Below are 121,896 nucleotides of genomic sequence, written 5' to 3' on the forward strand. Positions count from 1 at the left end.
CAGATGAGCCCGCGCTCAAGCTGGTGACCTCAGGATCTTGAACCTGGGTCTTCCGTATCCCAGTCTGATGCTCTATCCACTGCGCCACTGCCTGGTCAGGCTCTTATTCATTTTTATATAAACTTTTGAATTATTGTATGAAATTTAAAAGAACCATTGATGTGTCTTGAAGAATGACATTTAATTTAATAATTTAACAGAAAAAAACTAATGTTTTTATAATGTCAAGCCTGCTTGTACAAGAACATCTAGGCTTTTTCATCAAGATCATTTTGGTATCGAGCAATAGAGATTTTTTTTTTTAGCAAGAGAGAGAAAGAGGGACAAACAGACAGGAAGGAAGAGAGATGAGAAGCATCAACTCATTGTTGCAGCACCTTAGTTGTTCATTGATTGCTTTCTCATATGTGCCTTGACCAAGGGGCTCCAGCCAGTGACTACTTGATCAAACCAGTGACCTTGGGTTTCAAGCTAAGGACCATTGACCTCATGCCAGTGACTATGGAATCATGTCTATGATCCCACACTCAAGCTGGTGACTTTGGGCTTTCAAACCTGGGACCTCAGCATCCCAGGCTCTATCCACTGTGTCACTGCCTGGTCAGGCTCCAGCAATAGAGATTTAAAGTGGGTTTTTAAAAAATATCTTGTAGAATCTGGTTTAAGCAGAGCTCACCAGCTTGGATCCAAGGTCGCTGGCTCGAGCAAGGGGTTACTCGGTCTGCTGTAGCCCCACAGTCAAGGCACATATGAAAAAGCAATCAATGAACTAAGGTGTTGCAACGAAAAACTAATGATTGATGCTTCTCCTCTCTCTCCATTCCTGTCTGTCTGTCCCCGTCTATCCCTCTCTCTGACTCACTCTCTGTCTCTGTAAATGAAAAAATAAAATAAATATCTTGTAGATGTTTTCTATATATTTTAGATATATATAATGTATTTTTTAATGTGTGATTTCTTCTCACCTGACCAGGCTGTAACACAGTGGATAGTGTCAAACTAGGATGCAGGGGACCCAGGTTTGAAACCTTAAGGTTACCAGATTGAGCGTGGGCTCCCCAGCTTGCCCGTGGGAGCATAGACATGACACCAAGGTCACTGGCTTGAGCCCAAGGTTGCTGGCTTGAGCAAGGGGTCACTTGCTGTGCTATAGCCCCTCAGTTAAGGCACATATGAGAAATCAATCAATGAACAACTAAGGAACCGCAACAAAGAATTAATGTTTCTCATCTCTCTTCTTCCTTTCTGTCTGTTCTAATCTGTCCCTCTCTCTGTCTCTCTTGCTAAAAATAAGTAAATAATAAATAAATAAAAGATTTCTTCTGTTCTCTTTCAAAATGTGAGTCTGTTCTTTTCTTTAAAAAAAAAAAAAGACTTTATTCATTTTAGAGAGGGGGGTAGAGAGAGAGAGAGAGAGAGAGAGAAGAGGGGAAGAGCAGACAGCATCAACCCCCATATGTGCCTTGACCAGGCAAACCCAGGGTTTCAAACCGGCGACCTCAGTATTTCGGGTCCATGCTTTATCCACTGTGCCACCACAGGTCAAGTGGGTCTGTTTTTTTTATCATATTCTCTTAACTGATTGTTACTTGTAAATATAAATATAATTGAGTTGGATGTATTAATATTTTGCTCTATTAATTTGCTTAATTATCTTACTCTTTCTAATAGTTTTTTCAGGTGATTCTCTTGCGTTTTTCAGTTATTTAACACTATCCTTGCAACTAGATATACCTTCTCTTTTTTCAATTCTTTAAATAAACTTTACATTTTATAAGTTTTGAATTTACAGAAATTTGTGAAGTACAGCGAGTTTCCATATACTCCACATCCAATTTCCCCTGTTGTTAACATCTTACATTAGTATGGAGCATTTGTTATATACTTAATTAACCAATTTTTTCCCTTCTTTATTGAATTCATTGAGGTGACACTGGTTAACAAAATTATAAAGGACTCAGGTGCACAATTCCACAATACATCATCTGTGTACTGTATTGTGTGCTTAATAAACCAATATTAATACCTTGTTATTAACCAATGTCCATAATTTATTCAGATTGCCTTAGCCTTTTTTCTTTTTTTTACAGGGACAGAGAGAGAGTCAGAGAGAGGGATAGAGAGGGGCAGACAGACAGGAACGGAGAGAGATGAGAAGCATCAATCATTAGTTTTTCACTGCGACACCTTAGTTGTTCATTGATTGCTTTCTCATATGTGCCTTAACTGTGGGGCTACAGCAGACCAAGTAACCCCTTGCTCAAGCCAGCGACCTTGGGTTCAAGCTGGTGGGCTTTTTGCTCAAACCAGATGAGCCTGCGCTCAAGCTGGTGACCTCGGGGTCTCGAACCTGGGTCCTCCGCATCCCAGTCTGACGCTCTATCCACTGCGCCAATACCTGGTCAGGCTTGATTGCCTTAGTCTTTAGCTAATCTCCTTTTTCTCTTCCAGAACTAATTACATTTAGTTGTTTTATCTCCATAGATTGTGACAATTTCTCAGACTTTTTTTTTCCATTGACTTATAGAGAGAGAGAGAGAGAGAGAAAAGCATCAACCTGTTGTTACACTTAGTTGTTACACTTAGTGCATTCATTAGTTGTTTCTCATATGTGCGCTAACTGGGATCGAACGTACAATCCTCCCTTGGCACTCTGGGAGGACACTCTATCCACTGAACCACCCAGCCAAGGGTCAGACTTTCCTTGTTTTTGAAGATAGTCACAGTTTTGAGGCATGCTGGTCAGGAATTTTGTAAAACGCCCCTCTATCTGAATTTTTTTTTTTTTTTTTACCTCTGATTCAATTCTCTTTAACAGCGTGGGGCTGGTACACGCAGTGTGTTGTTATGTGGAAGTGAGGAGAACACACGTTCTCGTCTTCTTTCGTTTTCATGCTGGAATGCCTCCGCCGTGCCCCATTGAACATTCAGGCCAGGTTTAGATGTATTTGATCACGATAATGAAATATTTTATCCTTATACTTCTATACTATCCCTGACCTGGTTATAGTCAAGAGTATTGTTCTTAGTGTCTACCTCTGAATTATTAAACATGCTTATGTTTGGGGAGGGAGGTTCCTGTCATTTTCCAAGCTAGCTCTTCTCACAGCTCAGAGGCTCTCTTCCTTCCTGCTGCCACAGAGACAGACCCGCCTCCCGCAGATTTGAAATTCGGCAAATGTGCCCCCTCTGCTCTTCCGAACTAAGGTGGCAGGAACCAGGAGGGCTCCTGACCCAGGTCCCCGTTCCTCTGAGCTCCCGCACCTCGTGGTGCCCCCTCTTCAGGAAGTGCATCTTTGTAGTGTTTTCTGAGGTCTCTCACGGCTGCACCCTCTCCCCACACCCTTCTCATCACCTTTTCCACAGCTTTTTTTTGCCTGACATCGGCTGCTTTTAGTAGACCTTACAAGTCTATTGGCGACTGAAAAGTAAATCACTCTCCAGGTTCGATCAGGAATGGAATCGGTAGGTTTTCTAAGTCGGTGCCTTTGCTGTTTATCCCCCCATAGCCCAGAGGAGGCACAGACGCAGGCTCCTGCAGCCACATTCATACCCAAAGTTTTAATGAAGTCATTTTTGACCCAAAGACTACCCACTAATTTCTCGAACTAGTGGGCAACTCGATCAATCTTTGAACTCTGTCACGTAAAGTTTTATTAGAAACATAATGGGGATTTTGGAGAGAGGACCGGTGAACTTTGCGTGGTGAAATAGAAACTTGAATTGTCAGTGTAGAGTACTAGATTAAGAGATAAGGATATTCACTCAGTAAAAAAAAAAAAATAATTGAAGAGCTGCATTATGTTAGTCATTTGCCAGGCAGTTCAGTGGTGGTTATGGTTAGTAGAGTTAGTCTAATTCGTGATTAGAATATTGTTTCCCCTGGATTTCATTTTCTTGGGGGTAATAAAATGGAATTCATTTGTTTTAAGAAGAGGCTGAAATGAGTTTCAATGTATGAAAACACTTAGCGCCTGACCAGGCGGTGGCGCAGTGGATAGAGCGTCAGACTGGGATGCGGAGGACCCAGGTTCAAGACCCTGAGGTCACCAGCTTGAGCGTGGGCTCATCTGGTTTGAGCAAGGCTCACCAGCTTGGACCCAAGGTCACTGGCTGTGGTTACTCGGTCTGCTGAAGGCCTGTGGTCAAGGCACATGTGAGAGGGCAATCAATGAACAACTAGTCGCAATGCACAACGAAAAACTAATGATTGATGCTTCTCATCTCTCTGTTCCCGTTTGTCCCTATCTCTCCTTCTCTCTGACTCTCTCTGTCTCTGTAAAAAAAAATAAATAAATAAAATAAAAATAAAAATAAAAAACATTTAGCGAATTTCTGATTTCCTGAAAGGGAAATTTGGAGCCATTGTAAACATTTAAGGAGTATAAGACTGTGACCACAGAGATGGCTGGAGCTGTGGCTGGTTCATTTAAGCTGAGGAAGTCACTGACTGATTAAAGATATAAAATGTCAGGTGACTGGGCCTCAGCCGAAGGTAGACATGACAAGAGCCCAGCGGTGCAGGGAAGACTTGCCTCCTGGCTTGAGGCAGGGAGAGCCTGGGAGCAGAGGTTAGGCTGCGTAACAGACGCGTGGGAACCAAGAGTCACGTTGGGGTTGACGGACATCCCTGATGCAGAGGGTAGGCCCTGTCACTTTCCCCACGCTTGAGGTCAATGTCCATTTGTATTAGGTGCCCACCTGTCCCCTATGTGACCCAAAAGTCCCATTTTAGATTGGGGTTCCTGGAAACAGGCACCTGCTAGGACATTAGCATCCTGGAGCTTTGACAGGGAGTCCTCTTGGGAACAGCACCTGTTTGGCAGGAGGGAAGCCGGGCTAGACAGTAGGCCAAGTTGAACTGCACAGAGCTCTGGGGTTGAAATGGTTCTTCAGAGTTGTCTTAAATTAAGGCAAGAAGGTAAGTAGGTAAGTGTTTCCTTTTCGGTCACTGTCAAGTCACTGGCTGTGAGCTCCACCCTGGGAAGGACAGTCCTGAAAGGAGATTTGTGGGAAGCTGTGGTCTGCCCATGCTCCTGGCTGCTGTAGAACGGGTGCCTCCATCCTGAACAGGGGGTGCGTGCACAGCACAGCTCAGCAGCCACTTCTCAAGCCTAATATGGGGCGGCAGCTGACTCAGGAGCTCAGAACTGCAGGCTCTTAGGTCTGTAAGTGTTCTGTGGTCTCTCTCATCTTTCCCTACGTTGTACCTCTGCCCCACCCCTCACATATTCAACTACAAAATCTACTCACCACCCCCTGAACACACAGCGTGCTCTTACTACCATCCTGCCTTTGCGTATGCTAGTTCTTTCTCCTTTTTTAAAGATTTTTTTATTCACTGATTTTCAGAGAGAGAGGAAAGAGAGAGACAGACTGACAGAAACAATGATCTGTCCCTGTGTGTGCCCTGATTGGGGATCAAACCTGCAATCCCTGCACATGAGGACAACACTCCAACCAACTGAGCTACTCAGCCAGGGCCATATGCTATTTTATCTGTCTAGAATGTTCTTCCCTCCTTCCATTTATCAAAATCAAGCCCCTTTACCAAAACCAGACAAAGACACTACAAAGAAAATTATAGGCCAATATCCCTGATGAACACAAATGCTAAAATCCTCAACACACTATTAGCAAATCAGATCCAACAGCACATTAAAAAAGTCATACATCATGATCAAGTGGGATTTATTCTGGGAATTCAAGGTTGTTACAACATCTGCAAATCAATAAATGTGACACACCACAAGAAATGAAAAAAAAAATCACAATTTCACATCAACAGGTGCAAAAAAGCATTTGATAAAATCCAGCATCTATTTATATTTATGTGAAAAATTCTCAGCAAAGTGGGAATAGAGGGTGAACATACCTCAATGTAATAAAGGCCTATATATGCCTGACCAAGTGGTGGTGCAGTGGATAGAGCATCAATCTGGGATGCTGAGGACCCAGGTTCAAAACCCCCAGGTCACTGGCTTGAGCTCAGGGTCACCAGCTTGAGCATGAGCTCATAAACATGACCCTATGGTCGCTGGCTCAAGCCCAAGGTGGCTGGCTTGAGCAAGGGGTCATTCATTGGCTTGACTAGAGCCCTTCACCCCCGGTTAAGGCACATATGAGAAAGCAATCAGTGAACAACTAAGGTGCTGCAACAACAAGTTGATGCTTCTCATCTCTCTCCCTTCCTATTTGTCTGTCAGTGTCTCTCTCACTAAAAGAAAAGGGGGGGGGGGATTAAATCCAAAATTTATAAAGAATTTATAAAACTCAACACAAAAAATACAAGCAATCTAATTTAAAAATGGGTAAAGGACCTGAATAGACATTTCTTCAAAGAGGACACACAGATGGCCAATAGACATATGAAAAGATGCTCAATGTCACTAATCATCAGAGAAATGCAAATTAAAATCACAATAAGATATCACTTCACACCTGTCAGAATGGCGCTCATCAATAAATAAATCAACAACAAGTGTTGTCGAGGATGTGGAGAAAAGGGAACCCCCATGCACTGTTTGGTGGGAATGCAGACTGGTGCAGCCATTGTGGAAAGCAGTTACATCAAAAAATTAAAAATGGGCCTGACCAGGCAGTGGTGCAGTAGATAGAGCGTCGGACTGGGATGCGGAAGACCCAGGTTCGAGACCCCGAGGTCGCCAGCTTGAGCGAGGGGTTACTCGGTCTGCTGAAGGCCCGCGGTCAAGGCACATATGAGAAAGCAATCAATGAACAACTAAGGTGTTGCAACGTGCAATGAAAAACTAATGATTGATGCTTCTCATCTCTCTCCGTTCCTGTCTATCTGTCCCTGTCTATCCCTCTCTCTGACTCACTCTCTGTCTCTGTAAAAAAAAAAAATTAAAAAAAAAAAATATATATGTTACAGAATTGAGCACTGAAAACCTGTATAATTTTCTTAATCAGTGTCATCCCAATATATTCATTTTTTTTCAATCAAGCTCCTTCAACAAGGCCTACTTCAAAAGCTAATTGTATTATAAAAAGTTGAAACTGAATCAATTTCTTCTTCCTGTGGGATCTCAAAGTACGTTGTTCCTAATTCTCTTATCATATCTGCCCTGCTTGTCTTATAGTTGATCTCGTGCTTGATTCTTTGTCAGACTATCAGTTCAATGAGCGCAGAACTTACTCCTTTATCCTGTTCTTTCTCCATAGCTTAGCATTCCGCTTGGCACAAAACTAATAGAAAATAATTGCATCAAACGTTCCAAATTGCTATGAGAGTTGCTTAGGAAAAGCCTCTATAGGTCTGAGGTCCCTTTGGCATCACCCTGTATTACTACTTCTTCTGGGAAACAGATCACTTACTTATTCAATATCATTTGAGTGCTTACTGTGAGACAAATACTGCTAGGGCTACTTCCTGTTATTCTTATTGTTGTTACTGGTGAATTAAGGTAAAATTCTCATAACATAAAACTAATCACTTAAAACTGGACAATTTAGCCGTGGCCAGATAGCTCAGTTGGTTAGCATTGTCCTGATATGCAAAGGTTGCCGGTTCAATCCCCAGTTGGGACACATACAGGAACAGATCAGTGTGTCTCTCTCCCTTTCTCTCTCTCTGAAATCAATCAATAAATAGATGTTTTCAGTGTACAATTCAGGGGCATTTAGCACATTCACATTGCCGTGCCCCCATCACCACTGTTTCAAAACATTTACACCGCCCCCAAAGCAAACCTGTTTCTATTGTTCTTAAACAAGTCATACCCAGCCTTCCAGAAGCTAGGTATGCTGCAACAAGAGAGGAATGGGTCTAAAGCCTAAACAATTCGTAGTTGAACCCACCTTTGTGTAGAAGTCCTGCTGGCTTGCTTTTCTGTTTCTGAATAGGAAGGAACTTTCTTTTCACTGTTTCGAGAGGTCGTGTTTGGGTGTCAGCACAGGTTCTACAGTCCCACAGTCCCGCCCCGAGAAGGTGCCCCCCAGCTTTGGAACAAACGAAGCCCTGGCTGACTTGAGGTGATGGATGCCCCCATCCCAGGCAGAGGGTTGGCAGCTGTGCGGTCTGCACCTCACCCTTGCTTAGCCTTGTATGTGACAGAGAACGAAGGGACAGTAACACCCCTTCGGCCCGTCTTTGTTTTTTAGTGTCCTGAAATTCCTGTCTCACTGAGACCAAATGAATAACATCAGCGGCTCTACCAGGAAAAGGGGAGGCAGCCACCGGCAGGGCTAATCCCAAACCACCTTCAGCTGACAGCTAGGCGCACAGGGCCTTTGCATCAGCCATCTGACTTCTTCCTTTCAACCATTCCGAAATAGAGTCTGCTCTATGGCTCGGAGGAAACTTGAGGCTAAGAGAGAAAAGTACCGTGCTCAGGCTCGCGAGGGAATGGCAAAGCTGGGATTCCGGCAGACCCCAGCCTACCACGGAGAGGGTTCCTAAGGAAAGCCTGCCTGGGAGCCTGGCTCACCCCTCACTTCTTATTCCCTCTGGTCCTCAAGGGCACTGGAACAAGGGAGCAACTCCATCTGCCCCCGCCCCCAGGAGATCTCAGCAGTGAGCCCTCTGAGCCTCCCTATCTCTCTGAGCCTCCCTATCTCAGCAGTGAGCCCTCTGAGCCTCCCTATCTCAGCAGTGAGCCCTCTGAGCCTCCCTATCTCAGCAGTGAGCCCTCTGAGCCTCCCTATCTCAGCAGTGAGCCCTCTGAGCCTCCCTATCTCAGCAGTGAGCCCTCTGTGCCTCCCTATCTCAGCAGTGAGCCCTCTGAGCTTCCCTATCTCAGCAGTGAGCCCTCTGAGCCTCCCTATCTCAGCAGTGAGCCCTCTGAGCCTCCCTATCTCAGCAGTGAGCCCTCTGAGCCTCCCTATCTCAGCAGTGAGCCCTCTGAGCCTCCCTATCTCAGCAGTGAGCCCTCTGAGCCTCCCTATCTCAGCAGTGAGCCCTCTGAGCCTCCCTATCTCAGCAGTGAGCCCTCTGAGCCTCCCTATCTCAGCAGTGAGCCCTCTGAGCCTCCCTATCTTAGCAGTGAACCCTCTTGAGCACGTCCCCATCACCTTCAGCGTGTAGCTGAGGTAGGGAAAATGAGGCCATGGGAACCTCACGACAGCCTAGATTCTCATGCATATCAGATCAAACACAAACACAGTCAGGAAAAAAAAAAAGGCTCTGTGGATCTATAGATACATTTATTTTATTTTATTTTTCTATTAAAGCAGCATCAATGTACCCTTTTCAAATCACTTTTCTGAAAGTAGAGTTTTCCAGAATGAATTCTTGCTAAACATACAGCGTGCACTGATGTATAAACTTACAGAAGCAGTTTGACCTGGGTAAACCCAGTTCATGGTTTGCAAGCTAGGTTTTTGTTTCTGGAGGGGTTCTAAGAACAACTATATTACAAGTCTGCCCAGATTTTGCTCTCAAGTCTCTGCCTAATTGTGATTAGTTAAGGCTGTAAGAGCAGAAATTCCTCTTCATGATATAAAGTGATTCATTACATGATTCGATTGACAAGAAATGACTGAATTTCTGAGTCACGCACGAGTTAAAAGCCAGGGCCAATGTTTTGAAAGAGAGGATGACACTTTTTACAATTTCATAATTTTTGACAGTTAAGTCTTGTCAACAATAGTTTTTCATTGATTACTCTCGTCTCCCTTGATGGGAGGCACTTCCAGAGGGCAAAAGAAGCATTGCCATGTTTTAGTAGTCCTTGTTATTTTTAGTTTTGAAGGCACTGTTTGTAAACAGGTAAAAAAAAAACCCTCAAATAAATGTATCTGGGACGACGTATTATTTTTAAAATTTGAATTGTCATCAGTTACAATAGAAATAAAACACTTGAATTTCATGTTTGCAATTCAGACCATGCTCAATGCCTTTGTACCCTTACACTTTGAGCCATTATGAAAAGTTGGCTTCCAAAAACAATCCTTTACAATCCAAGAATCGAGATCTAAGGTCATTACTCCACTCTCCGTTTCTTGCATACACCTGGCTTCAAGGACTATACCTAGCTTCAAATAGAGTCTGAGAAAAAAAAACACGGGGGCAGCACGTCCAAGTTTTCCACCTTGTTCCGCAACAGCGAGAAATGAATTAAAGAGCTCGTTTTTCACAGCCAGAAGCAGCGGTTGACGCCACCAGTCAATTCTCTTCAGGTCCCTCAGGAGCGCTTCAGAAGGCTCGGGTTAGAAGGGAATGGTCTTCCCCTTCCAGGATTATTTCTAAGCTCTTTGAAACCCCGCTCAGAATTCTCCTCGGGCTTACTGACTGCGCAGGCTGGTCTGGTGCGAGTGGACTCACGCCTGCGTTGACCTTGTTCGCGGCGAGAGGAAAGCGGACAGCAGGGTGAGACGCCCGCTCTCTGCGCTGGCTCTTCCTCCTGACACCTGCTCAGGGAACTCTTCCGATACGACCATTTTAAGCAAGCTCTTAATTTGGAGAGCTTTATTGACTCTGAGTTTTTTTGTGTTTTTTTTTTTGCCTTTCCACTTCTCTTAAAGGGCGTCGTGGAGGTCGTGGTCCACCGTGGACTGCGTGTAAGAGGAGCTGGGGGTGTGGTGAGCGCTGGAGCAAGGGGTGTCAGCGGAGTACATCTGGAAGAGCCGGCAGGATTGGCAGAGCACAAAAACGCCCCGGCAGCTCTTGAAGAGCTGGACGATGTACTTGCGAAATTTCTGCCCCAGGAAGAAGTAGATGACAGGATTCAGGCAGCAGTGAACGAAAGCCAGAGTCTCTGTGGCCTGCATGGCATGGTCCAGGTATCTCTCGAAGGTGCAATGCTGGAGCACCTCGAGCTGCACCAGGGTCTCCAGAAAGAGCACCACGTTGTAGGGAGTCCAGAACCCCAGGAAGAGCACCACCACGGCGAAGATCATCCTCACCGCCTTGTTCCTCTTCTCGTTTTTACAGTGCTGCAAGGTCCTGATGATCATGGAGTAGCAAAACAGCATGATCCCTAAGGGGATCACCAACCCTAAAATGTTGATCTCCAGGGAGGTCAGAACCTTCCACTGGGTGGCGTTGAACGAGTACTTGGCTTTGCAGTAAGTGTGGTTGTTCTCTGTGTAACAGGTGCTGAATATAAGGCCCGGAAGAGAGACAAATACAGCCACTGACCACGTGGCCACGCTGGTGATGATCCCGTAAGTCACCGTCCTGGCTCTCAAGGAGAACACCGCGTGCACAATGGCCAGGTATCTATCTATGCTCATCAGTGTGATAAAAAATATGCCGCTGTAGAAGCCCACCAGGTACACCCAGGAAATAATCTTGCAGAGACTGAGTCCAAAAACCCACTGGTCTGCCGCATAGTAGCCCCAGAAAGGGAGGGAGAAGACGAAGAGCAGGTCCGAGATGGCCAGGTTGAGCAGGTACACGTCAGTCATGGACCGGAGCCGCTTGTACTTGAACAAGACCACGACCACCATGGAGTTCCCCAGCAGACCGAACAGAAAGACCAAGGAGTAGATGGGGGGCAGGAAGAGCTGCCCAAACGCTTTGATGCCTTCTTTGGTGCAAGGCTCAGGAAAATCATAGTTGTAGTAACTGTTGTAGTTTTCTCCCACGGTGGTGTCTGCTATATCCGTGGTGTTCATTTTCAAACGGACAGGCACCTCAAGGCAGGTCTGAGGCCAACTGGGAGAAGCTGAGGAGAGGAGCAAACAAGATTTCTGTGAGAACAATAACCAAGTCACCACAGTGCTGAATGCAGGAGCACGGCTGCCTAATAATCCTGTACCCGGGTGGTTTCACACCCTTTCCAACCTTCCCGACTTGAAGGCCTCGGTTCCGCACGGGACTGCGCGGACAGATGAAAGAATCCTGCCCTCTGGCGTAAGACAGATTCCAAATTCCAGCTGCGTCCCTGTCCCTGCCCCTTTGCTGGGAGCTTCAGTTCTCTCCTGTGTAAAGTGGGAGCGTGAAACCTCCTTTCCAAGGAGCTATTTTTCATGGAGGTATTTCTGAAAGAAAGTCTGGGGTACCTGCAATCACTTGCTAGAAGGACAAGGACAGCTGATATCCCCAACAGCACGGCCCCGAGGGCCTTCCCAACATAGAAACAGGAAAAAAAAGAAGATTTAAAAATCTGCCCATGTTGCCTGACCTGCGGTGGCGCAGTGGATAAAGCGTTGACCTGGAATGCTGAGGTTGCTGGTTCAAAACCCTGCACTTGCCTGGTCAAGGCACATACGGGAGTTGATGCTTCCTGCTCCTCCCCCCCTTTCTCTCTCTCTTTCTCTCTAAAAATGAATAAATAAATAAAAAATCTAAAAAAAAAATCTGCCCATGTTTACTCCTTTAGATTATAACTCCAAAAGTTCAATAATTGCTTAGGTAATCATTAAGCTAAAAGGAAACCACGTGGGTCACTGGCCTTTATTACAAAAAAAAAGATCTAATTCCTTCTGCATGCTTTGTGCTTTATAGATTTCAAAGCAGGTTCACTGGTGTTGTCCACTTAACCCCACTTCCATGCTCCTGTCCCCAGCACCCCACCAGTCCAACAAAACTCTGGGACGCTAAGCCGAGCAAGCATCCTGAGCCATGGTGTAGATCAGGGGTCCCCAAACTTTTTACACAGGGAGCCAGTTCACTGTCCCTCAGACCAATGGAGGGCCGGACTATAAAAAAAAACTGAACAAATCCCTATGCACACTGCACATATCTTATTTTAAAGTAAAAAAACAAAATGGGAACAAATACAATATTTAAAATAAAGAACAAGTAAAGTTAAATCAACAAACTGACCAGTATTTCAATGGGAACTATGCTCCTCTCACTGACCACCAATGAAAGAAGTGCCCCTTCCGGAAGTGTGGCGGGCTGGATAAATGGCCTCAGGGGGCTGCATGCAGCCCGCGGGGCCGTAGTTTGGGGACCCCTGGTGTAGATAATGCCTGAAAGATTCAGAGAGGTTAAGTGACTTCTGAAGCCCACACAGCCACGTGCAGGACTGGCTCTTCAGGCTCCGAGTCCCAGTGATATGCTGGTAAAGCAGGTCTGGGTGAGGGGAGGCTCAGATTGATGGTTTTTGCTGATTTCCATGGTGCAAAATACTCCCACCATGGCAAAGGGCAAGTTACCAACTGCCTCACAAAATTCCTGAATGTTTAACAAATCAGCTCTTGAGAGTTGGTTACAAGTGGACCACTGCCAACGTTCACGTTTAGAGCATCACCTCAGGTGGGACAGGCCTGGGTGGCTTGGCCTCTGTCCCGGGCCAGCTCGGCTCTAATGCAGCAAATCTCTTCCCAAGGAAGGTGACAGTACTTAGCTGGGCTAACAGAGGGAACTTTTTGGTCTTATCAGCGAAACCATAAATGAAAGTCAATCCAGTGCACCAAATCCCATCAGAGCAAGAACTTGGTATGACAGATCTAGAAAAGGGATTCCAGAGCCAGAGCTGCAATCTCTACCTCCCCAGCTACCCTCATTTCCTATCTAGGGTGGCAGGGACAGAGGTTAAAATCTTAAAGTTACACACATGTGAACATGTGAATCAGCAATTCAGGGACGCGGGCTTCCCGACTCAAGGCCAATTCCTCTTGCTTCCTTCTCTTGTGTTTCAATTACAGTTTACATTCAATATTATTCTGTATTCGTTTTAGATGTGCAGCGTAGTGATTAGACAACCAAGTACTTTATAGAGTGCCCTCCCCCGTTATATTTCCAGGACTCACCTGACCCCATACACAGGCGCTGCAATATTACTGACCACATTCCTCCTGCTTCCTTCTTAACAGCACCCCGAGGTTTCTTAGCAAAACCCCTTTGACATCGGTCGGTAATCCACAGCCGCGCCGTACCTCCCACCCACACCACCGCACACCCCAACACCTAAACTCTGCTTCTCAAGGGAGACTTTGGTTTACTCCTGCAAACGGATGCTGAAGATCAGAGGCTCAAAAAATAAAAAAAAAAAGTGTTAAATGAATAGTAATTCTATTTAAATGAAGAATAATTCTGGTCTTTCTCTGCACCACTTTACCAGTAAAAATGAAAGAAATCCCAGAGGCCAATGAGTTAGGAAGTGATCAGGAGAACAAACAAAAGTCAGCTCAGCCACTAAATGTTTGGAAGTATTCTGTCGTCCTTATTGGTGTGGTCTTTTGTGACTGGGGAGTCTTAGTAAAAGCAAGAAGTGGCAAAGCTGATATGTTTCCTGAAAACTGTCTGTGTATCCTGAGCACGTGGACTTAGGCTGGCCACATGGATGCATCAGTGAGTGCCCATCAGAGGACGGCTCGGAGGATGGGGGTCCCGGTAGATCGCGTGTGACCTTCAAGACAAACGCTAAATGTGAGCACTAGCCTGACCAAGATGCTCTAGTGATGGGACGGAGTGAGCGGCTGGTCAGCTTTCAGTGTTTCCAGAGGTCCTCACACCTGTGTAGAAATCAGCCCGCAGCCCGAAGCCCTGGCATGGCCCCATCCGTCCCCACTTACCTGGTATTTCTGAAAGTGGCTCTGAGGAAGGTCCGTGAGGCAGTAGCAGACTTGCTCGAGAAGCCGCGCTAAGAAAGGTGCCTTTGAAGGAGTGTCTTCCTGTGAGCACCAACTCTGTTTCTTACTCATCTATGCTGAGTACAAGTGGGTTTTTTTTTTTAAAGATTGTATTTACTGATTTTGAAGAGAGAGAGAGAGAGAAAGGCTAGAAGGGGGAGGAGCGGGAAGCATCAACTCATAGCTGCTTCTCGTATGTGTCCTGACCGGGCAGCCCAGGGTTTCAAATGACGACCTCAGTGTTCCAGGTCGATGTTCTCCATCCACTGCACCACCCTAGGGCAGACCCAAGTGGGTTTTTTGATAGAAACAGAAAATGACTCTTAATGACTCTTAGTAACTCTTAGTCACTCATTCCCCAAAACTGAAAGCTTACTCTGCTAGATAAAGGAGAAAAATGAAGTAAATTTTTTAAAAGAGAAACTTGTAAAAAATAATTTCTTTGCTGCATTTCTTTCTTTTGTGTGTGTGTGTGTGTGTGTGTGTGTGTGTGTGTGTTGCAGAGACAGAGAGAGACGGAGAGAGGGACAGACAGGGACAGACATGGAAGGAAGGAAAGAGATGAGAAGCATCAATTCTTTGTTGTGGCACCTTAGTAGTTGTTCATTCATTGCTTTCTCATATGTGCCTTGACCAGGGGGCTACAACAGAGTGAGTAACCCCTTGCTCAAGCCAGTGACCTTGGGCTCAAGCTGGTGACCTTGGGCTTCAAGCCACTGACCCTTGGGCTCAAACCAGAGACCATGGGGTCATGTCTATGATCCCACGTTCAAGCCAGCAACCTTGTGCTCGTGGCTGGTGAGCCCACAATCAAGCTGGATGCGTCCACGTCCAAGCTGGCGACCTTGGGGTTTCAAACCTGGGTCCTCTGCATCCCAGTCCGATGCTCTATCCACTGCACCACCGCCTGGTCAGGCACTGCGTTTCTAATTTAAGAACTTTCCTCTTGGCTGGCAATCTGCAGTAGAAATAATCTTTATATTCTGTATCAGGGGCTGTTTGTTATTTCCTAGTCATGGATGTGTTGTGGCAAGCAATCAAGGTATGTGATGTTCTCTAAACAAATGAGATCTGGGGCAGTCAGAGGGAGAGGTCAGACATACTTAAGAAAAAGGATGGTCAAGTAGAGAAAAGAAAAATGTATCTGGAAACATTTTTGTTTGGGGTGGGGGTGGAGGTTTGCTATTGGCTTCTAATGGAAAGAAGCCAGGAATGCTGTCAACATCCTAGAGTGCAGAGGAGAGCACCCCACAATGAAGAGTTATCCACCCCCAAATGTCAGTAGTGCTGAGACTGATAGACCCTGAACTAGACCAATGTTTCCCTTAGTGTGAACTATGGAGCCAGATTCATAGATATCCTAAAAATATATATATAGGTATCTGTGGTCAAATAAGTTTGGCCAATGCTGGGCTTGGGTTCAGGTTAAACACAGTTCCTCACTGCCATGCTTATTGGTGGCTTGCCAATGCGAATGTCATTATGAACTATGGAAGGCAGGCATAGAACGAAAATGTCCCAAATGTATGTGACACTACACAGAGTAATTTATAAAATAAACATTTTTGAGAGATTTTATTTATTGACATTAGAGAGAAGAGGGGGGAAGAGCAGGAAGCATCAACTCGTAGTCATTGCTTCTCATACTTTGACCTGGCGAGCCCGGGGTTTCGAATAGGCTACCTCAGCATTCCAGGCTGATGCTTTATCTGCTATGTCACTGCAGATCAAGCAAAATAAACATTTTTTTAAAATGTGGAGCCTGAGGAAGGTTCTACCACAGAATTATAGATTTTGAGGGACAAGCTAGACAGTTGAGGGGTATAGTGCGAAAAGTTTGAAAGCATATACACTGGCAAAGCCCTGGCCACGCCCACCTGAGCACATTGCCTAAGTCTCCATGGGCCCCGCCCAGAGTGGGGGGTGCAGTAGGGGGGAGGAGTGTTAAGGCTTTAGAACATGTGATACCCAGACGTCCAAATCACCATAAGTGATCATTGGTCAGTGTGGGTCCTGAGATGATCCCTTAAAAGCCAGTTAGTGGCCTGACCAGGCGGTGGTGCAGTGGATAGAGCGTCGGACTGGGATGTGGAGGACCCAGGTTGGAGACTCTGAGGTTGCCAGCTTGAGCATGGGCTCATCTGGTTTGAGTAAAGCTCACCAGCTTGAGCCCAAGGTCGCTGGCTTCAGCAAGGGGTCAGTAGGTCTGTTGTAGCCCCCCCCTGCCCCCCCCCCCATCAGGGCACATATGAGAAAGCAATCACTGAACAACTAAGGAGCCACAACGAAAAATTGATGTTTCTAGTCTCTCTCCCTTCCTGTCTGTCTTTCCCTATCTCTCCCTCTCTCTGACTCTCTCTGTCTCTGTCACCACACACACACACACACACACAAAGCCAGTTAGTGCTCCCATGACTGGATCTTGCCATGTGATGGCATCACGGTTCACAGGTGAGAGAAAACATGAGTTCCATTGTCTGTGTTGGTTGAGAACCACTTGCTTTGAGGTCTGCTTCATCTGGGTTTAGATCTCAGTACCAGTACTTTCTAGCTACATGAACCTCAATTTTCTCACCCGTAAAAGGGTGATAATGCATGGGGATTGTGGAAAGATTACTGAGCAATGTAAAGCACTTATCATAGTGCCTGGAGTTTTTTGGGTTTTTTTTTTTTTATCTTATTTGATTTTTAAAGAGAGGAAAGGAGAGAGAGAAACAGACAGGTGGAAGCAGCTCTCTTCCTATACGAGCCTTGACCAAGGGTCGAACCTGTAACCTTCGTGCATTGGGACGACGCTCTAACCCACTGAGCTATTTAGCCAGGGCTAACTTCTTCTCTTGAAATAGCCGAGCCTGACATGTTGCCCTGAGCCATAACTAGGAATCCAGGAAATATTTGGACTTAGACTCAGTGGGTCACATTCAATTTCTGAGTCAGTGTTCAGGTTAAAAGCAGGTTTCAGGTTTCCAAGTTTCAGAGGTAAGTATTCAGGTTTGCAAAGTAATAACGTTCCTGTCCTGGAGAAACACTAAATAGGTGATCCCTCCAGTAAGGGTTTTAAAACTAAACAAGAGGCCTGACCTGTGGTGGCGCAGTGGATAAAGCGTCGACCTGGAAATGCTGAGGTCGCCGGTTCGAAACCCTGGGCTTGCCTGGTCAAGGCACATATGGGAGTTGATGCTTCCAGCTTCTCCCCCATGTCTCTCTCTGTCTCTCTCTCTCTCCTTCTCTCCTCTCTAAAATGAATAAATAAATAAATAAATAAAGAAGTAACTGAAATCCCAGAAACTTGTCATTTAAAAATAAATAAATAAATAAAATAAAATAAATAAAAAATAAAAAAATAAAAACAATGGCCCTGGCCGGTTGGCTCAGCAGTAGAGCGTCGGACTGGCGTGCGGACCCGGGTTCAATTCCCGGCCAGGGCACATAGGAGAAGCACCCATTTGCTTCTCCACCCCCCCCTCCTTCCTCTCTGTCTCTCTTCCCCTCCTGCAGCCAAGGCTCCATTGGAGCAAAGATGGCCCGGGCGCTGGGGATGGCTCCTTGGCCTCTGCCCCCCAGGTGCTAGAGTGGCTCTGGTAGAGGCAGAGCGTGCCAGGTGGATCCTGGTCGGGCGTGCCAGGTGGATCCTGGTCGGGCGTGCCAGGTGGATCCTGGTCGGGCGCATGCGGGAGTCTGTCTGACTGTCTCTCCCCGTTTCCAGCTTCAGAAAAATACAAAAAAAAAAACACAAAAACTAAACAATACCCCTGCCCTGACCCCCAAAAAGGATCAGACTTGCAGCAATGCCTATTTCATCGAAGGAGAAATAAGAAAACACCGCCAGAGAGAGAGAGTCAGAACTAACACCTACACTCCTGACATTTTCATGGACACCATCTCCCACTAGGCTGAGTTTCTGAAATCTAACTAAACAGGAGCAGGCCAAATAAAATATCCCAGGGACACCCTCCCCCAAACCTAAGTGGTACTCAGCAGAGCACAAGGCATTCCGGAAAGAAAACAGTGATACGAGACTAGAGCGCCCCCTGGTGTTACCAAACCTTATTTCAACACCAAAGACGTTGAAGTCCATTCCCCAGACCACACCTGACCAAACCAATTCTCAAGGACCAGTATACCTGACATTGGAAGCCATAAACTCCCAAGGACTACAGGAGGATCTGAGACTCAGCTCTATAGCAGTGGTGGTAGAGCATCAAAGATGTGGTGTCAAATCTGTCACAGACAGCTTAAAATGAGAGACGGCTGCCAGGCAGGGGCACACAGGAGGGACAGGGTAGGACTGGGTTACAGCAAGCTGGCACTGAAGGGGACAGCTTATGTATGGTAAGCAGGGTGGGGTTAGTTAGTTTTCATGAGTGCTGTTTGTTGATTGGCTAATTTGAATAATGCTGAGGGGCTGGTGCATAGCGGCCTAGAAAAGGAGAAGCTATTATGAGAAGTCGTTGTGGTGTCAACCTGGCTACTCAGAAAGAGGAACTGACCAGTCTCTAGCCAGGGCTTCAAAACTGAGAAGACACCATTTAAACAAACTATATTACAGGGGAGGTCTGAATAAACAGATAAAATTTGGTTAAGGAAATAGAAGATTGCAAACAAACTATAATTTGATCTTTTAAATTTAATTAATTGATTGATTTTAGAGAGAGAGAGAAAGGTAAAGAGAGAGAGCAACAGAAACATTGATTTGTTATTCCACCTATTTATGCATTTATTGGTTGATTCTTGTATGCGCCCTGACCGGGGATCAAATTGGCGTGTCAGGACAACTAACCAACTGAGCTACCTGGCCAGGGCCTTTTTGATCAAGTCTTGATTCACTGAGATTTAGAACAGAATCACCTCATTTCCTAAATCTTCCTAAACCTACTTGCACTGCATCCATATCATGCCCTATTAAAATGTAATGGTCCTGTCTGACCTGTGGTGGCGCAGTGGATCAACCTGGAACGCTGAGGTCATTGGTTCGAAAACCCTGAGCTTGCCCAGTTGAGGCACATATGAGAAGCAACTTCTACAAGTGGATGCTTCCCACTCTCTACCGCCTTTCTCTCTCTCCCTCTCTCTCTCTCTTTCTCTCTCTCCTCTAAAAAAATCAATCAATAACTAAAAAATGAAATAAAATAAAATGTATGATATGGTCCTCATCTGCTTTTACTAAGGTCAACAATGGTTCAGTCTTCTCTTTTTTTTTTTATTTTTTTTATTTTTTTTATTTTTGCATTTTTTCTGAAGCTGGAAACAGGGAGAGATAGTCAGACAGACTCCCGCATGCGCCCGACTGGGATCCACCTGGCACGCCCGCCATGGGGCGACGCTCTGCCCACCAGGGGGCGATGCTCTGCCCATCCTGGGCGTCGCCATGTTGCGACCAGAGCCACTCTAGCGCCTGGGGCAGAGGCCACAGAGCCATCCCCAGCGCCCGGGCCATCTTTGCTCCAATGGAGCCTTGGCTGCGGGAGGGGAAGAGAGAGACAGAGAGGAAGGCGCGGCGGAGGGGTGGAGAAGCAAATGGGCGCTTCTCCTGTGTGCCCTGGCCGGGAATCGAACCCGGGTCCTCCACACGCTAGGCCGACGCTCTACCACTGAGCCAACCGGCCAGGGCCAGTCTTCTCTTTACTGCTAGATCATCCCCATGTTTGTAAAATGACTCTTCCTTGACTCCACATTCCACTTTCACTATTCTATTTCAAAGTAAATTTTCTTTTAGAATGAATCAGAGCTACATTCAGTTTAATGGGAAGTCAGGTAGTATTATTGAAACAGTGAATAGATGTTAATAATCTAAAGGCCAAGCCGAATACTATAAGGATAAATCAATTACTTATGAAACACCCACAGTATAGTATATTATATAGTCTTTAAGCTACTTGGAATGCTATTAAAGATGAGAACATTCTCCCAGCTATGACAAGGTAATGAGTATATTTGTATTATATAGATACAGATAGATATAGTATGATTCTAATTTTATATCATATATATATATATATATATATATATATATATACTTGAGCTCATGAATATTTTATATAATATAAATATTCTTATGTGGGAACAATAATGGTGGTCTTGTGAATTATAGCTGAAGACTATACCGTCAGGGATCATTGGTATAGTTTGTGAATTATGGCTTTTTTCTTCTTTTTTTATAACTTCTTTTTAGATGTTCTTAGATCTAAAAATTTCAATGATACTAAAAGTCACGGGAAAAACTGCTCTGAACTCCATCTATCCACACCGGAGTACTGGAATATCTCAGTCCTTCCTTCCATTGTCAAGTTCTTTGAAGCTAGGCATACACTTAGGTTGGATTTAGTAGGATATATTTATGTGGTGCCTAATCGGTCCTGAACATAATTAAGTCACTGTTAACTGCCATGGTACAGGAATGGCTTTCTGTAATAGTCCTTCTGCCTGCTGTGTCTACTTACCTAACATGAAACAAAAGTGCAGGGCCTAACCTAAAATTCAGAATATTCCATGGCGGCACCAACAATTAGCGAGGCATTGAGTATTATCAACTTAAATAATATTTAAGATTAATTACCAGATCCTCAAGTCTCACCCCTCAAATGAAAGATGTGTGATCGGGTTTTCTCGTACTTGAGAAGAATCTTAAAAATTTGCAATGCAGTCCTTATCATGAGCTGTGGTGCTGAAAGAAATGTTTCTAAATTATCAATAATAAAGTTTTGATCAACCATGCTGAAAGGAGGATTGAATTGCCTCTTCATTCTCTCTATAGAAAAAAAAATTTAACTGTTATTATATGTAGCAGAAAACATAGGGAACATGTTTATAAAGATATTGTAGGCCCTGGCCGGTTGGTTAAGTGGTAGAGCGTCGGCCTGGCATGCGGAAGTCCCGGGTTCAATTCCTGGCCGGGCACACAAGAGAAGCGCCCATCTGCTTCTCCACCCCTCCCTCTCTCCTTCCTCTCTGTCTCTCTCTTCCCCTCCCGCAGCCAAGGCTCCATTGGAGCAAAGATGGCCCGAGCACTGAGGATGGCTCCATGGCCTCTGCCTTAGACGCTAGAGTGGCTCTGGTCACAACAGAACAACGCCCCAGGTGGACAGAGCATCGTCCCCTGGTGGCCGTGCCAGGTGGATCCCGGTCGGGTGCATGCAGTCTGTCTGACTGCCTCCCCGTTTCCAGCTTCAGAAAAATACAAAAAAAAAAAAAAAAAGAGAGAGATATTGTAGACAATATAATTTACCAATTACAGGGTGGGCTAAAATAGGTCTACAGTTGTGAGTACATGAGACAGTTTATTCTTGTATTATTTATTAATTATTGTATTATTTTCCATGCGAACAACTATATACCTACTTTTGCCCCACCCTGTACATATTCTGTTTTAGAATTTTGTGATGTTTGTGGTATTTTTCAGATTTTCAAACTTATAATTTATTATTTCATTTGTCATGCTAAAGAAATATTTCCTTTTAACCTAATTTTGGATTTGTAATGTTGCATTTTTTTCTTATAAAGGACCCTCAAATTGAGTAAGTTTCAGATGCTCAAATCTAGATCCAACAGTAACTTCCAGTTGGAATCATATGGTATGAGGCTTCCCTAGATTGACTTCCTGCATGTTACATATATGTATTTAAGGTTTCTCCAGGTCTTTTTGTGGCTTGATAGCTCATTTCTTTTTATTGCTGACTAATATGCCATTGTACCACAGTTTGTTCATCTATTCACCTACCAAAGGACATATAGTTGCTTCCACATTTTGGCAGTTATCAAAAAAGATGGCTGTAAACATTCAAATGCAGGTTTTTGGAGGGACAGAAGTTTTCAGCGCCTTTGGGTAAATATCAAGGAGCACAATTGCTGGACTGTCTAGTCAGAGTCTGCTTAGTTTTGTAAGAAACTGCCACACTGTCTTCCGAAGTGGCTGCACTATCTTGCATTCCCATCAGCAATGAGTGAGAGTTCCTGTTGCCCCACGACCTCGGCAGCATTTGACGGTTGTCAGTGTTTGGGATTTTAGTCATTCTGATAAGTAGTAGTAGCCGTAGTATCTCACTATTGTTTTAATTTGCATTTCCCTAATAACCTATGCAGTTGAGCCCATTTTCATATGCTTATGTGCCATCTGTATATCTTCTTTGGTGACTGGATGACCACAGTGTCATGACTGTCAATTCCAGAACTCTAGGAGTCTGGTTATTTTCACTCCTCAAGTGACAAGTGAATGGATCCTTTGTGTCCTGTGATGTAGCCACCAGGGGTCAGTAGTGAGATGGGTTCCCAGTTTATCAAACCATCACCATCCTTAAGAGCCGCTTCCTGTGAGTGCATACCAAATCTAATACTGACTACCCACTACCAACCCTAGACTGGGACAATACCTTTTCCTAACACAGGCTCCCTCCCACCCACGACTGGTCTAGACACTCAGTAGAGTCTTTTCCATCCCTTATTTTATTTCTTTTTCCCAGTGATCCTGCACAGTGGCTATTAGAATTCTCTTTATATAGTTGGAGAAGCAGAGATGGAGAGTGGTGAAGCAACCTGCCCAAGACCACACTGCTGGTAGCCGGTGACCACGTGCTGGTCGGGGCCCCTCCTTCCCCTTCTCGCTCCTGTAATTTACTGCGCAGCAGAGCCCACGGCAAGGCCAGACAGACGCTCAGCACGTGGCCGTTTTCAGGGCATTCCCACACGCTGCGTTGGTGGAGCCCCGCCACAGTCCTGTGAGAGAGGCAGGGCAGGATTCAGGGCCTTGCCTGAAGTTTCTTGGTTTGCTCAGAAGTGGCACATCCAGGAGGAAATGAGAACCAGTAGGAGCGATGATTTTCAGAGAAATCTGGAACGTCCAGTGTCCTACCGTGAAGTGGATGAGAGACATGGGAGCCCAGCTCCACCTCTCTCTAAGCCTCCCGAGTCCCCACTGACATGGTTCCCCTTCGGTCCCCACTTATTCCCAGTCTCCGCTCTCCACCAGGGTCTCCCGCGCCCGCCATGGAGCTGGGCTCCCAACTCTAAGCCCGTCCCTGCCCCATCATTCACCCACTGAGTTGGACCACTCCAAGGCCCCTCTCCCTTCTCCCAGAACCCATCTGTCCTGTGGAAATTTTATTCACAAGAAGCTACGTTCCACTTCACCTCCACTTCCCCCCAGAAATAAACTCATCACACTGCCATTCTTCTTCTTCCTTTAATGTTTGTTTTATGGATTTTAGAGAGAGCAAGAGAGAGACAGAAATATTGATCTCTTCCCGGATGTGCCCTGAACAGGGATCGAACCAGCAACCTCTGTGCTTCAGGATGATGCTCGAACCAGCCGAGCTATCCGGCCAGGACGTCACACCGCCATTCTTTCCATTAACCACCCCACCCTTTCCAGAATCTCTCCTGATCCAGAGCCACATCTCTGCAGCCAGAGCCTTGGGTTTTGAAAGTCACTGTCCTGGGCTTGGATTCTCTCTTTCTTTGGCGGGCTGTGGCAACTTAGGTTGAAAGGTAGATAATGAAAAGAAAAATAAGAAAATGATGTGAAAGTGACTTTTTAAAGGGTGTAACACATATTAATATAAATATTTATTCTTATATCAACTCCTTCCAGAAACTCGCAGGACAGCAAACTTCCCCTCCTCAAAAGATGATGTCCCGATAACCCCACCCCTCTCCTGTGCCTCTGTCCCGATAACCCCACCCCTCTCCTGAGCCTCTGTCCCGATAACCCCATCTCTCTCCTGCGCCTCTGTCCCGATAACCCCACCCCTCTCCTGCGCCTCTGTCCCGATAACCCCACCCCTCTCCTGAGCCTCTGTCCCGATAACCCCACCCCTCTCCTGAGCCTGTCCCGATAACCCCACCCCTCTCCTGAGCCTCTGTCCCGATAACCCCACCCCTCTCCTGTGCCTCTGTCCCGATAACCCCACCCCTCTCCTGAGCCTCTGTCCCGATAACCCCACCCCTCTCCTGAGCCTGTCCCGATAACCCCACCCCTCTCCTGAGCCTCTGTCCCGATAACCCCACCCCTCTCCTGCGCCTCTGTCCCGATAACCCCACCCCTCTCCTGTGCCTCTGTCCCGATAACCCCACCCCTCTCCTGCGCCTCTGTCCCGATAACCCCACCCCTCTCCTGCGCCTCTGTCCCGATAACCCCACCCCTCTCCTGCGCCTCTGTCCCGATAACCCCACCCCTCTCCTGAGCCTCTGTCCCGATAACCCCACCCCTCTCCTGAGCCTGTCCCGATAACCCCACCCCTCTCCTGAGCCTCTGTCCCGATAACCCCACCCCTCTCCTGAGCCTCCGTCCCGATAACCCCACCCCTCTCCTGAGCCTCTGTCCCGATAACCCCACCCCTCTCCTGAGCCTCTGTCCCGATAACCCCACCCCTCTCCTGCGCCTCTGTCCCGATAACCCCACCCCTCTCCTGAGCCTGTCCCGATAACCCCACCCCTCTCCTGAGCCTCTGTCCCGATAACCCCACCCCTCTCCTGAGCCTCTGTCCCGATAACCCCACCCCTCTCCTGAGCCTCTGTCCCGATAACCCCACCCCTCTCCTGCGCCTCTGTCCCGATAACCCCACCCCTCTCCTGAGCCTGTCCCGATAACCCCACCCCTCTCCTGCGCCTCTGTCCCGATAACCCCACCCCTCTCCTGAGCCTCCGTCCCGATAACCCCACCCCTCTCCTGAGCCTCTGTCCCGATAACCCCACCCCTCTCCTGCGCCTCTGTCCCGATAACCCCACCCCTCTCCTGAGCCTCTGTCCCGATAACCCCACCCCTCTCCTGCGCCTCTGTCCCGATAACCCCACCCCTCTCCTGAGCCTCTGTCCCGATAACCCCACCCCTCTCCTGAGCCTCTGTCCCGATAACCCCACCCCTCTCCTGAGCCTCTGTCCCGATAACCCCACCCCTCTCCTGAGCCTCCGTCCCGATAACCCCACCCCTCTCCTGAGCCTCCGTCCCGATAACCCCACCCCTCTCCTGAGCCTCCGTCCCGATAACCCCACCCCTCTCCTGCGCCTCCGTCCCGATAACCCCACCCCTCTCCTGCGCCTGTCCCGATAACCCCACCCCTCTCCTGCGCCTCTGTCCCGATAACCCCACCTCTCCTGAGCCTCTGTCCCGATAACCCCACCTCTCTCCTGAGCCTCTGTCCTGATAACCCCACCCCTCTCCTGCGCCTCTGTCCTGATAACCCCACCTCTCTCCTGTGCCTCTGTCCCGATAACCCCACCCCTCTCCTGAGCCTGTCCCGATAACCCCACCCCTCTCCTGAGCCTCTGTCCCGATAACCCCACCCCTCTCCTGAGCCTGTCCCGATAACCCCACCCCTCTCCTGAGCCTCTGTCCCGATAACCCCACCCCTCTCCTGAGCCTGTCCCGATAACCCCACCCCTCTCCTGAGCCTCTGTCCCGATAACCCCACCCCTCTCCTGCGCCTCTGTCCTGATAACCACACCCCTTTCCTGCGCCTCCGGCCTGCTTGCCATTGCTCAGTAGGAATTTATTTGGTTTGGTGACATAGAAACCTCAGAATGTCTGGCATCAGCCAGGGCTAAGGTGGAACTGTGGCTCTGTCGCCTGTTAACTTTTACTGTGTCCTTAAGCAGGTTCCTTCACTGCTCTGATTCCTCCCCTGTAAAATGAGCACATTCTTGCTTTATTTGGTTGTTTCCTTTTTTAAAAAAATTTTATTTATTTATTTTAGAAAGAGGAGACAGAGACAGATAGAGAAGGGAGGGAGGAGCAGAAAGCATCAACTCCCATATGTGCCTTGACTAGGAAAGCCTGGGGTTTTGAACCAGCAACCTCAGCTTTCCAGGTTGACGCTTTTACCCACTGCACTACCACAGGTCAGGCTATTTGGTTGTTTCTTAAACAAGAAAATACTTGTAAGGTGCTTAACAATAAGTGGAAGGTTTCTTCCCTAAGTCTCATGATGACCACCTTCACAGGTGGGGACATTTGGTCACGAAGGACAGAGAAAAAGAACGCCTGGAATTTATGACCTACTTGACCAATGCCAGACTGGCGCAGGGTATACACACTCCAGTGTCCTCTCCCCAGTTTAGGACGAGGCTGTCCTACACTACCTTCAGTGCTCTGTTTCGTGGGATTAAGTCCGACTTATCCCCTGTGGGACTTTTCTTGATAACGCACCCTTTGCATGGCCCTTTTCCCTGCCTGTATCTCTAATCCACTACCAATTTTCTGATTCAACATGTCCATAGAATTCCTCACGCATGGTCAGCTCGGGGGGGGGGGGGGACCCAGTCAAAGCTAAGAAAGGCTCTTTGAGCCCTGACTCGGGAGCTCAGGTGGTTAGAGTCTCATCCTGTTACACCACGGCTGCGGGTTCGATTCCTGGTCAAGGTACATGCAAGAATCAACCAATGAATGCACAAATAACTGGAATAACAAATTGATGTTTTGTTTTGTTTTGTTTTTCTCTCTCTCTTCTTCTCTCTCTAAAATAAATAAATATTTACAAAGAAAGAAAGAAAGAAAGAGAAGGGAGGAAAGAAGGGAAGGAGGGAGGAAGGGAGGAAAGAAAAAAGGAAGGAAGGGAGGGAGAGAGGACGAAAGGAAGGAAGACATAAAGGCTCATGATACCTACCTCGTAAGCTGCTGAGGACAGAGGCACATGTAAGTCAGCAGAGAGCCTAGCACATGGTAGGGGATCGAACAACCTGGCTAAGCTCAGGAAGCGCCAACCAAGAGCCACTGGTGCTCGCTGTCGGGAGGTGACACACACCAGCTATGCCAGGAAATAGAGGGGACCTCAGAGGCCATGGAAGAGTAATAGCAGTGTCTGCTACACATCCCAATTGTACAGATGAAGAAACAGACTCAGCTCAATGTCACTTGCCCAATGCCTTCAGCTGGTGACTGACAGAACCCGGATTCGAGCCTCGGTCTGCAGTGCAATGACAGAACACAGAGGGACATTATTAGCTCTGGGGGTGGGGGCAGGTGACTAGAGGCAGCAGAGAGCACAGCAGTTAGAGAGCAGAAATGAGGAGGAATGGGATCATTCCAAGAGGAGAGTGACATGACCCAGTCAGAGATGGAAATAGACAACGTGGAGTACGAGCGCCATCAGGCAAGGAGCTCTGTCCCCGTGGTTCACTGCGGGATCCCAGGGACCTGGGGCAGCGCCTGGCTCACGTAGGTAATCAAGAAACAACTGCTCTAGGGCCGACGTAGAGAGAACCAATGGCAGATTAAAGCAAAGACATGATTAGGTGAAACTTATCTTGCTCACAAAATTCTAAATACCTTACATAGATCTGTGCATTCATTTTTGTTCAAATAAGTTTTGAGTGCTGGACATATGGGACACTGTTTTTAGACAATGGGAATGCAGCAGTGACCAAGTGTAACACAGGAGGAGGTGACAAAAATGACAACTTAATCAATAAACACAATACCTTAAGTTAGCGATAAGTGCTAGTAAAAATGAAGAAAGAAAACAAAGAGAAATATTCAACAACTATTTGACTATTTGACAAGTGAATGAACTAAGGAATAAACACAATGGCGCTGCCAAAGCCTCTGGTCTGGGGGTAACAGTGGAAGGGCCCCGGCAGACGTGAGGAAGGAGGCTGCTAAGGGAAGTCAGCTGGCAAGGAAGAGAGAAGAAGGATTCCAGCATGTGAACTATGGTGGTGGCAGAGATCCTGGGGAATTGACAAATATGAAAATGAATGTACATGTTCAGTCATGCAATGTACATGCATGCATATCTGGCATGATCAAGAATGAAAATACTGCCTGACCAGATGGTGGCGCAGTGGATAGAGCGTCGGACTGGGATGCCGAGGACCCACGTTCAAGAATCCCGGGGTCACCAGCTTGAGTGTGGGCTCATCTGGCTTGAGCAAAAAGCTCACCAGCTTGGACCAAAGGTCGCTGGCTCGAGCAAGGGGTTACTCGGTCTGCTGAAGGCCTGCGGTCAAGGCACATATGAGAAAGCAATCAATGAACAACTAAGGTGTCGCAACGAAAAACTGATGATTGATGCTTCTCATCTCTCTCCGTTCCTGTCTGTCTGTCCCTATCTATCCCTATCTATCCTCTGACTCTCTGTCCCTGTAAAACAAACAAACAAACAAAAAGAATGACAATACTTGGCCCTGGCCGGTTGGCTCAGTGGTAGAGCGTCAGCCTGGCGTGCAGAAGTCCCGGGTTCGATTCCCGGCCAGGGCACACAGGAGAAGCGCCCATCTGATTCTCCACCCCTCCCTCTCTCCTTCCTCTCTGTCTCTCTCTTCCCCTCCTGCAGCTGAGGCTCCATTGGAGCAAAGATGGCCCGGGCGCTGGGGATGGCTCCTTGGCCTCTGCCCCAGGCGCTAGAGTGGCTCTGGTCGCAACAGAGCGACGCCCCGGAGGGGCAGAGCATCGCCCCCTGGTAGGCAGAGCGTCGCCCCCTGGTAGGTGTGCCAGGTGGATCCTGGTCGGGCGCATGCGGGAGTCTGTCTGACTGTCTCTCCCCATTTCCGGCTTCAGAAAAATACAGAAAAAAAAAGTGACAATACTTAAAGCAGAAGAGAAAAGAGCCCAAATGAATTGTTCTAAAGTAGTGTACCTTAATTCTGCGGGTTGTGTAGAGACACCAAGGCAGGATACAGAAGAAATTTTAGGAGGAGATTTATTAATAAGCCGGCTGCATATGACTTACACGGGGTATAGCTAATCCAAATCGTGTGTCCCCAAAATAGCCCTGCAGCTAGTTATATAGACTTGATCACATATAGGTTGGGGGAAAAAGAGGGGGAGCATGACACAATAATCAATCATTAACAAGCTTACAACATTTGTCTATAGGATCTATAAAAAAGCATTCCTACATATTAAAACTTATAAGGTAACACAATAGTGATGTCATTTTACATATCAAAGACATTCACGAATCTTTTTTTTTTTTTAAGATTTTATTTATTCACTATAGAGAGGGGGGAGAAAGAGAGAAGGGGGGGGGGGAGGAGCAGGAAGCATCAACTCCCATATGTGCCTTGACCAGGCAAGCCCAGGGTTTTGAACCGGCAACCTCAGCGTTTCCAGGTTGATGCTTTATCCACTGCGCCACCACAGGTCAGGCCACATTCACGAATCTTTTAGTGTCTACCTCCCATCCTTTTGTCTAGAGGTATATATTACTCTCAGGACTCCAAGGAGGGAGGAAGAGTTAAAATCAGTGTAGGATATGCAAACATTGTCACTTATTGAAAGGGAAAGAAAGTTTTTAGATAACCTTTATTTTCTTTATTGTCTAGCAAGTAGTAGCCTCAGTCCTTCCAGAGAACTATAGTTAAATTATGACTAGATGATCCATTTGTCCTTGTAAGCCAGAAAGCTTCTGCATTCTTCTCCCCCCATTTTCCACAGAACAGAGGGGGCAAGAAGCCTGACTTTTCCTCTTTAAAATGGCGTTGCCAATACTAAGCTTTACAGTTCTTTGGCATCTTATCACAGAATAAGAAAGGGCTCTCAGAAATGAAGGATATTGCCCTGGCTGAGTATTTCGGCTGGTTAGAACATCATCCCAAAGTGCAGAGGTTGCCGGGTCAATCCCTGGTCAGGGCACATACAGAAACAGATTGATGTTCTTCTCTCTCTGTCTCTCTCTCTTCCCCTCTCTAAAATTAATAAATAAAAACTTTTTTTTAAAGATGGAAGGTGTTATTTGGCCTGTGTCCCAACTAGACAAACTGCCCCACCCACAAAAGAGACACAGTGGGCCATTCCTCTGTCTCTCCCCGAGTGGGCTTCAGCCTCACTCTCCGCCTGCCCTGATAGAGGAGAAATGTCCTGGAGGGAGAGTTTCAGAAGAGGGAGTGCTGTCATGTGGAAGGTGGAGCAATCCCAAGTGGCGCTGGGATCACGACAGAGCCTGTTTCTCAGAGGCAGCGCTGGAATTGGCTGGGAACTTCCACAAGCTGGTACCTGCCCAGCCCTCCCTGCATCAGGGGTGTGGGACAGTGTGTTCTGGGTGGATCCCTTACCCTCTCTCTTCTCGTTTCCATCACAGGCCCTGAAGTGTGGGCACATTCCTAGACTGAGTCCTCAAACCTGATCCAACGGTCTCTCAGTGCAGATTCGAGGCTGCCCCACCTCCACCCCACCCTGCCCCATCCTTACTCAGCACGCATCCTTACTCAGCACGCATCACGGCTAACCGGGCACAGACTGGCCCTGGCAGAAGGTCATCCAGGCTGCAGATGAAATCTCCACATGCAGGAGGGTCTCTCCCTGTCCCAGAACACAGCGTAAAAAGTTCAAAGTTGCAGATCCAACGCCAATCCAGAGAAAATACGTCTTTAGCCTTTTGTAGCAAGGGCAACGCATAGTACTAGAAACAGAATTCTGTGTCTTATACATAAGATAGCCATTTTAAAACATGTTGGGAGTGCTTGGCTGCAGAAGTTGCCAAGATAGCCTGACCAGGCGGTGGCACAGTGGATAGAGCGTCGGACTGGGACGCAGAGGACCCAGGTTCGAAACCCCGAGGTCGCCAGTTTGAGCATGGGCTCATCTGGTTTGAGCAAAGCTCACCAGCTTGAACCCACGGTCGCTGGCTTGAGCAAGGGGTCACTCGGTCTGCTGTAGCCCCTTGGTCAAGGCACATATGAGAAAGCAATCACTGAGAAACTAAGGTGCCGTAACAAAGAATTGATGCTTCTCATCTCTCTCCCTACCAGTCTGTCTGTTCCTCTCTCTGTATCTGTCACACAAAAAAAGAAGTTGCCAAGATAAACCTCAATCACGAAAATCGAAGTTGTCATCTTTTGAGTAAAACACCAAGAAATTACTCCACCCAAGAAAACAAAGCTGTGGTCTGGCCACCTGTCTTAGCAGGCCCAAAGCCTTTGGTTGAGCTGACAGTACATTAACATCACAGAACCTTTCAGACAAAAATGTGTGACTATCCAACCAAAACCGTGTTGTCTATATGGCTTTGGACTAAAAAGGTCGGGTTCACTTTTGTCCATGTTGCAGGAAGGATTCTCTCCTACCCCCCCCCCCCTCCAAACTCCAAATATTTTCTTCCTCCCTACCAAAGGCTTGCTTTCCTAACATCCTCATTTCTTCCAGAAGTGCCATCATGCTGACAGGAGGCTAGGCATGGAGGATGAAGATCAACACTAGAAATGATTGACTGAGAAGGCTGTACAGGGGTTCCTCAGCTTACGACACCGTTCCGTTCCTATGACAGTGACGTAATCCAAATTTTGGTGTAAGTCAAAACACACCCTAGCCTAAGTCACTTACCTATCCAACAGTTGTAAAATCATGATTTAGAACATAAAAACACAACTAAGCCACAGAGAAAGGAAAAGGACATAAGTAGACTGTACTTGTACACTGTACTGTAGTAACAGAAAAAGTGACAAAAACTGAGTGTAAAAGTATTCCTTACCTTTATTCCTGTGGTTGACTTGCACACTGGAAGAGGTGGGGGAGAGTGACCTATTTGGAGGAGGAAGCTGGAGAGGCAGGAGAACCTGCAGAAGGTGCTGGAGACACTGGGTCAGGTGAATCAGGATTGCCTAAGGAGCATGCAGGAGACGCTGGAGGTGATTCCACCTGTACCACAGGTGTTTCATCTCGAGAAGCAGCTGATGTAGTGGGTACAGGATCTGTTGCAGGCCTCTCTACCTTCTTAAAGAATTGTTCCAGACTAGTCTGGATGGTTGATGACTTCTTCTCATCCAAAATCTGCCTACAGCATTGTAAGGCATCCATAACAGCTCTGTAGACCTGACTGAATCTGTCATCGCTGGGGTCCTCAGCCTGAAATTTTGCCAACTCATCCTCTACCATAGAAAAACCTTCTGCCAAATCCTTGGTAGTAAATCTCTTGGGTTCTGGGGTTTCTAATTCTTCCTTTTACTATGTATTTTTCTACCACGCACAACCAAACTAGTTAGCCCACTTGGTCCATAAGTATGACGCTAACAGCATAAGCCAAAAACACTCACGTCTCAATTTTTTAAAGTTGGTATGGAAGTGAGCATTGGAAACCCGAAATGTCATATGTCGAGACTTATAACCGAAGGGCCTCCTGTAACTGGTCATCCTAGAATATGTCTAAACTACCACTCCTTGAATATGAATTATTAGAAAAACATGAGCTGACACACCTCAAATCCGTTTGCAGATGGGAACATGACCCCAGCTTGCTTGTGGAATTGCTCGAGGCCAGACTCACATTTAATCCCCAAATAGACTTTATGTTCATTAACGTAGTTCACTTCCCACACCAACTAACATCCACTCCTCGCTCTGAATAGATCAAGTGTTTGTGCTGATGAGAGGGCGCTATGAAAGAACATAGAAAGTCCGTAATTAGAAAATAAAGTAAATAAATATACGAAAGGCCAACAGCACTTTTTTATATGAGGCAGAAGCACTGAGGAAGCCACCCAGAGAAGACCTCTGGAAAGTGGTCATTCAACGAACACACAATATTAAGCTTGAAGAAAGGTCATTCTATTTGATGGTTCTTTTAAATAAAGACAATATTTTTAAAAATTACTTCTATACTAACAGCATTAATTCATTGACCTTTGACCTTTATGATGGATGACATAACATTTTGTGATTTTTTTTTTTTTTTTTGCATTTTTTCGAAGCTGGAAACAGGGAGGCAGTCTGACAGACTCCCACATGTGCCCGACCAGGATCCACCCAGCATGCCCACCAGGGGGCGATGCTCTGCCCCTCTGGGGCCTCACTCTGTTGCATCCAGAGCCATTCTAGCACCTAAGGCAGAGGCCACAGAGCCATCCTCAGTGCCCGGGCCATCTTTGTTCCAATGGAGCCTCGGCTGCAGGAGGGGAAGAGAGAGACAGAGAGGAAGGAGAGGGGGAGGAGTGGAGAAGCAGATGGGTGCTTTTCCTGTGTGCCCTGGCCAGGAATCGAACCTGGGACTCCTGCACACCAGGCCGATGCTATACCACTGAGCCAACCGGCCAGGGCCTTGTGATTTTTTTAAGGGGGAGCAAATACATGATCAATGTTGGGGAGGGGGGCAATGGGAAGAAGCCACTTCCTTGAATTGCAAAGGCCAAGCCGGAGGCCGTTCCACACATACCTGGACACTAGAAGCTCTACTTCGGCCACTGGGGATCCTGGCGTCTCACCGTGTTGTCGTATTTATTTGGGCCAGTGTAGTATAGAAAATAAATTTAGCCTTTTTTTTTTTTTGGTCTTTCTTTTGTATCCAAGATTTTACTAATATTTGCTGCATATACAACTCTTCATACAAGCATGAACATTTAAAAGCCATGTCAATGTAATTCTCAGTTATCTTAACCACTTTTGGAATTACAATTCAGAGGCAATTTTCAAATGATTCTATTTACACTGCTCACAAACATGAGGGGGTCAGGGAACATGCGGAGATACTCCAGTACTTTCAGCCTTTTGTACAGTGCATTTTCACCAGTGAAATAAAAGTCGGTTTTGCATCTCATTTGCATAATCAAACAACTTTTGACTTGTCATTTGCTTTTCTCATGATCTTGCTTAATAAAAAAAAATCAAATGCTTCTTTTTTTTTTATCACTTCATATTCATTTTGAAATATCCCCTAATTTTTGTGAGCAGTATAGATGACATTCTGGAGGAAGAAAAAAAACAAACTAGAAACCAGACAGACCATCTGGGCTGAGGGTGGTGTAGGGATGGCTACAAGAGACACTGGAGGAGTCCGGGGGGGATGGACCTATTTTCTGTCTGGATTGCGGTATTGGTTACAGCTGTTTGTTTGTTGTAACTCACAGAAATGTAAAACAAAAAGCAAAATATATTATGTAAACCTCAACTTTTAAAATGAAGAGGTTGCCTGACCAGGCGGTGGCGCAGTAGATAGAGCATTGGACTGGGATGCAGAGAACCCAGGTTCAAGACCCCAAGGTCGCCAGCTTGAGCTTGGGCTCATCTGGTTTGAGCAAAAAGCCCACCAGCTTGGACCCAAGGTTGCTGGCTCCAGCAAGGGGTTACTGGGTCTGCTGAAGGCCCGAGGTCAAGGCACATATGAGAAAGCAATCAATGAACAACTAAGGTGTTGCAATGCGCAATGAAAAACTAATGATTGATGCTTCTCATCTCTCTCCATTCCTATCTGTCTGTCCCTGTCTATCCCTCTCTCTGACTCACTCTGTCTCTGTAAAAAATAAATAAAAATTTAAAATAAAATAAAATGAAGAGGTCGTCCCTAAAAGTTGAATTGTCTAAATACTTTCTCAGATCATATGCTTACAGTGGTTTATTGTAGTGCTTATTGTTAAACTTTTATATTAAATTTTTTTTTTAACTTATCAATTTTTTTTTTAATTTTTAATTTTTCCAAAGCTAGAAGCAGGGGGAGGCAGACAGACAGCCTCCTGTATGCACCCGACCGGGATCCACCCTGCATTCCCACCAGGGGGCGATGCTCGGCCCCTCTGGGGCATTGCTTCACTGCAACCAGAGCCATTTTAGCACCTAAGGCAGAGGCCTTGGGGTCGTCCTCAGTGCCCAGGCCAACTTTGCTCCAATGCAGCCTTGGGTGCGGGAGGGGAAGAGAGAGATAGAGAGAAAGGAGAGGGGGAAGGGCGGGGAAGCAGATGGGCGCTTCTCCTGTGTGCCCTGGCCGGGAATTGAACCTGGGACCTCCACACACCGGGCCGATGCTCCACCGCTGAGCCAACCGGCCAAGGTCTCAATTTTATTTTATTTTATATTTTTACAGAGACAGAGCGAGAGTCAGAGAGAGAGATAGATAGGGACAGACAGGAACAAAGAGTTGAGAATCATCAATCATCAGTTTTTCGTTGGGACTCCTTAGTTGTTCATTGATTGCTTTCTCCCATGTGCCTTGACCAAGGGGCTACAGCAGACCAAGTAACCCCTTGCTCAAGCCAGCAACCTTAGGTGCAAGCTGGTGAGCTTTGCTCACGCCAGATGAGACCGCACTCAAACTGGCGACCTCGGGGTTTCGAACCTGGATCCTCCGTATCCTAGTCCGATGCTCTATCCACTGAGCCACCAACTGATCAGGCCAGAGCCTCAGTTTTAGAGAGAGAGGACAGAAGAGAGGAGACAGAATCATCCGTTGGTTTTTTTGTCTGTTTGTTTTTAAGATTTTATTTATTCATTATAGAGAGGGGAGAGAGAGAGAGAGAGAAGGGGGGAGGAGCAGGAAGCATCAACTCCCATATGTGCCTTGACAAGGCAAGCCCAGGGTTTGAACCGGCAACCTCAGCGTTTCCAGGTTGACATTTTATCCACTGCGCCACCACAGGTCAGGCAATCATCCGTTTTTGTACATGCCCTGACCAGGGATTGAACCAGCAACCTCTGCATCAGGATGACGCTGTAACCAACTAAGCAATCTGGCCAGGGCACCTCATTATTACATTTTAATAACTGGCATTGTTTGTTGCCTAGGAGACCGAAAACTCCTTTTCAAGCAAGCTTAAGTCTAGGACTATAAAACTGGGAAGTAAGAATTGCTGTGGAAGGGTGAGAAAACAAACTTTTAAGATGTCTGGGGGAGAGGGTATGGTAGGAGGGGTCACTTAGCTCAGTGGTCCCCAATCCCCGGGCCACGGACCGGTACCGGTCCGTGGGCCATTTGGTACCGGTCCGCAGAGAAAGAATAAATAACTTACATTATTTTCGTTTTATTTACATTTAAGTCTGAACAATGTTTTGTTTTTAAAAAATGACCAGATTCCCTCTGTTACATCCGTCTAAGACTCACTCTTGACGCTTGTCTTGGTCACGTGATACATTTATCCGTCCCACCCTAAAGGCCGGTCCGTGAAATTATTTCCTGACCTTAAACTGGTCCGTGGCCCAAAAAAGGTTGGGGACCACCGACTTAGATATCTCTTGTGGAAATTTCTTTTTTTTTTTTTTTTTTTTCATTTTTCTGAAGCTGGAAACGGGGAGAGACAGTCAGACAGACTCCCGCATGTGCCCGACCGGGATCCACCCGGCACGCCCACCAGGGGCGATGCTCTGCCCACCAGGGGGCGATACTCTGCCCATCCTGGGCGTCGCCATATTGCGACCAGAGCCACTCTAGCGCCTGAGGCAGAGGCCACAGAGCCATCCCCAGCGCCCGGGCCATCTTTGCTCCAATGGAGCCTTGGCTGCGGGAGGGGAAGAGAGAGACAGAGAGGAAAGCGCGGCGGAGGGGTGGAGAAGCAAATGGGCGCTTCTCCTGTGTGCCCTGGCCGGGAATCGAACCCGGGTCCTCCGCACGCTAGGCCGACGCTCTACCGCTGAGCCAACCGGCCAGGGCTTCTTGTGGAAATTTCTTACACCTACATACACCCTTTTTACCGTTCTCTTCTTTCTAGAAATGCAAAGTTCTGACATCATTTTTCTTCTATTTCTGTCTCCTGTTGTCATGTTTTATGAGCAAGTCAGAATCTTTTTTTTTTTTTTTAAAGATTTTATTTATTCAATTTTCAGAGAGGAGAGAGAGAGAGAGAAAGGAGAGGAAGGAGCAGGAAGCATCAACTCCCATAAGTGCCTTGACCAGGCAAGCCCAGGGTTTCGAACAGGCCACCTCAGCGTTCCAGGTCGACGCTTTATCCCACTGCGCCACTACAGGTCAGGCCACAAGTCAGAATCTTGACTGAGAAAAGGAAAAACAGAAATTCTAAGGTTTTCTTCAGTTCCTTGGTCGCTGTCCATTTTTAATAACCATAAAGGGACTGGTTACCTTCAATTTTGCCATTCCCTCATCTAGCAAGAAATCTAGCCTACAACCCCCCCAAACCACATAGTGCTCACTGAACAAAAACCACATTTGTAACAAATATGGAGTATTGTTTTGCGCTTTTGTTTTTTCAAGCATGTAAAACATATAGTCATTTTGGAACTTGCTCTTTCCACTCAACATTATTTTTAGATGCATCCACACTATTAGCACCCATTCATTTTAACTTCCATTGAATAAATACTAAATTTACTTTTCTACCGCTCCACTGACAGGATACGTGGCCTAACCCAGGCAGCAGGGCAGCGGTCACTGCATGTCTTGTGCTCCTATTTTCCCAGTGTATTCTGGACCTAAACATACACCTTAGATCAGGGGTCCCCAAACTACGGCCCCCTGAGGCCATTTATCCGGCCCCCACCGCACTTCCGGAAGGGGCACCTCTTTCATTGGTGGTCAGTGAGAGGAGCATAGTTCCCATTGAAATACTGGTCAGTTTGTTGATTTAAATTTACTTGTTCTTTATTTTAAATGTTATATTTGTTCCCGTTTTGTTTTTTTACTTTAAAATAAGATATGTGCAGTATGCATAGGGATTTGTTCAGTTTTTTTTATAGTCCAGCCCTCCAATGGTCTGAGAGACAGTGAACTGGCCCCCTGTGTAAAAAGTTTGGGGACCCCTGCCTTAGATACTGACAAATTCCCTGAAAGGGATGCATCCTACACTCCCACCAGCTGTGTAAGGGCAGTTGTTATTTCTCACTAACACTTGCTACAATTATTAGCCTTTTTATTTTGCATCTTTCTCAAACTGATAGGTATAAAATTGTATCTTACTGTTGCTTTCGTTTTGTATTTCCTTGAGTTCTAGTGCAGCTGAGCTCTGCAAATTACTTCACCACACCCTTTGCATTTTAAGTTGGGTTGTTTTCCCTATTGATTTTTGGTGTTCTTTTAAATAGTTACTTATACCTTTAAAAGTATCTTCTCCCAGACTGAGGCTTGGAAAGATTTTTAAAAACATTTTTAATATAACAACTACATGTCTTTTGATCATATGCAGATGAATGGTGTGCCGCCCGCACCGCCATCCTGGCTGGTGAGAACATTGCCTGCGGCCATGGCAGAGGGACCAGCTCTGCAAAGGCTCATCCTGCCCACGACATACTCCAGCTAGGAAGTGGCACCAAGTCACTGCTGCTCACAACCCACCCGGCAGGAGCAGTCCCCACAGCACTGCCAACAGAGGCCCGGAAAGGCAACCTGACTTTCCATCGAACATAACTTTCTAATGTAGTCACGGGTACAGATTTTACCAGTGCCTGTGCCGTTTCATATTGAGATGATTCATATACCATAAAATTCACCCACTTAGCTCTAAAACCACCACCACCTGATTCTGGAACATTCTTACCATCTCAAAAAAGAAAACCTGCCTGTCTAGGCGGTGGCGCAGTGGATAGAGCATTGGACTGGGATGCAGAGGATCCAGGTTCGAGACCCCAAGGTCCTGCCTCATTGTATCAGCTTCTTCTCCTGGGCTCTCCGAGTTAAGGAGAAAAGATCCCTTCCCTTTAAAAACAAAAGTTCATCCATCCATCCAACTTTCTATGTAACAGTCTACCCTCCTGTCCAGCTAGGGGCAAAGCAGGAGTGAAAGGGAGTGGAGAAGGGGGCTGAGCTCCCATCTTGAGTCTTTGGGAAAACTGCTAAGGGTGCATCACCATTTTGAAGGTGAACGTATGAATGGGGCAAAATCATGTTAAATGATCAATTCCAACATGTGATCCAGTGAAAGACCAGAGGTTCCCTATGCCAGCCACTGAGGCCTGGCACTTACTAAGAGGTGTTTCCCATACTGTAGGGCTAAGACCCATCACCCCTATTAACAGTGATCTCCGTAATTTCTGTATGTAAATTAAACTACAGCAGTGAAGGGACAAAGGACAGGAAAACACTTGAGGGAAACGGTGACACCCAGTGGATGCAGGTTTGCTGGACTCTTTGAAGGTCAGACTTAGGTTGTGTGATTCGATACAGGAAACAGGTGAGCAAAGCTGGACACAGCGTAGTTCGAATGAAAGACCAAGTCTCTCCCTGGCCGCGTAGCTCAGCTGGTTAGAGCCAGGGTTGTGAGTTGATCCCTGGTCAGGGTGCATGCAGAAATTGACCAATAAATGTATGGATTTGGGGTGTGTGTGTGCGTGCGCGCACAACAAATCGATGTTTCTCCCCCCCCCTTCCTCTCTAAAATTATTAGCAAATCAATTAAAAAAGAAAAAAAAAAGGAAAAGTCAGTCCCTAAGTGAGCTAACAGTGAGCTCCAAATAAGTCTTTATTCCCCCTCCCCTGGCACCTGTGCTTTGCTCTAGTTATTTGGGCGAGTTGCTCACTACTCCCCTGGGCCAGAGTTGAGACCCCAGTTGATCCCCCCAACCCAGGCAGAGGACACACACACACACACACACACACAGCCAGTGCTCACTAGGGGGGTGGTATCTGTGGATGCATCAAGGGGGGCTGGATGGGAAGAGGACTGTGGTAATTGGGAACCACATTCTTGTCCCTCCAAAGGGACATCTGCTGCTCAGCTCCTTTGGAGAAGGTAGGCCTGGGGCTGCCAGATCTGAAATTCCCCCCAAATTCCTTAAGTCCAGGTGTTCAAACACCTAGGCTCTTTAACATTTCCTCTACCTAAGAAAGCTGTATCCACCTGTTTTGGAAACAGTGCATGGACCCGATCCGGCCCACCGGCCAGAGACGGCCTCTGAGATGGCCTCCTCAGACTCCATGCATCACGGAGGGTGGTGCCCACACCCTTGTTTACTCTGGATTAAAGGATCACACAGACGCAGCATTTCCATGGAAAAAAAAAACCCTCTTGTTTATTTGATTAAACAAAAATAAAATAAGCTGCATAGGAACAATTTTAAAGTCCAAAGAGACACCAACTTTGTTTTAAGGCTGCAGTAGCTGATACAGCATCTCCTTGCTACCTTCTCCAGCCTCCTCTGTGGACCACAGCGATACATTCAGAAGCCCGTTAGCCAACACAGGAGTTTTTGAACACTTTTCCATTGGTTCTTCACCTGCTCATTGCCTGTCATGCCTGTGGCCTGCAGTATAACATTTAAGATTTAAAAGTAAAAATCCATACGGGAAGAAAAGAAAAGCCCACCCCAAACACCCACTTTTAACGGTCTGAGGGAAAACCTCTGTTCCCCCATTCTCCGCTTAACTGATGGGACCTGCACGCATCACCGCTGCGATGCCCATTTAAAAAGTGTCCAGAGGCAGGTCAGCACCCCAGACGGGGCTTGCAGATGGGTTTTTGTGGCCCGGCGAGTTATTCTGGGGCACACATTCCTGACCCTAATGCCTGCCTTGGAAAAATTTAAAAAAGTTTTACATAAGTCTAATACCAGACAACATGCCCATGTTAATTTTTCCAATTCTCCACTTACCTTTCTCACAAAAAAAAACAAAAAACAAAAAAACCCCAAAAAACTCAACCGAGTCATGTGTTCTACACTTAAAGCATTTTGCTGACCAGGCATGACAGCTAGTGAACAGTAATTAAACAAGATTCATTAAAACAAAACGAGACCTAACAACCCCCCCCAACCCACCCAAGTATACCTAACATGCTAGTTAAAAACAACATCCCTTTCCCACCCACCCTCGCACCTGCATTGATTTTTAGGGAAAAAGAAAAAAAAAATAAAATAAAAAAAAAGAGAAGAAATCTTACCACCCTAAAAACAAGAAAATCCCAGAAACATTGAGAAATCTACACAGACTCCTAGGAACATAAAGAACTACTACAGAGCTGGTTATTTAAAGAAAGTAAACAGTCTGCTACACACGTTAACATTCAGTCAGTGTGCTCCAAGACAGAGCCTTAAGAAAAATACTACCTGAGCTTGGAAGTTAATACAATCATTAAAAGGAGGTCTAAGACCATATGGATACACACAACTTTTAGAACCATTACTGGTTTAATGATGATGGAAAACATCCCACCAGGCTGGCTTGTTAACCCGTAAGATCAGTTTAAAAATAGACATCATTGAGGCATTTCTTCACCATGACACTTAAAACCCAATTCACAATCATTACAGTGGTCTTAGGACCCCCTCTCCTCCAACCAAAACAAAGATTCACTAAGGGGGGAGAAAAAAGGTGGAGAGGCGATCCAGTATAACATGGTATGTGCTTCTCAACTTTCATCAAGTATTTAATAAACAAGCAGAGAGAAAAAAAGAACAACCCGTCAACATGTTACCTTTGGTGGGGGTGGGGGGGGGAATTAAACACAAAACAAAAGAGCAACAATATACATCCTTGACCAGTCACTGTTCAGTGAAACAGTGATTGTTGCCATGTCACTGTGAACATCCAGTTGGGTGCAGAAAAGCTACAAATACAATCACGAAGTCTTAAAAGATTCTCATTCCCTTCAAATAGTTGATGTTTCCAACAACCAGACCCTTAGAATTGCTCCTAAAGGGGTAGGCCTGCCGACATTCAAAGTACAGATAAAATATTTTTCTCTTGAAGAGGAAAAGAGACCTAAAGGTCTTTATTTGCAATTAAGTCCTCAGAATAGGTCAGGTGAACCAGTAGTTCCATAATACTGAACAACAACATGGTAGTAGTGTGCGCAATTCCTAGCGGGGGCAAGGGGCGGGCAGCCAGGTTGGTAAGGAACACTTGGGTTTCTGGCTGCATTTGCCTGAGTATAGGAATATTTGGTTTCCAAGTTTCTTTTCCAAGGTCAAATCAAGACGTTTCTCCGGGGAGAAATCAGTTCTGGATTCGTGAAACCCATTTTCTTCTAGAGGTAGCTTCCCATTGTCCACCCACTCCCCAGTGGTTTTAATAATACTATTCTTTTTTCAGAGACCCGTCAGATGCAAACATGAGGTAGATGACTTTTGCCAAAAGTGAGGTAGAAACTAAATAAAAGCAGACGGTGTAGAGTGGTGTGGTGTGGGCGCCCTGTGCCCCTGGCCTGCAGGAAGCCAGAGAAAACCAGAGCCTCGGGGGGGTTGTGGCTCTACGGGATCCTCACACGCAAATACAAGAGTCTGACTTTTATACAGCCCCGGACTGTTGGAAACTCAAGAATGATGTCTTCAAATAAATACTTTTTGGCACCATTGGATTTTTGTCTTTTTTTTTTTTTTTAATAGAAAAACAGGCCTATTAACTTTGGCATTTCTTTCACTATCTACCAGAACACAGCAATCTTAGATTCTCCCGCAGAGGAAGACAACACATATACAAACAGTATTCTGCTGCTTCAAGCCTAAAAAGACTTCCCTCCTCAAATCCTTAAGCTTTGGCTTAACTAGAGAACAAAACAGACTGAGCCAATCTCAAGCTATTCTTAACAGTTCCATCACAAAGTGCCTTTAAAGCTGGCAAACTTTTGTGGCCCAACACATAATTTTAGATTCCGGTCATGGTACCCTTGCGTTTCCCCAAATAAGTTAGACTTAAAAAAAAAAAAAAAGGGCATCCATCAGTCAAAGAGTTAGTGCACCCGGGGTACTGCCCAGGGCCCTGGGCTCTAGCCAACTCGCGTGCCACCTGCCGCCACAAACGGCACAGGTTGAGGGCGGTGCTTCTTGTGACCGAATTTACAAAGTCATGATTTTTTTTTTTTTTTAAAAAACACTTCTGAAACATTAAGTCAGTGTCAATCGAGAGTAGTTTTGACCTGTGCGTTATTTTGACTTCCTTTAGCCTACTCAATACCCAAACCTATGCACTCAAGTCCAGCTGGCATCTCCAAACTTTTAAGCCGACTGAACACTCCCCTCCCTGACCAGATCAGACATACATGGCAGGGGGGTTACTGTCCAAATATCACATTTACTCAAATGGAAACTTTTTATCCTCCTCCCTTTCCGCACCCAGGACTCCATTCCTCTCACACCATGTTATCGACTTCCCTTTTTGACCCAATTCCCACCTACCCTAGCATCAACTCAAAATGGGCTGGAGACAAAGCATTTCAATACACCTATTTTGAGCAGTCGCACTCAACACTAGGGAGAGTTCCAAATGTTGGCCTTTCTTCTCTTTCTTTGATTTGGAGCATTCCACATTGTCCAATCAACACACTCCAAAGTGCTTTGCACCAATCCCTGTGGGTCAGGAGTCAATCATGGGCGGCCACAGATGGCCAATGTTTCAAAAACAAAATCTTTCCCAAGTGTGACCAAGTTTTGCAAATGGCAGTGATACACACTTTTGGGTGCAGAAAGGCAAGGAGATGTGTCACCGCTGAGGGCAAATAGAGGCAGCACCGGCCACCTCCTCACTCATTTCAGGGAGAACCTATTAGCTTTAAGCCTGCAAACTGGTCAGTCTATTAATTTTAGGACCTGGTCATTTCAGCCATGCATGGAGACCCTGGCTTTACCACCAAATCCATACAGAAGTGGTACATAATCAATTTTAGTTACTGCTGTTCACCAAGAAAATTCCCCACTTGGGTCCCAAGATTTCCCCACACGCGGGAGAGACTGGGGGAAAAAAAAAAGAGGAGAGCGAAGATGACGGTGAAACGGAAGATGGAATAATCAAAGGTAGTAACCACTTGATAGAACAACTCATCCTAGCCATAACCATGATTTCGGTTTCTGAGAAAAAGGACTTTCTCAAGATCCATTTCCTCCGTTAAAAAAATGTTTAAGCATTTAAAACTAGTTGTCTTTGGTGTCTAAGGGGTGACTTGTTGGGTAGTGGCAGGGACAGAGGAGGAGGGCTAGGGAAAGAATATCAGCACCAAGTTATTCCAAAATAAAAAAAACAATAAACATCCTCAATTATTACCAAAGAACTTAAGACGTCGGGGACAAAAGAAAGGGCATCTGAACAGACATGGAGGGAGGGCTCACTATTAAGTTCTTCGATAAAAGAAAAGGTGCCTTTACAAAATGAAATCTCCTGCCACCCCACCCCCACCCCCCTGTAATACAGCAGCCGAGGCGGCAGGTTCAAGCTACTTTTTAGTATTTGGACACTTGACGGCAGTTCTTCGTAAGAAATTAGACTTTCCCCATTTTGGTCATTCAGAAACTCTAGAACTAAAGGAACTGGGAAACGGGAAGCGGTCCATTCAATGTCCAAAACAGCTGGATGGTAAAAAGCCGTTTGATGGACTTGCTACACTGTCCCTGTGACATCTCCCCCCCTCTTTGGAGATGCCAAAAAAACAAAAACAAAAACAACCAAATGGCTTCATTTGTCAGTTTCTTCTGTTCTCTTAAAACTACATCCATATTGCAGAAGGAATTCCTTTCAACTACAGCATCAGAAAGGAATCTGTCCGTCCGTCTTTCTGTTTAAACAAGAGCTCTTCCCGGGAGCCCCTTGCCTTGTGAGAGCCTTTCTCCTGACCTGTGCAATTCTCAAGCTTGGTTCTGATTTCAGTTATTGGCGGGAAATGCAGGGACCCGTGTGGGTTCTGACAAGCAGGGGATCAGCTCCACCCACTTTTCCACTTAAAAGACAGGTAATGCCCAGAGGCGCAGGCTCTGTACCCAAGTCCAGGTGACTACAAACCGACCCTGTAAAGTGACAGACGCCATCCCACAGTTCTGCAGTGGGAGCCTGGCTTAAATTTTCATTCTTTGGTACCAGAGATAGAGGTTTAACAAAAAGATAGTAGTATGTCCTACATTTCGCGTTGGGGCAACTTAAGTGTACAAATCCTCTACATTCAAAGGCCTTTGGGGGGAAAAATAAGCATTAAGCATGAGGTCCTACAGCATGGCTCGCGAGCGGGGAGTGGAGATGGGCTGTTTCTACTAATTGGCCTTTCAAACATTCTATTTCCCTGAACTTCCAAAGCAGGAAAAAAAAAAATTGTGCTTTTAGAAATAAAAGTCCATTCCTTTGCCTACTCTTCATAGGAAAAGAAATGCCTCTATTAACATAACAACATTCAATCCAGGGTCAGCGGATTGACCCCCACCCTCCTGAGAGTCCAGAAGAGTTTGGGGGTGACTTGCTGCTTTCTCATGGTCCCAAATGACGACACCTCAGCACACACAAACCCACCGCCCGCCCGGCCCGTCTGAGAGCCCTCCTTCTGAGAAGAAGGCTCAACTGGCTGCTTCCTCACCACGGAACTCTCTTTATCCAACAGCAATTAAGACTATTTAACTTTCGAGAATACTTTCAATCAAAAACCCTGAACTACAGTTACGATTTTTAGACACTAAAGCCTGAGAAGAAAGGTTCTTTGGGAGGTGATGTTTCATTTTTAGCTTACTAATCTGGTGTAAGACGGCTTCTCTCTCATACACACACACACACACACATACACACACACACACAAACACACACTCACTCACTCACACAAACATGTACACACACATGTGCGTGCGCGCCCTGACCTTAAAAGAAACAGATTCCATACCCTAAAATGTGAATAGTCTGCTTTTCTTGGCTAGGAAGCCATAGCCACATCTTCTAGGAAAAGAAAAGATGCTGAACAGGATGATCAACACACTGAGGTATAAAAGGAGAACACAGGAAAGTTCTCTGTTGCAGCATTTAAAAAAAAAAAAGATTTTTCAAAAAAAAAAAAAGATCAAGATCACACAACACAATCTAACCCCATAAACATAGTATTCTCAAGAACACAAATACTCTATAATTAAGCATTTAAAAGTCTATTTTTCCACATTTTATACTTTTTTTTTTTTACTTAGTAGTTTTTCCGTGTTTTCTTGGCTCAATCTACAGAACGCTAGCCCACCGCACACATCCGGTGCCCTCCCAGGCAGAGAGGTCGGCTTGGTGCACACCGCGTCCCGCGGAGGGGAGGGGGGCGCGCGGCTGCCACTGCGTGAGGGTGGGGGCAGGCAGAGGGCCCGCGGAGAAGGAAATGTGAAGGTTTATGAGGTAGATAGAAATTATCACTTCACAGGCTCAATCCCTGCAGAAAAGATAAGTACATTCATCTGTAAAAAAATAAAGATGAGGTAGGACTTAGGCAATGTTGTACTTTTCTTGTTCTCTTTAAACAAAAGAAAAAAAGAAATTTCCCTGAGACTGTTTCTTCTTTGAAATTCAAAAGGAGACAGAGAAAGGGAGGGAGAGAGGGAGAGAGGGAGAGGGAGAGAGAGAGAGAGAGAGAGAGAGAGATGCACACCCCAAAAACAGAAGCCTAGAAAACGTGATTAGAAGATGAGGATTCGATTGTTGCCAAAGTCGACCACGACGATCATCCCATCGGGGGTGACGGCGATGCCCGAAGGGCGGTCCATCTGCCCAAAGCCACTGCCCTGAGCGCCAAACTTGCAGAGGAAGTTGCCGTTGGACTCAAACATCTGTACCCGGTGGTTCCTGGAATCGGCCACAATGATGCGCCCTTCCTGGTCCACGGCCACACCCTGCGGGCGCAGGAACTGCCCGTTGCCGGTGCCCTCTGAGCCCAGAAAGCGTGCTGACTGGCAGTCGGGGTGAATGACCAGGAGCCGGTGGTTGTTGAAGTCGGTGACCACCAAGTGGCCCTCATGGTTGAAGGCCACGCCTCGAGGGGAGTCAAAGTGCTTCCAGAGAGCCCCCTCGAAGCCATACTTATTCAGGAAGACTCCATCAGGCCCAAACAGCTGGATCCGGTGGTTCCGAGTGTCAGAGACCAGGATCTTGCCCTCAGAATTCACCGCCACGTCCCAAGGGTAGTTGAATTGCCCGTTCTTGGTTCCTTTCTCGCCGAACTTGAGGAGGAACTGTCCCTCGAAGGTGAAGATCTGGATCCGATGATTGTCCTTGTCGGCCACCACGATCCTGCGGGAGGAGTCGCAGGCCACCCCGGCCGGCCGGTCGAACTGCCCGGGCCGGGAGCCCAGGGTGCCGAATTTGTGGTGGAAGGTGCCGCAGGGCTTGAACACCTGGATGCGGTTGTTGCTACGGTCGGCGACGACGATGTAGCCCTCCTTGTCCACGCTGACGCCCCACGGGCGGCAGAGCTTGCCATCGCTGTCGCCCTCGCTGCCAAAGCTCAGTCCCGGGAGCCCAATGCCCACGTAGCTGCGGCCCGACTTGACCACCACCTTGAAGGGGCTGTTCTCGATGTGCTGGTTACACAAGGTGACCGACACCAGGTGCTCGCCCTCCAGCTGGGGCCGGTAGCTCACCACGTACGTCCCGTTCTGCTGGTCACTCACCTCCGCCCCGAACAGGTTGCCGTCGGGGCCCAGGACCACAGCCGACATGAGGTCGCCTCCGGAGAGACGGGGCTCCCCGTCGTGATCGTAGCCAATGACAGTGAAGGTGGCCACCTTGCCCTGGAGGGCCCGCTTGAGGCCGTCGCCGGTGGCCTTGGTGAGGGGCGCGAAGGCCCCGCTGCTGACGAAGCCGAAGGACTTGATGGCGAGGTACAGCGCCTGGTCGGGGGGCGTGAACATGATCCGGTCGTCTTCCTGGGGCTGCAGGAGGCTGCGCACCGTTTTCAGCTCCTGCACCTGGGCCAGCATGCGGTCCCGGGCCAGCAGGACGTCCAGCGCCCTGCCCTCCTCCAAGACCTGCTGGACGGCGCTGACGGTGCTCTCGAGCTTGTTCAGGTTCTGCCGCAGCTTCTCCACCTGCAGGTACAGAGACTTGGCCTTCACCTGGCGGATCTTCTCTACCTGGGGGGGAAGGGGAGAACCAGGGGGAGAGGCTTAGAACCAAGCACGGAAACACCTGACGTGACCCCAGACGAGCCCGTGCGGAGGGAGAATCCACAACTGGTCTGCGCTCTTCACACACGGCTCAATCCCAGGGGAAAGAAAAGGCAGAGGTGCTGTTCCAGACACAGGAGATGACTCCAGAGACATGACAACTACATGCAATTAGGGGTGTCCTGGATTGCAGGAGCAGTGCTACTAAAAATACGACTGGTGAGCCTAGCCAGGCGGTGGCGTAGTGGATAGAGCACCGGACTGGGATGCGGAGGACCCAGGTTCGAGTCCCTGAGGTCGCCAGCTTGAGCATGGGCTCATCTGGTTTGAGCAGAGCTCACCAGCTTAGACCCCAAGGTCGCTGGCTCGAGCAAGGGGTCACACGGTCTGCTGAAGGCCCACGGTCAAGGCACATATGAGAAAGCAATCAATGAACAACTAAGGTGTCGCAATGAAAAACTGATGATTGATGCTTCTCATCTCTCTCCGTTCCTGTCTGTCTGTCCTTATCTATCCCTCTCTCTGACTCTCTCTCTGTCCCTGTTAAAAAATAGAAACAAACAAAAAACTACTGGTGAAATCTGACTACTGACTAAAGATTAGCTACCAGTACAGAGTCAAGATTTAGCGTCCTGACTCTAACTGTGTGATTAGCTAGCAGAATGCCCTTGCTCAGAGCAAACAGTGTAGAAGTTAGGGATAAAGGGGCACTGTGTCTCCGACCCTCCCAACTTATTCTCGAATCCCATCCACATGTTATACGTTATACAGAAAGAATGATGAAAATGGGGCAACATGTAGGTAACTGGCGAATGTGGGTAAAGGATAGATGGAGTTCTTTTAGTATTAATTATTAATACCTGCAATTTTTCTGTAACTTAGAAATTAAAATAGAAGCCTGACCAGGCGGTGGCACAGTGGGTAGAAAGCATCAGCCTGGGATGCTGAGGACCCAGGTTCGACATCCTGAGGTCACCGGCTTGAACGCAGGATCATAGACATGACCCCATGGTCACTGGCTTGAGCTAGGGGAAGTAGCAGTTAAAGAAGACACTCTAACAAGGGTTTACTGAGTACCAACTTTGGGCCAGGCACTGGATGTATACTGTGACCAAAAGAATATATGGTCCTTGCCCTTACAGAGGTTATTTTAAAATGACAGATATTAAGCAAGCAAAGAAACATTAAGATCATTTCAGATGATGCTAGGTGTTAGGGAACAGAAACGGGGTGTGCAAGCCATGTCTAGGAAAATCTAATTTAGACAGAGGGTCGTCACCAACAGTTTCTTCCACAAACCAAGGGCTTAAAAGAGACCAATCCAAGCAGCGGGAAGAACAAGCACAAAGACCCTGAGGTGGGCACTTCCCTGGAATTTCAAAACAAAAACAAACAGGTTTTTTGGGGGCAGTCTTATGTTGTTGTTGTTGTTGTTTTTTGTATTTTTCTGAAGTTGGAAACGGGGAGGCAGTCAGACAGAATCCCGCATGCGCCTGACCGGGATCCACCCGGCACGCCCACCAGGGGGCGATGCTCTGCCCATCTGGGACGCTGCTCTGTTGCAACCAGAGCCATTCTAGCACCTGAGGTGGAGGCCATAAAGCCATCCTCGGCGCCCAGGCCAACTTTGCTCCAATGGAGCCTTGGCTGCGGGAGGGGAAGAGAGACAGAGAGGAAGGAGAGGGGGAGGGGTAGAGAAGCAGATGGGCGCTTCTCCTGTGTGCCCTGGCCGGGAATCGAACCCAGGACTCCGCACGCCAGGCCTACGCTCTACCACTGAGCCAACCGGCCAGGGCTGCAGTCTTATGTTTTTATATAAGCTGTGCGGACCATGCGCTGCAGAGGACAAGTGAGGGGAAGCAGAGAGCAGCGATCACCCAGGTGAACGGTGACAGCCCCCCAGGCCACGAAGGTGGGCTGAAACTGTCAGAAAGGATACCAGAGGCAGAACCAGCAGGACTTGCTGACGGGCTAGGCCAGAGCTGCACTCCTCAGAGACGGAATTTTCAATGCAGACACACACAAATAGAGAAAGACCGCAGAGAGAGGAAAGGGATCTGGTGAGGACATAATTCAAGATTACTAATGCCTCCCTTGTCTCCTCTCTCCTCATCTCTAAGGACAGGATGTTGGAAACCTTCCACAGAGAGCCCAAAAGGCCTCACACACAACATTGGGAGAGGAGCCCTCCTCTAAACCTAAAATGTTATCATAGATTCTGACCTCCCCTGCAATAATTCCTGCTTCTGAGGAATTAATTACAGGGCAAACCACACTCTTCAGGAACATAGGATTCTGTCTGACAAATGAAACAAAGTCCTTTCTTGATTCTTTTGCACTAACTAAAAGTCCTCTGATTTTTTTTGGTATTTTTCTGAAGCTGGAAACGGGGAGAGACAGTCAGACAGACTCCCGCATACGCCTGACCAGGATCCACCCAGCACGCACACCAGGGGGCGACGCTCTGCCCACCAGGGGGCGATGCTCTGCCCCTTCGGGGCGTCGCTCTATCAGGACCAGAGCCACTCTAGCACCTGGGGCAGAGGCCAAGGAGCCATCTCCAGCGCCCGGGCCATCTTTGCTCCAATGGAGCCTCGGCTGCGGGAGGGGAAGAGAGAGACAGAGAGGAAGGGGGGGGGGGTGGAGAAGCAGATGGGTGCTTCTCCTGTGTGCCCTGGCCGGGAATCGAAACTGGGACTTCTGCATGCCAGGCCGACGCTCTACCACTGAGCCAACCGGCCAGGGCCTAAAAGTCCTCTGATTTTAAGTGATGTCCCCCACGAAGGGAACACACAGGTCACCCCAGCTGGCTCATGCTGTTCTGCAGAGGGCTGTGAACTGAGTGAGTGCCCCACCGATCGGAAAGCTACAGAAAGCCTATTTCAGAGGAAGGGTCCACTGCTGGGAGGCCTGAGTTTTCATCGGACTTTCCCTTGGGGAGTGATGATGTGATTTCTGACCCGTTCACACGCATTTTCAACTGTCCACTCTGGCAGCAGGACATGTATATAAAAGAAGCAGGGAGGCCCTGGCCGGTTGGCTCAGCGGTAGAGCGTCGGCCTAGCGTGCGGAGGACCCGGGTTCGATTCCCGGCCAGGGCACACAGGAGAAGTGCCCATTTGCTTCTCCACCCCTCCGCCGCGCTTTCCTCTCTGTCTCTCTCTTCCCCTCCCGCAGCCAAGGCTCCATTGGAGCAAAGATGGCCCGGGCGCTGGGGATGGCTCTGTGGCCTCTGCCTCAGGCGCTAGAGTGGCTCTGGTCGCAACATGGCGACGCCCAGGATGGGCAGAGCATCGCCCCCTGGTGGGCGTGCCGGGTGGATCCCGGTCGGGCGCATGCGGGAGTCTGTCTGACTGTCTCTCCCTGTTTCCAGCTTCAGAAAAATGAAAAAAAAAAAAAAAAAAAAAAAAAAAAAGAAGAAGCAGGGAGACTCTTTGCGGGGACAGATCAAAGAGAGGTTTTTCCTTTGGTTTTGCACTGGACCAAACCTCCAGGCTTTGGTTCCGACCCCATAGGTATAGGTGGCTGTAACTGACCCCAAGAGAAAGCCAAACCCACTGGAAATGTACAAGCCCCAAGAAAGGGAGGTGCATCCAGACAACGTGGATTCACCCAGCACTCCAGTATCTCAAGGTGCAATAACCACAACGAGAAAAACCACAATATTATACCAAACGAGGTACCCAGGCAGAGACAGGCAGGAAAGCTTTGCGGGGGGTGGGGGGTGGGGGGGTGGCATAGAAACACTAGTAATTAATAAGAGAGAGGGGAAAGGAGCCCCACAGGATTTGGGGCGGGGTACCGCTGCAACAAGGCAAGATAAATGGGGCCGAGACGTCTCCAGAACGAACAAGCCTATCTATCTTGAAAGAATCTGAGAACGAGTTTTGAGGCCAAGCAGAAATGAAGCGTATTGCAGGAAGAAGAAACGGACTCTTCCAAATTCACTTCTCCCAGAGTGAAAGCTTGCTTTCCACTCCTCCTGCCTGCAAGAGAATGGACTGCCTTTGGAAGAGTGAGTCCGCCTCACAGGAGGGAGGATAACTCAGGGGAGATCTGCAGAAACACACAAAGGCCTTTTCATCAGCCAGTCCAGAAGAGCCAGTCTGTGGCAGAGTTCACCACGGCGCTCTCGGGTTGCAAGCAGTGGGCCCCTTTCAGTTATAATTAACATTCGTGGGTGGCATGAGGCTGACGGACCGTGGGGACATCTGAGTGCCTGAAAACCATGTCAGGGCCACAAAGGTGCCTAAATAAAATATGTGCTGAATTAATCTTGGGACATTTTGGAGTCTTTCTCTCTTTTTTTTTTTGGTCAAAAAACTCACATTTGCTACGAGGTCAGAAGCAGCAGAAGGCAGCTCCTTAAAGAGCTCTCACTAAATGGAAGATGCAGAATCCAAAACAGCCAGCCTCCCAGAGAACATTTTAGGGCAAAGTGTTTGGTGAGGGTCACTTTTGGAAATCGAGAGGCCACTTCTACCATCGGCTAGTTCGGATGATTAAAGCAAGCACACACAAGCCTGAGCGGTGGTGGCCCAGTGGATAGAGCGCCGACCTGGGATGTTGAGGTCCCAGTTCAAAATCCTGCAGTTGCCAGCTTGAGCAAGGGGTCGCTGGCTTGAGCAAGGGGTCACTGGCTCGGCTGGAGCCTTCCCACTCCCCTGCCAAGGCACATTTGAGAAGCGATCAATGAACAACCAAAGTGCTGCAACTACGAGTTGATGCTTCTCTCTCTCTCTCTCTTCCTGTCTCTCTCTTGCTAAAAACAAACAAAACAAGCAAGTACACACCTAAGTGCAGCCTTTTTAATAAGCTACATATGTGGCCTTACTGATGTGTTCAGGAACTGGCATGGGGCACTGGCCCACTCATAGGCATAGTGCCCCCTCTTCCCTCTGAGGGGGTATAGGAGAGCCGAGGAAAAAAGCTGGGGCGGTGACGTGGGTGGGGAGAGCCTTCTCCCCAAGCTGACTGTTGTCTAACCAGCACACCAGTGTGCTCAGCACTTTCCTGCTCCCACAGGAAGAGAGGGCACAGGCTTGCTGCCCTCACCAGTGGAAAACCGGCTTTGCACACGGCCTCAGGAAGTGCAACCAGCCAGGACACCAAAAATAAGGACGTTTCCTACCAGCCCACTTTCCCAACAATGGTTTCGACTGTCCTCCCTCTTTCTGCCTCCTTTTGAGCGTGCACGATGCAAACCTTGGGGCTCCCTCCAGTTTCGGCACCCAGCGACTTCTGAAAGGGCTTCTTCTTGTTTCACTGCCCGGAGAGCACCCACAAGGAGCCAGAGACCCCTGAATTTTTCTGCCAACGACCAACTCTGAAAAACTGCCAAGTATTCTACATTTACAAGCTGCGGTCCCGGATCCGACAGGCAGTTTGCGGAAGAAACGCCGGCAAGGCCGACGAGGTGCCGACGGGGCCACCGCGGGCGTGTTGCGTTCTGTCCGTTACCTTCCAGAGCAGCTCGCACTCCCGCTCCTCCAGGGCCTTCTTGTGCCTTGCAGTCACGGCTTTGACCTCCGACTGGACCACCTTGGCCTTCATCTCCACCTGTTCTGCCACCGTCTGGGCCTGCTCGATGCTCAGCTGGAAAACCAAACACAGTCTCGTGGCATGAGAAGGACCTTCACACGCTCCAGACAAAACACTGAAGTCTGCCCCCTCCCCTCCCCCTCCCCCCCCCTCGCTACCCAGACCCAAAAAGCTCACACCCGGGGCCCCCAGACCGCTTGATCCACTTCCTTGGAAAGAAAGCAGACACTTCGGCAGAGAATGGCACCTGTCTGACATGTAACTGAAGGAGGTGCTGGCAAGAGCTGGATTTCTTTGTATGAGAAATGGCACCTACAACCAAGAGAATGTCAGGACTATTAAGAGATCCTCTGACACAGTGAAACCAGTGTAGCTGGGTCACAGCCGAAAACCGGGAATGAGGATCAGATGTGAGATGTACTAACCCCGGGCACACGCGTGCGCGCAGCTTTCCCAGACTTTCTGGCCTCGCTGCACGCCTGGGGGAAGCCCCGAAGGCCAGGCCCGCCCCTCCCGCCAGGGGCTACAGCAGGCTGCGGGCCAGTGGCTATCCATCACCCTCCTGCCGCGTCCTTTCCAGCCAGAGCCGAGGCGGAGTGCATCCAGGACTGAGAATACCGGGTCGTTGAGGAAACCATGCCCTGTGGTCAGAGACCATCGACACAGCACCCCCACAACCCCACCCTGCGCCACCGGCTCGAGTAAATCAGCCAGTTTAATCAGTCGTATTATTGTTCATGAAAAATTAATCCAGACAGAAGGCCTGGTGTTTTCATTAATATTACATGACGTGTCTTCAAAAGCCACAAGGATTTCTTTTGAGATACTGAGGTATTAAATCAGGGATTCCAAACTGACTGCTTGCTGATGGTCAAGCTAGGAGTTGGGTAACCGGGTTCAAATCCTGGCTCCTGGGCTCAAAGGCCTTGGACTAGTTTCCTGGCCCCTAACCTTGGTCAATGGGGACTGTGAGGAAAATGCAACGGACCCCAGGGAGAGAGCTGGCCACAGCGCGTGGCACAGGTTATTAACAGTGCTCAAGAAACCCCCCCCCACGGAATGGCATGGGGCACTGGCCTGTTCATAGGCATAGCCCGCCCTCAACCATCCATTCCCTTTATCCACTTAGCTCTCACCAAGCAAGCAGGATCCAAACCCTAGGCCTATCTACACTTCCTGCCTTATTGTGTTTTTCAACTGTGGGAAAATACCTAACATAAAATGCACCAATGACAGCACCTTCAACGTTGTGCCACCGTCACCACTAGTTCTAGAACACGTCTATCGTCCCGAAAGGAAGCTGTCATGCCCGCTAAGCAGCCATTCTGTATCTCACCTCCCTCTCCTCCGCGGCAACCATAACCCACCTACTGTCCCTAGAGACCTATCTATTTTGGACACTCTGTAGAAATGGAATGAAACCATACAAGCCCAACCTTATTTTTTTTACAAATAACAGCTCCAGCCAGACTGCTGGGACTCACTCCGTTCCTGAAAACTGTCCCCCTCAATAAAATAATAAAGATAAAAGTGGAGCCCCTATTTACCAAGTGTAACAATCTCGGCCAGGATGCCACGTTCGTGGCACGGAGCCACACCCACAGTGCAGCTGCCCCGGGCGCCCCCAGCTGCGGGGGACTGCTCTCTCTGCGTTCTCACTCCGATCCTTGTCAGGACTAAGGATCCACAGGCTATTCATTGCCCGGAATGCTTCCTCTTCCAAATTCACTCTGAAGGTCAAACCCCAGCTCAGACCCCCTCACCTTGACCACCCTACCTACCCCAAGGATCACTACACGTCAAACTAAGTGGGAGCTAAGTACACAGGCTATGGTACTTAGCCACTGGGTTGTGACAGGGACAATCATCCATACATTTTCAGCTTGCTCATGTCCAGGGACATAGTCAAGTTTGATCAATGTACTGGGTTAAATACTGTCTGTCCCCTTCTCCACCAAGTTCAGGTGCACCTGAAACCTGAATGTGACTTTAGTTGGAAATATGGTCTTTGCAGATATTGACACGAGGTCATAATGGACTAGGGTGGATACTAAATCCACTGACTCGTATCCCCATAAGGCCAAGTGAAGACAGAGACACATGCACACAGAAGGAAGGCCGGGCGAAGACAGGCAGAAAGAAACTGGGAGCGATAAGGTCCAAGCCAAGGAAGACCAAGGGTGACTGGCAACCACCAGGAACTAGGAAGACACAAGGAAAGACTCCGCCCTAGGACCGTCAGAAGGAGCACGTTCCTGCTGACACCCTGATTTTGGACTTCAGCCTCTAGAACTGTGCAATAATACATTCCTATTGTTTTAAGTCACCCAGTTGGTGATAATTTTCTGTATACAATCCTAGTCAAGCACTGCATGCCGAGATGTGCAGACCCAGGACCTGCCGAACTAGTTCCTGTTATCGAAAGCAGGCCTTTCAAAGCAGACAAGTGGCAGGTGGCTTGGGGAAAATGACAGTGGGGAAAGCTTTGAAAATAGGAACACAGCCTGACCAGGCGGTGGCGCAGTGAATAGTGTCTGACTGGGATGCAGAAGACCCAGGTTCGAGATCACCAACTTGAGCGCGGGCTCATCTGGTTTGAGCAAAACTCACCAGTTTGGACCCAAGGTTGCTGGCTCGAGCAAGGGGTTCCTCGGTCTGCGGAAGGCCCGCGGTCAAGGCACATGTGAGAAAGCAATCAATGAACAACTAAGGTGTTGCAATGCACAACAAAAAACTAATGATTAGTGCTTCTCACCTCTCTGTTCCTGTCTGTCCCTATCTATCCCTCTCTCTGTCTCTGAAAAAAAAAAAAAAGAAAAAGAAAAAAGAAAATAGGAACACACTTTGCAGTTAAAAAAAAGGACAAAAAAAAAAAGGCAACAAGCATGGGACTTGGGAGAAAAATGTTATCATCTTCTAAACGTGCACAAATCCAAGAGAAGGTTTGAAATCTGAGGGTCTCAACTGGGCAGGTGACTCAGTTGGTGCATGCTAGCTAGCTGACTTGAATGATGGCCACTTAGTTCTGAAGAGAGTCTGGGGCCATTTGTGGGTTTTTCCCAGGAAGAGTACACAAAGCGATTAGTGATGTCTGCTATGGAGAACAGTTGTCTGATGGCTGGTATTTAAAGTGCCCTGAGAGCCAGAAGGTAAAAATAGAACAATTATATATATCACCTATAAATTCATAGGCCACTATACAAGATATGGAAAATACTGCAGTGCATTCTAAATGTAATTTTAACTGCAATTCATATCTCTGAAACTATGATTCATCTGAAAATGATCAAGTTTCCCCCTTTCTTAGGTGTATGTAACATAAATGTGCATCTTACACTCAATGGCATCTTGAACGTGATAAAAGAAACACAGTAATTAAAGAATCAAGACTTTCTTGGCCCTGGCCGGTTGGCTCAGCGGTAGAGCGTTGGCCTGGCGTGCGGGGGACCAGGGTTCGATTCCTGGCCAGGGCACATAAGAGAAGCGCCCATTTGCTTCTCTACCTCCCCCCTTCCTCTCTGTCTCTCTCTTCCCCTCCCGCAGCCAAGGCTCCATTGGAGCAAAGATGGCCCAGGCTTTGGGGATGGCTCCTTGGCTTCTGCCCCAGGCGTTAGAGTGGCTCTGGTCGCAAAAGAGCGACGCCCCGGAGGGGCAGAGCATCGCCCCCTGGTGGGCAGAGCATCGCCCCTCGTGGGCGTGCTGGGTGAATCCCGGTCGGGCGCATGTGGGAGTCTGTCTGACTGTCTCTCCCCGTTTCCAGCTTCAAGAAAGATTAAAAAGACTTTCTTATGTGGAGAACAACTATATTCCTGATCCTGCTTACGAATTTCTATAGGCAATCAGTGCAGCTTATAAAATGCTCTAATTACATAGAGGTAGCCAAAATGTTGTCCTCTTAAAGTGTCAAAGTAACAGATTGTTCTAAAAATAACAACAATAAAAACGATGAGGTACAGTGCAGGCCTCTTCCCATGCTTTCTTTGTTGTGGGTAACCCCAGACCCTCATCAGGACACACTCCCTTTACAAGACTATCTAGAATTAATTGGAGGATTTACTTCTTTCTAGGTGCTTCTTTTTTTAGAACTAAGACTCTGAAGCTAAATATCACCGAGCTGTGATGGTCTCAAAGTCATAGCAACTAATATCCGATACTTGTAATTTAACACTGGATTAAAAAACCAGATAGTCACTGGGGGAGATGTTTCTTTTTTTGTTGTTTTTAATGTACATCCTTCCCATCCAGAAATGACTAAACTTGAAAATAGGTTGATGAGGACAGCAGGATGGGAGGAAATTGAGGTGTCCAAGACAAGACAACCTCACTAGGCTAACACACAACAAACTGCTTACAGGACGGGGCTGCTTATTGATTATAGGAGAGGAGCCAATACAAATCTCAAGCCGCCTTCTGGCACCAACACAAATTCATAAACGTGCATCAATGGTGTGACTCGGGATCCAGAAGTCACTGGCAAAAAGGCAAAGACACCTCTCTGCTGGGCCTCTAGGGCGTACATATTACTTCCAACTTTGGAGGGGAAGCTAGTTGAGACCAAGTCCCTGGTTGAAGAAAGGGAATGGAGTTTCTGCAAAACATGTCTAAACGAAATCTGTTAAGTGAAAATTAGAACAACCAATCCCCAAATTGTACTGAGCCCAGACATGTTGTAAAATAGGTTTCTGGGATATTCACTTAAAGGTGGTGTAAGGTAGATAAGGACTTAAAAATCTACCTGCAGATCTGGCTGCCTAGTATCCTTTTACTTTTGGGATGTGTTAAATGCTCATTCATCTGGTCCAAAGGGAGCTCCCTAGTATACTGCCCCCAGCCACTGTGCCCAAGGAGCAATGAAGGATGCCAGGCCAATCAAGGGCCATTCTCTGGGATTTTACAGATGAATGTTGCAGCCTCCTTCCCTCCCACCCCAAAAGAGGAGAGGGGGGGAAAAGGGAACCCCATCCTTTCCCTGAGGGTGGTTTGCTGGAACAGTGCAAGCCCGAGGAGATTTCCATTGAAGCCTACCTTTCTCTCTGCGCTGCATGGACAAGCCCAGGTTCAGGAGCTCGAATGAGGTTACCATGGAGAGAGGGACAGAGCTAAGTGATTGACAGTGCTGGCACCAAGGTCCACGTCCCTGGATACCTGAAGCCTGATCCATCCATATTCTTCTACCTGGTCACCTGAGACTATTCATTCCCTTTTAGTCCACTGCAACCCCAGAGTCCTAATTAAGACAGCATGGGAAATTTTTAAATGAGGTCAGAGTGTATTTAAGTTCTTGAACCATAATTTTTCCTACATTTAGTTGTAAGTGGCCGGTGGTGGCACACATGCATGGGGGTGGGGGTGGGGGAGGGAGCTAGAGAACACTGGCTTCCCAAATGAGAAACAGGGTCCATTCGTTTTGGATTCAAACGGCAATTCCTCTATTCACCGTCACTGTGCCTCTGGCAGGTTACCTGAGGTTAATCTCTTTGGTGCAAAGCGTTCTCTTTGCAAAATGGGAAGAATGCCGCCCACGCCATACAGGCAGTACTATGTATGCGTGAAGCACCTGTTTCAGTGCCCGGGACAAGGCGGGAGGAGAGCTCAGTACACAGGTCTGTTCATTCTCTCGGATGAAGAGGGGAGGCCTATCGTTTAAGGACATCTGGTTTCTTGGGCAATTAATTTCGTTCTTCCACTTCCATATTTGTAATAGAAAAAAAGAAAAGTTTCCTTGATCTACTTTTTGGGATAGTGTAAATTAAGCTCACAAGAGATAACAGACACGCTCAGCATTCACTGTGGTAACTTTCCGTCGTGGCAAGCAGGAGTGTGTCCGCAGGTGACTTTAGTCTACAAGGATGATGAGAGAACTGATAAAAGTTAAAACAAAAGGGACCAAAGTAGTCCAAAGTCGAGATTAACTTACAATTTCATTTGTACAACTTAAAAAAAAATTACGCTTAGTCATTAAGTTCAGTTCTCATTTGGGGCTAAATGGTAGAACACCTATCACTCTCGCTGTAACAGGAAGAGCGACAATGCTTACTTTTTCAAAATGTAGTTACTGATTGGTTTTTTAAAGAAAAATTTGATTTGTTGTTCCAGTTACTTATGCACTCATTGGTGATTCTTGTATGTGCCCTGAGGAGGGATTGAACCCGCAACCTTGGTGTTATCAGGATGACGCTCTGACCGAGTTACCCGGCCAGGGTGTGATAGCTTTATTTTTTTTCAATGGGTAGACAACTCATGTCCAGTAAAGAAAAAATCAGGGAGAGGGTAGGGCAAAGGCAGTTGGCTGTCTACAGCAGGGGTCCCCAAACTTTTTATACAGTGGGCCAGTTCACTGTCCCTCAGACCGTTGGAGGGCCGGACTATAAAAAAAACTATGAACAAATCCCTATGCACACTGCACATATCTTATTTTAAAGTAAAGAAACAAAACGGGAACAAATACAATATTTAAAATAAAGAACAAGTAAATTTAAATCAACAAACTGACCAGTATTTCAATGGGAACTATGGGTCTGCTTTTGGCTAATGAGATGGTCAACGTCCAGTTCCATATTTGTCACTGCTAGCCGTAACAAGTGATATGACGCGCTTCCGGAGCCATGAGGCATGCTTCCCGCGTCACTATTAGTTGTAGAGTACGTGAGCGACGCTGCGCTTTGAGGCACAGCCACATACAGTGCTCCTCTTACTGACCACCAATGAAAGAGGTGCCCCTTCCGGAAGTGCAGCGGGGGCGGATAAATGGCCTTAGGGGGCCGCAGTTTGGGCATCCCTGGTCTACAGGATCCATCACACTATACTATTACTCCTGGCTTACTACTGTCAGATGAAAAGTAATAGAAGCTCTATCTTATTTACGGCTGTAGTGAGTTTGGATATAACTCTTTTCCAACTGATGTGATCGTGACATTGAGATTCTGGCCAATGAATATTAAGTATCATGCGGGACTTCTGAGAAATCTCTATAAAAGGTAGGAGCATGCCCACCTCCTTTCCATTGGCCAGAACATGAATGTATCAATGTCTTGCATTCCAGCAGCTATTCTGGGCCATAGGGATAAATGTCTCAACTCCTGGGAATGATGGGGTAGATAAAGCTAGCTAAAGTATTCTCCAATCACTACCCGTATGCTTTTTAACAGGAGAGATTAAAGCCTTGAGTATTTAATTTAAATCACTACTTTTGGGGAGCAGAGTAAAGACCTGTTACTAGTTACTAAATTCACTTCCTAACTCATTAAAATAAAACAAAATCTTAATCCAAAACAGAAAGCAGATGAGTGGTTGCCTGGGAACATGGAAACAGGAAGGTAGGGATTACCCTAAGGATTACAAAAAAACTTTTGGTGCCTGCCCCGAGCTGGCGCAGTGGAGATAGATAGCATTGATCTGGAATGCTGAGGTCCCAGGTTCGAAACCTCAAGAGGTTGCTAGCTTGAGGACAGAGTTGCCAGCTTCAAACTGGGTTCACTGACATGACCCATGGTCTCTAGCTTGAGCAAGGAAGGGGCCACTGGCTCAGGTGGAGCCCCCAGTCAAGGCACATATGAGAAGCAATCAATGAGCAACCAAGGTGCAGCAACTACGAGTTGATGGTTCTCATGTCTCTCCCTTCCTGTCTCTCTTTCTCTTTAAAAAAGTAAAAAAATAAAATAAAAATAAGAAATAAACTTTTGGACATGACAGACATGTTCATAATCTTGACTGATATTTTCATGGCTAAAATATATATCAAACATATGGTGTACACTTTAAACATGTGCAGTTTATTGCCTATATTTTCCATAATATATCTGAAGTTTTTTGCCTCAGTCCCGCCTTAAAAAAAAATTACTGGCTCATTTCTGACTAAAGATGTTAACCATTTGTCAGGCACTGCAAAATGAAATGCCATGCTTTTTGTTATTTTACTGCGGTGCTTTATTTTATGGTTGTACAAAAGTTGTGTACTGAAATATATTATATAATCGTGTTGTTAAAAACACAAAACAAAAAACCTAACAGTCCTGGCCGGGTGGCTAAGGCAATGGACTGGGGGTGGGTGGGAGGTGGGGGAGACGGACAAAAAACACACACTACTACTAATATTTTGCTCTGCTTACCAATTTTTCTGTGCCTTGTTTTCTGGGTTTGCATAACTTTCCCTGAACCAACTTCAAAGTTTGTTCATTTTACTGAACACTGTGTTTTTTTAATGTGATCGCAATCTCTCTATAGCAGGGGTCCCCAAACTATGGCCCGCGGGCCACATGCGGCCCCCTGAGGCCATTTATCCAGCCCCCGCTGCACTTCCGGAAGGGGCACCTCTTTCATTGGTGGTCAATGAAAGGAGCACATTGACCATATCATTAGCCAAAAGCAGGCTCATAGTTCCCATTGAAATACTGGTCAGTTTCTTGATTTAAATTTACTTGTTCTTTATTTTAAATATTGTATTTGTTCCCGTTTTGTTTTTTTTTACTTTAAAATAAGATATGTGCAGTGTGCATAGGGATTTGTTCATAGTTTTTTTTATAGTCTGGCCCTCCAATGGTCTGAGGGACAGTGAACTGGCCCCCTGTGTAAAAAGTTTGGGGACCCCTGCTCTATAGATATGTGCCTAAAACCTCCTCACTCCTATCGTTGAGAATTCATATGGTGCAACCAGTACTATCAGAATGCAGAATGCTGCCTCGGAGGAGATCCCCAGAAGAGGAATGAAGCTCCTTTCACATCTAAAAGCGCTGGGTATTTTTCAAAATACGTTCTCCCACCCACACCGAGTAAGCATGGTGCACATGTTCAAGTTCTTTATCCAAACAGTAGCCTGGTGTCCTTTAAATGGGTAACTGTCCAGGCTAATGTATTAAGTAGTTGGATTTTCTCTCTGTAAAAGGTATGTTTTTCATCTCTCTCATTCCCGCTCCATTCATGTCTTCCCGTTTTATCTACCTTTACGATCTTTTCATAGAGTAACTGATTGCTATCGTTTCTAGTTTGTGTTCCTTTTAATACGCATACGTTTCTAGGAACACAATCTTAGAGTGCTTTTATGCCTTTAGGTAATAATTAACACATATTCATCATCATTTGTTTTTTTTCTTTAATACTTTTCCCTCCCCTCCTTCTCCATGTATCCCTTTAATCTAGCTAGGTTTTCATTTTGGTGTTTATCATGATTAATTTAAATCTTCTCCCTCATTCATCATCCTTTCTTTTTTTAAAGGAAAGATATTTATTATATTCAATATCAGCAAAGTATGACAGAACATTTTACAGTGATAGAAATGTTCTTTCCTCTATCCTGAACACATGAAATGTGGCTCGTGCAACTGAAGAATAATATTTTATTGTATTTAAGTACCCCCCTTATTGAATTTATTTGGGGGGGGACAACACTGATAAGTAAAATATTGGTCGCAGGTATACAATTCTATAATACATCAACTGTACACTGTATCATCATCCTTTATAGAATACATTAACTGACCATATTGACTATATTCCTGCCTTCTCTGATGTTCACAGTAAAAATAACATTTTCATACCATCTCTGTTGTAACTCTGATATAAGTGCTATAAAACAACAATGTAGGTCCTGGCCGGTTGGCTCAGTGGTAGAGCATCGGCCTGGCGTGCAGAAGTCCCGGGTTTGATTCCCGGCCAGGGCACACAGGAGAAGCGCCCATCTGCTTCTCCACCCCTCCCCCTCTCCTTCCTCTCTGTCTCTCTCTTCCCCTCCCGCAGCCGAGGCTCCATTGGAACAAAGATGGCCCGGGCGCTGGGGATGGCTCCTTGGCCTCTGCCCCAGGCTCTAGAGTGGCTCTGGTCACAACAGAGCGATGCTCCGGAGGGGCAGAGCATCGCCCCCTGGTGGGCGTGCCGGGTGGATCCCGGTCGGGTGCACGCGGGAGTCTCTCTGACTGCCTCTCCGTTTACAGCTTCAGAAAAATACAAAAAAAAAACAAAACCCCAAAAATAACAATGTAAAAAAAATCAAGTGGTTGGGTCCATTTATTCAACATTTTAATCAACTTCATGAAGAATCAAGCCTATGACGTATAGTCCACCGAGTCAGGGTTATTTTAAAGGCATTTCACCACCATGTCCTTACCCTGTGGGGTAGGAACATCTCAAAATTTCCATGGCTGTCATTCTGCCCATTCCTTAGTGACCAAAGGAGAAAGCACTGCACCTTCCCACACAAATCAAAGAATCCTTTAGATAGATAATCAAAGGCACGCCCTGCGCTACACACTGTCTGCTTTTCCTAGTATCTTCCAGACATAGCTTTTAAATGATCTCTGGATTACACAGGGACTCCACCTGAAACTCTCAAAGCAGTGCTCTCCCTTCACAGAGCAGATGCTCCGGGAAGTGTCTGCTGAGGACATGCGGACTCTTCCTCAATTGTACTCAGTTTCCTGGGCTTCTTTCTTCACGGGGATGAACCTGGACACTTGGCTTTCACAGAGGGCCTCCAGACAGTTTTGTAGGAATGGTCAATGCCCTGGGAATCTGGTAAGAACTTTCAGACAGAAACGGGTGTCTGGTTATACCCAAATCTTCAGACCACTGGCCAAACGCAGGTTTTAAAAGAATTATAATCAAGAGCCAGAAAAGGGCAACACACATACACACACACCCAATAACAATCTATGCAGTTGATGTTCAGTGGGTGTACTTGGGTGTGGCCACACAGATTGTTAAGGTACTAAGCATCCAATTCACCCTAAGAAACCCACCTGCCTGATCTGCCACTTGGATCCTCCCCCCCAAAATGCTCCATGATCCAGTATTTACATTAGTGCCACGTACAGCAGTGCCAACTAATATTTGATTTTCACTCCTGCATTCTTCTCACTACTCACACCGTGGACTCTCGGCTAACCCAGACCGTGTTTGGAAACTGAGCACAGCAGACAAAAATCCGCCCCTTGCCTTTTCTCTCTCTCCCCTCTCCACAAAAAAGCTCAAATTTCTGCTTCCCTGAGAATTCATCACATTACCCACAAACCTCTCCTCCAAGCAAATAAAAACTCTGGTTCTTCCCCAGAGTAACAGATGCCAGCAGAGTACCCAAAGCTCACCGGCAGCAAATCCCTGGCTGTGTTCTGAGAACCCTAAGTGTTCTCCATCTCCAAGGACAGAAAGGGGTTCATCAGATTATACTACGATGGGGGAGGGGGGCCCGTTGGGGCAGCAGAACCCAAACATCAGTTCTTTAAATTCCCCAGGTGACGGTGTCTAGGAGAGAAGGCTGCAGGGTACGCATTTGACCAAGTCCTAAAACTGGAGAGGCATAAAAATGGAAGCCACACCGCACCTCATCCACGGGGACAGAGTCACTAGAACAGAACAGAAAGAAAACGCACCAGGAGGATGCACCGGTGAGGATGCTGACAAATGAAATTTAACCAAGAGTAAGTCCTTTCAAAACCACAGACTCGCCCTGGCCGGTTGGCTCAGCGGTAGAGCGTCGGCCTAGCGTGCGGAGGACCCGGGTTCGATTCCCGGCCAGGGCACACAGGAGAAGCGCCCATTTGCTTCTCTACCCCTCCGGCCACGCTTTCCTCTCTCTCTCTTCCCCTCCCGCAGCCAAGGCTCCATTGGAGCAAAGATGGCCCGGGCGCTGGGGATGGCTCTGTAGCCTCTGCCTCAGGTGCTAGAGTGGCTCTGGTCGCAACATGGCAACGCCCAGGATGGGCAGAGCATCGCCCCCTGGTGGGCATGCCGGGTGGATTCCGGTCAGGCGCATGTGGGAGTCTGTCTGACTGTCTCTCCCTGTTTCCAGCTTCAGAAAAATGAAAGAAAAGAAAAAAAACCCACAGACTCTCAAAGCTCCGATTCTATGACTTGAGTATTAGACCATCTGAATCATCAGGAAGAACACTTCAGTCTCATGCATAGGAATGTCACAGCTGTGGAGGAATTTGTTAAAAATCGAAACCATCCTCCCATCCTTTCTTTAGAGCACGTGGTCAGTTCTTTAACCGTGTTCCTAAAAGATAATTTTTTAAAAACAATTCTCGTATTCAAATCTTCCAGAAGGTAAATAACAACAGTTTCCTATTTGATTTTTGCTCAAGGACCAGCAATGTTTCCGAACTTTCAAGCTCATCCAACAAGACAAAGGCAAACGTCTCATCGTGTTTCCCTGTCACCTGCATCAGGTGACAGACACTTCAAAATCATTTCAGGGACTCAGTATTACCTGTCTAAAGTGAGAGTGCTATGCCCCCCAAACGTTATATGCGTCTGTTCCGAACCCCAAAGGGTTGGAGAATGAACAGTAACCAAGAGTCTAAATCACCAGGATGTGACTTGATCACTTAGGAGAGAGGGTGAGACTCTGAACCTTATGGGAAATTTGCCATGCTCACTTATTTCTCACCTATATAAATAAATAAGTGAAAATAGCCAAGCTCTCCATCTGAAAAGCATTAAGCTCCCAGTCCTTCTGCAGCCCGCCTGGATTTGGGGAGGGGATGAGTGGGAAACAGACAGGTGACGTGGCTGGGGCCCAGGCTAGGTGTCATCAAATACAAGCCCAGACTGGCCTGGCCAGTGACTCTGGCCACATCCTAATTTGCACAAGACTGGGAGAATCCCCTCCCCTGCCCCCAGTATGACTATTATCACACGAGCTCATCTGAGTCACTGTTCTGTGCCCCCCCCCCCCAGCACACACACTGGCGACTGCCCGGTCATCTCCACACGCCATCTGAAAGGGAGAGAGAGGGAAGGCCTCCTGGCAAGGCCGAACAAGGGAGACAGGTGAAGGGTGGGGAAGACTGACCTGGATCGCCTGGCGGCCCTGCTGGGCATCCGCCAGCAGCTGGATGGTGAGTGACCGGGAGTCCTGCAGTGCCTCCTGGAGGTAGATGAAACTGTGGCCCCCGTGCCGGCCCATTGTACACTCACGACAGATGGGCACCGAGCAAGTGTCACAGTACAGATGCAGCACCTGGGGGCCAGAAAGGGACAGGCATTCATGAGAGATGCAGGGCTGGAGACCAGGACAGCAACAGGGCTTCCAGATTTCCAACCACTCCCCCCTCTGGATAAAGGAGCAACACACACACACACACACACACACACACACACACACGAGGACAGGGAGTGGGGGAAGCCACTGTGAGCCAACTGGGCTCTTCCTCCCCCCACCTCCCCTCCCCCCCCGCCCCGAGTCAAAGAAAAGACAACCAGCCCCTCGTCCCACTCCAGTTTCATTCAGAAATATCGCTGAGACACTTCAAAGGTATAATATTTCCCTGTATCTTAGATTAATTACCCAGAAGAGTTCTAAGATTATGTTTTCCTGATCAGAGATTGGTAACCCAAATGAAAAGAATATACCAGAAGTTTTCTCTTACCATCACTCCCCAGCCTCCGGGGGGGGGGGGGGGGGGGGCGTGTGAAGCAAGGTGAGGTGCCAGTATGAATCACCCTCACACCACAGGCTGTTGCCACCCTGCCCCCATCACGGACATCAACACAACATGCAAAGCATGGCTCTCCCAGCACCTGAGCCAGCCAGCCAGCCAGCCAGCCAGGGGCTTAAGCTGCTGGAACGAAGGCAAAAAGCTAGTGGGAAGGTCAGCCAGCTTCTTGTCTTTCTTCTTCCTGCCAAGTTGTTCCAAGGAGTTGACCCAGGGAGGCAGCCCACGCTGAGAGGACTGCTTTATGTGATGTTCTGTATTTCCCTGGGGCCCGGCGTGCTGGGAGGGGGAGCGAAGGGTTGGCACAACCTCCACCTGCTGATAAATGAGGAGCTCTCACGAGCGACAGCTCCTTGGCACAGAAACTGGGCCAGTCTTGTATCCCTCTCCACAGAGCAGGGCACTTAGCACCGCTTTCTGTAAATGTTTGCTGGACCGCTTTCAAGAGCGGAGCTTAAATTTGCCTCTGGTACACCTGAGTGTGAGGGGAAGCCGGCCAGCACACCTCCCGCAGGAGGTAAGACGACTTCCAAGGAGGGGGTCTCTCAGTCACAGTGCATGCACCTAATCTTCCCCCCCGCCCCCCCCCCCCCCCAGTGCTTAAGGCCACACAGCTAGCCTGGGCGGAGCAGGGAGGCCAACCCCAGACCCCTGAAGACTTGTTTCCAACACACACACTTGGTCCCGGCCACCTCAGGCAGAGCACCCAGCACTTTGCTAGGTATCCTAGAGGTCCAAGATGGGAGACAGAACAAGAGCTGGTTCTGGCTGAGAGGCAGAGATCGGGAGACAGAGATAAGGAGAAAGGGAGGGTTGGCCGCAGCAGCAGCCCCGAGGGCCAGAAAGTTCCTCCCAGACTGAAAGTCTCACCCGAAATCAGCCCTGTGGCAAACAGTGAGAATGCGGTTTCTCCCCTTTTCCAGGTGATTTTATTATTAACCCATCTCTGTCTTGGCAAGGAACACAGACATCCACTAGAAAGTGATCTCCCCAAATGGCTCAGTCCGGTACGCAGGCCTGCTTTACTCGGGGCTAAGAGATAGGAGTTAGCACGGCAGTGATTTGTGCAGTGTGGGGTAGGCTGCTGCTCGGAGAGCTTTTGGACTCCGAAATAGGAATAGATTTGGGATAGTCTGTACCTAGTTTTAAGAAATGGCTCTGAGGCCCTGGCCGGTTGGCTCAGCGGTAGAATGTCGGCCTGGTGTGTGGGGGACCCGGGTTCAATTCCCGGCCAGGGCACATAGGAGAAGCGCCCATTTGCTTCTCCACCCCCCCCCTCCTTTCTCTCTGTCTCTGTCTTCCCCTCCCGCAGCCGAGGCTCCATTGGAGCAAAGATGGCCTGGGCGCTGGGGATGGCTCCTTGGCCTCTGCCCCAGGCGCTGGAGTGGCTCTGGTCGCAGCAGAGCTACGCCCTGGAGGGGCAGAGCGTCGCCCCTGGTGGGCGTGCTGGGTGGATCCCGGTCGGGCGCATGCGGGGAGTCTGTCTGACTGTCTCTCCCCGTTTCCAGCTTCAGAAAAATACAAAAAAAAAGAAAGAAAGAAATGGCTCTGACGTGGCAGGTGTCACGGACTCTATTTTCTAGGAGGGAAAAACATGGGCAGGTTTGTAGCTTTACTACCACATTTTGTTTTCTGCCCAGTAGCACACCTTCCAGGAGCACGTCAGACGGAATCCAAGAGTCGGCCATCTGCCTTCTTAAGTACAAAGATTACCCATCACTTATAAGCGGGTCCCACCATTCAGAAATGAGCTCATCCTTTGAATCTGATAAAACCTGAAATTCTCAGGCTAACCTTAAATACTAATCAAAAGATGCAAAGCTGGATACATTTGGGAGAAATTCCTGGACAGTCCTTTTTTTTTTTTTTTTTTTAACTGATGTGAATGAAGCTAAAGCAATTTGCCCACCAGTTTCCACTTCATTCCTTCCCTTTGCTACCTCATTTGTCAAGGGAATAAAGGGATCGCTCCTATGCTAATGGCAAGTGTGAAACCTTCCATCAGAATGTTCCTTTTAAATGAAAATGAAGCATGCTTCTGAACCTTCTGTCTCAGGCCAGTTAAAAAGATCTCCTCCTCCACTTCTTTCTCAGGATTCCCTGTTTTGCAGACAGCCTTGTAGGCTCAGTAGATAGAGACACCCTGTGTTCCTGTCACTGGGCAAACAGTGAGAATGCGGTTTCTCCCACAGGCAGTGAGTAACACAGAACCTTAGGCTGGTCACTTGAGCCTGGCATCGCCTGGGCATGGGACCACCTGGCCAGTCTCTGACTCGGTACACCTCAGGAGATCCTGTCTACCCCTGAAATCCCAAGAACCCGATCTCTCTGGGGTCTCAACCTCAAAAACCAAGTTTGCAAATAGCTGGGCTGAGCTTCAAAGCCAGGCTCCAGGTGCCAATTAAGGCACTGCCAGGGACTATGGTGACTGTCCTGGGGCTTGGGTTTGTGAAAATCCGGAGCCCGGAGGATGTGCTTATGAGAATCCTACAAGTGGTAGGTGTGAATTCTGCAGATGAAGTGGCCAGAAAGAAATCCCGGTGGGAAGAGCGGTAACAGGGTGCCCGAAGTTCCTGGCACCAGGCCCCTCACATGTGCAGCCTTGAGACCCCTCTAAATGGGGAAGGGGGGGTCCCCAGATGCAATCCCACTTCTGGCACCATTTGACACGGGATCAATGCAGTGCTAAGAACCCTAGATCAAAAGAGTTAACCACCCTCACGTTGTACAAAGATTACAGACCCAGCCTGACCAGGCGGTGGCGCAGCGGATAAGGAGCATCAGACTGGGATGCCGAGCACCCAGGTTCGAGACCCCATGGTCGCCAGTTTAAGAGCGGTGAGCCTGGATCCAAGGTCACTCGGTCTGCTGTAGCCCCACGGTCGGGGCACATATGAGAAAGCAATCAATGAACAACTGAGGTGTTGCAATGAAAAACTGATGATTGATGCTTCTCATCTCTCTCCATTCCTGTCTGTCCCTATCCACCCCTCTCTGTGTCTCTGTAAAATAAATAAATAAATAAATAAATAAATAAATAAATAAATAAAATAATGAAAGATTACAGACCCAATAAATAATCAGAGTTGACTTTGCTTCTGCTTAGGGTGATTTCTGCCTTAGTGGTTCCCAAAATAATTCTATTTTCACCGGTTCCCAAGTGTAGAAAGGTTGAAAACCACTGCATTATGACTTTGGAAGTGTGAGTGCTTCTGCAGTCAGGTGGCTCTGGGGCTGGGCTTGGGGAACGCCCACAAGTTGATCATAGAAAGCTATGGGTGGCCCTGGCCGGTAGCTCAGTAGATAGAGCGTCAGCCCAGCGTATGGTCATCTCGGTTCGATTGCCAGTCACAGCACACAGAAGAAGCGACAAATTGTTTCCCTTCTCTGTATGCAGCCAAGTAGCTTCACTGGTTCGTTTGAGCATGGCCCCGGAAGCTGAGGATAGCTCAGTGGGTCGGAGCACAGTCAGCCTTAGGCGCTAAAAATAGCTAAGGTACTTCAGTATCGGCCCCAGATTGCCCTTGCCAGGTGGATCCTGGTCGATCCACATGCAGGAGTCTATCTTCTCTTCTTTCACCATAGTGGGGAGGGAAAAAAAACAATGGGTGAGTGAAAGCATAGCTTCCTGGCGCTCACAATTAATAAATCATTGTTTCTATTTTCTTTTTTTAAAGAACACATCATCCAAATACTGAAAATGTGCCCAGTATTATATACACTTTCTAACAAAAAGTTGGGAGTAGAAACTTGGGGAAGATTTCAAACTCCATTCAGAAGCTCCGAATCTCATCTACCTAAATTTCTAAGGTCAGAACCCCACCATTTCAGAGCTTGTGAAACAAATCAATAGGTGGTGCAATTCTCTGAACCAGCAGTAAGATATTTTAACAGAATAAACTGGAATCCGCATCTTCCAAAAGAAAGAGCTGTGCGGAGGGTCCAAGGCCAGAAATGTAGCAGAGAGGCCTGAACGATGGTTCCAGAAAGGGGGCTGGGGGGCGCCGGTAAGGAGCAGGCCTCTGGTGGGAGGAATTCCAGGGCCCGGGGCTGCCTGTTCGGGCCTTCCCGGGCAGATGCACGGACACGCCCCCACCCCCACCTCCTGGCCCCGCATGGCGACAATCTGGCTGCTCCAGCTGAATGGAGCAGGCTCGACCTCTGACCTTGCGAGTGACCACCCTCTTCCCTGCCCCCAGCTTCCAGGAGGCCCCACCCACTGCCTTCCTCTCCCAAAATTTCTAAAATACCAGGCAGAGAGACAAAGACCTAGGAATGCGGGGCCTAGCAGGAGAGGAAGGGGAAAGTTACAGAAAAAAATAAATAAAAATACCAAGCAGGCAGGTTTTTACCTTAGCCAGAGCTGAAATAAAGTGCTTTGTTAATGAACAAGACTGTGTGTGTGTGTGTGCGCGCACGCTTCCTGGAAATCTACTTTTTATACTACCTGCGGTCCCATCAACACCGCGCATCTGTACGGAGGCACCCTGGTTTTAAATACAATCGCCCACACCAGTGAAGAATGTAAGCTCAAAGGAGGGAGGGGCCTCTCCTTCTCAAAATGCCCCAACTGAAATACAACGTATTAACCACTGCAAACTTATTTTTGAGGGGTTTTCCCCCCTATATCCTTAAAACGACTGGGTCATGCGGCCTCCCACAAACTCAGGCTTAGACGGGAGGAGATCTCCAGCCACCCAGAAGGGCTTCGCAGTTTCCCACTGTAGAAACGAAGTGAAGAATGACTGCTGACAACCAGAAGCCTTATCAGTGCGTGCCACGATGCTGACTCTCCTCTTTAAAAGTGGCGAGCCAAGTTCAAGGAGTAAAGTCCAGCGACGCAACTTAGTCTATTTAATAACAGCAAGACCAAGCTTCAGGAGACTTATGGAAAACGCACTGAATATGAAGTCCAGGGTTCCGCCTGCATCCCTGGCCACATGCTGCTGCTACACAGAGAGCTATGGTTTGGGGGGGTGGGGGGCGTGGCCTGGGGAAGTGGGGAAAGAAAGAAATTCAGACCCTTGTTCAAGGCACAATCACCACCAGTTAAAAGTTAAAACAGCAGAGCCTGGCTGAGGATGAAAAGTGTGTGTGTGTGTGTGTGTGTGTGTGTGTGTGTGTGTGTAAGGGAAGTGTCTTGAAAAAGTTAGGGAACACACATGTGTGTTTATTTTTTAAATTAATTTATTTTTAATTTTTTCCATTGGTTCTAGAGAGAGGGAGGGAGAGAGAGAGAAGGCAAGAGAGACAGAAACAGAGGGGGAGGGAGATGGGGAGAGAAGGAGGGAAGGAGAGAGAGAAGTATCAACTCGTTCCACTTAGTTGTGCATTCACGTGTCCTGACTAGGGACCCTCAGCACCGCAGGACAACTCTCTACCCACTGAACAACCCAGCCAGGGTCCACACATGTATCTTTAATACAGAACGATACACAGATGCAAAGAATTTTAAATCTTTCCCAACTTACACATGCATTTTAAAAAGACAAATAGGAGTACATCATACCTGACTTTTTTCCACTTAACTTTATTAACTTGGAGAATGTTCTGGGTCAAGCTGTCTTATGAACGGCTGCATGCTATGTCATATTTATTATTAAATTAGTACCTTTGGATAGAAGAAAATTCTGATATTTTTTGTTTTTGTTTTGTTTTGAAAAACCACAAGCAATGACGCAGTGACTATCCATGTTTTTTACACAACCCAAATTTTTCCATGTGGTAACATTTCCATTTTGTTGAGTCACTTGATGTATCAGGGAAAACACTTACTTGTTAAGTGTGGCTCGTAAGGATTTTCAAGTGTAATAACTTTAAGTCGACTCAACCTACATCCATGGGAGCGAACCCAGGTCGGCATAGTGCCTGCTTCTGTTCCCAACAAGACCAGATGTTCACCAAAGGCCAGCAGGGGACACCGGCCAGAGAGGCGGCCACAGTTGGGACTAGGAGCAAAGGCTTCTGCGGATGCCGGGGCGGCGAGAAGCTAGCCTTGCTGTGTTTTGCATCCTCAGTGCTGGCCGCTCGGTGGGGGCATCTCTAGATGGTGGCAGTGAAAGAGGTATCGGGCAATGTATAGGAAGAGGGGTGTTAAGAATAAACACTTAGCCTGACCTGTGGTGGCGCAGTGGATAAAGTGTCAACCTGAAAACACTGAGGTCGCCAGTTCAAAACCCTGGGCTTGCCTGGTCAAGGCACATATGGGAGTTGATGCTTTCTGCTCCTCTCTTCTCTCTCTCTCTCTTTCTCCCCCCCTCTCCCTTCTCTAAAATGAATAAATAAAAAAGATTAAAAAAAAAAAAAGAATAAACACTTATTAGTCCCGGGGGTGGGGGGGAGACGATGACCATTCAAACACCCACTGAAACAAACATTGGGGCCCATACAAACCCACAGTCCCCTTTCTGCAATTCCAAAATCCAATAGGCTCTGGAAATCAAAAGGATTTTATATCAGCAATTTCGCAGCAACACCAGAACTGGCATGTAAAGGATTTATGATTTTATTTATTTTTTACCATGGAGTGTGAGTTTCCATATTTACTAAAGAAACCCTAATACTTGTTTATTTTGTGGTATTACTAATAGGATGTGCATGCACAGTATTAACTGTCTAAAATCAGAAATTTTTTTAGAGACACATCAGATCACAAGAGTTAGGATAAAAGACTTAGGACATATACTGCTACCTGTCTGGCCAGCTGCCTGAATAAAACTCATTCCCAGGACTCACCCAGGAACAGAGAGACCCAAGAGCTCCCGCTGCTGAGGTGGAGCCACGGGCGCCCAACGCCAAGCCAGACCAGCTCTGGGCCACATTTTTAAGCTCCAGGGACAAACCTGGACACGGAGGATTGAAAACAGAGAGGGATGCCATCAGCTCTAACCACTTTAGGCTCTATGTGGTTGCTGGTACCGTAGGAGAAGCATAGCGTGACGACCGTGAAATGTCATGTGTTGTTGTTCACTTGGAGCTTATGGGTCACTTTAAAAGCCTTATCATGAACCCTTTCCCTAGTTTATAGGAGAAAATCTTCCCGCTACAAATGACCACTGCTATACCCCTTTCCCAACACCAGCCATCCACTAATGGCAAGGCCTGTTCCTCCAATGCCCCAGCCCACAAGCTTCCTTAAACCCTGCAAGTTGCTTCTCCTTCAAGCACCTGTCGCCCCCCCCCCCACTTGTAGGAACATGGTCCTGATGCCCAAGAGCTGGAGCCACAGGGGTCCCCAGTTTTTACTCTAGCAGCCCAGCCCTGTTCTGATGTTCTATCCCCCTGGAAGGACCCTCCCTGTAGAATATCACAGCACACAGTTCTTAATATTAGCACACGCAAGAACAGAACCATTACCTTTTTAAAGCTAATAAGACCAAATAAAAGGGAGCAGAGAATTAGATGAGTCAGTTCTGTTTCCATAGTTGAATGGCTGAATTTGCTCGAGCTGAGCTGCAGATTTGGTAAAATGAGAAATAACCTAAGATCTGGCTCCTGGCACTGTCAGAATTATTTTAAGGGTGGGGGGTTATGGAAACAAGTTCCCCTTGGAAGAAAGCATTTCCTCCCCTAGCACAGTCTCGAAGATGAAACCCCTGAGAACGAGGTCACCCCCCGAGCAGCACAGCTCACACCTTCCACCAGTTTTGCCCGAGTCACAGACCCAAGTTTCACAATGTTTCCTACCAGAGCTTCCTCCCTAAGGCTGAGAGGATAACAGTCAAGCTGACTCAAGAAAAGGCCTTTTCCCCTGACCAGGCGGTAGCGCAGTGAATAGAGCGTCAAACTGGGGCGCAGAGGACCCAGGTTTGAAACCCCGACATCACCAGCTTGAGAGCGGGCTCAATCTGGTTTGAGCAAGGGGTCACTTGGTTTGCTGTAGCCCCCCCCCCCCCGTCAAGGCACAAATGAGAAAGCAATCAATGAACAGCTAAGGAGCTGCAACGAAGATCTGATGCTTCTCACCTCCCTCCCCTTCCTGTCTGTCTGTCCCTCTCTCTCTCACCAATAAAAAAAAAGGGGGGGAGGCCTTTTAGGAGTCCAGAAGGGACAGTATACAGTATAACTGGGCATCTGTTTTGCTGGGATCCTGACCCTACTCTGAGTACTGCGGGTAGTTGAATAGGACAACCTGCAAGTATAAACATGACATCATCAATTATTCAGTGTGAGACAAAATACATGGCCACTGCAAAAATGGGAAGGGGGGCATACAGCCATGCATCCAGTGCACACCACTCTGCTGGCACGGAGAGCCCTGCTGGGCCTGCACCGCTCCCTTCAGCTGCCTCTCACAGCTGCCGGCAGGCAAGCTCACCTCCCACACTCCCAACCGGCAACAGCTCCCCCTTCACTGTGCAGATTCTGATCTTCACTCTGGAGCCCCCCCCCCACCGCCATGCTGCCTGGGGCACATACATGGCCACCCATGCCCAATGCCCCGCCTCGGCCACAGGGTTTGCTGCCCACAGTGGCAAGTGACACACAAGCACTTGGGGTTTCCTGCAACAGATCCAGGTTACAGTGACACTGGGTGACACACGGAACATGCCAGAATTGTGTTTTGGATTAATACCTACCAAACGTCCTTCTTAACCAATAAACTTATTTACTGCAATAAAACTTAGGTGTTTAAAAATGTTTCTAGTCCAGAACTATAAACTTTCACGTCAGAGAACCAGAGAGCGGTATATCCACACAGGAGACACTTTCCAGCAATGACCGTGAACTGCTGACTGCTGCAATCACACAGATACAGCTCAGCGGCGTACGCTTGGTGGGAAAAGCCAGAACCCAAAATAGACTGCATAATTCCATTTATACAGAGACAAACCTAATCAAATGTGGGGGCAGGGGGGAAATCAGAGAAGTTGCAGCTATAAACAGGAGTGGACCGGAAGGATGGAAATCTTCATATATCTTGACAGGTACACAGATATAAAGAACGGTCAAATCTCAAAATGCATGTTTTACAATGTTTATTTTATGGAAATTATATCTAAAAGAAAAGTGAGGGGGAAACCCTTCCACCAAAATACCCTAGTGTTGATGGAGTCGAGCTTGGAGCCCAGCCTGAGCATGGCTCTCTTCCTAGCTAAGACCCAATAAATACTCGTTGAGCCCCATAAACGAGTTACTCAAATGGCCCCACGCAATTCACTTCGAATAGGCCGCTACCCTTCTTTCTCACAATATTCCCATTAGGTATTATTTCTCCTTTGCCCTCCACTGTAAATATTATCTTAGGTTCTATCTCACAAGAGGCAGACTTCAAACTAACTCCCTGAAGGCTTTGAAAAAATTAGAGCCCCTGAGTCCGATTTACAGCACCGCAGGCGGCCCGCGGTCATACAAAGCCGTATGAAATCATTAGTGTCCCAGCTGCCGCCCCTGCATGCATCTGACCTCTGATGCACTAATGAGTGGCCCAGGCAGCTTCCAGCAGCAAATAAAATCGAGATTTGTTCCAACACTGAGATCACTGCCCACGTAAATTACAGATTTTTTAAAACAAGTCCTGAAAAGATCAAGTTTTGACACAGAGACCCAGTTTTCCTGTTGCCGCCCAGGTCACGAACGCAAGGCACAGTTTTCTTCTGTTGTGTTGTGGACAAGAGTTGGTGGGGCTGGGAGGCTGGCTTTTTTTTTTTTTTTTTTTTTTATGGCGAGACTCTGTAGGTGGCCGTGTAACTCAGTCCTCACTCACCTCTTAAACAGTGGGCAACATTGTGCACCTGAAACCTCTTCCCTCCCTGAAGGGGCAAGAAGGGGTTTCAATTGCCCGTGTGGCTGCAATCATGTGGACAGGTGGATTTAAAGCAAGAGAAGGCATTCATCACCTGGGGAGAGCTGTCTTAACGACACAGATAAGAGTAAATATAATGAAAACGGTTTTAAAAGATTTCTAGCCATATTTTCTCCCTCCCCCCACACCCCCCCACCCCCAGTTCCAGCAAGTTCTACTATCGAGTAGCTGAACTCCTGTAAGTTACTCGGTTGCCCTCTGCCTTGGGCAACAAGGGGTCCAACTCGGGCCTCCCTGGTGGCCCAAGTTTACGTACGCTGTCACATCCGTTGACAATTTTAAGAGCAGGTTACCCTTCCAAACACTGCCTGCAAACAAGACTTTAACCAAGTATTTACTGCTGTAGAAATCTTGTTTCAATCCACAGTTGTTCACTGGAAGGACTTATTTAAATTAAGGAGGGGAACCAATCAAGGAAGCAGGAGATGGTCCCTGTGAATTCTCCACGCCAGTACGGGCTCGCTCCTCAGCAGGGGACAAGGAGCAGGGGGGGGGGGGGGAGGAGGGTGTGTGTGTGTGTGTGTGTGTAGGGGTGAGCCTGGGGATTTGTCACCAAGCCCCAGGCCTAGCTCTGTCCGCAGCACTTGCCCCATGGCGGGGAGCACTAAACAGAGAACAGACACACCTCTACAGCACCTCCTCCTTCCCCAGGAACCACCAAGCCTTTCTCAACCGCAGAGGGGGCTCAAATGAAGTCTCTAGAGCAACAGCTGGGGGCAAAAGCAAAGGCCTGGCTTAGTCTCACCAAGAAATGGGAGTTTTTTCTCTCTCTCTCTCTCTCTCTCTCTTTTAGAATCAGAGAGAGGGACAGATAGGTATAGACAGGAACGGAGAGAGATGAGAAGCATCAATCATCAGTTTTTTTGTTGCGACACCTTAGTTGTTCATTGACTGCTTTCTCATAAGAGCCTTGACTGCAGGCCTTCAGCAGACCGAGTGACCCCTTGCTCAAGCCAGCGACCTTGGGTCCAAGCTGGTGAGCTTTGCTCAAACCAGATGAGCCCGCGCTCAAGCTGGGGACCTCAGGGTCTCAAACCTGGGTCCTCCACATCCCAGTCCAACGCTCTATCCACTGCGCCACTGCCTGGTCAGGCTGAAGTTCTCTTTTAAACCCTTTCCATGTTAACAGCTTGCTAGGCTGGCTACTTACTTATTTATGGGGGTGGGGGGGAGAGGAGTAGAAGCATCAACTACTCCCATATGTGCCTTGACCAGGCAAGCCCAGGGTTGTTGTTTTTTTTTGGGGGGGGTCTATTTTGTTTGTTTGTTTGTTTTGCAGAGAGAGATAGACAGGGACAGAGAGAGATGAGAAGCATCAATCATTAGTTTTTCATCACGACATCTTAGTTGTTCATTGATTGCTTTCTCATATGTGCCTTGACCGCGGGCTTTCAGCAGACCGAGTAACCCCTTGCTTGAGCCAGTGACCTTGGGATCTCGAACCTGGGTCTTCCTCATCCCAGTCCAATGCTCTATCCACTGCGCCACCGCCTGGTCAGGTAAGCCCGGGGCTTTGAACCAGCAACCTCAGAGTTTCAGGTCGACGCTTTATCCACTGCACCACCACCACCACCACAGGTCAGGCTAGCCAATTATTTCAAACCACCTACATCCCATAAGCCCCTCTACTCCCAACAATAGAATATCTAATTCCAGACACCATCACTAATGCCAAAGGGCTACCACCGGCCAGTCACAGAGTCAGAGTAGGAGGCCAGCTTTAAAGAATCACTTGTGACCCTCACTGGGAGTCACCAGAAGAACAGGAGCCCTGGGGGTGACAGTTTCATAATCCGGGCTGTTAGTTTATACAGGGTGGACCTTACCCCTTCCCGCCCTGCCCTAGAGAAAAAATGCAAACAGTAGAAAGCAAGACCAGGGGCAGAGAGGGTCCTAGGTAGGGCGGGCTAACAGAGCAGCAAGACATCTCAGATTAAGCACAATTACCACTTAAAGGCCTTTTTAAAAGAAGGGTGTGGGAAACAGAAACCAAAGTCAAAAAAGGGTGGGACGAGGAGCCTAGGCAAACCAGTAGAAACTGGTCCAGCAGAGACAAGAACCGGGTGGTAGAAGAGCTGCATTCCAACCTTAAGTGATGTGACCCGGGGAGGAAGAGCCCAACCTGCGCTGGAATCACAGGAGACAAACCGGGATAAACCCACCAACTGCAGAGGATCAATTCAGCTGCCAAACCAGACAATCAGGAACTGTCGCGGGGCCCAGCTGAAGGCCAGAAACGAAGCCCTCGTCCCCGGGAGTTCACCCGTCCCTCTTCCCACAAGTGTGTGCACAGCTCTTTAACAGCTGCGGTCTTAAAGAAGCACTAATTACAGCCGGATCTGGCAAGGAGTCAGGGAACCCCCACACCAGCAGGATTTCAGGCAGAAAAATGCCAACTAACTAGTAATAAGATACAATCCGAAAAAGAAAAAAAAAAGGTCAACGTTTGGGGACACTGCAGGCAATGCCAACGCATCGGAGTAGACTTCCTCTTTAGAAGCCTGAATTCCCAGGACTGACTGTTCATCATCCATTTTTCCCCCCTCTAATAGGAAAACGATAGTAATGAGAAATAGTAATTTCAAGTCTCAGATATGGAGCTTTCTCAGAACGCACACTTTATTCCAACAAATGAAGCTTGTGGAAGTGAGGCACCCCCTCACACTGTACCCGTGCGCTGGTCCTCAGACCCCAGTGGGCAGCCCGCTGACCCCGACTCGGCAGGGAATGGAATCGGGACCGCCACTCCCCACATTCTACAGGAATTCATCATCACCCAAACAGACACAGGGGGCGGGGGGGCGCACAGAGCTGATCAGGTAGGAAAACAAAAAATCAGGTAGCTTCATAGTCCAGTTTCAGGAGGAAAATATAGCAAATCAGGTCTTTGCTGGAGTTCTAAAATTCCTAACTTGCTTCATCTCTGGCCCTGTGTTGACATTTTTCCTTTCGGGTTTTTATTGTTGTTGTTTGTTTGTTTTTTTAAGCCTTGCTTACTTTGGCTAGCACCTAAATCAAGAAAAGAGGAAATCTAAATATTTGGCTGTAATGAATCTTCAAATTGGCTTTTTACTCAAGTCCTGGCCCCATGGGGCTTTTTCTTAGTCCTTTGCAACATTGATCCCAAAGAGCCTTCCACCCGGAGGCCCCGGTCTGGGGGTGTCTGGCTGGCCTGTCCGCTTTTTGGTCAGCTGTGGGGAGCCTCCTGGCTTACCCCACCACCACCACACCACCACCACATGTCCCGCCTGGGTGGTCAACTTCATGGTTTGGAGTCAGCTGTTACACTCAGCTTGCACTCTGTCTGGTTGTGGAGTCTAGAGTCTCCAAGGCCACGCCGGCCTTATCAAGTGTGCTGCCTACTGCTATTTTTCTTTTTCTTACTTTTTGCTATTTACACTGGATTTAAAGCTCTGAGCTAAGTAAGGGCCTTGGGAGATTAAAAAACCATTCAAGAAGCTTCCCCCGTGTTGGTTAGTCAGTCTGGGAGGCCCAGTTCGCTCCTGCTGTCTAGGTGTAATGATTGACAGCACCTTCTTTCACTCTCAGAAACTGGCCAGTACGGAAACCTGGAGAGGACCAGGAAGACACACGGGAAGTAACCAAAACACAGGAGAGCGGACAGGAAATATGCTGCCATCCGGAAAATGACGCACTTCACGTGATTTCTGATTTACTATGATCACCGAGGCCTGGGGCAGGTAAACCAGAAGTGTCTTCTAAGAATGGAATAAAAGGGGGACTGAGGCAGGAGACTTAGGAATCCAATGAAAAGGACCAACCTGAGCAAAGCAGCAGATTGTTCTTGGGCCCAGGTATAGGGAAGTCTCTGGAGCAGACTGGAGGGAAACTGAGCTAGAATAGAAGCTCACCGGCCAGAGGTGGGAGAACTGGGGACCAGGGGAAAGCTTCTGAGCAGAGGCATAAAAATGGCAGCTGGCTGACCCTGAGAGGACAGAGATGATAGTGACTGTTCCAAGTCACCCAGACGCGGAAGGTGACCAGAGCACAACCTGGGCCATCTTGTGTTGAGGAGTTAAAAAAAAACCTGTGTTCAAATATTGACATGGGAAAAACACCCACACCCACTCTCTCTCTCTCTCTCTCTCTCTCTCTCTCTCTCTCTCTCTGATGTGGCCCCTTCCTTCCCCAGCTAGGTTGGTTAGGCTGGCTAACCGAGCTCTGTTCCTACCCATAAGATGAGTGGTGGCAAAGAGCTCTTAAGACAAAGTGCGGCCTGACCTGTGGTGGCACAGTGGATAAAGCGTCGACCTGGAAATGCTGAGGTTGCTGGTTCGAAACCCTGGGCTTGCCTGGTCAAGGCACATATGGGAGTTGATGCTTCCAGCTCCTCCCCCCCGTCTCTCTCCTCTCTCTCTCTCTCTCTCTCTCCTCTCTAAAATGAATAAATAAAATAAAATAAAAAAAAAAAAAAAAAAAAGACAAAGTGCAAAATACCCAGAGGTTGTAACAGGAAGTAGAGAGATGGTGGCCTGCCCTAAGCTTCCAGGGTGGTAAGGGGCAGAATAAGCTCAATCAAGCTCCAGGGACTAGTTCAAGGACTGGCTGTAAAGCCATTCCAGCAGCTTCTGGGCCAGCGGTCCTCCAGGGCTGTTATTTTACTTGTCCGCTGAAAAGAATGTTGAGAGAACACTCCATAAATAAGTCTGGAAAATGTATACTGGATGACAACCACTGACCTGTCCATGCCTCCCACTTCCTGGGTGGCCACAGTGCCTCTACCCCTCCAGCTCATGACCAGTCAGTCAGGACAGCCTCTGAGTAAAGGTCATTGTATTATTAACATGATTTCCCAACACGCACATTTCCTTATTGCATCATGCTTGGCTTCTATGCTCTCTTGCCCTCAAAGAGAATACACTCCAGTAGGAGGGATGACTAAGTAAGGCAGGGGTCCCCAAACTACGGCCCGCGGGCCACATGCGGCCCCCTGAGGCCATTTATCCGGCCCCTGCTGCACTTCCGGAAGGGGCATCTCTTTCATTGGTGGTCAGTGAGAGGAGCATAGTTCCCACTGAAATACTGGTCAGTTTGTTGATTTAAATTTACTTGTTCTTTATTTTAAATATTGTATTTGTTCCCGTTTTGGTTTTTTTACTTTAAAATAAGATATGTGCAGTGTGCATGGGGATTTGTTCATAGTTTTTTTTTTTTGTTTTTTTTTTTTCTTGTTTTTTTTTTCTGAAGCTGGAAACGGGGAGAGACAGTCAGACAGACTCCCGCATGCGCCCGACCGGGATCCACCCGGCACGCCCACCAAGGGCTACGCTCTGCCCACCAGGGGGCGATAATCTGCCCATCCTGGGGGGTCGCCATGTTGCGACCAGAGCCACTCTAGCGCCTGAGGCAGAGGCCACAGAGCCATCCCCAGCGCCCGGGCCATCTCTGCTCCAATGGAGCCTTGGCTGCGGGAGGGGAAGAGAGAGACAGAGAGGAAAGCGCGGCGGAGGGGTGGAGAAGCAAATGGGCGCTTCTCCCGTGTGCCCTGGCCGGGAATCGAACCCGGGTCCTCCGCACGCTAGGCCCATAGTTTTTTTTATAGTCCGGCCCTCCAACGGTCTGAGGGACAGTGAACTGGCCCCCTGTGTAAAAAGTTTGGGGACCCCTGAAGTAAGGTCAGCAATTTCAGGTTTGGGGGGGGGAGAACCAGAAAGCACTGGGCCTGAGATGCTAATCTCAGCAGACTTCCTGGAGGAAGAGAAGCTTGAGTGTAATCTAAAGGTATACATAGGAATCTGGGATGGAAATTCCAGATACCATAGCTCAGGTGGGACAGTCCTGATGCTCAGCACCCCCTCCCTCCCCTATGAAATCATGGCTGCCTCTGAGCTCATTCAGCCTTTCCCCGTCTCAGTCAGGACATCTGCTGTGTTCCCCCCACCCAATCACCCACCATCCCTGAACCTTTTTATTCTGGGACGGAGTCTTTCTCTCTCCCACAGACACTCCTGCACACGCCGCCACTTCCCCGACCATCAGCAGGCCTGGGACCCGTTTCCCATGGTCTCTCTGCTTCTACCATCACTACCCACCCTACTGGTCTCTTCCCCATGCAGAGAGCACCATTTTTAGAACCGAAGACTGATTTTTAGTTAGAGACAGACTGTATTCCCCTCCTTCCATTACAGCCCTCCAGTGGCTGCTTCCCTTCAGAAGGCACCTCAGCCCAGCGTCCTAGACTTGTTCCTTTAACGCAAGCTCCACTCACTGGCTGCCATATTCTCCTCTCCTCCCTCCACACACAATACACACGCACCCTGTCACTTCATTCAACATACTTCCCCCTGACGAATGAACTGGTGTACAATACTGGGTCCATCACCCCTTACCCTACGACAGGCGTCCCCAAACTACGGCCCGCGGACTGCATGTGGCCCCCTGACGCCATTTATCTGGCCCCCCCCCGCCACACTCCCGGAAGGGGCACCTCTTTCATTGGTGGTCAGTGAGAGGAGCACTGTATGTGGAGGCCCTCCAACGGCCTGAGGGACAGTGAACTGGCCCCCTGTGTAAAAAGTTTGGGGACCTCTGCGCCTACGAGTTTCTTTTCTCTTCTTTTCTCTCCCTCCCTCCCTCCCTCCCTCCCTCCCTCCCTCCTTTCTTCCTTCCTTCCTTCCTTCCTTCCTTCCTCTCCTTCCTTCCTTCCTTCCTTTCCTTCCTCCCTAAGGTTTTGTTTCTTGATTTTAGAGAGAGAAAAGAATGAGAGAAAGGCCGTGGGTGGGGGAAGGAGTGGGAAGCACCAGCTCATAGTAACTGCTCATTGTATGTGTCTTGACCAGGCAAGCCAGGGGCCTCGAACCAGCAACCTCAGCATTCCAGGTCGACACTTTATCCACTGAGCCACCCATAGGTCAGGCCTGGGAGTTTTCTTCATAGCACTTTTTACTGCCTGAAAGCATATAACCTAACATGTCTGCCACATGGAGGCTCAATAAATATGTGAATAATTAGGTGGTAGTTAGCATTGGATTCCACTGGAATAAAAATCATGGCTAGAAGAAAAGTGACAAGAAATGTCTTAAAGTTCTACAGCCAATCTCCCAGAGATCAATGAATTGAGACACTCTGGCTACCTGCTTGATCTTGATTAGCAATCCCACTAATGCCTGATGAAAAACACCCACCTTCAATAAAAACAAACAAACAAACAAACAAACCAGGAAAAGTGGGAGAAGATGGGGTGGGGTGGGAAGTATAACAGAAAATTCCACAGTCTGCAGTTCTAAACTTGTGAACAGGAATTAGGTTATGTCAGGGACAACCAATTACAATACCGGGAGGCAGTATCTGGGTGAGTTTACAAACTTTCCTTAGAAAAGTCACTTGTGTTCAACAGAAGACGGCTGCCCATTTCTGCTGTGCTTCTCATCAAAATGTGCCCTCCCGTGGAAGCTGGACTGCTTCTGTGCCCTGCCTTGCCCAGGTGGTGAAAGCCATGTGACCAAACCGCCAGCAGGGCTGTCCTGTGCTTGGGCACTCAGTCTTGGGCCCCAGGGGACAGCCTAGTGGGACTGCCGGCCAGGGAGGAGAGCCACCTGGACCTTCCGTTCAGCTGACCTTCCGCCTCCAGGAACAGATAGGACAGGAAGACTCCCTGGGCTGAGTCCAGCCTACCTACAGAATTATGAGAAAAACACCATTTTTATTTTATCTATTTTTTAAAAAAAAGATAAAAGGGCTTTTCGCTGCATGGGAGCTGAGGGCTAGGTTTTCCTGGGCCAGATACCGCTGAACAATCGTTTTCTCCTTGAGGAAGGCAGAGAATAGTCAAGGTTCCATCCCAGCTCTGCCCGTGGCTGATCCCATGAAACTGGCTTCGTGGATTCCATCCAAGCCTTGGTCAGGCAGCAGCCAAGGAGGGCGAGACAGAGGATAATTCTGGTTCCCAGCCCCCAGGAAGCTGGTGTCAACAGCCTCATAAGCTTGTCTGGAAGCATGTTCCCACGGCTAAGACCATACCTATCTATCAACCAGATGGTTCTTCAGAAACAAGTGCCCATTGAATGGTGGAAGACAAAACCATTACCTGGGAAAAGGAGAGCGTAAGTCCCCAGTAAGCTTCCCAAGGGGCCAACCCAAACGTGGATTTCCACGGGTCTCCCTAAGCCACTGTCTCACCCCCCACACTTCTGACAAAAGCAATCTCCAGTTCTGACGTGTCTTGTGGTCCAGAGTTCTAATCCCGCACCCCCCACCACTGGCCCAATGTGATCTCAGGAAAAGCCTTAACCTCCATTTCTTCTCAGGAAAAAGAAAAGGGCGTGTCCTCCCCCCTCCTTTCTGCAGTAAACAAGAACCTTTACAAGTGACAGGATATATCTTTCTAAGTTCAAGGTAGCCAGCTAGGAATGAGGCACTTCCTTGAAGAGACCGATGATTTACAGCACTGTGTTTCAGATGGAAAGCAAATCGACTGTCGATCAGGAGAGGGCTGGCTAAGTAACGAAAAGAGACTGATTACCGGGTGACCACGCAAAAGAGGAAGATGCCCTGGGCCCACGGAATGATCTACAAAATGCATTACTATGCAAAGAGTTAAGGAATCCTGTACAAAGGACGCTACTATTTGTGTAAAGAAAGAAAAAGAGGTGCAAGTACTCCTTGCTAACCAAATCCATAGAGAGGGGCGCCTGGAGGCGGCTTGGATGTCATGAGAGTACTACTGCGTACTTTTCATGCCAAACTGGGACGTGTTTAAGTAAGTAACTTAGAACTTATAATAGTAACTGCCAAGACCTTTTTGCTATTCCCGTCACATTCCTAAAATAGTTGCTAAGATAAACTACCCATTTAATTACTGTTTATACTAAATACATAACAGTACTAGATATTAATATGGGTGTGTTAAGTGAAATAAAAAGAACAGATAAAAGTACTCACAATATGATCTTAATAGTGTAATAGAGCCATCAATGCCCACTTTCCTTTAAGCCATAAAAGCAAATAATGATACGTATAAAATTGTTAGTAATCATCTCTTTGTTAGGATGACCTGCAATTTCATTTGCTACAGTACTTTGTAAGTTTCCACATAGGGGGTGTAAAGCCAGTAGCCACCATCGTGGCCATTCACATGCAGGTTCGCATTAGATTCGGACAGTCGGTAAAGAAACAATGGAGCCAAAAACTGGTGGGCCATAGTCTTTAATTCTAGCTTGCACCCCGGAGGGCAAGTAAAAACATACACTGGGCTCCAAAACCCAGTCACATTCAGTGCTCACAAAGCCACTGACTTATCCGAGTTTCCTAGAATCAAAGGTTTCTAGCTCACCAGACTTATTCACCTCTGTTCCCCATCTCCTTCCTTCTCCAGCGTCAAACTGCACAAACTGGCCTCTCACTCAATACTCCGCCATCTTGGCTGCTTCTCCTGGCCACACGGCCTCTTTCTGCTCTCTGCTCTGCTCCCTCTGCTCTCTCATGCTAATCATCCTAGGAACCAAGAGCCCAAACTCCCGTTCTGCCCCTATTTTATAGTGTAGAAATCCAAACCTTTAATCCAATATACAAAATAGGGAAGTCTCTAATACAAAGTCACTTCTCTGAGGCATGATTGGATTGTACCACCCCACATCAAAAAGGGTGGGAAAGGCTTAATCCCAAAACCAAGCTCCAGGCTACAACGATCCCCAACACACGTTAATATCACCTGGGCGATGGCCTCACATGGGCAGCGTAATCTTTAACAAAGTGAGCATAATACATTTCATCTGCCCCCAACAGGGGGCTTAAAGGAAGCATAGTGCTCTTCCCTGAGGTTCATTACCCCAAAGCTCTGTCATCAGACCCAGAAGGAATGTAATCACTGCAAACATTTCTGTTTATTAAAGTCAGGCCCTACTATGGCAAGGGCTTTCCATATTCACCGGTTTAATCCTTCTGATCGCCCTATGAGATAGCTACTACTACCCTCATTTTACAGATGAAGAAACTGAGGCAGATAGTCACTTGCCCCTGGACACAAGTTAAAAAGAGGCCGAATCTGGCTCCAGAGTCAATGTAGAAACCACTAGGTTTGCTGCCTCCACTGGCCATAAAACAACACTTCCCCCAGCACCTTGAAATACTCACACCTCTATAAACTCCCATCTGTCCAGCTGGGGTTTTGTAATCCTGTGGAATAGGCATTTTTATCTGTGTGCCAACAATTACTGCAAACATCCTCCAATTGATTTTTTTTCCCCCATGACTCCCAAACTCAACAACCCCCGTTGCTCACACCCCCCCTACCGCCTACAGGTTGAGAATAAGTTGGGTTTAGCATGCCTAATTTTTAATAGCACATTCCCAGGGCACTGTAACATGAACTTAGTATGATAAAACCTCTGGCCACACGCTCTCATCTTACTCTGGGGGCCTCTGCTCCTAAGTGTTCTTCACCTCTGAGGACCCCTCGCTCCTCCTAGCTCTTAAGGAGCCTCTTGCCCCCTACACTGCATTTATTCCAACCATTCATCTCGGCTCCTAATACCTCAAATTTCTGTACAATCCCCTCTGGCATAACCCAGCAGCGGACACGTGGTGAAGCTGGAAAAACCTATTCATCTGTCTCCTCCTGACCCCCTCCCCTCCCCCTCTGATCAGAGGGAAAGAACACAGCTCTCAATGTCCTTCTCCAGGATGTGCCCCCAGGGGCTCCAATTTAGGACACAACACTGTCCCTGTCCCTAATTTCACTTCAGGGCCCCACAATCCAAAAGGCGACCCCCCCCCTCCTCCCAGGGGATCTGTGATCAATTTAGTCCAAGGCTCAGGGCCAATCGTGTAATAGCTGGGTCCAAGGTGGCAGCTGGTCCAATACAGAACCTTTGTTCCCGCAGGGTCCCTCACGCAGGCTCCAGCAAGAGTGTTTCAGGCACATTCTCTCCCCCACGAGAAAGAGCTTCTTGCGAGCAGGAAGTGGACAGAAAATTCCTTCCCCCCCGCCCCCCCCAAAGAGATTAGCTATGCCTGAATGTTTTTTTGTTTTAAATCTGCTTTCTTTCTGTCTTACCCCTTTTTGCAATTTTGATACACTCTTCAGACACCCCCATGTTGTGGCCTGAAATCATTACTTTCCCAAAATTAAATTTTCTGATTATCACACGAGTTTATTAATTTAAACCAGAATTCCCCCCGTCCCTCTCAAAGGTGCGGGCTCTAGTATCACTGCTAATCGGAATAAAAGTGAGGATAACACTTTTATTATTTGAAGTGAGAGACTTCAAATAACTTTATATTCAGTTGAGTGACTCCCCTTAAGGAGGAAGAGCACAAAGTCAATTCTGCATCTGCCTGTCGTTGACTCAGCTCTTTGTGGTGGATGGTATTCAGCACTATCACTAACCTTAGTCATCTTCTTACCAATTGTAATTCTCCTGCTCATTGTAAGCAGAAATTTAAATTTCAGGATCTACTGAGGAATTTTTTTTTTAAGTGAGTTGGGGGTGGGAACTGAAACCTAACACTAACCAAAAATAAACAAACTTTTCCCCCACCCCCACCCCCCAAACATTGTCAAACAAGGTTTTAAAATGCAGGAGTTGAACTAGTGACATTTCCAGTCACTGTTTTGGGAAAGGAAGCTTTTATAACGGCCTGTTAACTTAAGTGCTTTAAAAAAAAAGTGGGGGGGGGGGTGAGAGAGGATTGTTTTAAACAATTTCCCCCCATTTTGTGTAGTTTGATAAATAACTTTCTGTTGAAACCTCCCCCCACCCCCACCTCGCTGGCTCGCACCTCAGGATTTCTCATTTAAATGGGGCTGGATGGTGGGGGAGGAGAAATGACTTGAGATTTCAGGATTTGATCAATGCAACATGTGAGGGGCAGAGCGCAAGGTCAAAAGGAAATGATTAATCCCACAAGAGAAACAGGCGGAGAGGGCAGAGGGAATGGCTTCCCTACAAAACCCCCACTAATAGGTCAAAAGATACTCTGCTTAGCAAGGTTTTCTCCCCAACCCATTCTCAGGATTTCATCTTCAAACACATTTTTCAAAATCCAAGGAACTTTCATCATCTACACCAGGCTCCTTTTCCTTGGAGGTTATTTTATTTTTTATTTGCCCAGTTGTTGCCGAAGGGGGTCCAGGAATAAAGCAGGAGGGAGAAGGACTCCAGTCATCTGGATGACTCCACAGTTCTGTGACAATTTCCATTCCTAGAGGAACTCGCTGACCATGAATGAGGATGAGGACATTTTAGGCCTACTTAAAAGACGTTACCAGTTAAGACCTACAATATCCCTTTGAGATGCTATGACATCAACACTCTTGAAAGGACATAAATGGGTCAAACGCAAGAGGAGGGAGGGAGGAGGGGCATGACTTACAAAAATCCGTTGGGAAACAAATTTCCTCTTAGCTTTTTTTTTTTTTTTCCTCTTCCCCAAATGCCCTTAGGGAATCACATGCAAAAATCTGTACTCCTAATTACTGATGCAGAATGCCCCCTTCTCAATCACCTCGCTCTCCAATACAAAGCCCAGATCTGCCACAGGGCTGGCGTTTTAAACAAGCTCAGAAAGGCCTTAACACCTTTCTGCCCCATTACCTGCCTTCATCCTCCCCCAAAGCAGCAGAAAAAGAGACTGAAGTGCTTCCCCACCGTGGGTCTCAGCCACGGGGGCTCAATTCTTAAACCATCCAGGCTGGGTGGGGTTTTGACCCAATATTTTTTTTAAAAAAAATCTATGCTAACAGATGACTACACCTTGCTTTAAAAGGTACTGAAGACATTTCCTAAGAATGCTTTGAGCCACAAAATCTTATAAGCCAGATGGGAGCGACCCTCAATTTGTGTGTGCGATGTTTGAGTGCCCACACCATTCTGGTCCCTGAATATTTTCTTAAAAGTGGAAGTCCATAGTCAATGTGCTCAACGCTGCCTCTTCCACCAGACAAAAGAGCTCAGGGGATGGAGGCAGTTCATCTGGTAGAATAGGCACCGGTTCATGTAGGAGTAAGGGTTAGAGCAGGGGTCCCCAAACTTTTTACACAGGGGGCCAGTATGGCCCTTCAGACCGCTGGAGGGCCAGACTATAAAAAAAACTATGAGCAAATCCCTATGCACACTGCACATATCTTATTTTAAAGTAAAAATATTTACAAATACAATATTTAAAATAAAGAACAAGTAAATTTAAATCAACAAACTGACCAGTATTTCAATGGAAACTATGGGCCTGCTTTTGGCTAATGAGATGGTCAATGTCCGGTTCCATATTTGTCACTGCTAGCCGTAACAAGTGATATGACGGCTTCCGGAGCCGGGACGCGTGCGTCCCGCGTCACCGGAAGTAGTACTGTCCGTGAGCGACGCTGCTACATACAGTACTCCAGGAGCACAGGATATGGATGCTGACCACCAATGAAAGAGGTGCCCCTTCCAGAAGTGTGGCGGAGGCCGGATAAATGACCTCAGGGGGCCGCATGTGGCCTGCGGGCAGTAGTTTGGGGACCCCTGGGTTAGAGTGTGGTCCTCCAGACCTTATCCAGGCTCCTTCCTCCAACCATGCTGTTTACAAATTAGTTAGGAGTGAGGGTGGAGGGGAGCCCAATGCCAGAGGACTTGGCTCTGCCTTCCCCACGAAGAGATGTTTAACCAGGATCTTGTTTGTGGTACTTCCCACAAAAAAGATCTGGTTCCTTCTAATCTTGTCTGCACATTTTCTAATGCATGGCTTTTAAGTTTAAATTGTAGTTACCGTACCCATCCATCCCCCTAACTATAGACTTAAGGCTCCCCTGACCTCCCAGGGCCAGGATCCCCAAGATCTATTTCCTAAAACAGGAGAGTCCTTGGAAACATTTTACGTAGCATCTTAGCCCTTACCCACCCCAGCTCCACTGTGGCTGCAGGGAGCTCACGAATTCGGATCGGGGTTGAGGTTGTGGTTTGGGGATATGGATCCCGTTAGGCAGCGATACATCCTCTGCAGATTGAGGCAGCCAGAGAAGGCTTGCGCCTGGCTTTGTGGGGTTTCCTGCAACCTTGGGTCACAGCTACACCTCCCCGGGGTCCACCTCAGCCTAGCCACTGCCCCAGGTTTCAGCCAGCCTGCATGACGGAGGGGTAAAAAATGAAGGACACAGGCACTTAGAAAACGTCAGGCAAGAGCACTAACCTCAGGCGCCTGCTCATGAATGAAGTCACGGATATTTTTGCGCCTCGCTTTCCAAAAAGAAGCAACATTTGGAAATGTGCGACGATGAAGAGGTGGCAGAGAATTAGCAAAAAAAACCATCTGCTTGTTTCTTTGGAGGGGGCCCTTCCAACAACCCCATGACCTGATGACTCAGGCCCCCATCCCTCCAGGGAATCAGTGATAGAAGACCAGCTGACTTCTGGAAAGACAATGATAAGAGTTTATGGGCCGGATATTGCGGAACGCCCTTGGCAGGATTCCTCTGTCCTGGAGAACCAAGCGGGCAGAGAGAAATGCACCCTCTACCCTGAAGTGTACACCTGCCAAAACTCACGTCTCACATCTGTGCGTTGAAGAATGCACCTTTTATTATCCCTGTTTAACAAATAAGGAAACCAGTGCAAAAACAGATTAACTCCCTTTAATTTGCGCAAGGTCACATCGTAGTAAGGAGCTGTGTGTGCTCTCTGACAGGCTGGTAATAAAGTACACCCAAACACATTACAGTTGACCCTTGAACAACACAGGTCCACCTATATATTGATTTGCCCCCCCCCACAAATATGTACAGTACTGTAAGTGTATTTTCTCTTCCCTCTTTCACATTTTTTAATTTATTGTCTTCTTTTTAGAGAGAGAGAACGGGGGAGAGGGAGAGAGAATGAGAGAAACCTCGATTTGCTGTTCCACTTATTTGTGCATTCATTCGTTGATTCTTGTATGTGACTGGACCAAAGATCAAACCCACAACCTTGGCAGATGGGGACGATGCTCTAACCAACTCAGCTGCCCAGCCAGGGCCCTTCCTGATGATTTTTCTTAGTAACGTTCCTTTCTCTGGCTTTACTCTAAGAATACAGTATATAATACCTATAACATACAAAATGTGTTCAGTGACCATTTATGTAATTGGTAAGGTTTCCAGGTCAACAGTAGACCATTAGCTAAATTCTGAGGGAGGTGTGTGAGAAGTCAACCGTGCTTCTATCACAACTAAAGATGGAGCCCCACGGGGAGGAGCAGGCTGAGCCAAAACCCCGAGGCCAGTGTGGGAGGGGCAGGCCTCTGTGGCCCATCAGCACCTTGATTTATCACAGGAGGAAGGGGCTGCAGTCAACCGCGCACAACTCTGAGCCCACAGACACTCCACCCTGGGTGCTTGCCAAACAGATGGATGTAGTAAGTCAGGTAGGGAGCCCAGGGCTTCCTTGAATGTCTATTTAACAAGCACAGCCTAAGAATAAGAAGCCTTGGATTTTACAGATGGCGGAAACGACGCATCACCCAGGTCACATGGTTTTGACCCCAAAACCACAGGAAAGACCCCAAGGCATGACAGTCTCTACAGCAGGGGTCTCAAACTCGCGGCCCACCTAACAATTTTGTGCGGCCCGCAGACTAATCCACGAAGTTCAAAGTTTGAGACCCCTGCTCTACAGGGCTGGGCAAGTTAGTATTGTTACTCCACAATACGTATAACTGGTTTATAATAGAATGCCCAGTAACCCGGTACCCACAGCTTTTAAGGAAGGCTCTGTATATCTGTGAGGAACCCTGAACAACTCCCTATGAAATCTGCTATGATGTGCAAAAGGCACAAGTATTGATTTATACCAAGAACTACCTGCTTTATAGGCAAGACTGAAAAGGGGGTGAAGAAAGAAAAGAAAGGAGGGAGAGGGGAGAGCGCTGCCCCGCGGTGGTAGCAGGAGCTGCCCAGCCGGATGAAGGCACGGGGAAGTCCCTGGACACCAGGAATCTCAGTGTCAGCAGCTGCAGCCTCCTGTCCTTCCACACCACCACCCCCCCCCCCGGGGCTCCTAGGAATTCCTGCACCTTTGCGTGGGTTTCAGCGGGTCAGTTCTGCATCAGGAGGAGGGTATGTGCCATACCCCCCACACACACACCTGTCACCCTGGACAGTGAGTGAATGGCAGCCCCAGTTTGGTCTTAGGGGACACAGCCACAAGTTCAACATGTCAGCTTTGTCTTAAAAGTACTGTACTCCTCCCTAGCACAGTAGCCGCTGTTTTAATACAATCTTCAAATGAAGAGGGAGGCTTGGGGAGGATGTGTCACATTTGAGCATTCCCCCCCCCTTCACTTGTCAAAGGCTGCTGGGGAGGAAAGGAGGTAGATTGATTCAAGGTGGCCTCTGCCACTGGAGTTTGAATAAAACCACATCGGAGGGCTGACAGGGAAAGAAAAGAAGAAGCTTCTTCTGGACCTACTTTCCCTCTTTAAAGGAAAACGCGGAGACGTTAAAAATACTACCGGGGATATATCGCACAGTATTAATGGGTCCATTTTCCAAGGAAGGATAAAACCAGTGTAGCTCTCTCTGAAAGGGGTTATTTATTTCCTAAGCCAAAGTGAAAGTCGGGTTTTTATACTGCATCTATGCTTTCCCAGATGGGCCAGGAAGGTCTGGGCTTTTTTTGGGGGAATGCTGCAATCATTCCTCCAACTCATCATCGGAGGGATGACTAACTTTCCGCTCTCCCAGGAGCTGCGTGAGATCCTCCAGCAACCTCCCAGCGGCCCCGAGGGCTCCATGCCCTACCGACAGGCACCTGGAAAGCCTCCAGGTGGCAGCCCGCCCTCCGGCTCTGCTCAGACAGAGACGATGCCAACTGGCAGTGAGATCAGCAAGCTGAAGACCTGGCAGGGGACCCGGCCTCGCCCTTGGCAGCTGTGTGGACACACAGAATTTTTTGGCACCAGTGTTCGGTCCCAGGGCAGCTAACCTAGTTCTCGCTGCTTTTGTGTATGTCAAGCAGAGCTCCGCACGCAAGGACCGTGGGGAGCTTCACGGCGATGCAGGCCAAGAAGACTTACTGTCTTCATTACCTGCCTGGATTGGATTTTCATCCCAGCCGTCCCTAAGATCGGAGAAGTTTGGGAATATGGAGTAATAGCTGAGAAACAGAATGCCCCCCTCTCCTCCCCTTGACCCTCTTTTCAATGGTGGCTTAGAGGAAGGGGGCTGGCTACAAGTCAGTATGGTTTGGTGTTTCAAGGTGAAGAAACACCAAATAACGGTAAGTCCTGCTTACATCAGGGCATCGGGCACTCAACAGGTATAACAACTCAGGTGCAATCACATAAACGGGATAAATCAAAGAGACAGATCATTTAGGATCCACAACTGGAGGTTCAAGGCCAATATAAAAAACAAAAGTGCTCAGGACTCTGCTATAACCTAAAATCCCCTCTCTCCCGGGTACCATTTAAGTTTATTTCTCAGAGGCCACCTGCACACGGCCTCGTTAAAAATGCAAATTTGGGTCCCACCCCCCCAGTTTTAAACAATCGGAATCTCAATGAGGTAGAGAGCAGTGGGGGTGGGGGTGACTGTCAGCAACTAGCCCATTCCTGTGAAACTGGGAAAGGCTGAGATAAGGAAACTCGTTGTGGGCAATCACTGAAAAGGCGTTCTGCATAAAATACTTCTGCTCTAGTAGTTTAGGACACTTGTGTTTTTTTTCCTCCCCCTTTATTTTCACCTCCAGGCACCTTCAAGCCCTGAAGTGAAAAAGTGCATTATCTGGTGTTATTTGCATAACATTAAATCCAGGAGGATTTACAGAGGAGCCTCAGCCGAGGGCCCGGGTGTTTCAAGGACAGTGCCCAGATTAACCCTTGTCCACACCCTGGTGGCTTTCTGGGTCGTCTCTGCACCCTCCCGAGTTCCCAGAGAGCGGAAGACTGGAGTTTTCAGGGAGGTTCTAATGGTCCTTCCCAGAATGTTACTTGTCCTTGGCTGGGCTGGAACAGAAAACCCAGCAGGACAGCCCACTTCCCGGGGAAGATTAAACACAGTTAATTAAAACCCTGCCGAACGGGAGGCAGGGGGATTAGCTGGCAGGGGGAAAGGAGGGAGCTGCTACCCGAGGTGCTGCCTGCCCCAAGATTTCCTTCTCAGAGCTTTGCTGCTAATCACGATTAAATGTGCTAGCCCCCGGGGCCGGCCATTCTGCTGCGACAGATCCCGGTAACCCTTGCTGAAAGGCCACTCTAGCCCAAGAAGCCAGGCAACCTCAAATGCTTTCTTCATCAAAAAAAAATTCAGTTTAAAATGCTGGTGAATGAAAAAGGAAACTGGGTGGGCCGAGTTTCCCCACAACTAGGGTCACCTTCATATTTCTCCCCACGCTATCACACAGACCAGATCGGGGGTGGAGGGGGGGGGTCCTGAAAGCCCCAGGAAACAGAAGGTTTCCCAGGATTCCCTGCCGTACTAATTCCGTCCAACCTCACCCGGGTCACAATTTCTCTAAACCCAAGCAAGGCTGGAGGGAGCTGAGCCACCAACCCAGGTAATCCTACAAAGCTTCCCACCCCACCTCCCAATTACAAAAGACCAAGAACATCACCAAAAGAGAGAGAGAGAGAAAAAAAGCGCATTTATTAAGCACCTAACTGCCTAGAGTCTGGGCAGAGATTCATAGGGGCCTGGCCCCTGCCCTAGGAGAGGGTCATTTATGACCATTAAGGCCAGAGTAAGGCAGGCTCCCAGAGGCCCATAAAACTCCCAGGGAAGGAAGTGGGGATTAACCACTTCCTCCCACCCCTCAAGAAGGGGTTTCGAGCTCCACCAAATTGCAGAAGAGAGGGTTCTTGGGAGGGGGTGGGGAGCCGGGTCAGATGATCCTACACCTCTACCAGGGGCCATGACTAACCGTGGCGACTCTCAGATTGCTTTGATTTTTACAGATGAGGCCTTGTAGCCCCGTCCTGCTGCCCCAGCAGCTCTGTGTGGCACATTCTAGCACGGCTTCCTTCACTTGCCCCTCAGCACAGGTCTGGAGTCTGTCCAGGGAGAGGCCGAGGGTACGCGAGAATTACGCGTCTGTCTGACAAGGACGGCGTGGGTACAATAGTTTGATTCTCTTACATGCTCATCAGCCAGAGTTACTGGATTGAAAACTGTCACTTATCCAGGGAAGTTTCCTACCCCCTCATCTTTCACTCTTTTAGACCTAAACTTATTTCAGCAACTTTCTTATCCAGATCACATCAAAGATGATGAGCAGTTTTACAAAGAAAGCCAAATCAAGCGCAGAAACGAGCATGAGTCATGTCAGTGAGACTTCCCAGATTGGGACCGTGAGTTTGGCTCTGAGCTTCCTTCCTGCCAGTCAGAGCAGAGTGAGCGGCACTCCACAGTTCTGTCATTGTCAGACCACCCCTTCGGAGAAGGCAAAGAGGTTTCCTGGCAGCAAATCCAGAACCAGCAGTGTAACCTGTAAATACTACTCCTGCACAGCCCAGCCCCATAGACATACCTGGAGGCACACAGGTATAACTTGCTCTCTGAGCTGTGGAAATCCCTGGCTAAAGTCCTACAGGGACCATCTTTCTTGTGCTAGAAAAAGGCAGGCTGGCACAGGTACCCAGAACCAAACTGAGGTGCCCTTATGGTGTGTGAAGCCATTTCCCAAGAACTGCATCCTTCTAGAAACCCTGGAAATCATTCTCTGTGCTGCTTGCCCAAACCCTTTAAGAATGGGGCAGGGGAATGTGTCTTCATGAGACATAGCACCCCTATAAACCCACTGGCCTGTGAGGGCACTGCGACCCCAGGATGCTTGGCAGCAACGAACCCAGAATGGAGGGGAGGAGAGCTTGCCCCCTCTCCTGGCTGGCATTCGGTTTCCAAGGTGAGCCTTAGTATCCATCTCCTCACCCTACTCCTAACCAGGACACCTCCCTTCTTTCATCAGGGGCCTGGTGGAACGCGAGGGGGGGTCAGAGAGGTCCTATTCCAGGGATAGTAGTCTCCTGTGACAAATCGCTGTCACCCATGAGGAGCCCTACAAGGGTGTCTGGGACCCAAATGCTGAGTCACCGGTAGGGATAGGGGGGGAAATCCTGTGGGAAGAAGCCTTTCGGGTTGGTAATTTCAGCCTCAATAGCTTTTAAAGAGTGTCAGAACTTAGAACTACCATTAAAAACAAACAAACAAACAAAAAAACCCAGACAAGTTTTAATATAAGTATGTCCCAAATACTACATGAGGCATAACCATACTGAACAATTATTGTATTTACTGTTTACGAACTGGGGGGCGGTGGGGGCGCTGCCAAAGCTAGCAACACTGGGCAGGTGACTTCCTGCTGAGTCCTGGGGGTCCCTCGGACACCACACAAACCTCAGGGCGGGAACTTTAACAAACATATTATGTTAATGAACAGAAATAAGCAAACTTCTTACTAACCATTTTTAATGGGGGAGGTTAGTTTGATTGTGGTTCGGACCCAATCTGGCCCACTTAATCCAGCCCGGGGGCGACCCAGATGAGAGGCCACCACTGAACGGCCAGGGCAGACCCCGTCATCTCTCCCGTTCGAACCCCGAGAGCCCCCCCCCCCCCCCCCCCCCCCCGGAACAGGAGACTCCGGGCTCCAATGGTGCTCGCCACTCAAGCTCAAGCTAGGCGATCAACATTCCAGGAGGCGGCCATTCCCGCCCTCCAGGAGGAACAAAGGGCCGGGGGAGGAATTCCTGCTGCCCCAAGCCTGGGGGGTGGGGTGGTATCCAAACAAAACTGGGCAGGGGCCCGAGGAAGCCCACTCCCTCCAGGTCTGTCAGCGGAATGAGGAGGCCAAGGGACAAGTCCAGCAGAGATAAACTAAGAATGGGCCTTAAAACGTGGTGGGCCATCAGGGGGCTCCGTCTCTCTGACTGCAATGGAGTAAAGTTCAAGAGAGAAAAACCTGTACAGGAACCAGGCCCAAAACCTCTGAGTTTAATCATTAACTATCTGGAGGGTCTTCTTTGTCTTCACCGGTGGGACTGGCTCTCTTACTGGAAGCAATGCAGACGTTGCACTGTCCTTCCCAACACGGAAGATGGGTTTTGTTTTCAGCTGCAGCTCTCTCCACTGCCATGGGAGATTCCAGTTGGGGGTCCCCAGCACAAGGGACCTTTGGAAAGGGGGGAGTCGGTGCAGAACAGTAACTGATGGAATCAGCCCTCCCCCTCCGGCAGGCTGGTGCCCCCACCCAGGGGGTAGCACCGTGGTTGGGACTGTCACACAGCCTGGAAGGGGAGATGAGCCACTTGGCCTTTCCAAGGCCTAGGTAAACAAGTCTGGGGACAGACCCACACAACTAGACGCTGTCCTCTGCTTTGAGGGCTGAGGTGCTCCCCGTGAGTGACTGTCCCCATGAAAAGCTCTCCTTTTACCATCCCCAACCACAGGTTTTTCAAGGGGGCCCACAGCTCCCTAGAGCCTGTTTGAGTTAACTCCGTAAACATTGGCTGAACATTTGCTCTCCAGATAAAGTTCTAATCGCCAATGAAGTCCTCAGCAAAGTGCTTCCCAGTTTTTCAAGCCCTTCGGAGGCTCCCAGGCCTTTCTTCCTGAAGCACCACTGGAGAGCTGCTCTCTCCCTGCACACCCCAAACCCACACACCCCAAACACACCCCAAACATGCCCCAACACACGAGCACGCGCCTTTGCCTCCGTTCCTGCCTTCCAACCTCTTCTCACAGTATCCACCTCCAGTTCAGCAACCTGTTACTTCATCCAGTGGACCCAGTTCTCACTGGGGGGGCCAGACACCACAAACATAGTGAAGACATGGGGGAAAGTGGAAAAACCAACTCCGAATCCTGACAGTCAGGCAGTGAGGGGACACCCCCCTCCCAGCAAAGTTCCAATAATCAACTTTCTCAACTGAGGTCTCAACATTTTCTGCACAGGAAACGGTCAGAAACCTAAGGTAAAGTTCTCAAAGGGGGGGGGGGACGGGGGGGGACGGAGGGCTGGGTCACCTGTCCGTCAGCACAAGGCAGTTCTGAATGACACATATAATGTAGTTGCTCCAGTGCAAAGAACTGCCCCCCACCCCCCTCCACCCCCGCCGCACAGTGAAATTTCCTCTGTAAATTTAAATTTTCTAAGAAACTCAAAACCAAACTGTTTCTGAAAGAAGGGTCGGTCTCTCCATGAATGGAAGCCACCAAGCTGTCAACTCCAACGGACTCAGCAGGCCTGGGAAGCCAGAAAGTTTCTCAGAAGTGTTCACCACCACAGGCCTAGACTCCAGAGACAGCTTCAGCTCCCCAATACCCACCCCTCTGAGAGAACCCAGGAAGCTGGCCCTCTTCTTGCTAGGATAGTTCTCCACGGCATACCACTTCTGAGCCCTTGATATATATATATATATATATATATAACACCTAGTCAAAAATAACTGAGTACGTTTCCATGTACATCATTCAGCAAGGTACCCAGAGGGCCGGGGTGCTTCTATTTTCCCTTTATGTGGAAGGGTCCCCAGAAGGCAGCCTCTGTTCTAGCCCTTTGTGTCCCCTGAACCCGGAGAGAGCCGGGCACATGGCAGACGCTCAATGGGAAGTATTGTCGATGGAGTGGAATTCACTTCCACATTTTCCAAGCAATCCTTGAGGAATTTGCCTCCCAGCAGGCATCTGCTCACTAGAAAACAATGTGCCCTGGCCATTTGCATTGTGGCCCTGAGACAGCAAATGTTTAAAAAAGCCAGAAGAGGAGAATCTGGGCCTTCGTGGTCGAGGCTAAAAAATGCCTTAGAGGCGCAGGTTTGGGGGGAGTTGTTTTTTGGTGGTTGTTTTTTTTAACAGCTATCCTGGCATCAGCAATAAAGCACGAGCTCAGACATGGCCGTTTTCCATCAGTACAATCTCATTCACATCCAAAGCCCCACGGTTCGCTTTAGTTTCCGTATATCCTCCCAGAGAAGTAGGCCAAATTCTACAGAGGTTGGCACTAAAACATACCACACAGCAAGGGAGCTTTCTGGGATGCTAGAAATGTTCTGTCGGCTTGTAATGGCCATAGCACACACATAGATAAATTTGTCAGAACTCATCAAAACGTGTGCTTAGAATGAGTGCACTTGATTGTGCCTAAACCACACCTCCATGAAGACGATGAGTCAAGGAGCTGGGTAGGGCTTGTCAGTGCCAGATTCATGCTTATTTAAAAACACAAAGCAAAATGATGAACTACAGCTGCAGTCTACCAAAGACGTTTCAAAGCACCTTTCTTACCATCCGGGTGTCCATGATTAAATGATACAAACAATGTGGCCCGGGCACAGGAAATATGACCAATGATACAATCCGAACTGTTCCCAGTGGTTACACCTAGGGAATGGAATCAGCAAGTTCTTTCCTGATGAGCTGTTGTGGCAAGTCCCATCGGTGTCCAGAATTAACCATTATCTCTTAGCACTTATTTGCCTGTGGTACGATGGCTACAATTCTCTGGAAATTTAAAAATCCAGTGAAGATAAAAACGGTGAGAAAAGGCAGCTCCAAACAGATGTGGGCAAAAGTAGGCTCACCGTTGGGAGTCTATGAATCCCGAGAGTTCATTCTCATATTTTTATTAATTATTCGTACTATTTGCCACATGAACTCTAAGCCTACTTCCGCTCTCCCCTGCAGTCCGCATGGCCCTGCCCAAGAACTGGTATATATACAGCAGGCGACAGTGCAATGCATGAAGGATGGATGACTGGTGTTATCACAGGCCTAGAACAACACAAGCATTGCTGCTTTGAGTAACGGAACTTCTGCAAAGAATCTGTTGCCTTAACAGCTACCAAATATTGAGATTTTTTTCAAAAGAGATCAGTCAGATATGCCCATAAAATAATACACATTAAAACTGTAAATAAGCACTAACAGGGGAAAAGCCTTCATATACCTACTCGTCACTCACCCCCCTCCCTAACCAACAGCTATATTCAGAGTGGTTTCCCAGAAATGTGAGGTTCAGAAAAAAAAGAGGGGGGGGGGAGTAAGACCATTCACTAACAGTCGGGACCTCAGGTCCATCATTTGTTCTAAATAAAATTAGGTCCCGCTTCTTCTGATACACCAAGAACATATTCTAAACGTGGGGAGACTCAAAACGTAGAGAAAGTAAATGATGACCGTTGAAACCCACGTGAAAATTCAAAACGTCTACTGTGTTAAAACTACATTAAGGCAAGCCATGGACTCGGAGAAATCCTTTGCAACAGACAGCTAGTAAGTACTCCGTATTTATCCTAGAAATTGATTTTTTCAGAAACCCAGGAGAGATAGACCCAGGCACCGAGGCAATCCAGGGAGGAAACCCAAATGGCCAATAAACATATGAAAAGACGCCCACCTAGCTAGCCGCAATCACGGAAATGCAAAGTAAAAACAACAGGACGAGCCATCTTTCTCCGTTAAATTGATGGCAACAAGGATGGGTGGGGTGGGAGGAAACGTGGCTGGTAGGAGGCAAGCAAGCTCTCAGGAGCAAATTAACATTTCAAATGCGGTCTCTTCAGCTTCCTAGCAATTCCCTGGCTGGGGGTGGAGAGGGATCTTCCCTCCAGAAGTAACAGGGACAAGTCAACAGGGCACACTGATGACAAAGGCCAAATGTAGAGAGAAATCTAAGTAAGGAACAGCTAAATGAATTCCACACCTCAAACACAACGGTTCAGAGCAAAGATGACCAGCAAGTTGCTACAGGAAAACATCCACATGTTTTTAAGACTGTCATTTGTTTTTAGATTAAATGTAACAAAGTGCCACTGATCAAAAAGAATGCACAGGTTTCAGGTGAGCATTTCTACTGTGTTGTGTACCCATCACCCAAAGTCAGATCATTTTCCATTATGGTGTATTTGTCCCTCTTTACTCCCTTCCCCACAAGGACTATAATTCTTATTAACCAATGTCACCTCAGTAAATTTAACTTTTAAAAAAGATCCATTGAAAGGTTTTTTAAAAAAGAGATCATTGAAAGAAATTTAACTATGACCCATATTTCTGTGTGTGTGTGTTATGTGTGTGAATGGCTGTTAAGCCTTAAAAGAAAATTCACAAACCCAGATCATACACTTTGGAAAGAAGTAGGACTGGGGTATTCTAAAAAAAAAATTATTTTTTTTTACAGATAATCCCAACAGATATATATTTATGTATTACCTGCATCATTATAGTAGGATTAGAGTTAACTGGTCCAAGTTACTTGCTGGGAATACAAGGGAGCCCTGAGAACAAGCTCTGTTTTTCCCACTGTCCCAGCAGAGGACGGTGGAGGAAGTGAGAAAAAGGTCAAATAAATACAGTCACAAGCGCGTACGTATTCAGAAAAATTACAGCCCAAAATGACAAGGGCTGTGAAGTCAAACGAACAAAAAAAAAAAAGTCAGTTTAAGAAAACCTGAAATGTTAAAAGAACACAAATTTAAAACGAAATTGTTACCTCTTCCCCCCTTTTAACCCCTGTCAAGTGTTTGCAAATCTTCTATAGTTCTGATGAAGCACTCATTCATTTGGTTCCTCTTTTTTGTTCACTGTGGGCAAATCTGTCTGCCTTTAGCATCAAGAGGGGGTGAGAAGCCTCCTCCCTCAGTGACAACATTTCCAAGGGCCTGTCTGCAGGTCCAGGAACTGGCAGGCAGGCCCTGGCAGGCAGGACAGAGACCTACCTCCTCGTCAAGTTTTTAAGACTTTTGTTTCTTAATCTGCTGAAATCACAGAAAGTTACACCCTGGACTTTCTGGGATCCCCCATGAAATATACCCCTCCACCATCATGTTACAAGCCAACAAACTGGACCAAACAGAGCCTGAAATCCAATCTCTTTTTAAGACTAAAACCAAGGCCAAACATCACCTTTTCATCTGCATAATTTGATCTTACACATGGCTTTCCAGGTTTATTCCCATTTATTTGTCTGATGCTTTTATTTTTAAGAGGAAAATGGATTTTGCATCCTAGAAGGCACACTGAAGAAAAAAAAATTGAAAGTAAGTTTTATGGGCTTGGAAAAAGTAGATACTGATGAACTGGGCAGATTGTCATAAAATTCAAACAAATTCTGTGCTCAGTTGTGCAGCAGACCTTAGACAATCAACAGAGAAAGAAAACAATATGAATAATGATGAAAACACCAAATGTGTACACCATCCCCTTTTATGAGAGGGAAATGCTCGTTTTCAAAGTTATGCTGTATCAGAGGCATAACTTTCCGTCTGAGATGCCCAAATATATTTAGTGCCTTTCTGTGTGTGTATTTGCATAGTATTAACATTTCTGTACAAATTTAGCGAGCAAATAACCAACAGTAAAGGAAAGACGGTACAGACGAAGACAGGTTTAATAAGTTCAATTCTTAGACAACGGGAGGCATATCTACTGCACAATAAAGTTAAAGATGAAAAAGGTTACAAAATGCATAGCTGCTGTGGCAAGTCCCACAGATGACCAGAATTAACCATTATTTCCTGCTTGGAGAGGATTTTGCTATCTCTCCCCCCTCCCCTTCATACTGTTTCCCACTTATCACCATGAATAAAAACCCTAACATAAAACCCTTTTCTCCCCTAACTAACCTTCAGTTTAAAAGTATAGAGACTGAAACCCTCAAGATTCCCTTTATGGTTTTTGTATTGTTTTGCCTCCATGTGGCATTTAAAAAATCCAATTAAACTGGTGAGATATCATTTCCTCTTTAGAATATCCCTCTAAATCCCTGAAAGCTCTGATATAGCCCACAACGAAAACCAAAGGAGATAAAAAAACCTAGAGGAATTTCTCTGGAAGATTATCAGAAATAGTGGGGCCTAGCAGGTGCTTCCACTGACCCCTGCAGGAGTCAAGAGTGTCCCCCAAACTTTTTATATGTCTTCACTTATATTTATGCACAGGGCACATGGCACTCTCTGATCAGCAAATACAGTACTCCATTTGATTTTCAAACAAACAAAAAAAAATTCAACCCTAGGCCGACTAATGAGCATGTTACCAACTCATATGGACCGATTGGGAAATCGAGGCTCAGAGCCACACAAGTTGGTGCTGGATCAAAACAGGGACCCCAGCATGAGTGAGCCGGTGACCACCGCCACTCACAGCACTGCACACATTCCAGGCATTAAAAAGACACGTTCCCAGTCGCCTAAAACAGGAAACACGGTGCCCCTCAACTTGTAAACCTGTTCAACTTGGGTACAGCATTCAGACGATGGAAGACTACTCAGCAGCAGCCCCAATGGGGATGACTCTTGAATGTATGTATGCAGCCACTGAAAAAGAACCCCACGGGAAAGACTAATAACAACGGCAGGTTCCACTGTAGGGCATTCTAGAAAGGGCAAACTTGTAACAATAGAGGTGAGTGCCTGAGGCTGGGGTGTGGGGGTTGGTTTCGGATTCTGAGAGTGATGGTACCCTTCTGAATTTTGAGTGTGATAATGACATTGTATATACTCTTCCTAAAAAAGTGCAGAATTGTACTTTTTTTAAAAAAAAAAAAAGGAATTTTTACACTATGTAAACTACCATCTCAATAAACAAAAACAAATTAGAAAAACCCCAACCTGTTGAAGGTAAGACCTCCCTCTGAACTGCAGGACCGAGCTAGATGGGGGGTGGGGGGGGCACTGCTGGCCATCTTAAAGGCCAGGAGAGGGAGGGACGCAGGTCCTTCCCACAGCCGGTCCGAGCCTCCCCAGCGCGCTCCCCCAAGGCTATATAACCACACAGGGCTAGTCCTCACAGGCAGCATCCGCGGATGCCCTTTGTGGACCAGCAGCAGCCCCGCTCTAGGCCCAGAACCAAATCAAGCATTAGGAAAGACAGGCATTAGGAAAGACAGAGAAAAATCACCCAAATCGGTGGGAAGGAAAGATTTAAGGCTATTTTACCGGCTGCCGTATTCCCAGGGCTGCCTCCTTTACCAAATCGGTTTCCATAAAAACGCAGGCCTGTTTTCATAGTAATTACAATTTCCTGCATTCATTTCATCTTTACTTAGACTGTGTAATTACATGAGCGCGTATACAACGGACAAAAACAGCAGTGTCCCTTGGTCAGCAGCAGGCTGGGCCAGCAGGCCCTGCCCACCGAGAGGAGCAGCACTGTCAACTTGGGTCCTTGTCCTGGGTCCCCATTTGTCTAAGGTCTCTCCGTATTTTCATGAAAAGTTCCAATGGAATCAGGCCCAGGGATGCGGCCAGGAGGAACAATGGCACCCAAGAGGGGTGCCATCTTCCCAGCCATGCTGCTCCCCGAGTTCGTCCTCTCAGACTCAAACCTGCCCTCCCCCCCCCCCCCCCGGTGAATGGAGGAAGGGGGACTGAGACGTGAGCAAAGCACATCTCTGCTTTTCAGCTGGGCCCCAGTTGAAAACAGGGGATGCTAAAGAAAGGGTTTTGATCTATATATCGCTGTATCCTGGGCCACACCATCAACAGACTTCTTTCTAACCCCCAGCAGCACTGGGTCATTTCCATGGAGGAACCAGTTTGTCTGTCATCTGGGTCTTCCCACCCCCACCCCGAGGGGCCAGACCCACAGGAACCTTCCTAAGTGTCACTAATTCCTTGTCTTTCCTTTTGATCCCCCAGCCCTAGGATGGCAGCTGCTTCCCCCAGTTGCTACTTCCCAGATACCCTCGTGTTCTCGTCTTGCCTATCAGCTTCCCAGTTAACAACCCCGTAACAGTCAACAACTCTTTACATTAGATTACCTGGAAAAGAAAGAACTGGGACTCGCTCCTGATGGATACAACAGTTGTTTCCTCTAACACGTCAGTAAACCCACCCCCCCAGGAGCGAGGTGAGAGGAAGGGGACCCCCAAAGCCCTCCTGAAGGGTGCTGAAAGGATTAGGAAGAATAAGGTCAAAGATTTCGATTACATACCCTCCACTCCAGGTTCCTAGAAACCACTCTCTCCCCTTTTCCCTAAATCCCACAATTCTCCCAAGAAACCTCTCCTTTCAACCCAAACTCATCTCCCCCCGCAGAACTGGTGAGATGCTGTGGAGCTTTAACATTGATTTCATTTAGTAATTTAAATAGGCTGCATACACAGCAGACTCCCCTCTCCACCTTCTCCCTTTTCGGTTTTGTCTTCACGGGCAGACACACAGACAGACCACAAGCTGGGGGGGGGGGGACTGGTCACAGACTGCCATCACACATCTTTTAGCACGGAGCGCAGTTCTTCACAGAAAAGACATTAAAATATTTTGGTGACAAATCTTAACGCATTGAGTCCTACTACCAGCAATGAGGAACTGCCCAAATTATTTTGAGGCATCAAATATCACTTGGCCATCCACCAGGAAATACTTAACAAAGATAAGTAGCAGATTTAATTTCATGAAAAAGAAATTTTACCCTCTGGCAGCAACCTGCAGGGAAAGGGGAAGCCAAAGCTTTTTTCAGGATATTTGTGCAGTTATAGGTGGCACCTATATTATTAAGACATTAATTTTTCTAGCTCCTTCAAAGGACCTTCATGTAAATGACAGCTCTCCCCACAGACAGGTCTCTTTATTATAAAAGATAACCATTTCTATGGCTGCCATCTAAAAGGTCCAGCTCAGTTAAATGACTTGTCTAAAGTCACACAGTTACTTCAGGGCAACACTAGGCCTTAAACCAGGGGTCCCCAAACTTTTTACACAGGGGGCCAGTTCACTGTCCCTCAGACCATTGGAGGGCTGGACTATAAAAAAACTATGAACAAATCCCTATGCACACTGCACATATCTTAAAGTAAAAAAACAAAACGGGAACAAATACAATATTTAAAATAAAGAACAAGTAAATTTAAATCAACAAACTGACCAGTATTTCAATGAGAACTATGCTCCTTTCACTGACCACCAATAAAAGAGGTGCCCCTTCCAGAAGTGTGGCGGGAGCCGAATAAATGGCCTCAGGGGGCCGCATGTGGCCTGCGGGCTCTAGTTTGGGGACCCCTGCCTTAAACCAAGATCTTCTGTTCTCTAAAAAAGCTCATGCTCTTGGCCTGACCTGTGCTGGCGCAGTGGATCAAGCGGCGACCTGGAATGCTGAGGTCACCTGCTCAAAAACCCTGGGCTTGCCTGGTCAAGGTACATTTGGGAGTTGATGCTTCCTGTTTTTTTCTTCCTACCCTTCTCTCTTTCTTTTCTCTAAATGAATAAATAAAAGTAATTTATAATTTTTTTTTTAAAAAAAGCTCATGCTCTTTCTTGTCTTTATACTGAGAAGCTACATTTTCCAATTTACTGTTCCCTCTCTCATCTCCCCAATTCCCCCCTTCATCTATATAACATGCATAAAAGGTCCAAATATCAAAAACTATTATTTTCAGCCCTGCCCAGGGAGCTCAGTTGGTTAGAGCACTGTGTTCCCAACATGCTGAGGTTGCGGGTTCGATCCTCCCTCAGGGCACATACAAGATATAACCCATGAGTGTGAATAACTGGAATGACAGATGTTTCTCTCGGTCTCTTCCCCTTTCTTTCTCTAAAAATTAATTTAAAAAAAACAACACAAACAGAATTCTCAAAGAAATTCATTCTTTGGCTTGAAAACTAAGAGGTCTCCTTTCCTTTGCTCCTGACAAAGGAATAAAATGGCAGTCGCATGAGTGTCTTTTGAAGGTTAAACCCAATCTGCATCCATCACCACTGAAAATTGACAATCCGGCAAAGTCTTCCTGGAACTAGTCCTTAAATCTACTAGCGTCAACAGAGGCCAGGTCTACTGAGAGTCCCCCAACCCACTAATGCCAAAGTACTTACTTGCTTTCCAGTGTTGAGGCCAGAAGACAGGGGAACTGGGCCACGGGGCCAGAGGTGGCCTCCGCGGACTGAGGTCCGGAATAAAACACACCCTGTGTGAAAAAACTGCTTGGCAGGAGAAGCATCCTCCTCACTCAGATCTCTTTTTTTTTTTTTGCAGAGGCAGAGATAGACAGGGACAGACAGACAGGAACGGAGAGAGATGAGAAGCATCAATCATCAGTTTCTCGTTGCGCGTTGCGACTTCTTAGTTGTTCATTGATTGCTTTCTCACATGTGCCTTGACCGCGGGCCTTTAGCAGACCGAGTAACCCCTTGCTGGAGCCAGCGACCTTGTGTCTAAGCTGGTGATCTCTTTGCTCAAGCCAGATGAGCCCGCGCTCAAGCTGGCGACCTCGGGGTCTCGAACCTGGGTCCTTCCGCATCCCAGTCCGACGCTCTATCCACTGCGCCACCACGTGGTCAGGCACTCAGATCTCTTTTGAGACTTAGTTATAACTTCAAGAGAATAATTAAGACTCAAGGCCTCTTTCTCGCTAAATTCTTGTTCTGTTAATAATACTTCACACATTCATTTTGGAATGAGACCCACAGCGATGTCGCGCTCATTTTAGCCAAGACCACAGGCCCATGTATGTATGTATAGCTAACTTTCTACTTAACAACTTAGAAAAGATCAAAAGTCAGAAAATAAAACATAAGAAGCTAAGTAAGTAGTCAAGCAACTAATTATTATCAGGTGTGTAGGAACTAGTTTCAAAAACATGAACTAGCCAAATGTTTGTGAATCCAGAGCAATGAAGAGAGATCTGGAAGAGATGAGCGGCTGATCAACACACCTCGTTGCAACACCCGTGGCTTGTCAAGTAGCGGGGGACTTTTCTCCGGTGACTTAAGCCTGTCCTGTAGTAATTTAAGTTTCATCTTCAGATGCCTATCCCAAAACACACACACCAACAATGCCATGAAATGAACGCTAATATAATATTTCAGTCTCTGAAATCAGACTGTTGTTCCCTTAAGCAAGTTGATCGGTTTCCTTGAAATGCCACAGTTGGGGGGGGGGGGGAGATTAGGTATCATGGCTTCAAAGATTAATTGTTCTCAAATACATCATATAAAATGCAAACTGGTCTTCCATCTGGAAGGGAAAAAAAAAAGCTGAAGGGATTGCTATAGCCTCTGAATATCCATCTTCTCGCCTCGGCTTAGGGAGCCCTGAGAACCCTAAAATGGTCTAGACCAGTGGTAGTCAACCTGGTCCCTACCACCTACTAGTGGGCGTTCCAGCTCTCATGGTGAGCGGTAGCGGAGCAACCAAAGTATAAATAGATTTAACTACAGTAAGTTGTTTTTCTTTAATATTTGACTTAATTATTATAATATATTTCTCAGAAATTTGTATATAGTGCACCTACAATTATTTGTAGGATTTTTGTTTGTTTGTTTGTTTGTTTGTGGCAGAGACAGAGAGTCAGAGAGAGGGATAGATAGGGACAGACAGACAGGAAGAGAGGGAGATGAGAAACATCAATTCTTCGTTGTGGTTCCTTAGTTGTTCATTGATTGATTTCTCATATGTGCCTTGACCGTGGGGCTACAGCAGACAGAGTGTCCCCTTGCTTGAGCCAGAGACCTTGGGCTCAAGCTGGTGAGCCTTGCTCAAACCAGATGAGTCCGTGCTCAAGCTGGAGACCTCGGGGTCTCGAACCTGGGTCCTCCACATCCCAGTCTGATGCTCTATTCACTGAGCCACCGCCTGGTAAGGCTACAGTAAGTTGTTTTATAAAGATTTATTCTGCCAAACTTAGTGAAAATCCGACATAAAGTACTTGGTAAGTAATTACATGCTTTAACTTGCAGTAATTTCTGCTTTATAAATTTTATAAAGTAAAGTTACTTCCCTACTTTATAAATCACCATTACTGTGGAACCAGTCAGTAGACAGTTAGAAAATTTTACTGCTATCAGAGATACAGAAGTGGGCGGTAGGTATAAAAAAGGTTGACTAGCCTGACCTGTGGTGGCTCAGTGGATCAAGTGTTAACCTGGAATGCTGAGGTCACCAGTTCGGAACCCTGGGCTTGCCCTGTGTCACGGCACGTATGGGGGTTGATGCTTCCTGCTCCTCCTCCCCTTCTCTCTCTCTCTCTCTCTCTCTCTCTCTTCTCTAAAATGAATAAATAAAAATAATTAAAAATTTTAGGAAAAAAAAAGGTTGACTACCCCTGGTTTAGACCAAGAGTTAGAGTTGATTCCCAGATTTTCTAAAGTGAAACAAGGTTTATGCATTTTTCTCCAGTATACCTTGCATCACCTGAAAGGACCATGTAGCTTTCCACTGAGGTGATGGTGAACTGATAGAAGCACAGCTCAGCCACAATCTCTACCACTGAAAACGTGTTTTCTTCCACAACACCCTTTTTTCAGGGAAAGAAGCCTGACCTGTGGTGGTGCAGTGGATAAAGCGTCGACCTGGAAATGCTGAGGTCGCCCGTTCGAAACCCTGGGCTTGCCTGGTCAAGGCACATATGGGAGTTGATGCTTCCAGCTCCGCTCCTCCCCCCTGTCTCTCTCTCCTCTCTTTCTCTGTCTCTCCCTCTCCTCTCTAAAATGAATAAATAAAATAAAAAAGAAAAAAGAAAAAGGGGAGGAGTCTGCTTCAATACTCTAATTCGTAGCTTATTAATAAAAGGTGTTACAAATGTTTGCCATTGCCTTCTATTGTGGGACACTGTGCTGTGACATTTTATGTCATCTCTAATATCCTTACAACACTGAAAAGGTAACTGTCATTTTTTTTTTTTTACAGAGAGAGTCGGAGAGAGGGATAGATAGGGACAGACAGGAATGGAGAGAGATGAGAAGCATCAATCATCAGTTTTTCGTTGTGACACCATAGTTGTTCATTGATTGTTTTCTCCTATATGCCTTGACCGTGGGCCTTTAGCAGACCAAGTAACCCCTTGCTCGAGCCAGCGACCTTGGGTCCAAGCTGGTGAGCCTTGCTCAAACCAGATGAGCCCGCGCTCAAGCTGGCGACCACGGGGTCTTGAACCTGGGTCCTCTGCATCCCAGTCAGATGCTCTAAACACTGCGCCACCGCCTGGTGAGGTGTAACTGCCATTTGTTAAAAGTGATTTGAAAGAAAGAGAAAGGAAGGTAAAAAGAGAAACATCGATTTGTTGTTCCACGTATTGATGCATTCACTGGTTGACTCTTGCAAGTACCCTGACAAGAGATCAAACCTACAATCTTGGTGTATCAGAACGGTGCTCTAACTAACTGAGAGCTACCCAGCCAGGGCTATAACTGAGAAAACCGAGGCAGAGCAAGGACTCAATCTAGAATCTCATTGTCTGAGTGCTCAAGTAAAGTTAAATAGACACCTTCAGTAAGAAACATCACAAAAGAACTTATTTCCAACTACTAAAACTCTCTTTACCATATCCTTTTCTGCCCAACACACAACCAACACATTCTTGTGTGTGCATCTTCAGTACAAAGCTAAAGATGATCCCGGAGAGAAATATCTCCCTGGCACTAATCTCAGAGACACAGACCAAACTTGACAGACATGGTCTGAAAACATAATTATGACTGTGGATGCCACCTATTCACAATTCTCATTCTTAAAACACCTACGCTGACGTGGTCATACCTGATCTGTGTTTAGCAGCAAAATCTAAGCGCAGATTTACTTTATAATTACCCCAATTAGTCAGAATAAAAAAAAAACACACTGGCATCTCAAGAAAAACACATTTTTTTTTACTGCAAATGGTTAAGGCTAGAAGGAAACGGCTAGCCCTAGCCAAGCTCCCCAGAAGTAACAACTGAAGGACACAGCTGTTGACACGTTTAGGAAAGACACAGGGGTTCCTCTTTCATTCCCAAGGGTTCCTCACTAGCTCAGGCTCCAAAGCCCACTCAGGGGTCTCAAAAGTCACAGGGTGGCCAAGCCATGAGGGGATGCCCTCTGTCTACATAACTAACTTTGACCCACTTAATTCTCTTTTGTATATACACTGCTCTGCTTTGTTCGAATTTACATTGACAGAATGCGCTCTTCTGCAGGAGTCTGCGCAGTTCACCGAGTCTCCCACCCTTCCCAAAACTGACAGCTTCAATTTGCTGAAAGTGAGAACTTTATCACTAAAGGTATTATTACCCCACTTTTCTCAGGGTGTTGTGCCTACTGATTACTAAACTGGGATCATTGGATTTACTAAAAAATTCACTTGCTGGGAACTGATGCTCAGAGGGGTAAGGAACTGCCTGGGGTTAGTAGAAAATCTACATTAAGGAGGACAAGACAAGGCAAAACACTGGTCTGAGGTCTTTGGATGAAATACAGATCTCCCGGGACTGACCTGTGGTGGCGCAGTGGATAAAGCGTTGACCTGGAAATGCTGAGGTTGCCAGTTCGAAACCCTGGGCTTGCCTGGTCAAGGCATATATGGGAGTTGATGCTTCCAGCTCCTCCCCACCTTCTCTCTCTCTCTCTCTCTCTCTAAAATGAATTTTAAAAATTTAAAAAAAAAGTTTAAAAAAAAAGAAAGAAATACGGATCTCCCGGAAGTCTCAGTTGGGTTTGAACAAAGATGAGATCCAGGAGGAGTTGGAGTCTCGCCCCATTTCATTCCACCCGCCCCCTCAAAGCCTACTGAAAGCAAACTAAAACCTGAGGGAAGCTGGTGATGGCATCTGAGGGAAAGAATCACCCAGGAATAAGGTTTAAGTCAAATAGTTTCAGATGTAAATTGCTCAGCCCCCACCCCTCCCAGTTCTTCTGTGAATAAGCCAGTCTTGTCAATCAAAAGTCAATCTGGTTTCAGTCAACTCAGTTTGTTGGTATAGACAAAACCTCAAAGGGAGAAGAATAATTCAGTACTGCACAAGCATGAGGTCGCATCAGCTGATGAGGGAAGATGGATCAAGCGTCCCCTTGCAAGTCCCAATGCTTGAAAGGTCAAGAGAAGGGGGAACAGAATGGACTGCAATGTGTCTTGCGCATCCTTTAGGCACCTCGAATTCTTCATCAATCTTTCTCTTGCTCTCTGCCAAAATAACAGAGGGAAAAACAGCTTCCGAAAGCCAAGCCTTTAATTGTCAGTGTTATGGCAAAGTGGGAAGGGGATACTTCTTAGAAACGACCTGCGTGATAGAATGCATCTCAACCTTTTGCTTAAAAGTGTCATGGAGAGCCTGACCAGGCGGTGGTGCAGTGGATAGAGCGTTGGACTGAGATGTGGAGGACCCAGGTTCAAGACCCCGAGGTCGCCGGTTTGAGCACAGGCTCACCAGCTTGAGCCCAAGGTTGCTGGCTTGAGCAAGGAGTCACTAGCTCTGCTGTAGCCCCCAGTCAAGGCAAATATGAGAAATCAATCAATGAACAACTAAGGAGCTGCAACAAAGAATTGATGTTTCTTGTCTTTCTCCCTTCCTGTCTGTCTGTCCCTATCTGTCCCTCTGTCTCTGCCACAAAAAAAAGTGTCATAGAGAATGACACCAAAATAGTCCTTTATTCACGAAGAATAAACCTTGCCCTGTGTGAGGAATTAAGATGGAGAAATGGCCAGATTAAGCAAACCGTGTAACTTTTAAGTTACACCAAAGGAAATAAAATTTGGCAGATAAAGTTTAGAGCTATAGAATTATCAAATAAGTTAAAATTTCTCTTGAATCAGGAAAACTTATGAACCCTTTTCCTTCTGATTACTATTTCAACAAAAGCACTTTAACCATTTCATCTCATTTACAACTTCCCCAAAAGCAAAGTTCCTTCCTATATATGCAAAGTTTTTAAATGAAAAAAAAAAAAAAAAAGACCAACAGCTATGCTCAAATACCTATGAAGAGACAGTTGCTTTTAAAAACTGTACATTTTAGCCTGACCTGTGGTGGCGCAGTGGATAAAGCGTTGACCTGGAAATGCTGAGGTCGCCGGTTTGAAACCCTGGGCTTGCCTGGTCAAGGCACATATGGGAGTTGATGCTTCCAGCTCCTCCCCCCCTTCTCTCTCTCTGTCTCTCTTCTCTCTCTGTCTCTCCCTCTCCTCTCTAAAATGAATAAATTATAAAAAAAAAATAATGTTAAAAACTGTACATTTTAATGTTGGTTTCTGAGTCCTGATTTTTAAGTAGCTAAAATGGAAGGGAGAAAGCTGTGGTGGAAAAAATTTTTACTCAATCTTGAAAGACATTCAAGATTTCTGTTTTTAAAATGTATTTATTAGTTTTAGAGAGAAGGAGGGAGAGAAACATTGATCTATTGTTCCACTTGGCTATGCATTCACTGGTTGGTCTTGTTTGTGCCCGACCAGAGATGGAACCTGCAACCTGCAACCTTGGTATACGGAACGATGATCTAACCAAACCGAGCGACCCGGCCAGGGCCAAAACTTCTTTATTCCACGTACAACTGCTTAACCTGAACACATCTGAGCCACAAAGAACAAACTGTAATGTCAAATGAAGAACAGAAGTCTGAGCTCTGATCAGATGCTCAATTGGTCCTGATACATCAAGGTCGCGGGTTCAATTCCTGGTCAGGGCACACACAAGAATCAACCAATGATTGCACAGATAAGTAGAAAAACAAATCGATTGCCTCTCCCCCCCTCACCTTCCTCTCTCTAAATATCAGTAATTAAAACAAGGCCTGACCTGTGGTGGCACAGTGGATAAAGCGTCAACCTGGAAACGCTGAGGTTGCCGGTTCAAAACCCTGGGCTTGCCTGATCAAGGCACATACAGAAGTTGATGCTTCCTGCTCCTCCCTCCTTTCTCTCTCTCTCTCTCTCTCTCTCTTTCTCCCCTCTCTATAATGAATAAATTAAAAAATCTTAAAAAAATAAAGTAATTAAAACAAAACAAAACACAACACTGAAGTCTGGGATAAAGTACCTGTACTCTTCCTGAAGTACTACCTTCATTGTTTCCAAAGTGTGTGTATGAGTGTGTGTGTGGGGGGGGGGGGGGGCTGTGTACATATTCCCTAGCATTGGGAACAGAAACCCTATCAACCCAAAGCAAGTCTATGCAACCTCAAAACCAGTGTCGGTGACTCTTTAGTAATTTACTTATTTTAGAGAGGAGAGAGGAACATCAATTTGTTGTTCTACTTACTTATGCATTCATTGGTTGCTCCCTGTAAAACATGCCCCAACCGGAGATCAAACCCACAACCCTGTCATGTCCAGCTGGTGCTCCAACCAACTGAACTACTTGGCAAGGGTATATATAGTTTGTTCTTTCTAAAAAGGAAGAGTCACAAACAGTTCTCCAAGGCAATGCTGATGCCATTGGTGGTCTCAAATATTACTGGCACACACTTTATGGCTTGTTATTATGCCTGCAAGGTGACCTCACCAGCCAAGGCCACTTCCCCAGGATCCATGATGATAAAAATCCATCCCTGTGCGCTTTAATGAAAGACAGGGCACACTCCTCAGCTCAGATATGACTTTTTAAAAGCCCATAAACAGATTACCTTCAAGGTAAGAAATTAAGAAAGCAGTAGTAACATTTGTCTCCCCTATGTTTTCATCAAGCATTTTCTTCAATTTAACAGACGTCAACCTACAAACCTGCTGAACGGGATGTTCAAAGCAGCAGTCTCCCAATTATTTCCAAGTTACGAAAAGTTTTTGGTTTTCTGGTGAACAGGTGACATGTATGCATTAGACCAAACATATCCATCTAAGCCCTACAACAGTGGGTCGAAAATGGGGTGCAGAAACTCTAAAATGCGCTTACATTTTTTTCTCTTGTTCTTGCAGTCTTTCAGTATGCATTACACAGCATATGCACCTAATTTTAAAAAACACATACACTAGGTATACATGCCTGAAGAAAAAAAGCTTAGATACTGTGAATGCACAATAAAATATGTATCTTGTGCCAACACTGGTACAATCTGCATTCAGTGACTTATCCCAAATGAGATACAATTCAAGAATTTATCCCACAACCAATTACTTTGGGCAGCAAACCCACCTTCCCAGTGATTTGAAGTACTTTCTGGAGTACTTTCCACAGGAAAAGAGGCCCTAAGCCTAGGATGGTTTAATATCCAGGGTTTTTACCTGGTTGGAATTCCAACACTTATCTTTCTAAGACTTTTTTTTTTTTAATTTTTTATTTATTTATTCATTTTAGAGAGGAGAGGGAGAGACAGAGGGAGAGAGAGGAGAGACAGAGAGAGAGAAGGGGGGAGGAGCTGGAAGCATCAACTCCCATATGTGCCTTGACCAGGCAAGCCCAGGGTTTCGAACTGGCGACCTCAGCATTTCCAAGTCGACGCTTTATCCACTGTGCCACCACAGGTCAGGCCTCTAAGAGACTTTTTTAAGCCCAAGGAGGGGACTGTATTAATTATATCAACACCTGCGTCCCATTTTCCATCCAGGGGACTCAAGAAAATCCACCCTCTGCCTGCCTCACTGGAAACAATATTGCCATCCTGGATGAGATGGGCTACAATGTTATGTTATCTTCCGGTTAAGTAGGCAAGTGTATACCCAAACCCCACCCCCATCCACACACACACACCCCCTAGTGACAGGGCCCTTCCTGGGAGCCAGAACACGCTCAGATGGCTTCCCACCATTTACAGAGGCCTGGGGTCCAGTGCTTTAACACACAACACACACTCTGGTTTCTGTTCCAGTGTAGCCCCTAAGACAACAAAAGGCTCACATCCTGTGTGCCAATAACACAACATTAAAGGGAACTCCGGAGTGGCAGGAGCAGATCCGCTCAAGTCCCACTTAACCCCCTACCACTCACTCCCCCCACCCCACCCTATCCCACTCCCGCCTAAGCCTGCGACCCTCACAGACCCTTTCTCCGGTGCCTGCCTGCCAGGGGAGAAGCGGTCACAGCTCCTGCAATGTCACCAGAGCCAAGGCAGGCTCTGGGCTGAGGACTGCGGGCCGGCTGGGCGGTGGCGCAGGCCCACAGCCGGCCTGTCTCACCCGCCTCTCCCGAGGCGCATGGCCGGGGGTTCCGGGACACGAGCCCCTGACTCCCGGCCTGGACATCCAGTGGGCCTTGGAACTTGCAGGCCTTTCGGGTGACCACAGAGATATACAACTAGCGGAAACTCCAACTATTCTTTTTTTATGAGCCAAATAGGAGTAGGAGCAAGCAGTTCTTATCATTTCACTGGAAAACCCAACACTCTCCCCGGTTAGGTATTAAACGTCATTTTAAATCAAGTGCTCAAAACAACACCTCGCCAATCCCAAGGAGCCATTCCCATGCTGGGGGGGGGGGGGGATGTTTGAGGAACGCCTCCTTGCACTGGAATTGGCACCCTTCCTAAACTTAAAGAAGAAAAGCCTGGCGTCAGACCTCCTTCCCAAGGTCAGGGTGGCATCAGTCACCATAAGGCAAGAGCGACCTGAATTATTTAGTGGAGCCTGTTGTCACAGAAGGCAACTAAGCAAAGTAGCACATTTTAAAAACTGAGATGGACTTTACATACGGCCAAATACCTGGGTTTAGGTATCCAGCCCTGCCACAAACAGAGGACAGTCATCCCCCCAAAGTGCCCTCATGCTCTTTTATTATGTTTAAGTGTGTTGGGGTGGGGGGGGGGCAGCGGTAAGTATCAACTAATAGTAGCAGTTGCTTTCAGTCTGCGCCTTGCCCCTGGCAAGCCCAGGGTTTCTTTCCAACCTGCGACCTCAGGGTCCCCAGGCGACGCTCCATCCACTGCACCCATCACACAGGTCAGGCACCCTCCTGCTCTTTTCCAAGTCAAAACCATGGCTTTTTCATGCCACGTTCTTTTGAAAAAATCACTTCCTTGGAAGGGAAAGGAAGAACTTAGGCCGTGGGTGGAACCCCTATAGGAACATGGTGTCACTTGACTGGTCCCTTCACAGCTCTGGGTGTGTCATCTTTAAAACTCAAATTTTCTAGCATTCTAAATCCAGGGAAATGGTCTAAAAATTAACTCCCAAGTATTCTTTAAGCAAAAAATTGAAAAGTGGGTAGATTTTGCTCAAAACTGAAAATGTTCATGTTTTTAAAGGATCTTTAGTTTAACAATGTAATCTCTTAATACTTTTGCCAAACACGTTTAACCTAGTGTAGCACGTGTTAAAAAGTGAATTTTCCAGGCACCCAGGTGCCTCCCAGGGTGAGGGAAGCTTCACTTTGCATTTTACACTCTCCCATCTTGTTTGAATGGTTTTATAATTTAAAAAGTGTGTATAAATCTTTTACAAGTCCAGCAACACTGAGCATCCACCGTTTTAACCCAAATAAAACATATGTGAATCTTTAACTGGGAATATAAATAAAACCTGCCATTTAAAATGATCTGCTGAGCTGAGTTAGCTCAGTTGGTTAGAGCATCATCCAGATATTCCAAGGGTGTGGGTTTGATCCCTAGTCTGGGCACATAGAAGAATCCACCAATAAATGCATAAGGGGGTGCAACAACAAATCTACGTTTCTCTCTCCCTCTCAACTCTTCTCTCACTTTCCCTTCCTCTATATCAATAAAATTAAAAATTAAATTAAGTCAGCTGCTGGGAAAGAAGGTTTAATCAACACCCCTCCCAGGAGGGTAACTGTGGTGGATTCGGGTCGCCTTTTCCCCCAAAAGCCCCCCCCCCCCCGTTTCTCCCTAATCTCTACCTTTCCGTTCCTGAGATTCAGACTGATATCTAGCTCAACCTGGAAACATTCACCCATGAATGTGAAAAACTTTAAAAATGAGTCCATTCAAAGCTTAAAAACGAAGGAAAAGAGGAACTGGCCCTGGCTGGGTAGGTCAGTTGGTAGAGCGTCATCCTGGTTACAGGATCCGTCTCCCATCAGGGCACAAGCAAGACACAACCGGTGGATGTATCAATAAGTGGAACAACAAATCAATGTTTCTTCTTCTCTCTCCCTTCCTCCCTCACTCTAAAAATGAATTAACTAAATTAGCCTGGCCTGTGGTGGTACCGTGAATAGACTGCCAACCTGGAAGCATGAGGTCCCTGGTTCGAAACCCTGGGTTTGCCAGGGCAAGGCACATACAAAAAGCAGCCAATAAATACCTAGAGTGAAGTAACTACTTCGTCCCCCACACCCACCCCTGTAAAATCAATAAATAAAATCTTTTTCAAAAATTTAATAACTAAGTTTAAAAAAAAAATTACTGCTCCCTAGCTTCATACCTATAAAAAGACTTTTAAAAGTGAGATATCCACATCAAACAATTAGAATTTCAACTTTTTTCCAATAGAAGAAGCTACCTTAAGGCCATCAGGCAATCTCCTCCTTTCTCCCCAAAAAACTAGTTAACAGTGGAAAACACAGCGCTATGCAAGTACCAGCACACCGAGGCTGCAAATTTCCATGATTTTTTTTTTTAATTTTTATTTATTGATTTGAGAGAGAGGAAGGAGAAGGAGAAGGGGGAGGGGGAGAGAAGTGGATTTGTTGTTCCGCTTATTTATGCATTCCTTGCTTGATTCTTGTATGTGCCCTGACCAGGGGATCAAACTTGCAACCTTTGCGTATTGGGACAACATGCTAAGCAATAGAGCTACTGGACCAGGGCCCACAATGATTTTTAAGCCTCTGCCGTTTCCTGCTCTACATCCAACCCAAGACTATATATAAACAAGAAGGAAGGAATAGGCCCCCAATCTCACAGGTCTACAGAGAGATATCCTCTGTAAGTTACAGACCCTCCTCTTCAGAGCCTGCTGCTCAAAATTTTCAGCCCTTTTTCCTTCCAGTGGTTCTGGAAAGTGGAAGGTGTCACACCATGTGAAAGATAAGCAATAGGGTTTATTCAATAGCTATAACAGAGAAATCAAGCCCAAAGACTGCAGTGCAGCCCTCACATTTTGTGAGTCCTCGGGTTATACCTGCGTGTAACTTAACTGGGTTCGGTTTTCTTCCAAGACAGGTCGAGCCCCTGTTTGATCAATGTGGGGACACCTCCCAACCAGGGAACGCAGTTTCAGTAGGACTCAAAGTTGGGGCAACCAGGAGCGGCCCAAGGGACTCCCATCTGTGAAAGGGCAAAGGGAAAAGCCCCCAATTCTGCTTCTCTAGTCACAGCCTTGGGCCCACGAGGCCAAAGGGCATAAGGAGAGGTTCAGGGGCCAGGACATGTTATTTCCACAGTGCGGGAAACAACCGTGGGGAAGAAAGGGATTTAGACCAAGGGCACCTTGGTTCTCAAAGATCCAGATGCCGCGATATCCAACACTAGCAACCACTGCCACCGTGTCCCAACGAAAAAATACAGTCCTCATTCAGAGGAGCGCGCACGTGGAAACCAGGTCTACAGAGGCACACGCGATCCTCACCCACCATTCATCTACACAGCCACCTCTCTTCCTGGTTATGCCCTACTTGAAAGCAACCATCTACAAGTTTTATAACAAAAATTAGAAAAGCGAAGAGTCCAGCTTGTTGGGAGGCCTCTAAGTGTGCATGCACCAGGAGACCACATCTACAGATACATAGCACCCGCTCCTCCATCTCGCGTCTTACTTAAAACAATAGAATACATGCTTTGTCAAACAAATGAAATGAGAAAATCAAAGTCCAGAGAGAAGGGGGGGTGTCCTCAAACCTCGGGAACGGGGACTGCAGGAACTCTCAACACAAGGAAACTAGGTCTACACTCACACACACTTAACTCTCCCGAGGTCATGTCTACGGAGAAAACGGTCGCCACGTTTTGCCACACACAAAATTAAATGAGGTAAAGGGAACTCACGTTTTAGACACCTGGAGGGTCCCTCGCGGCAAAGCACACAGGAGGCAGGTCTTACACACAAGCACACACATACACGCACGCACATACACTAACTACTACTGCTGCTACTACTACTTGGTGGCGACAACCGCCAGGTAACCAAAGAAAAAATAAGGCATTCATTCGAAAGGAGACGGCCCCCCTGATCCCCCAACCCATCGTTTTGGGACGAGTCCCCTGGCGCTTCGCGAGCGCTCCTGCGGTTCTCGGGTGTGGACACGGACACACACAAACACACACACACGTCCCATCCCTGCCCGGGGGAAGCCCGCTCGGAAGTCGCCACACACTCACCTCGTCGTCGTGGTGCTGGCAGAAGCCGAGGCGCTCCGGGAAGACAGAAAGGATGGAGAAGGGCGGGCCGGCAAAAGGCGCCCCGAGGCCGAGCTGCTGCGCCGCGGCTGCGGCGGCGGCGGCGGGGCCCGGCGGGCCGCGCTCGATGTAGTGATCCTTGGTGAGGCGCACGCGCTGGTGCGCGCGGACGCAGTTGTCGCACAGGTGTTCCTGGCAGTCGAGGCAGCGCGACGAAGCGGCGTTTCCCTCGTCGCAGGAGCTGCAGCCGTGCGGGCGCCGCAGTAGCAGGGCCGACGGAGAGGCAGCAGGTCCCCCAGGCGCGGAGCGGGAAGGCGCGGACGGCGGCGGCGGCGGTGGCTGCGGGAGCGCGGGGACCGAGGTAGACGCGCGCGGATGCGCCTGGTGCGCATGGTGCCGGTGGTTACTGTGGCCGCCCGCGCCCGCTGGGACGCCGGCACGCCCGTTCTTGGGAGACGGCTCGTCGGCCGTAGCCACCACGGCGTCGAGCAGGTTGCTGAGCAGGAAGGCGGACGAAGGCAGCGCGTCCATGCCCGCCGCCTCGGCCAGCACTACTTTCTGGTCGCACACAGGGCAGCGCAGTTTGAGTGGCTCTCCCTGCGCGCCGCCGCCGGCTGCCGGCAGTCGGTGCGCCTCGAGGCACGGGCGGCAGAAGGCGTGCAGGCAGGGCAGGACATGCAGTCGGCGCGCCCCGGCCCCAGGGCCCCCGCCGCCGCCCCCCGACGACGTAGACGTCTGCGAAGACGACGACGACGCAGACGAGTTGGAGGAGAGCGGCGCCGGCGAACCGCACATCTCCTTGCACAGCAGGCAGATCTGAAAGTCGGTCTCAGGGAACGAAGCCATTTGCAACCAGGCCCGGAGGAGGGAGGAGACCAGAGAGGAAGAGGAGGAGAGGAGAGCGCAGACGAGGTGGGTGGGGGAGCCGCCGACTCACTCAGAAAAATGCATCGATTAGGCCTGCAATCCAGGAGCCCGCATCAGAGCGACGCGGCCCGCTTGGCCTCGCCGCGTCCGGCCCGCGCGCTGCCACCCCCGACGCTGCGGGCATTAAATGCCACTATCCAGAGGTGACACAGATTCTTCCCGGAGGACGTGGGGGGTACGTGCCTTACGAAGCGGGAGCGCCGGAACAAGTCCCGACTCGCGAGGGGAGAGCGGGGGCAGGGAGGTCAGAGAACTCCCTGGAGCAGCTGGAGCTTAGCTTTTCGCTTGCGGTGGGAAGTCCTTTAAAGTAAAGTCTGCTGTGCAATCCCAGTCCCGGTGGGAGAAGCAAAATTTGGTTCGATGAGTATTTGGTGCGTTGCTTTTCTTTAAACGAATTTAGTCTCTTGGGAGAGAAAAGCTCCCCAAACTAGTAAAGGCGGGAGCGGCGCGACGCCAAGCCCGTGTCCCCCCGCGCGACGCCGGCCGCCCCACCGCATGACGCGGCGGCCAGGGAC

General features: G+C 47.5%; 2 protein-coding genes across 2 annotated transcripts; both read right to left on the minus strand.

The window, feature by feature from the left end:
- Positions 1–9,855: 9,855 nt before the first annotated feature.
- CCR4 (C-C motif chemokine receptor 4) lies at positions 9,856–14,475 on the minus strand. Its single transcript, XM_066351052.1, has 2 exons — positions 14,431–14,475; positions 9,856–11,630 (listed from the first exon to the last, which is right to left on the minus strand). Exon 2 carries the CDS (start codon positions 11,578–11,580, stop codon positions 10,480–10,482), a length of 1,101 nt encoding a protein of 366 aa, XP_066207149.1. The 5' UTR covers positions 11,581–11,630; positions 14,431–14,475; the 3' UTR covers positions 9,856–10,479.
- A 31,912-nt stretch (positions 14,476–46,387) lies between these two features.
- Positions 46,388–121,300, minus strand: TRIM71 (tripartite motif containing 71). Its single transcript, XM_066351950.1, has 4 exons — positions 120,437–121,300; positions 66,198–66,365; positions 53,333–53,467; positions 46,388–47,839 (listed from the first exon to the last, which is right to left on the minus strand). Exons 1-4 carry the CDS (start codon positions 121,298–121,300, stop codon positions 46,388–46,390), a joined length of 2,619 nt encoding a protein of 872 aa, XP_066208047.1.
- Positions 121,301–121,896: the final 596 nt, after the last annotated feature.

Source organism: Saccopteryx leptura, chromosome 10 (genome assembly GCF_036850995.1).
Source record: "Saccopteryx leptura isolate mSacLep1 chromosome 10, mSacLep1_pri_phased_curated, whole genome shotgun sequence".
Classification (NCBI taxonomy): domain Eukaryota; kingdom Metazoa; phylum Chordata; class Mammalia; order Chiroptera; family Emballonuridae; genus Saccopteryx; species Saccopteryx leptura.

Coding starts and splice junctions, on each gene's coding strand:
- CCR4 (XM_066351052.1), bottom strand. CDS start 11,580: ATGAACACCACGGATATAGCAGACACCACCGTGGGAGAAAACTACAAC.
- TRIM71 (XM_066351950.1), bottom strand. CDS start 121,300: ATGGCTTCGTTCCCTGAGACCGACTTTCAGATCTGCCTGCTGTGCAAG. Junction 66,366..120,436: donor GCCAGCACCACGACGACGAG/GTGAGTGTGTGG, acceptor TCTGGCCCCCAG/GTGCTGCATCTGTACTGTGA. Junction 47,840..53,332: donor AGTGCGAGCTGCTCTGGAAG/GTAACGGACAGA, acceptor CTTCCCCCCCAG/GTAGAGAAGATCCGCCAGGT.